Raw genomic sequence first — 112,223 nt, forward strand, 5'->3', positions numbered from 1 at the left:
ATATGAATAAGTCTTACACGTTGTCACGTACCAATACATTGATTAGCCAGGCCTCCCTCATTTCAACACTGACTGTAACTGCATTGAAATAATGGAAATATCACATACTTCCAAAATATGTCGATAATCCCCCCCCCCATCTCCACCCCAATCATCACCCTCCGTCTCTATTACCTTATCTCAACTCCTTAACATGTAAATATGGGACCATCTCGTTCGAAGCAAACACATGTCCATGGAAGAATAGTCTATATCAATCAGTTCCAACTAAAAAAAAACAAAACAATACTAATTCGAGTTCATTGTCCAGACCGAAGGTCATCCAATCGTTGTAGGGATAACCTTACTGCCAGTGCTGCCATATTTGATTACCTCAGATCCGGAGGTTTCGTTTTCGTTTTCCCGGATTTTGTTTCAGTCGACATAGCCTACGTAAACGTTTTCAGTTTTAGCCGTAACTGGCTCGTGTCATTTCATATGCACGTTAAAATTACCAGTGCCGTCTGTATACACGGCTCTGTTGCATACTTGGTGAAGACAGTTCTGTCATTGAGTTGTAGCCATAAGACAGCCCAGGTCGGATCTTGTTTTCCTCGCGTCCAATGATTTCCTGTTGTCTGATTGTACTCACAATTCCATGCGCTATTTGAGCAAAGAGGCAGTGGACTCCATTCCTCCCGATTTTTAAGCCGTGAATGTAAGTGCAGTTGTATAGTTACTTATCGGTGGTACTGTGAGTATTCCCTTATCAGGAATCACTAAGCCTCTTGCCTTCTTGGCTTTCCGTTTGTTTTCTTCTTCTTAGAGACTCTATTTTTTATTCCCTGCCAAAGGCAAAAACATCTACGCGATCATGCTTGCGTGTGTATGTGGGTGCGTGTGCGTGCCTGTGTATGTAACATCAACCTCCTAATGCTCCAAACTGAGAGGGGTGAAAACAGGGGTTGCTCATAATAAGTAGATGTGCTCCGTTGATGATGTCGTGGATAATAATAAGTAGACCGTTCTAAGAGTAATTTCCAAGTAATGTTAGTATCTCAGCAACGGTGGTATTAGAGTAAAGTCCTCTGTGCGGCTGTGATAAAAGTTTGTCCAATCTCATTATTATTCGATCATGAGGGGCGACGTAATGTAATGCCCAAACTGGGAAGTGCCGAAATGGGTTGATGCCATACTTGTCATAGTAAACCACCCTCCATGATGTCTTATCTAGAGGCAAGAATTTCAACGCATTTTATGGCTTTCTGGATCAGAATTCCACTCATAACAATCGCAGAAGTTTCGAATCCGACTCAACTTTTTTCTCTATAATTTCCTCCATGTTTTTCTATACATAGGAATCGAGTGGCTCATCACCCATATCCACATATTTGCTGACCAGCGACCTCGACAATGAAGACTGCCGCAATTCTCATCGCTTACCTATTAGCATTGCAGACCAGCCTCGGGAACGCCGTACTGACGCCCTGTGTAGTGCAGGCGTTCGGGAGCGGACTTGGAGGGAAGGGAATATACGTGACCGTCCGAGACAACGGTTTCGGTTGTACTGGGGTTTGGCCGTGGGAAGATGTCAGCGGCGAGAAGGATTTCGATGGGACGGGTGAGGCAGAAGTTCCTCTTCTACTGCACGTGAATGCATTTGGAGTGTGCATGACCGAAATGTCAGTTTGGGTGACTTTGCCGTACCAATGCAGCAGCTATGACCGTTTGGTGACCGACGCAGATTGGGATGGCCCTTTTGGCGGTCAGGGGTCGTGTCGTGCTTTGGAGCAAGATTGCGGCGGAACGGTGTCAACGGCCGCGTTGCCATATATCGATATGTGGTGCCTGACCCCCATCGGTATGATTTTCGAGGGGCAGGCACAGGAAATGCGAATGACATGGGCGTTCCCAAGTGCGAACGACAATTGTTAGATGGTTTGTCCTCCTTGCTGATTCTTTTGAAGTATTCGGGTGGTGATGGTGGCTCGCGCAGGTAGTGAGGGAAACTTGAGTTAAATGTTTTCGTGAATGAGGCTTTCCGCCGGACGCGGGAACGGCGGGGTTTCTTACCGCTCTGCTCATCTTTTTGTGTAAACACTTTTCTCCGATGCTGTTAAGACTTCAAAACCGTTTCTACATTATCGGTAGATATTTTTACATTATCGGACGTTTCCACATTATTGGTACTGTGTTTAAACTATCGGGCGTTTTCACATTATCAATTAATTTTCACATTAATAGTTATAACAGAGGCTGTGCATTTTTTGTTTACTGTATAATGATAATGTAGTGTTCATACATTTATATAGCGCCCTGTACAACTTCAGGGGAGCAACGACAAAAGGCGCTTTACATAATCACCCCTGCTCATAGTAACCATTATAACCATTGTCGGTTGTTGTGGACTCTTGCTTTCGGTGGTCACATCGTGATTATTTATGAATTGGCAGGGCTTAATGTCAAATTTGAGAAATTACTATAAATTATAACACGGATACAGTGCATTAAAATTGTTTCATATTTGGTATGAGGGTCTTACTAGGTCAATTGTGTAATTTATATGATACAATAAGTGGTTTCCATGTGTGCTGGGCGGAGGTCGATGCAATTTTGCCCGTAATAGTTCGTAAAACATGAAAACTGATTGAGCAATAAAATTCATAATTGTAGAATATTTTCCAACTTCACGGCATGTTGGGTTACCAAGCTATGACTGTTTTCATCACAGAAATCATATATCTAGATCTGGGTTCGCGTCAGCTGTTTGCAGCAAATTGGGCGCGCGTTGCATCATGGGAACTCTTCCCAAAAAAACTAGCCTACACAGCGTTTTCCGGTTGACACTGAAGGTTAGGGAACTCAGGGGTTATTTTCATCGCCATAATTCGCGAGCTTTTTAATTCCGAACGCTTTATTCATCCATAGAAAAATGTGTGATTATAACTAAAAATGAATTTGCGTATCACTTGGAGACAGATGACTCCGAAAACGTGAATTTGAGTAGAAAATATAAGACGGAGTGGAACGCCAAAAAGGACATCACGTAATGAGTACTAACGTGTGTGCAAAGGGAGAATGGATTGACACCAGGGATAGCCTAGATTCATGTGTGCGGCCAGCAGAGGGCACTCATTCAACTCTCGTGTAATAAATTAGCCCGCCAGTGAACTGGGATGTGCACTGATGGCCTGGGCTATAAGGGTTGTGTGAATGGAGTGTATCAGTAGAGAGTAGGCCCAGGCCTACACTGCATGTACACTGTGCATGGAATTCCTAATGAGATGAAAACATTACAAGTTTCCCCGCCTTAACGATGACTTGTACTGCGGACATAGTCGCAGTGAGATCACCCTTCGGCTGTGACGCATCAACCGGAGTTGTCGTCATAGTGTCCTTAATTCTCCACCACGCCGTTGGCTGCGGATCATGTTCTGGTTCAACGGTGCAGTATGCTTCAGTAATTTTCAACGCCAAAAATTGTTCATGACAGCTATCCGTTACGGGCACACAGTCTGCGGTCACGGTGGGTGACCGTATTGCATGAAGACGACACATGAGATATGTCGTTAAGTTATTGCCATGGTGCTGATTCCTCATGGTGACATAATCTGAGCAAGTATACGGTCTGCGGTTCAATACGGTGAGCGAGTTAGATGGTGTTCGCATGTATCGGCATGGATGAACCATTCCCTGATATCTGCAATGAATTAAGCCATTCTCGACTGAAACTAGCCTGTCGTGTATACGTATTTGAGCGGCCCAGCTTTGAGGCAGTCAACTGTGTGGACCACCAGTCAGTAGCCAGATATCCTCACTGTGCGCAGTCACCGAACTGAAGATAAACTTTGCAAACTACCTTCTCTTGCTAACTTGCTCCAATTCGAAACACATGCTATAGGCCTTGCCACACAGTATGCTATGCACAATGCATTTCGTGGAACCAGTTCATTCGAATCTAATTGAAATGTAGGTTCCTTATCAATTTTAGTTGCTCAACTTTATTGATTGTACTTTCGCACATATTTTTTTCTCTATCAAGTTCACTCCTATCAATGTACGAGTTTCTCGTAATTTGCTGTTGAAATTCACTATTAATCTCAGTGGCGAAAAGCAGTGTAGGCTTTTTTCTTGGGTAGAGTTCCCATGAGGCAACGCGCGCTCAAGTTGCTGCAAATCGTATCACGGGCGTGTATACGCGAACCCAATGCTAGGTATATGATTTCTGTGGTTTGCATGTTGCTATTTGATAAGAGTAGATCGGCCACACATAACTTTTCTTGTGTCAGTACCTAGCTGTAACTAAAAGTGTTAACTTTCCCTTTCAGTTTCAAATGTAGGCCATGCAAGTTTCAACACAGTCGTTGCATATAAGATAAATTGCTTGTATGCATCAACTGCGTCCCACTGACTGTGTTGTCCATGTAGAAATTGGTCACCAAAAACGATGTGAAACATAAAGATATATTATACAGAAGTAAGGATGTGACGTTATCAAATAAGACGTGTTGCCGTTCTACTCCTATTAAATTACGGTTCGAGTGATAATCTCCTTTAAGTTGTGAACTATCGTTTTAAAGGCCACACAAAGCATATTATTCTGAATTTAAATGTTTATGATGGGAGATGCACTTAATGTAATGGAATATGCTTCAAATAAACTGACAAACTATATGCGTGAAACTTCACATATGATTTATATTTTGCAGCTCTGTTTATAGAGGTGCTCCTCCAGCCCTTCACGCCAACAGCGGAAACTATGCTATTGACGTAATGTATGCGCCTCACGTCGCCCTCTTACGCTAACAGCGAAAACCACGCCAATGACGTAGCGTATGCGCCTCACGTACGTCGCCCCCTTACGCCAGCAGTGAAAACCACACTGTTGACGTACTGTGAACGCCTCACGTCGCTCCTGCAGCCCCTAACGTCAACGGTGGAAACCACACTACTCACGTAGTGTAAGCGTCTACTGTCATTCCTGCAGCCCTTAAAACGCCAACACCGGGGGAGCGGTTAGTGTGAACAAATTTCGAGAAAAAAAAATGCAGAATGAGCCTACTTAGTTTATATTTGAAAATTGCTGGGAAATAGATAAAATTGCCCCGAATCCTCAAAAATCAATTGGAGGCTCAAAAATATGGAAATGCGAACCCCTTTCCGCTTTTTTTACGATTGACATATGTACCAGGGGCGTATCCAGGATTTTCTAACCCGGGGCGCGAATTACTATCTAAGCGGAGCGCCACCATCGGTTGGCGCGCAGCGTACAAGAAATTTTCTGGTTTTGATACCACCCAGATCACCGGAAATGGCACTTCTCGGGCTTGAAAATGACCAACCAGATGTACCCTTTTTGCCTAAGAACCAAGTATTTCCCAATAGTTTTTTTTCCATCCATAACCTTTTTGAAGTTTGTCACCAGTCACACATCATGTTCAACCTCATCGCATGTCCTATGGATCATTGCTTTTGTAGGTGATTCTACGTCGCTGCCCACAATATCCGTCAGCCCCACTTTTCAAGGTTTAATTAAGCCCATTATTTGTTCAGAATTTGAAAATTTACGTTTCTCGTGATTAAACTCAATTCAAAATATACCCATAATGTTGCACAAAATTTCATCTATTGACAACCAATATAGAAAAACCCAAGGGCGGTGGAAGCACTTTTAATCTGGGGGGGGGGGGGCACCGACATCAAAGGGCACTTTGCAGATATTCGATTGGACTGATGCAGCCTAATACTTAGTACCCTTTATAAATCTTATTGTATTTATCTTATTTGCGTATACACATCATCCCATCAACGCCCCCTCCCCCCCCTTCCTGAAGGAAAATATGCATACTAGCACTGCAATATCCAATGTGCAAATTAGGAAACATGGAACAAGTTTTCTTTTGAGACAAAATGAGGTGAAATCATGCTAGTTGCTAATGTAGGAATCTTCCGAATTAGAATTTTTTTCTTGTTAATATCTTACGATTTTTTTTCCATTCGAAATAGCTTTGAGATTGACCCACAGAAATTCATTTGAAAGTCAGCGGCGTAGCCAGGATTTGCAAAGTTGTATGCACAACTATCTGAGCGGAGCTCTACCATCGGTTGGCGCGGAGCGTGCAAGAAATTTTTTGGTTTCACAAACCCCTCAGATGGCCGGAAACGGCCCTTCCCGAGTGTTCATTCTGGTTCCCTGGCCTCTTGCTAACTTGAGACACCTAAATTTTTATGTAGAGAAAGGGCACATTTTTAACCTGAGGAAAAGTGGGGGGGGGGCACGTGCCCCCTGTGCCCCCCGGTTCCGCCGCCCTTGGAAAAACCTCCTTGAACCCCTAACAGACCGGTCAATATTGCACGAGTAGAGGGACGTGTGATGAAGAATGTGGGTCAGAAATTTTCAAAAATTCAGACACAGTTAATTTCTTGGTGTACAAATATTAAAACCCTCTTATAACGGCTATTATAAAACTTGGTTGAAGGAAATGAAAATATAGCAGATATTTCCGAAACCGAACAATACACACATATGCGTAGGAGGGGGGAGGGGGTGGGGGCTGCATCCCCTAATTCGCCATTACTAATGTAAAAGAGAGTTTTAACATAATTGGACTTCCATGATTTTTCTCCATCTACATAAGACATTTCGTTGTTTACATTAGCATCCCGCGGTATACTGTGCCAGTTTCACGGACCGTATGGTACACGATGGCATCTGATGTAATAAACCGATGCTTGCTTATATGATATTGACATTAACGTGTTGGACGCGCGCTACGCGCGCGAAAATTGTTGGTTATTTTTTTCGGGCAAGTCGGACAATTTTGAGGCTGTTCATCCTGGAACGCCATTTTCATGCTCACTGATATGATGTGATATCTGCTGTTTGCTTTACAAATTCGAACAGGCGCGTAGTGAGGATCTTGCCAAGGAAAGGGCGAAGCCTGTAGGCAAATTATCTAAGCGTAGCGCCCACATTAGTTGGCGCGAAGCGTATAAGAAAATTTTGATCGAAATGCCTCCCAGATCGCTGGAAATGGCACTACCCAGGACCATTTGTTGGTGCGAAGCGTACAAGCAAATTTTGGCCGAAAATGCCTCCCAGATCGCTGGAAATGACACTTCCCAGGCCTTGTAAGTTGCATCTAAGCACTTTCTATTTTGAAATTACTAGCGATATCATTAAATAATATGCTGAAGGGGGGGGGGGGGCGGTCGCCCCCTTCCCGAAATTTGTCATGTTCCCCGACGACACGGTCGAGTTCGAGACCAGCCACAGTTGGTTTCATAGCACCGTTCTACAATTGATTAAGGCGTATATACACACACACGCGTTATGATATACCATATATAGTATATATATAGATCATGAGTAAGAGAAGAAAAATGGAAACGTCAAAAATTGAGTTGTCAGTGTAAGGGGTAGGGTGAGGCACACGCCTCTTCCGAAATCCTTGATCCGTCACTGGCTACCCTGTGTATATAATAGGGATCAGCGCTGTAATAATGCCACTGTTCCTTTTTCTCTTCCCGGTGTCTTGGCGTTTTTCTCCTTTGCTTCTTTTTCTCTCTTTATTCTTTTTCTTTTCCCTTCCTTCCTCTCCTCCTCCTCTTTCCCCGTCTTTTTTCCTTTTTTCTTCTCTTTTTTTCTTTCCTCTTTTTCTTACCCGGGGGGCGCGCGCCCCCAACGCCCCCCCCTGGATACGCACCTGTTCAGTACCAAACGAATTTTACCAAACGAATTTGAAAACAATACATACAGGTTAATGAAATGACCTTCGGAATATTTGGTGAGAACTTTCTCCTAAAAATCACGACATTTTTGCACGAAAACACGCACGTGAAAGCAATTCACAGCTCCAAAACGGAAGCACATACTTCCGTTTTTTAGATGCGAGTGAGCAGCTCAAGCAGTCACAATGTCGCTCCGTCCGTTCGTCAGTTCATCCGTTCGTCTGTTCGTCACGTTCACTCATAACTTCCAAACCGTACATGCTATCAAGTTGGAGCTTGGCGGGTGGGTGCGGCTTGCCGCTAGCCAGGGGGGTTGCATTTTCATGTGCGTGGTGTGATTATATTCCAATTAAATAAAATTTATTACCAAATTATTCTTTTCCACAGCAATCCCTATTGAGTCGGTATTAGGGAGATTGTTTACATTACTACCTATCTATTGCACAGCCCTGTGTGAGATGGCTGGGGAATGCTGTTTATACTATCTATCAACAGTTCAGAGGGCCATGATATGGAATATATATATATATTTATATATATATATATATATATATATATATATATATATATATATATATATAAATATATATATATATATATATATATATATATATATATATATATATATATATATATATATATATATATATATATATATATATATATGACACATATTCACAAATTGGAATTGGAATCATTAGCTGTGGGAGAGCAGCTCACGCAGTCAACATGTATCTCAGGTCGTTCGCCATTTGTCACGTTCACTCAAAACATCTAAACCGTAGATGCTATAAGGTTGAAACTCAGTAGGATACAGGTAGTGCGCAAGGCCTTCATTGAGTTATATTCTGAGCATGGTAGGCATATATGTCAATAAGATATGGCTAATTTGCCAAAATACGCTAAATTCACTACATTGATGGATTTACACGAAACTAGGTACATATAGTAAACGTTGGAAGGCAAAAATGTTGAAAGTCATTCCGAGGTCATCAGAGGTCAATGGCAGGCTAATTTGCATAAATCACGTTAAATTCTCAACATTGATGGATTGACATAAAAATTGGAATGTAGAGTGAACATACCGTTAAAAGCCACTCCTCTCAGTCTAGCTAGGGTTGTACTCCTATTGCACATTTGCTTAGTTTTTTTTGGGGGGGGGGGGGAATCACTCTTTAAACAGTTGGGGTTCACTAGTTAAAGTGACTGGACCTTTTAGTTTAGTACACAGCCCATCAGACTAGTTCCTCAGTTGCACTACAAAACTCAATGGGAAAAATTAAGACTATATGGTCTCAAATGACATGTTAATAATTTATTTGTGAAGGACAAATGGTGTTGAATTCCATCCAAGGGTGCTCTGATGCTTAAGCATCAGAAAATTCTTCCTTATTAATTATTTAATTATTTAAGTGAATTATCAAGTTACAGCAATATCTATCTGTAGATTATTCTCCCATGATTGGATACCGGGCATACTTTTTAAGAAAAGTCACCCAGGTAAGAACCTGGGCACGAAAATCAAACTACCGAACGTCTGATTCGCTCTCATCCCCAGTCCCCTTGCATCAGGACTGTGACTGTGTGATCATCGCCAGGTGTGTATAACCATTCCCGTCGAAAGGGAACAGATACTACACATGATCTTCGGGATATCTTCAACTCTTCGGTCGATCTGTTTGTTGTACACGTCTCCTATATGAGTCTATCAATCCGCCTGACCCTTACCGAAATCCCAGATCTGGCTTAATATCTGGTTTAATCTTGCCTTTTGATCAAGCCTTTATCTGGCCATATAAAGCCAGATATAAATGAATGAGTAAATTTAGATATGCAGATAAAGTTTAATCTGGCCATATAAAGCCAGATATATCTGGATAAAGAGTCAATCCAGATATACAGATAAAGTTTTAGCTGGCCATATAAAGCCAGATATAACTGGATATAGAGTCAATCCAGACATGCAGATAAAGTTCTATCTGGCTAAATAAAGCCAGATATAACTGGATATAGAGTCAATCCAGATATGCCGATACAGTTTTATCTGGCCATATAAAGCCATATATAACTGGATAGAGTCAATCCAGATATGCATATAGTTTTATCTGGCCGTATAACCCCAGATATAACTGGATAAAGAGTCAATCCAGATATGCAGATAAAGTTTTATCTGGCTATATAAAGCTAGATATAACTGGATATAGAGTCAATCCAGATATGCAGATAAAGTTTTATCTGGCCATATAAAGTCAGATATCACTGGATATAGAGTCAAGGATATTTCTCCTCCTTTTGAAACGCCTGCTAACCCCTTTTCTGTATTATTTGCTTTGCAGAAGTAAAAAAAGGAAGCAGCATCAGTACAAAAGGCACGGAAAGTATACTGCAAAATGATATCTCTTCCATGGAGACCCTGCCTGATGAGCATCTTGAAGAGTTAGACCAACTATACGGAGAAGGGTGAAGCAACTGGAGAGGGAAAACAGGAATCTGCAGGCACAAATTGGTGAGTTGCATTTCTTGTAGTCATGTACTTGCTATCTGAGCAATGGGTTTTAATGTAACGTCAGTGCTTTTCAACTTTTTGGAACCATTACCCATTATTCCCCAAAATTTGGTTTCATTATGTCCCAAGGGTAATTAATTCTCAGCTTGGGCACCTCTTACAGTTTGTAACAAATGCAAAGCCCACTAGTGGGATTGAATGATTTTTATTTATTCAGTTTTATACTCATCTCTGCATTCAGTTATAAATTTATAATCTTTATTGAGTATCACTCAAGAAAGAATCGGGCAGTTTCCACTTAACAGCAGCTTTCCGGTCTACAATAACCACAGAGGTGAATAAACTGGCATATTTAGAAATGTTTGTGTCAACATTTTTGTAATACCATGAAAATGAGTTTACAAAGTTTAAAATGAGTTTGACAGTGGTTAGGGCCGGAGCTAGATACATTTAAATTTGAATAGAACCGAAATAGGATACTTCCAGTCACATAATGTGCCAGAATTGTCAGTTTCATGTTTTTTTGGGTGAATTTTCAGGCGCCATTTTTTTGCAGAAACGAGCGATTTTGTTTGGGTGGAACTAAGTGGTCTCTGAACTGCAAGGGCATAGGCAACAATTTCCTTGGGTAATCATGGTGCAATGCAGCCGATAATTGAGATGGGACAATTTTACATTAACCAGTGTTTTCGAATTTCCAGGGGTCGTGAAAGAAAACGATAGAAGGCGCTATTTCTAACATGCAGCCCTTCTTTTCTTGAACAGGTTCCATTACTAGGGGTATTTAGATGCAATAGAAGTAAAAGAAATCCAAGTATGGTACTTTCAGTCACATAATGTATCAGAATTGTCAGTTTTATGCTGTTTTGAGTGATTTGGGGCGCCATTTTCTCGCAGAAGAGCAAATTTTGTTGGTGGAACAGAGTTGTTTCTGAACAACAACAGTATGGTCAACAACTTCATTGAGTAATCTTGTTGCCTTTAGGGGTGGACCAGCTCCCTCAAAAACTAGAGGGAATTTTGCCCTTTGGCCCACGGTCTAATACACTATCGTAGTTTTTCGTAGTTTTGTCGATTGGGGTATAGTGTGGATTAGTGATTTAATGAATGAAATGATTCCAAATCAGTTCCCAGCCAAGCTTTTTATCAATGTACGCTTCACCGGGCAGCCTAATTTTTATTCCCAGGATGGTAAAGGCCAAATCGGATTTTCAGGAATTTGCCAAATGTGTATGAAATCAAGTTAGGGTTCAGGGAAAGTTCGAGTCCCGCCGATTCCGTGGTGAAGAAAAAAAGGTTCAAAAAGGCGTTTTCCCGAAAAGGGGCGTCACCCCAAATGGAAGAATTTGATTGGTTCTTGGCATTTGCCACCTTAGGAATAAAATTACGCCACCGGGAAGCCGGGTGACTGGATCAGTGAAATCTACTCATCAGATAAAGTCGTATCTTCTCAGACAGATAATCACTTTTTAACCAAGCTCACCGTTGGGTTTGAAACTATTGATGTGGTCAACTTAACCTGTAAATGACCTCTCACTTATTCAGGCGACAATTATATTGCAGACCCAGAGAAGAAGATCGCTGAATGAATTGCCTTCCTGTTACTCACTTTTCGCAATAGGTGGACAAATATTCATTTACTGCCTAATAATTTTCATGATGCCGATTTAGACGTCAAGATCTGCCATAGTATGTTATTTTGTGTCAGAAGTGGGATAGGCAATACTATTTTCAAAATCTAAACGGCATAAAAGGGCGGTGGATATAAAATGTCTAAATCAGCGATGAGAGACCTGCAGCGCCAGCTGGATGCTCTTGCAGAAAGTCTTGAGCATGGGAAGGCCAAGAGGGAGGAAAAACTGGCGGAACGGGATGCTCCGAACACCGTCTATGTGCTAGAGAAGGAGAGGAAGATAAGAGCATTCTCCGGTACTGAGGGACCAGCAGTGAGCAGCTTCCAGGAAGACATCCAGGCCGCACTAAAGGTACGAAGGTTATCCGATACCGATGCTGCAGACTTTATATTGGCCCACCTGGAGGGAGCAGCCAGGCAGGAAATGCGGCATCAACCGTCAGAAGTGACCTTGGACCCAGACCTGATCCTTCAGAAGTTGTCGGACACATTTGGGACCGCCGTACCCTTGGCTCCCTAATGAGAGAAATGTGTAACAAAGTCCAACGAGAGGAGGAGACGATTGCAGAGTTCGCATTTAAACTCATGTCCCTAGCAGATCAGCTAAAGAAAGTACCTGGTGCCCCTGATGCAGAACAAGCCATCAAGGAGCAGTTTCGAGATGGGCTGCTTGACGAAGTATTGCGCCGTGAGATTAAGAAGGCCCTGATACAAGACCCTGATGTGTCTTTTATTAAGTTGAGAGACTGGGCCCTTGATATGGCAGAAGAGGATCTTGACCTCCCCAGAAGACGTGTACGAAAGCCTGTGAGTGCCGTCGAGGCAGAGACCACTCAAATCACGAAAGCCCTGGTCGATTTGACGACAGCTGTAAAAAGCCAGGCTGAGGTGATGGAAGCCCTGCAGATCCAACAGTCAGGCATATTATCACGACTTGACAAGCTGGAGGCACAGACCACCCGACCTGCTCGCATCCCGAAGAAAGACCTCAGGTGCCATCGATGCCAGAAGATAGGTCATTTGGCGAGGGAATGCCGCAGCCCAGCACCTCTGTCACCTGCCGTCACTCAACAACAGGAAAACTAGAAACATCCAGCACAGTGAGCCATGTTCTGGGTGAGATTGTAACAGAGACGCAAGGGGGCTCAACAGATTTCTATTCATCTATTGTCGGGGAGCGACCTACTACCACTGTGGTGATGAATGGCTCTCGGATTAAGGCAGTTATTGATACGGGTTCAGCTGTAACACTTCTATCCAAGGCTCATTTCTTGACGTTGTTCGCAGGGAAGTCACTGGTAGAATTAAGGTGGCTTGGGTTAAAGGCTATCAATCAAACAAGGATTCCCTTCTTGGGTTATTTTGAGATAGATGTAGAAGTTGGTGGCGAAGTGATACCCAACCGTGGTATTCTGGTGGTTGAAGACGATCAAGACCCTCCATTGTTACTGGGCATGAATATCATCCACCGAATGTCAGGAGAAGTTCTTGTTTACATGCTTGGGTACAAAATTGATGAGTCAAAGCTGTCGAAGCCAGTCTCTACTTTGGCACGGATACCTGGGAAGAACAAAGTTAAGTTACCAGCAAGAAAGTAAGAAAGTAAGGATTGGCCTGAGCCACAGAATGTGAAGGATCTACGATCGTTTCTGGGATTTTGCTCCTTTTACCGACGGTTTGTCGTAGATTTCGCCAAGACGGCAAAGCCACTCCATGCACTGGTGTCCACTAGCCTACAAAATCAACGTTCTAAGAAAGTAACACCGTTTCTCTGGACAAATGAGCATCAAATTGCCTTCCAGGAACTGAAGGATAAGATGTGTCGACAGGTTGTGTTAGCTTATGCTGACTACTCACAACCATTTGAAGTTGAAATTGATGCGTCACTCCAAGGTTTTGGTGCTGTCCTATTGCAACGCCAAGATGGACAACGAAAGGTCATAGCCTTTGCCAGCAGAACTCTTCGAGGTGCAGAGAGAAATATGCAGAAGTATTCCAGTTTCAAGTTAGAACTACTTGGTCTGAAATGGGCGGTAACCGAGAATTTTCGGGAATACTTGCTGGGCAACAAGTTCATCGTCTACACGGACAATAACCCCTTAGCTCACCTGGACAATGCTAAACTTGATGCAGCATCACAACGATGGGTAGGAGCTCTTGCTTCATTTGATTTCACTCCTAAGTACAAACCAGGACGGTTGAACACTGGAGCCGATGCCCTGTCCAGACGCCCACATGTGCCACAGCCTGAGGTAACCTCGAGTGAACTTGGTCAAGGAGTAGGACTTACAATTGTTCCTGCAGAATTGATTGAGGCAATTTCCAAGCCAAATGTGGAAGTGAGTGTCAATCAAGTGAATGCCGTGAAGACATCACCTTTGGTGTTCCCATCCTACACCAAGGACCAACTGAGAAATTTCCAACAGAACGATCCAGTGATTAGAAAGTTCTACACTTTCTGGTTGACCAAGGAGAAACCCTCAGTTGAAGAACGGGTAAAATATAGTGAAATGTCCCTACTTGTGAAGCAGTGGGACAAAATTCAAGAGTATGAAGGACTCTTGTATCGGTCTATAGAAGATGGGAAGAAACTACAATTAATTCTTCCAAAAGTTCTCCAAGAAGAAGTGCTATTTGCCTGTCACGACCAATGCGGACACCAAGGATACAAAAGAACATTGTCACTCATTCAAGATCGGTGCTACTGGCCAAAATTTTCTCAAGACGTAGCCTCATATTGTGAAAGGTGTAACGAGTGCACACGGTGCAAAAGGCCACCCAAGATCAGAGAACCACTGAAGAGCATGATGGCAACCAGGCCAAACGAAATCCTTGCTATAGATTTCACCACCATTGAGAAAGACACAAGAGGCAAGGAAAACATACTTGTGATGACCGATGTCTTCTCAAAGTTTACGCAGGCTATACCTACATCTAACCAGACTGCGGAGACAACTGCTAAGGTATTAGTTCGTAACTGGTTCCTTTTGTATGGACCACCAAAGAGACTCCACTCTGACCAGGGCCGAAATTTTGAATCGTCCCTTATACAATACCTATGTAAAGTGTATGGGGTCAACAAGAGCCGAACAACACCCTACCATCCTGAAGGCAACGGCCAAGCAGAGCGGTTCAACAGAACTCTGCATGATCTTCTGAAGACTCTGCCACCAAACAAGAAGCGTCGTTGGTCAGATCATCTCCCAGAAGTCCTGTATGCTTATAATTCCACACCACACACTTCCACGAGTCTGTCTCCTTTCTTCTTGATGTTTGGAAGGGACCCAATCCTTCCAGTGGATTACCTGCTGGGGCGTGTAGATTCTCCATCTGACTCAGACGACACGGATCCCATTGCTAACTGGGTGACGTCACATACCGAGAATTTACAGATGGCGTTCAAGAAAGCAGGGGAGCAGATGTCTTTGGAAGCAGAGGCTCGTAAAACCCAGTATGACAAGAAGGCCAAATCTCATCCAATAACTCTTGGGACCAGGGTATACCTGAAGAACCATCTCCGTGGAATGCACAAGATAGCAGATGAATGGGGTTCCACAGTCTTTAAAGTGGTCTCTCGCCCCAATGAAGGTTCTGTGTACGTCATCGAACCGGCCGATGGTAGTGGTGGACAACGAACGGTACACCGGCGGGAAATACGGACATGTCCACAGCTGATAGACGTACCTGTTGCTGTCTTCAAACCCGTTGCCCCAGCTCAGTGTGATCGGGAAAGGAAGTCGTCCAGTGACTCCAGTAGTGAAGAGGATTACGGTTTCCGCCGACATTTTGAAGGTGCCCTAACGAGACGTAAGCAATCAACCAGTGATGACTCTGATTCATGGTCTAATGACAGCGAGGTCATCCAACCACTACGTCGCAGTGCTCGAGTCACCAGAGGGTTTCACTCTAATATCAGCCACCTGCCGAGAAGTATTAGCAGTGTGACAAATAGTACCTTGTATGATATTAAGTTATCAGATTTGTGTCGGCAAACCCAAAATTTGCTTGAGCGTGTCAAACGTTGTTAGACAACCTTGATTGTAGATAAACAGTTTTTTGCTAGCAATAGTTTGCCCGAGTACTTTTAGTTGGTAGTGCGGATACGCATGTATATTTTTTTTGTAAAAGTTTTCTTTCATATTAATCCATTTTATCGTATTTCAGATATCTCATATACATTGGTCGTTTGAGGACAAACTTCCTTTAGCAGGGGAGAGTGTGAGGTAGTGCCCATTAGGCTACCGATTATTTACGTAATGTGCATGTTCTCTCTAGTATACTTTTGTTCTACTTGGCGTTTCTTGTTCAGCGCTTGCGGTTTCGCTAAGTAAGCCCTGTTCGTTCTCTCTTTATTCTATTCATTACGAAATCACCTTGCTTTACGTTCAACGGCAGCCATATTGTATATTACTATTTTGTTCTCATTACCGTCATTTATTGAGAGATGTAGTTCTTCAGTCGCCATGTTAGAGGTAAATACTATCTTAACTGTATTTGATACTTTTCGTCTCTAATTAAGTAGTTTTGAAAGCGAGATTAGGCAAACTTTTCGTAGACCCACAGTCGGGCCTCGTAAACACTCGCTGTTCAAAGTGTGCATACACTGTGCAACTTGTATTGTTCACCATATAGCATCATTGTGTAAGTTACTGCGTGGTATTTCGTATAAACCCCGCAGATAGGCTGGTCGTTTTCAACTTAAATACATTTATCATCGGGCTTGTATCATGTAGATTTTATGTCCATTTTGTGGAGCAGATCCTTAAGATCATTATTGGATAACGTTGTATGAGCATTATTGTTTTATTAACGGCAAAGGATAAGTTAAGTAAAAGTATTTAGGACTGGGCCCTCTGTTTCGTTACTGGCCCAATATTATGTAAACATTGTATATATCGCTGACACGATTTCAGGTTAGCGCCCTCTTTTAGTAATTAAGATGGCGGCGTCCATGTGCGTTACACCAATGTACCGTATGGAGTTGTTTAGGCCTGAAATTGTTAACTGGTCTAGTTGTGCTAGAAGTTTTACTTGTATTTAGCTTGGATTGAGATTACTCTCATGTTTATTTTATATTCTTTTCTCTTATTATATTGTTTTCTATTTTATATTCATATATCTTATTTTATTGTTTTCTTAACCTATTTGCCTGGTCTATATGCCAATAGCCTAGGGCTTAATTACTTACCTCTATGGGTTATATTATTATCTATTAAGGAAATGTGCTGGTTTCATTGTATGTTGGTTAAAGCCACCTGTTTTCTATAATTATCAAAGACTGTTTCACGCTTACGATGAAGGTTATACTTGCTGTGGTATAGAGATTGTCGGGCAGACGTGTCCTTGGATTTAAATATCCCTCTCTCATTGGTTGGTTGAGTGAAGCTATGTTAACCTGACCTTAAATGGTGGCAGTTTAATGTATTGGTACTAGGTATAACATAGGGTGTAGGCTTAAATGTCAGCCCTATTCAGTATAATTTTCTGCTATTTTTAGAGTTGCCTAATGGATATGTAAGAGTTCAGGTCATACAGTTACCAGTTATTTTCATAAGATGTCTTGCCCATATATATTTTCTTATTTTATACTTATTAGTTTTGTTCTTCCTTTTATTTTGCAGTAGTTTACTCTTCTCCGAGAGTAGATATTATCCACCGCCCTCTTACCATGCTTAAACATAACCCCCAATAAAGTTGCCACCACGTACGGAGAAGTACGGAATCTATTTGATTTGTTTTGTTTGTTCTTCTTTACTCTCAGTAATTACAATTCGAATGGTAACCTGGCCTCTGTTCGTTATTCTATAAAGAAATTGAAACAATCGATCATCTTTTCCTTGAGTGCAGTGTCGTTAAAGCCTTTGAGATATTTGCAACAAGAGCCAAAAGGCTCAGTGATTCCTTGCCATGAGATTCAAAATTTGATTTTATTGTTAGGGTGTTTACAATACTTTTCAATGAGTGAACTTCAAACTGTTTGACACTCAATGTTCACTGTATGTACTGAGTCCCATTTTAATACCACAATGTTCACTCATTGACCTTCAATGACCCCTGATTGACTTTGTGTTATCAAATGTGACCCCCAGTTTCATGTAGATACAACGATGTTTAGTAATTTGACCTCTGATGACTTTGAAATGACCATCAACATATTCGCCACCTCATCTTCACTACATGTACCAAGTGTTTTTCAGATACAACAATGTTCAGTAATTTGGCCTTCAATGACCTCTGATGACCTTAAAATGACCTTCAATATTTTCGCCACTTCATGTTTATTACATGTACTAAGTTCCGTTTTGATACAACGATGTTTCGTGACTTGACCGTTTATGACCTCTGATGACCTTGGGATGATCTTCAACATTTTCGCCACCTCATGTGGGTCCTAATCGATTTCGCTATGAATGCATATAAATGTGTAATATATGGACTACCGGTGTGGCTAATATAGATCAGCAATCTAAAATACCCATTAAAAAGTGTTTTTTTCTTCCACTACACACGACAATCGAAATGGGATTTGATGTATCATAGCTTATCTACCGAAACCATTATAATTCATCCAAGTCCTTTGAATTATGCGGAAAGGGAGATGTTTTACTACGAAAGAATATGAATAAGTCTTACACGTTGTCACGTACCAATACATTGATTAGCCAGACCTCCCTCATTTCAACACTGACTGTAACTGCTTTGAAATAATGGAAGAATCACATACTTCCAAAATAGTTCGATAACCCCCCCCCCCCCCCCATCTCCTCCCCAATCATCACCCTCCGTCTCTATTACCGTATCACAACAATACTAATTCGAGTTGATTGCCCAGACCGATGGTGAATCAATCGTTGTAGGGATAACATTAATACCGGTGCTGCTATGTTTTATTACCTCAGATCCGGAGGTTTCGTTTCCGTTTACCCGGATTTTGTTTCAGTCGACATAGCCTACATAAACGTTTTCAGTTTTAACCGTTACTGGATCGTGTCATTTCATATGCACGTTAAAATTACCAGTGCCGTCTGTATACACGGCTCTGTTGCATACTTGGTGAAGGCAGTTCTGTCATTGAGTTGTAGCCATAAGACAGCCCAGGTCGGATCTTGTGTTCCTCGCGTGTAATGGTTGCCTATTGTCTGATTGTACTCACAATTCCATGCGCTATTTGAGCAAAGAGGCAGTGGACTCCATTACTCCCGATTTTTACGCGGTGAAAGTAAGCGCAGTTGTATAGTTACTTATCGGCGGTGAGTATTCCCTTATCAGGAATCATTAAGCCTCTTGCCATATTGGCTTTCTGTTTGTTTTCTTCTTCTTAGAGACTCTATTTTTTATTCCCTGCCAAAGGCAAAAACATCTACGCGATCCTGCTTGCGTGTGGGTGTGGGTGCGTGTGTGTGCCTGTGTATGTAACATGAACCTCCTAATGCTCCAAACTGAAGGGGGGGGGGGGGGGTGAAAACGGGTAGTTGTCATACTGTACTTGTCACAGGGGTTACTCATAGTGAGTAGATGTGCTCCATTCATGATGTCGTGGATAATAATAAGTAGATTGTTCTTAGAGTAGTTTCCAAGTAATGTTAGTATCTCAGCAACGGTGGTATTAGAGTAAAGTCCTCTGTGCGGCTGTGGTGAAAGTTTGTCCAATCTCATTATTATTCATGAGGGGCGACGTAATGTAATGCCCAAACTGGGAAGTGCCGAAATGGGTTGATGCCATACTTGGCATAGTAAATCACCTTCCATGATGTCTTATCTAGAGGCAAGAATTTCAACGCTTTTTATGGCTTTGTGGATCAGAATTCCACTCATAACAATCACAGAAGTTTCGAATCCGACCCAACTTCTTTCTCTATAATTTCCTCCATGTTTTTCTATAAATAGGAGTCGAGTGGCTCATCACCCATCTCCACATATTTGCTGACCAGCGACCTCGACAATGAAGACTGCCGCAATTCTCATCGCTTGCCTTTTAGCATTGCAGACCAGCCTCGGGAACGCCGCACTGACGGACTGTGTAGTGCAGGCTTTCGGGAGCGAACTTGGAGGGAAGGGAATATACGTGACCGTCCAAAAAAACGGTTTCGGTTGTTCTGATGGGAATTGGCCGTGGGAAGATGTCAGCGGCGAGAAGGATTTCGATGGGACGGGTGAGGCAGAAGTTCCTCTTCGACTGCACGTGGATGTATTTGGAGTGTGCATGAACCAGATGTCAATTTGGGTGACGTTGCCGTACCAATGCACCAGCTATGACCGTATGGTAACCGACGCAGTTTGGAATAGTCCTTTTGGCGGTCAGGGGTCGTGTCGTGCTTTGAAGCAAGATTGCGGCGGAACGGTGTCAACGGCCGCGGTGCCATATATCGATATGTGGTGCAGGACCCCCAGCGGTATGGTTTTCGAGGGGCAGGCACAGGAAATGCGAATGGGATGGGGGTCCCCAAGTGCGAACGACCATTGTTAGATGGTTTGTCCTCCTTGCTCCTTGCTGATTCTTTTGAAGTATTCGGGTGGTGAGGGTGGCTCGCGCAGGTAGTGAGGGAAACTTGAGTTAAATTTTCTCGTGAATGAGGCTTTCCGCCGGACGCGGAAACGGCGGGTTTCTTACCACTCTGCTCATCTTTTTGTGTAAACAATTTTCACCGATGATGTTAAGACTTCAAAACCGTTTCTACATTATCGGTAGATATTTTTACACTATCGGACGTTTCCACATTATTGGTACTGTGTTTAAACTATCGGGCGTTTTCACATTATGAATTAATTTTCACATTAGTAGTTATAACAGAGGTTGTGCATTTGTTTTGTTTACTGTATAATGATAATGTAGTGTTCATACATTTATATAGCGCCCTGTACAATTTCAGGGGAGCAACGACCAAAGGCGCTTTACATAATCACCCTTGCTCATAGTAACCATTATAACCATTGTCGGTTGTTGTGGACTCTTGCTTTCGGTGGTCACATCGTGATTATTAATGAGTGTGCAGGGCTTAATGTCAAATTCGAGAAATTACTATAAATTATAACACGGATACAGTGCATTGAAATTGTTTCATATTTGGTATGAGGGTCTTACTAGGTCAATTGTCTATATTATATGATACAATAAGTGGTTTCCATGTGTGCTGGACGGAGGTCGATGCAATTTCGCCCGTCATAGTTCGTAAACATGAAAACTGATTGAGCAATAAAAATCATAATTGTAGCATCACTAGCATATTTTCCAACTTCACGGCATTTTGGGTTACCAAGCTATGACTGTTTGCATCACAGAAATCATATACCTAGAATTGGGTTCGAGTCAGCTGTTTGCAGCAAATTGGGCGCGCGTTGCATCATGGGAACTCTTCCCCCAAAAAACTAGCCTACATAGCGTTTTCCGGTTGACACTGAACGTTAGGGAACTCAGGGGTTATTTCCATCGCCATAATTCACGAGATTTGTAATTCCGAACGCTTTATTCATCCACAAAAAATGTGTGGTTAGAACTAAAGAATGAATTTGCGTATCATTTGGAGACAGATGACTCCGAAAACGTGAATTTGAGTAGAAAATATCGGACGGGGTGGAACGCCCAAAAGGACATCACGTAATGAGTACGAACGTGTGTGCAAAGGGAGAATGGATTGATACCAGGGATAGCCTAGATTCATGTGTGCGGCCAACAGAGGGCACCCATTCAACTCTCGTGTAATACATTAGCCTGTCAGTGAACTGGGATATGTATTGATGGCCTAGGCTTAAAGGGTTGTATGAATGGAGTGGATCAGTAGAGAGTAGGCACAGGCCTACACTGCATGTGGACTGTGCATGGAATTCCTAATAAGATGAAAACATTACAAGTTTCCCCGCCTTAACGATGACTTGTACTGCGGACATAGTCGCAGTGAGATCACCCTTCGGCTGTGACGCATCAACCGGAGTTGTCGTCATAGTGTCCTTAATTCTCCACCACGCCGTTGATGCGCATGGACATGGTCCGCACTCAGACTGCGGATCATGTTCTGGTTCAACGGTGCAGTATGCTTCAGTAACTTTCAACGCCAAAAATTGTTCATGACAGTTACTCGTTACGGGCACACAGTCTGCGGTCACGGTGGGTGACCGTATTGCATGAAGACGACACATGAGATATGTCGTTAAGTCATTGCCATGGTTCTGATTCCTCATGGTGACATAATCTGAGCAAGGATATGGTCTGCGGTTCAATACGGTGAGCGAGTTAGATGGTGTTTATATATCGGCATGGATGAACCATTCCCTGATACCTACAATGAATTAAGCCATTCTCCGGCGACTGAAACTAGCCTGTCGTGTATACGTATTTGAGCGGCCCAGCTTTGAGGCAGTCAACTGTGTGGACCACCCAGTCAGTAGCCAGATATCCTCACTGTGCGCAGTCACCGAACTGAAGCTAAACTTTGCATACTACCTTCTCTTGCTAACTTGCTCCAATTCGTAACACATGCTATAGGCCTAGCCACACAGTATGCTATGCACAATGCATTTCGTGGAACCAGTTCATTCGAATTTTATTGAAATGTAGGTTTTTTATCAATTTTAGTTGATCAACTTTATTGATTGTACTTTCGTACATATTTTTCTCTATCAAGTTCACTCCTATCAATGTACGAGTTTCTCGTAATTTGCTGTTGAAGTTCACTCTTCGTAACCTAACATTCAATCTCAGTGGAGAAAAGCAGTGTAGGCTTTGTTCTTGGGTAGAGTTTCCATGAGGCAACGCGCGCTCAAGTTGCTGCAAATCGTATCACGGGCGTGTATACGCGAACCCAATTCTAGGTATATGATTTCTGTGGTTCATGTTGTTATTTGATAGGAGTAGATCGGCCACACATAACTTTTCTTGTGTCAGTACCTGGCTGTAACTAAAAGTGTTAACTTTCCCTTTCAGCTTCAAATGTAGGCCATGCAAGTTTCAACACAGTCGTTGCATATAAGATAAATAATTGCTTGTATACATGCATCAACTGCGTCCCACTGACTGTGTTGTCCATGTACAAATTGGTCACCAAAAACGATGTGAAACATAAAGATATATTATACAGAAGTAAGGATGTGACGTTATCAAATAAGACGTGTTGCCGTTCTACTCCTATTAAATTACGGTTCGAGTGATAATCTCCTTAAGTTGTGAACTATCGTTTTGAAGGCCACACAAAGCATATTATTATTCTGAATTTAAATGTTTATGATGGGTTATGCACTTAATGAAATATGCTTCAAATAAACTGACAAACTATATGCGTGAAACTTCACATATGATTTATATTTTGCAGCTATGTTTATAGAGGTGCTCCTCCAGCCCTTCACGCCAACAGCGGAAACTATGCTATTGACGTAATGTATGCGCCTCACGTCGCCCTCTTACACTAACAGCGGAAACCACGCTACTGGCGTAGTGTATGCGCCTCACGTACGTCGCCCCCTTACGCCAGCAGTGAAAACCACACTGTTGACGTACTGTGAACGCCTCACGTCGCTCCTGCAGCCCCTCACGTCGACGGTGGAAACCACACTACTCACGTAGTGTAAGCGTCTTACGTCATTCCTGCAGCCCTTAAAACGCCAACACCGGAGGAGCGGTTAGTGTGTACAAATTTCGAGAAAAAAAATGCAGAATGAGCCTACTTAGTTTACATTTGAAAAATGCTGGAAAATAGATAAAATGGCCCCGAATCCTCAAAAATCAATTGGAGGCTCAAAAATAAGGAAATGCGAACCCCTTTCCGTTTTTTATTACGATTGACATATTTTCCAAACGAATTTTACCAAACGAATTTGAAAAAAATACATACCGGTTAATGATATGACCTTCGGAATATTTGGTGAGAACTTTTTCCTAAAATCACGACATTGTTGCACGAAAACACGCACGTGAAAACAATTCACAGCTCCAAAACGGAAGCACATACTTCCATTTTTTAGCTGCGAGTGAGCAGCTCATGCAGTCACAATGTCGCTCCGTCCGTTCGTCAGTTCATCCGTTCGTCCGTTCGTCGCGTTCACCTATAACTTCCAAACCGTACATGCTATCAGGTTGGAGCTTGGCGGGTGGGTGCGGCTTGCCGCTAGCCAGGGGGTTGCATTTTCATTCGCGTGGTGTGATTAGATTCCAATTAAATAAAATTAATTACCAAATTATTCTTTTCCACAGCAATCCCTTATGAGTCGAAGTTAGGGAGATTGTTTACATTACTACCTATCTATTGCACAAACCCTGTGTGAGATGGCTGGGGAATGTTGTTTATACTATCTATCAACAGTTCAGAGGGCCATGATATGGTATATATATATATATGACACATATTCACAAATTTGAATTGGAATCATTAGCTGTGGGTGAGCAGCTCACACAGTCAACATGTATCTCAGGTCGTTCGCCATTTGTCACGTTCACTCAAAACATCTAAACCGTACATGCTATAAGGTTGAAACTCAGTAGGATACAGTTAGTGCGCAAGGCCTTCATTGAGATATATTCTGAGCATGGTATAATTGTTAATAAGATATGGCTAATTTGCCAAAAATCCGCTAAATTCACTACATTGATGTATTTACACGAAACTAGGTACATATAGTAAACGTTGGAAGGCAAAAATGTTGAAAGTCATTCCGAGGTCATCAGAGGTCAATGGCAGGCTAATTTGCATAAATTACGTTAAATTCTCAACATTGATGGATTGACATGAAAATTGGAACGTAGAGTAAACATAAGGTGGCGAAAATGCTAAAAGTCATTCGAAGGTCATTAGAGGTCATTACAGGTTAAATAACTCAACATTGAAACTTGGTACATGTAGTAAACATGAGGTGGCGAAAATGTTGGAGTTCATCCCAAGGACCTCAGAGGTCATTAGAGGGCAAATTATGGAACAGTGTTGTATCCAAATGAATCTCGGTACATATCGTAATTGTTAAGTGACGAAAATGAAAGAGGTCATTCCAAGCCCACCAGGGGATATTTAAGTCAAATCACTGAATCTGCCCGCAGCTACCGAGATGTTTCTGATCAGGCTTGTTTTCACTGGGGCGTTTCCTCGTAGAAATTCCCACGACGGAATAGACTAAACCTATGCAAAGCGTCCTCATACCTCCTCAAATGTTCGACGAAATGTCTTACCAGTATATTATGTAACTCTATTAACTTTTAGTAGACAGCCTATGAAATGGTCACTTTGGTGGACACCTATTGCTTAAATTCGTGTATCACGTCGATATATAGGACCTACGGTGTTAATATCAGATATAGTGTAGGCCTACATACCAGAGAAGTGGCGATATTCATCATTTTCCGAATCGGCCTTTCAAAAGCACAGTTTCCCACCAAATTCTTTCGGAATTTCCTCTGGCCGCTCCGAAATGTCTGCTGATATCTCAGTTTCATGAATATTATCGTCATATCATGTTTTGCTACTCCACGTGTCGTGTACTAAATCTGGTTCCTCGGTTCATCGCCTATGTTCATATACATCAGAGCTAGGTTTTGCGCGCTCCGGGCGCATTCGTAACCCCTGCTGACCTCTCATATGTATCACTGCATCCCTATCTGGAAGAGTAGATAGTTTTGGGTGGATGAAAACGTGAGGAACATGATTGAAATGTCGACGCGAAAATTGTACGCAGAGGAATGGAGGGTGGAGTCGGGGCGAGCACTTTAAAAACGGATTTGCCCCCAACAATGGACAAAATGCCCCTTCGAGAGTGCCCTTTGATTGTTGGGCCCCTACCCCACTTTTTGGTAGCCTCAACCCACCCCCCCTCCGATTGAACGATTTCAAATTTGAATAACTTGCGAAGACTTTTTCCGAGGAGCATTTTCTGGAAGCATCTCCTCAGTCAACCAATAGTGGTGGTGATTGCATCCAATTGTTTATAAAGACCTCTCAGTATTGAACTTTTCCCAGGGGAAGGACCCTCTCCGGGCCAATTGTTTTGGCACTTACAAAACGCCGGCCTCGCATCCTAGCTCCTACCGAGAGTTCCTTGCAGTGAGGTGAGAACAGTGAGGGGGAAGTGGAAAGATTCCTATAAACTCGAGGCTTGGCGGAGTTTGAGATCCTGTTTTCGGCGCCTCTTTTCAAGTTAATAAATTGGCAGATGAAATGTCTACATGTAGAGGTCGATGGGTACGTCAGCTCATCACCAGCTGCTTGGACCGGTGTATCAAGCAGTAGCGAGCTCAGTTGATTTTGGAATGCCGGTCCTATCAGATTGATCACCGCAGAAATTCTCTACAATGCTGAATATGTTCAGGTTATATGTGGTAACAACTTTTTGATTCCTTGACGAAGTCAATAGGAATCTATGTAATCGTGCGTTTGTGACGCCCAACTTGTAAACACGATATCTCAAGAAGGGAATGTCAGACCAATTTCATATTTGGTTCGTAGAAGTAACACATTAAGTACAATAAGCCTATTCTCTTTATTGGAGGTCAAAGGTCATTTAGGGTCATCAGACGTCAAATCGTAAAACCTTTGTAAACATGTACACCATCACTATACATTACGTCAGATTCATGGAGAAAACTGCTCATTTTACATCATCGAAACCACAATGTATTTTTGCACTCTGTTTCTATATGTATTGTCTCACAGTGGGATCACTGTTGAGGGGTTGGCAGGTCTGTCAGCAATCGATGATGGTGTGCTCTAAATCACAACATATATGTCCATCCCTTCCTAAGTAGAGGATCAGGAATAATTTATCCAGTATCGTATCATAAAATGCTACACAAAATGATGGTCCAATTGCTACACAAGTCCAAGGATGTAATGCAGGTTTTGTTTACACAGAAACACATAGTATAATATTAGAGATAACATTTGGAGCCTAAAACACTGCTTCATAAAATATGAAAGCTAAAATGATTCCCTGTAGGATTGGGTCTTCTTGAGAAAATATGGATTCTCATCTCAACTGTATGATCATTTTGCAGGGTGGTGGCGTCCGGCGAGGCACGGTTTCACACCTTCAACCCGTTACGGGTTCTCCAAGCTTGGACTTTCTGCATTGACTAGGATTCAAAACAGTGAGGTACAGAAGGACCCAAGCAGACCAGGAATTAATGTTAATTCAGTAAGTGAAGATGATTGATCATGAATATTCATATACTGCAGGACTTCCTTTGGTTGCTACCAGTTGCCTTCTGCAAAAAAAACCCCTCATGGTTGACATGTTGTCAACTTGTCAGTAATGTACCCGATATTTGCTTTCCTATCGTCTTCAATTTGTGCACAGACAAATTGTCATTGTGGACTATCTTTCAACCATTCAGATCTTACAAAGTATATTTTGTTTCTACCTTCAAATCTGGTGTCAGTAGCTTGTAGGTACCCTTCAAAATAATTCTTCCCGCAAAGAGGAGAGTGAAATTCCTAACTAATACCCCTGGACAGCTGGTCCTCCTATGTTCAGATATTATGGGTAACTCATCACGTGCTAGAAGCGCATATTGAAATATTGGAGATAAACATTGCCATACACTACATGAACATGACAGTGTTGTAAATGATTTTGACCCAATGAATAGAATAGCCCCCCCCCCCCTCGCTCTCTCTCTTCTGCCAACAAATCAGTTTTTATTCTTTTCTGGTATTTTGCTTCACAGTTTGTCCGGGGTATGTAGCTACTGATATCGAGCTTCAAGGGTCACAAGACACCATACGAGGGCGCTGTTACACTTGTCTGGTTAGCTTTACGACCACAGGGAGACATAACAGGAGCTGGAGAATTCTACTCAGATGGGAAAGTTTCGAAAATATTCAAGTGACTTGCACTAACACTGACTGAAATATGTTCCATTTTATTCTTTATTGTAGCTTACTGTTCTGGTGTCTCTCAATATGCAGAGTTGTCGTATTCAGTCTTTAAACATAACTCTGTTCTAACAATCCCTTGGTATTAGATGGAAGTAAAATGGTTTGTCTTAAAAAAGTAGACAGTTTTGCAAAAATTGTTAGGAAGATTATGCAAGAAAATGGTGTCCTGAAGGGGAATGAATAGTGAAGAGAGGGAACATACCAAATGATGACATGCAGATACAATATTTTAATATGTTCATATCTTTTACACAATTTCGATAAAGAAACTCAAGCTTGAATGGCTCCTTTTGACGATGTAAAACTTGGCACAAAAAAGGAAAAATAACTGAAGCCCGTGGTCAAAGAGACCGCGAAAAATTTTGCAACGAAGAAATCACTGTGCTATTGAATGCACATGTTATTTGGCAACTCTCAATGCAGAGAGAAACCTACTGTGAGATTAAAAATCCTTTTCAGTGTCAGCTTTCCACAAAATTCACAATTTTTTTCAACTCACTTAGCTTTGTTTTCAAACAATAATTCAAATCATTCGTGATATTCTTAGAAAACTTGAACTTCGGTTGCCGCATTGGTTCTGGATCCGTGGTATGTGTACTTGTCTAATGTGCACGTGTATGGTATGTTCGGAGGATCGGAAACAGCGACAACAAATCGTGTTCCTAACATGACGTCACACGACGTCATGAGAATCGGAAAATGTTCGCGCAAACAAAGTTTCAAACGCCGAAGAGGGTAAATTCATTCTCAATTTTCGACTTGAAAAACCAAGTTTTTAACTGGCAGAATGGTTGATACATGTTCTAGAGAACATTCTATGATGGATCCCAAAAATATGGCGGCCACTTTAACATTGTCGTCCCTAATCCCGGTGGTAGGAAAAATGATACAAGTCAATATACTCCATACACAGAAGTAGGCTGCCGTTGTAATCCTCTACGGTGGCCTTTGTGCCTAAAGGACAATTCACAAATTCGAACACATTACTCCTGTACTCCGTGACCTGCATTGGTTACCAATTCATCGCCGGATAAACTACAAACTCATTCTGCACGTTTTTCGTATTCTTTTTGATCAATCTCCGAGTTATATGTCTGATTTAGTTAAACGCTACACGCCAGCTAGGGCATTACGGTCCCAAAATCATCTTTCTCTAATCATTCCTCATACTACCAAAGTCACATATGGAGATTGTTCTTTTAGTACTGCAGGTCCTAAACTCTGGAATTCTCTTCCCCATCACTTAAGAAATATCACACATATTGACACTTTTAAGAAGCACTTGAAAACTTATCTTTTTAGGCTCGAGTATGGGCATTAATCTTATTCACATTTCTTTGTTTTATTCACTTTACTTTGCCCATATTTATGTATATTTATATTTTATATTTTCTTTATTGTGGTTTATTATACCCTGTCTTATATCAGGTTTTACTTTTACTGCTGTTGTTATTACTTTTAGGTTTTCTTAAGTTTGGTATTTTTATATTCCTGGTTTTGGTTCTTTTGTGCAGTGCTCTTGAGCATGTTTTACTTCTACTTTTACTACTGTTGTTATTACTTTTAGGTTTTCTCAGTGGCGTAGGAAGGAACTTTTGAGCGGGGGGGCGGAATGATACTTCCGCCCCTCCACATTTTTCACTGGGGGGGGGGGCTGGCGCCCCCCAGCCCCCCGGTTCCTACGCCCTTGGGTTTTCTTATGTTTGGTAATTTTATATTCCAGGATTTGGTTCTTTTGTACAGTGCTCTTGAGCATGTTTTTTTTTCATGATAACAGCACTTTAATATATGGTATTTATATTTATATACTTTTTAAGAAAAAGTCACCCAGGAAAGAACCTGGGCACGAAAACCAAACTACCAAACGACTGATCCGCTCTCAGCCCCAGTCCCCTTGCATCGGGACTGTGACTGTGTGATCATCGTCAGGTGTGTATCACCATTCCCTAAAAGAACAGATACTACACATGATCTTAGCCAAAAGGCCGAGAAGCACTTTAATATATGGTATTTATATTTATATATATTTATCACGTAGAATATAGGCATCTTATTTTTTGAAGATGATGAACCCTTTTCTCGCAACGGATATTTATACCCTCCGTGGCTGTTTGGGGTCGTTGTGGAGAAGAAAATAGAACATAAAACTGCCTGTAACAGTTTCATGTCAATATTCCAACTGAAAATTTGGTAGCTTGTTACAAACGGCAAGATTAAATTAAAAGTGCCCAACATTTTTGGAGAAATTCTGATGAATCTGCGAAGGATTCAAGAATTTTGGAAAGCAGCGTCCTATTCCATTGGGATAACGTTACGATTGGTCAATGATTAAGGTGTGTCTTGGGCCGTGTGTCGTGGGCACAAGTTCGTTTACTCTCATGCTCAATTAAACAAGACGACAGTTTACCCCAAAACTTCATATAGTACTTATATCATCTTACATGGGCGGCGATCATTGGGGGGGGGGGTGACGGGGGGGACATGTCTCCCAATATTTAAGGTGTGGGATGTAGTATCTAATATCCCCCCGATATTTTGTGGCATAGTTTTTTGTGTTGCTATAAATAGAAAATAATGCGAAAGATTATTTATCCAAATCATATTTGGCGGTGGCTAAAACTTCATCCAACACATGCTGCATGAGTCAAATGACTCTTCGTGGTCGTTTCTGTGACCTGTGACCGTATAGCATGTTGTCACTCATGATTGTTATCATAATGTCTGTACATCTCTTGTGTATGAGTGTAAGTACGTACAATCATATATATGATCCACATCGATATGGGTTCACTGGGTTTCCATTTGGCCTGTTTCTAGCTACAAGATTTCTAACCGCAGGCGCGTAGCCAAGGGGGGAGGGGGGTTATAGTAGCCGTTATAGAGGTTTTAATATTTGTAAACCAAGAAATTAACTGTGTCTGAATTTTCGAAAATTCCTTGACCAACATTCTTCATCATACTTCCCTCTACTCGTTCAAGCTTGACCGGTCTGTTAGGTGACATAGATGATATTTTGTGCAACATTATGGGTATGTTTTGAAGTGTATTTTTTATTTAAATTCTGAACAAATATTGGGCTTAAAACCTTGAAAAGTGGGGCTGACGGGTATTGTGGGGGCGTTACGTAGAATTACCCACAATAGCAATGATCCACAGGAGATGCGATGAGGTCGAACATGATGTGTGACTGCTGACTCTTGAAAAAGGTTATGAATGAAAAAAAAAAACTATTGGGAAAAACTTGGTTCTCAGGCAAAAGTGTACATCTGGTTGGTCATTTTCAAGCCCGAGAAGTGCCATTTCCGGTGATCTGGGGGGGGGGGGATATCAAAACCAGACATTTTCTTGTACGTTGCGCGCCAACAAATGGTGGCGCTCCGCTTTCATAGTAATTCGCCTGCACCCAAGCAAATGTCCCCCTAATATATGAAAAAAATCGTCGCCCCTGGCTTTGACTTAAGTTGAAAGGGATGCCATTGCATCATATAACTTATGCTTTACAGAGATTTTAGCTGCTGATAGAGTCGACCAGGTCAGAGTGTTGACTTGTATTGCACATTTTAAAGCTATAAAAACATCCAAATCCCGTCCTCGTCACTGTCCCTTCCTCATTACCATTCAGTCTTCAAAATGCAGCAATTGTAAACAGCGTGATCAAGTTGGCTGATAATAGATCAAAATTTGATATTCATAAAGATGATTCTAATGTTTTGTATTAAACTAAATACACACTCCTGTAAGTCATTGGGGGGGGGGGGGGGATGGCTGTACACCCAAAATGCCGCAATTTCAGAGGATCAATAAACACATCAAGTCACTTGTGGACTAAGAAAAACAAAGTCTTGTAGTTGACGGATTCCCGACCTCGTGTTTCCCAAATCTACTTGCATAAACTCTAAACCCTATGAATCCTGTTTCGGGTTTCGAAGTTACTGTGCTATTTCCAGCCATTCAGATCCCTATATAAGATTAGTCATGTAGTTAACGTGTTTGACTTAATAAGTATTGTCTATTCCTCATTCAAAAGGAAGGTCTTGAAATGTGAATAGGTATTGTTTGTTGAAATTTCAGGCTTAATCCAGTTCATGATCGTCCGCATAGAATATAGTTGTAAAGGGAGACAATTTACAGCAGGAACTCTCTTGCGAGCATAATCTTATGCAATCTTTTCTGAATAAGGAGATTTCACGGAATCCTTTTTTTTTACTGTCTGCTTCGAAGTCATCGATAGTATCGGGGCATAAGCCTATTGTATATTTACGTCTTGAAAGGAAACGACATTCTTGCTGCTTGATGCAATGTAAACAAAGACATTGAAGCGTAAGCTTCTCATTAATAATGATATTCAGATCCGTTGTTCTAATGAGAGTGAAACAGGATGAATAGAGATTTCGTTGAAGGCAGTGTCATTCACAGTTACCAATAGATTGTATCCAACCAACAATACCAATTTAAGCTCGTTAAAAGTTAACTTGTCAAATGGCTCAAAGGATATAGACCGGCAGCCCAGTGCACTTTGATCAAACGAACGAGGTACCAATATCTGAGTATTGGAACGTTTGTGGAAAAACCCAGTATATCCAAAAGTGGATGTCTGCCGTGGTCGCTCTGCTGCATGTGGCCCCTGGGGCCGGTTAAAGGGGGCCCAAAAATGCATCTGATCAAACGAACGAGGTACCACTTGAAACCAATGTCAACTTAATGCATGAATGCCACATAGTACTGAATGGCCCATGCCAGACAAATTTTCTGCTGCAAAGGGCCCGCCAGACGCCCAAGAAGGGCCCCTAAAAAAATGCATCTGATCAAACGAACGAGGTACCACTTGAAACCAATGTCAACTTAATGCATGAATGCCACAAAGTACTGAATGGCCTATGCCAGACAAATTTTCTGCTGCTAAGGGCCCGCCAGACGCCCCCAAATATGGCCCAAATGCCCATTAGCGTAGCATTGACCCAGATTAAATATGCAAGGTACCACTCAAAACCGGTTTGGAATGCTCGGGTTGATCTTACAGACTATGGAAATCATCATGCCAGACAAATTTTCTGCTACAAAGGGCCCGCCAGACGCCCCAAAAGGGCCCATAAAAATGCATTTGATCAAACGAACGAGGTACCACTTGAAACCAATGTCAACTTAATGCATGAATGCCACAAAGTACTGAATGGCCCATGTCAGACAAATTTTCTACTGCTAAGGGCCCGCCAGACGCCCCCAAATATGGCCCAAAATGCCCATTATCGTAGCATTGACCCAGATTAAATATGCAAGGTACCACTCAAAACCGGTTTGGAACCACACAAAAACAATATTAAATGCAAAGGTACTTTCCACAGAGTAAAGAACTGCCAATGCAAGACAAATTTTCTTCTGCATAGGTCCCACCAGATAGAAAGAATAGGTGGCCCAACGTGGCCCTATATATGGGTCTAAAGAATTGGATATATGTGCCTTGTAACATGACATTTCAAGCTCATGATTGTATTGTTTCCAGCATAAATTGGAGTTACTGTACACAAGACCAGTGTTTTATCTTATTTAGCTATTCGCTGCTCTAAGCAAAATAAAGATAACACTTTCACCTAAGCCTCTAAATATTTTGGGATTTGCTGGCCTGGGCAAAAATTACAGTTCCCCACATTATAATTCTAACACTCTGAGGAAGAGTCTTGCCTGGCTTGGATCCACATAACTACGGTTGGAAGAGCAAGAATGGGTGCTACAGCCCTGACTGGTTTGAGGGTCCGGCTCTCCCAGATCATCTATTCCAAGAGGGGGAACTGAGCAAAGAGTTTCAAAGTAGCCGACCAGACGTGGCTTCCGAGTTTGATGCCGATGATTCAAGTACTGAACCATCTTGGAGTGATGACTCCGACAATGAAACATAGATTTGAGCTTCCATTGTCTTTTTAGAATCAAGTTCATGGGAATACTTAATTTTCATAAACTTACTAATGATGCTTTTGAGATCTGTCTGAATGGCATATGCAGTGTCTTTTTACAATGCACACACTCCAGTGTTTAATCTCTGTCAAGAGACATGAATTCTGAGTTCTTATACTTCGAACCTAACATGTGTCATGTTCAGAGTAATCACATAGTGATCTTTTGTTACTATCTTTGCCAATTGTGATTTTAGTACATTTTAAACTAGCAAGATGACTTTCTTGAAAGGTAAAAGATTCCTTCATAGATGAAAACAAAAACCCTCATCTAGCATTCATATTTCTGAAAAATGGATGCCACATCTATTTGTTGGACTTGTTACAAGCTATTCGAATTGAATTAGTGTAATGATGGAAGTTCTAAAAGACCAAGATGGAGTAATATAGGCCAATTACTCATTTTATATTTTGTATCAAAGAATGGAGTCACACGTGGTGATATCAGTATTTGTTTGTTCAATCTTAGCATTTTAAGTCCTTTAAAGAGTGTACCTAGCATAAAGGTACATATACATTTCTATGCTTCAATTATGTATCTTTTAAAAACCATATTGGACAGTTTCAACTCAAACCTTTATCGTTAAGTACACGTTATAAAGCATTTTCACCATTGTTTGATAATTGTTTCTTTGTCTGAGCTTAAGAAACAAAACAATCTCTTTTGTTCGACTACATGTATGTCTTAAGATGACACTTAAGCGTTCTTTCTCAAGAGTTTAAACTTTGTAGATTTACAATGCTAACGTAAACACAGTGTTTTAAGATACAAAATGATTTTGGGTTTCTTATTTACAATACATAAACTGATTTTAATCTGCTCCAGTGTTTCCAGCGAAACAAAGTAACTGCCAAGTTAAACACTGCTCACGATACAAAGTACTGACTGGATAAAAGGAAAAAGAATGGATAAAAGGAAAAAGAATGGATTTGAGAATGCATTATAACTGTCAGGATCTCCCTTAAAGACTGAGTTCGCGTCATTTTTGTTTTGCTCAATGAAATGTTCAGTAATTGATACACCTACTAGTATACTAATCTCATTATTCCATTGGCCTATGTAGCGGGAAGGAATTTGAATAATTCAGGATGTTCTTGATTGTTATAGATTGGTTTCTTGTGGTATCTTAACTATTTAAACTGCATAATTTTTTTTACATGTGGTGGGCACTTTGCAGAAGAAAATTTGTATTGTATTGGCATTTCTTTACTCTGTGGAATGCTACAAATGTCATGTCACAAGGCACATATAGTCTGCATCGATATACAATTCATTAGGCCCATATAGGGCCGCATTGGGCCACCTATACTTTCTATCTGGTGGGACCTATGCAGAAGAAAATTTGTCTTGCATTGGCAGTTCTTTACTCTGTGGAAAGTACCTTTGCATTTAATATTGGTTTTGTGTGGTACCAACTATGATTGATCATGGCCCATTTGGGGGCCCTTTTTTAGTGTGTCTGTTAGCCCGTTTGTAGCAGAAAATTTGTCTGGCATGATGATTTCCATAGTCTGTAAGATTAACCCGAACATTCCAAACCGACTTTGAGTGGTACCTTGCATATTTAATCTGGGTCAATGCTACGCTAACGGGCATTTGGGCCATATTTGGGGGCGTCTGGCGGGCCCTTAGCAGCAGAAAATTTGTCTGACATGGGCCATTCAGTACTTTGTGGCATTCATACATTAAGTTGACATTGGTTTCAAGTGGTACCTCGTTCGTTTGATCAAATGCATTTTTATGGGCCCTTTTAGGGCGTCTGGCGGGCCCTTTGCAGCAGAAATTTTGTCTGGCATGATGATTTCCATAGTCTGTAAGATCAACCCGAGCATTCCAAACCGGTTTTGAGTGGTACCTTGCATATTTAATCTGGGTCAATGCTACGCTAATGGGCATTTGGGCCATATTTGGGGGCGTCTGGCGGGCCCTTAGCAGCAGAAAATTTGTCTGGCATAGGCCATTCAGTACTTTGTGGCATTCATGCATTAAGTTGACATTGGTTTCAAGTGGTACCTCGTTCGTTTGATCAGATGCATTTTTTTAGGGGCCCTTCTTGGGCGTCTGGCGGGCCCTTTGCAGCAGAAAATTTGTCTGGCATGGGCCATTCAGTACTATGTGGCATTCATGCATTAAGTTGACATTGGTTTCAAGTGGTACCTCGTTCGTTTGATCAGATGCATTTTTGGGCCCCCTTTAACCGGCCCAGGGGCCACATGCAGCAGAGCGACCACGGCAGACATCCACTTTTGGATATACTGGGTTTTTCCACAAATGTTCCAATACTCAGATATTGGTACCTCGTTCGTTTGATCAAAGTGCACTGGGCTGCCGGTCTAATAGAGCAGTGGACTGGTAACCTGATGAATTGAGTTCGACTCCATCAACGGTTGGTTATACACGTTTAAATTTCTTTTTCTCTTTCAGTAGTCGACGCTGAAGTCTAGATATATTAATTCAACCATATAATTTACTAGCTGATGTGATGGCCGATGCTGTTAAGAGGGTGACGAAAGACTCATTCCTCGTCGGTCGTGTAAATCGTGGCTAGGGTTCAAGACAGGCTTCTGGCAATAATACCTCTAGCTGTGGCATGGTGCTTTTTTGTGGCCTAGGATCCCGTACCATGTCTCCCTTGTTGTCGCAAAAGAACCCGGGAGGATGCGCAGAGGGTCGGTCAAATCGACCAGAAGCGTACTAGGTGGCGTGCGTGAATCCTTGCCTTTGGCCAGAGGTGGGGACACTCTCTGCGACCGGCATGCTTGCAGCCACCGTCCACTGAATACGTGGCCTGATGAGGCGCTATTCTCCTTAAAGTAAATCTACGGATGCCTTAAAGAGCCATACATATTTTTTTAAATTAAAAACACCCTGTTTCAAACTAGCGCCATGAAATTCCTTAAAAGCCGTTTTCTTTTCATGTCACTCTGTAGGTGGAATGGATTTTATTGTAATGGTTTTTTGTGGTAAGCCAAGCAACACATTCAAACAGTCATGCGGTTCACAGAAGTTTGCATTGTTTGACATAAATGTGTTTTTACAAGATTTACACAACCTACAACAAAACAAGCATTATATTCGTTGCAATGCCAGAGACATATAAGCCAGCAAGAACATGAGATAACAACTTAATACACATAGAATTCAATCTAAATCACTTTTGTTAGAAAACCAAAGTATACCAGTTTTCAATATGGTCACATTCTAAGCCACAGTGTCATAGGCGTACGGGACCATTTCAGTTTGGGGGGCCAGAAACTTTTGTGCCCGAAAGTTCCCTTGACACTATCTAAGCGGAGCGCCACCATCGGATGGCGCGTAGCGTACAAGAATTTTTTTGGCAAAAAATGCCTCTCAGATTGCCGGAAATGGCACTTCTGAGGCCTTGCAAGTTGCAAAAAGTTGAAAAAGATTCGGGCAAACTACTGCATATATATATATATATATATATATATATATATATATATATATATATATATATATATATATATATATATATATATATATATTATTTCCTCTTAGGCTGCCCGAATTTTTCAGGACTTTTGCCCGAATTTCATGTCCTCTGGAAATTTTGGGGGGCAGTCTGCCCCCTGCCCCCCCCCCCCCGCCTCGTACTCCTATGCACAGTGTTGTAGCAAATTCTCATACCGGACAGTAGGTAGTTTCGGAAACTGAGTGGTTCTTAAGAAAGCTTTGTTTGAGATTCACAAAAAATACCCCGTATTGTGTTTTGATAACTTCAGGAACAAAATAAAGTTTGATATGCCATGGACCGTGATAAGCCACTGCTCTCAGTCTAGCTCTGGTCGTATTCCTATGGCACGTTTACTTATTTTTTGTTTTTGGAATGACCCTTTATACAGTTGGGGTTCACTAGTTAAATTGACTGGACCTTTTAGTTTAGTACACAGCCCATCAGACTAGTTCCTCGGTTGCAATACAAAACTCAATGGGAAAAAATAAGATTATATGGTTTCAAATAACATGTTTATAATTTATTACAAATTTGTTAAGGACAAATGGTGTTTAATACCATCCAATGGTGCTCTGTTGCTTATATGAAGTTTAACGAACTTATTCTGGTTGACCTCAAAAACAACGGGACAATGGTTAACATTAACTTTAAGAACTGCAGTGAAGAGCCGACGTCACCATCAAGTTAGCCTAAACGAATACTCCAGAAATTAAGTATATTTAACGATACATATCTTGAAAAATACTGCAATAGCTACAAAAACATTATTAGACCCAAAGTTGTCTGTTTTATTTGTATTAACATATCAAGACGAAAATTCTTCCTTATTAATTATTTAGGTGAATTATCAAGTTACAGCAAAATCTATCTGTAGATCATTCTCCCATGATTGAATACCTGGGATAATTTTTAAGAAAAGCCACCCAGGAAAGAACCTGGGCACGAAACACCAAACACCCGAAAGACTGATCCGCTCTCAATCCCAGTCCCCTTGCATCGAGACTGTGACTGTGATCATCGTCGGGTGTGTTCTACCATTCCCCTCGAAAGGGAACATATACTACACATGATCTCCGGGGATGTCTTCAACTCTTCGGTCGATCTGTTGTACACGTCTCAGAATAAAACTAGTTTGATCTCGGAAGAAGCTTATCCGATTCCTTGTTCTTTATTTTATTTGCTTTACAAGTCAATGGACTATATTCGGATGATCAATGAGCAGATGAAGAAAACTGCCATTAGTTGAATACCAAGTAGTCCCCGTTATGTCCAACATGTAACACACAAATGTACTTTATCGATACTCATTGACGAACCACATCTTCCTTATTTGAAACAAGTTTATAACAATAGAGAGAGATTAATGCCATTCAAGTGGTGTATTTGCTTTCATATTACTGAATCCTGTACGACAAGATGTCTACTCTATGCGAGCAGTCCACAATTCACAGTGAACGTTTAGCGTTAACACGTATCAAGCATTCAATCGATGACTATATAACGACGAAAAGACATTAAGCACATGGACAGTAATATCCTCTTTCTTGAGGTACGTATGTGAGGCTCATTTGCACCCATTGTTATCATTGGCTGAAAAATTAACTTTGCTAGCATTTTGTTTTCGCAATCTGGAAAATCAAACCCGACCTCTTAGAGGATTCTTAAGGTCCCAGAAAAAAATTCACAGCGTAATGGTATTCTCTCGGTAGGACCACGGATGATTATATAAGAAAACCCCTTTCATGGGTTCCACATGAGAAAAATAGAAGACTATAAATTTAATACGTTGACAATTCGTTCCTTGTTAGCAAGGGCGGCGGAAGCACTTTTAATCTGGGGGGGGGGGGGGGCACAGACATCAAAGGGCACTTTGCAGAAATTCGATTGGACTGATGCAGCCTTATATTAAGTACCCTTTATAAATCTTATTTTATTATCTTATTTGCGTATACACATCACTCCATCTACGCCCCCCCCAAGGAAAAATGCATATACTAGCACTGTAATGTCCAATGTGCAAATTGGGAAACAAGGAACAAGTTTTCTGTTGAGACAAAATGAGGTGAAATCATGCTAGTTGCTAATATAGGAATCTTACGAATTAGAGTTTATTTCTTGTTAATATCTTAACCATTTTTTTTCCATTCGATATAGCTTTGAGTTTGACCCACATGCGTAGCCAGAATTTGCAAAGTTGTATGCACGACTATCTAAGCGGAGCGCCACCATCGGTTGACGCGGAGCGTACAAGAAAATTTTTGGTTTTGCAAACCCATCAGATGGCCGGAAACGGCCCTTCCCGATCATTCTGCTTCCCTGGCCTCTTGCTAACTTGAGACACCTTAATTTTTATGTAGAAAAAGGGCACATTTTTAACCTGAGGAAAAGTGGGGGGGGGGGCACGTGCCACCTGTGCCCCCCGGTTCCGCCGCCCTTGCTTGTTAGTGGATAGATCCAGCTATGTTTTTGTATTAAGTTTGTTTGGTAATAGTAACGCAAACCCGGTCACGATGTGGTTCTAAGCGGTACCATTATCTGGCAACAGCACTAAAAGCCAATGGCGTGCGCAAGGAGGGAGGGCAGGAATACCCCTCCTTCACAAGATCCTTCCCATCTGGCTGTTTCCATAAACTTTCAGCCTCCTTTACCTAATTCGCCACTGCTATAGGTATCTGTTAATGCTTGTATACAATATAATTCTCTAATAATATCTTTACATGCCCTTCTTAGGGGAGTCTTAGTTAAGGTAGCAGATCGAGATGAACGACAGTTCTTTTACAGACAAAGGTGATAGCTTGACTTGAACAAATAGAATAGAACAAATAGAATTATTATTTATTTGCAGTACCTATTTTCCATTATAAAGTTGGTCTTCCCAAAGTTATGTGGATCGAAAATGTTGAATTTCTGAGCATGTACCTAATAAGTGATGTTTTCAATGTTTTCAGTGTCAAGTATGTAAATTCAGCTTGAAAATGGAAAAAAAAGGAAAAATAAAAAGAGAAAAAAATGAAGAATAGCCATGTTTGCACCTCCTGGCAACACTTTGTCATTCATGACCTGACAAATGACACTAATGACACTAATTCCAATCCTGATATCTCCCAAATATTTCGATTTATTTCTTGAATTTGTTACGTTTCAACAGACTATTTTAATCTCAAAATATCAACTTTCTTAAAAAAAACTCGGGATAATGATATAATAAGTTGGTACTCAATAAACTAGGAGAGTGTATACCAGGGTAACGAAAGGTCCAAATAAACTGTTAAATGATTTCGACCTTATATAGAAAGTTTTAAGGAAAAAGCCAAAACTTCCACGGACTTTGGTATTCCTACTCCTATATGAGTCTTTATCAATCCGCCTGACCCTTACCGAAATCCCAGATCTGGCTTAATATCTGGTTTCATCTGGCCTTTTGATCAAGCCTTTATCTGCCCATATAAAGCCAGATATAACTGGATAAGTCAATCCAGATATGCAGATGAAGTTTTATCTGGTCATATAAAGCCAGATAAACCTGGATATGAAGTCAAGGATATTTCACCTCCTTTTGAAATGCCTGCTAACCTCTTTTCTGTATTATTTGCTTAAGAAGTCAAAATCGATCCTGTCTGATGAGGATCTTGAAGAGTTAGACCAACTATACGGAGAAGGGTAAAGCAACTGGAGAGGGAAAACATGAATCTGCAGGCACAAATTGGTGAGTGGCATTTCTTGTAGTCATGTACTTGCTATCTGAGCCATGGGTTTTACTGTAACGTTAGTGTTTTCCAACGTTTTGGAACCATTAGCCATTATTCCCCAAAATTTGGTTTCATTATGTCCCAAGGGTAATTAATTCTCAGCTTGGGCACCACTTACATTTTGTAACAAATCCAACTTCCACTAGTGGGATTAAATGATTTTTATTTGTTCAGTTTTATACTCATCTCTGCACTCAGTTATAAATTTATAATCTTTGTTGAGTATCACTCAAGAAAGAATTGTGCAGTTTCCACTTAACAGCAGCTTTCCAGTGAGAGCAGTCTATTCTCTTTTCAGCTGCACCGGCCTACAATAACCACAGCGGTGAATGAACTGACATATTTAGAAATGTTTGTGTCAGCATTTTTGCAATACAATAAAAAGTTTCGTACTACAATGAGTTTACATACAGTTTTCTTCAAATAGACATCTAGGAAACGCTGAAACAATTAAAAAAAGTTGTCCGTATAGATGACAAATGTTGAGGCTTCCCAACACCACAATTCATCAGATGAAATGCCACGGGAAGTTCAGGAAATGGAGTCAACTTAGTCGTTTGACCACCTTCAGTAGAAACCCTCGGATGTTGGTGTAAGTTTTGTTGTGAACCTCTCTGTTTTTATGCTTAGATGATACCACAAAAAAACTCGATTCCCTCTCTTGTCAAATGAATTGAGATAATATTAATTTTTCTTATTTAAACCAAGGTAGATAAAAGGTGGAACAAATCAAACCAACATGGAAGTTTGGATTTCTTGTAGAAGAAATCTGTCCAATGATGATTTTGTTTTGGTCATTTTGTGCAGGTATGTGTAAGATGCTTTGTCTTGTCATCGCAAGTCAAATTGAAATGTTATCTGAATATCCTTGTTGTTTTATAGGTTTCCATGCAGTCACTGCACCTGTTTCTGTAGTTTTCATATGTCTGAACTGGTCTTTTACCTTCACCCTTTTCCTAGGTTGTTGAGTTTAAAGAAAGGATATGGGGGTTACCTGTCAAGGACAGAAAAACTGGGAGCCAGTACGGCAAAATCCGATACAACAATGGTCCGTAATATGATGTGTAGGCGGGTTTTTACACGAGAAGCGCTTATACAATGCAGCGTCAAGGGAAACGTTGCCAGGGGTAAAGGTGCCAGTAGTTAAGGAGGAGATGAGAGAAAACCACCCTTACACCCCAGAGGAGTGAATGCCATCATTGGTAAGTTTTGAATTCATTTCCATATTCCGTCTACTTAGAATTGTAGGGATATGACTGACGAAGCAAAACGCAAAGTCCACCAGTGGTTTCTTATGAAGTGATGATCACAAACTGATTATGTATGTATGTATGTATGTATGTATGTATGTATGTATGTATGTATGTATGTATGTATGTATGTATGTATGTATGTATGTATGTATGTATGTATGTATGTATGTATGTATGTATGTATGTATGTATGTATGTGTGTATGTATGTATGTATGTATGTATGTATGTATGTATGTATGTATGTATGTATGTATGTATGTATGTATGTATGTATGTATGTATGTATGTATGTATGTATGTATGTATGTATGTATGTATGTATGTATGTATGTATGTGCGTGCGTGCGTGCGTGCGTGCGTGCGTGCGTGCGTGCGTGCGTGCGTGCGTGCGTGCGTGTGTGTGTGTGTATGTATGTATGTATGTATGTATGTATGTATGTATGTATGTATGTATGTATGTATGTATGTATGTATGTATGTATGTATGTATGTATGTATGTATGTATGTATGTATGTATGTATGTATGTATGTATGTATGTATGTATGTATGTATGTATGTATGTATGTATGTATGTATGTATGTATGTATGTATGTATGTATGTATGTATGTATGTATGTGTGTATGTATGTATGTATGTATGCGTGCGTGTGTGTGTGTGTGTATGAGACACTTTCTTGTAAACACGATATCTCAACAATTGAAGCTTGTATGTAACTCATACTCTTCATATGGGTAACCCATATTAGGAAAAAGACTACTTTTGTTTTTGGTGGAGGTCAAAGGTCATTTGAGGTCACCAGAGGTCAAACTAAAAAACCTCTTAAACTGCTTGTAAACACAATATCTTGTAGGAAGGGGTAACTTGGAAGGATTTCATACTTAGTATGTAGATGGCCCATATTGTGTAGGAGATCCCTATTATATTGGACGCGGGTCAACAGTCATGTGAGGTCAGCAGATCTGAGGTGAAAGTCTGAAAATCTTGTGAGAAATTACTCTAAAAGTGAAATTGCGTTAATGTACAAACAAAGCACGTAGATTGCCTTTGGTGAGAACAAAATCGCTGTGGAATTTCATGCGTGTCAAATTTCCTTTGAGGTCAAGAGAAGTAGTTTTCAGAAAACCCAATCTACGGTACCCAACATCGACCATACTGTCATCACATACATGTTTCTGCATTACGATCATGATGCACAAGCCTATATCATTTCGTCGTCCGGATCAGGCATCCGTACAAAACTGTCGCAACGAAACCGGTGTACGAGCTGCATTTCGCGTAAGTTGCTGAGTTCCTGTAGGTTCTCTCTGGCCAGTAACTTTGTAGTAAGCAATAAGATTTTGATATGTACTTGGTATGTCGATGATCCATATCAATTAAATAACCCTATTGTTTTGGTGAAGGTCAATACAGCCCAAACTGTGAATAACTTACAAACATGGTATATCCAAATCTCTAGTTGAAATCAAAGCCCTAACAAAATTTCTCCTATGTGCAAGGAATCACTAAATCTTTGACTTTCTGGTTTCTTATTTGTTCATTACTAGGCTGCTCATTGCCCTTTTGTAAATGATGTTCTTATCCTTTAAGAAAAGTGAATAATAAAGAAAAATACCACAGCAGCACGGCTAATAAATGAGCAGTGATGTAAGATGTTTGAATAGCTAACCACCGGACCAAAGTTCAGCAGGCTGATTCGAAATATACCAATAACAGATGAGAACAATTTGCGGAAGGAAGGAGTGCTTCTAAATAAACCTTCACATGATCAGCTATACACAATAATGCACATGTTTTGTAGCATATATAGTCCAATACACCTGTTTTCTCAAAGGTATTCCGTAAGAGTGGGGGGGGGGTCTTTAAAGGGGGTGGGGGTCCGATCTTCTAATTGTATGGCTTAGTGGGTCACTAGTTCCCAAACATATTCGAGACGGATGCTCATACCATTTCTGGTTTAGAAGGTTAAAGGTTAAAGTGCTAAACTGGCCATATTTTCAAACTGAGGCTAAAAATCGAAAGAAACTTGCAGAACTAATAGTTTCTATGGAAAACTTCCCCACCTTCCAAACGAGTGTGATAACGTCACAGAATCACAGGAGAATGACATGTCCAAAATATTAAAGTCTTAAGAAAGTCAAAATCTTGGTTGGAACTAAAATTTATATGTGCGGCATTCAGTGGAAAGGATTTCGACTTCGAAAAGAATTTTCGAAACAATTATGGCGTTAACCCACACCCTATAGGTTTACCATTAGGATTAGCCTGATTAATTATGGTGTCTAAATGAAGAGGTCTATAGGAAGCTGAACCTCCGAATGCATATTATGGCAGACCGATGCTTTCACGTGATATCCATGTATAAGCTCATTGGAAGTTGCTCTCCATGTGAGGGCGCTTCATAAGAATACTTTCTAAGGCAAACCCCACAGCACTGGAAAGATCTGTGAACTTGAAACTTATAATTACCTTGAAAGCTAATTGGAAAGGTACGTTTTGTAAATTAAATCCCGATTTTCCCGTCTTTTAACTCCAAGGGGATGTGACGTATTCGTGTACGTCGATAAGTCGGAAATGCAACATGCAATGGCATAATAATTTGTGGCGTATATACAGCATGACATTTTCTCTTACTTCTTAAGTTTCACATCTTTTCTTATACTTGAATAAAAGGCGGCATGTTAAAAAGACATACAAAAATTTAAAAAATATCATAAAAAAATTACCAGAGGTCGGAGGCAATCGATATGACATTGCAAAACTGAGCTTTGTCTTTATTATTTAAATATAGAATTTCAAGCCAGTCGGGCAAAGTTTACATTGGCGCAAAATACCGCTCCACAATATAACGTCATAAAAATCGATAAAAATACTGTTTGTGATAGAATTGGACTCGCTGGGTCCATTGATGCAATGATCAGGACGATCAAATGCATTATTGTAGGGATTGAGAGGAGAATGAAAGGGTAGATAATTATGATATCACTCCGAGTCTATACAGCTAGGGGAGGCCAGTGGCGTATCCAGAGGGAGCCAGGTTTTTTTTCTTCTTCAAATTTGCTTTGTGCTACAGTCTTGCCCCCCCCCCAAATGAGATCCAGTGATGTATTCAAAATTATACTTTTTTTTAACATTTCTTCGAGTTCTGATCACAAGTATACCTCAGGGCTCATGTTCATACTTCATGTAAGGTCAGAACTTGGTAATCAGACCGAAATATTATACATTTTGGGCCTTCATCATACCCACATACGGAGACCGTTGATCAATATCGTCCTACAGAATAAGCGCCAATAATTTGGCCAGTTGTATAACCGTTACAAACTAACGCTAGCAACCCATGTTTATTTTCAGCGACCAATGATGCCACTTGTGGAGAATATTCACTGCAGGTATAGGTCCTATAGGCCTAGTGAAACTTGTTTCTGTGGGAATCTGGGCATGTTGTAAATTAGAGTAGCAAATTTATTCACTGTATCCTTTTCATATTGTGCGGAATTATGCAGAAACCACGACGACTGTCTCCGCAATAGAGGTAAATTAAGTGAAAGTGTGTCATGTTCCACTGTACCATTAGATGTGTATTTGTGCAGACGAGGTGCCCGTTAATACATATATTTCTTGGTAATTCCTACCATCAACCCCTCTTAAGAAAAATCTTGCCCCCTAACAATTGAATGTTGGCTACGCCACAGTGGGAGGCCACGTTGACTTAGAACTTATGTTGTTGGTACAAGACCACAGATGGGACTCACTATTGTTTATAGTCTTGCCCGATTTAAAATGTCCCGTGATTAAAATGGCATGCAAATGTGGCCAAGGAACAAATAAATATTAGTAGAGGGCGCTCTTGTTAGCTTACATTTAGAGCTAATTTATATGTTCTACTTACATTCAGAGCCATGTATACCTTTTTGTTTACATTAATGTAAGATACATAACCTGTCATATTTCAAAGCTATAAGCCTTAAAGTGTTGAGATTCTTCATCCTGGGGGGGGGGGTTATTGATCCCCCACCCCCCCTTGGCAGTAGTATACTGCATGATGTTGGTGCGAAGAAGAGTTTTGCCTGACCATTGCCTTTTCCAAACTTAAATGATCGGGCTGTTGTTAGCATTATTGGAGTGCTGTTGTAGGTGCAACTTTCCGAGTTTTCCCTACGAAAACACTTGGGTATGGGGGAGGGGGCAAAGTGGAAATGTTATAAATAAATCAGCCTCCCTAGAGAGTCATGTTTTTTGTGGTAACATTAAACATGGACCCTCACACTTGCAAAGTCATTCACATCCAGTGTGAGGGTATGACAGATAGGTGGGGGGGGGGGGCAGGGGAGACACACCCAAAATGTTCTGCTCAGTATCCCTAGCGGAGACACACCCAAAATGTTCTGCTCAGTATGTGCTGTAGACATGCTGACGGAGTTAGTGTGAAGGCTGGTTGCATGTGAGATAGTTGTCACAACATCAAATGATGTAGCATCACAGGCAATTGGGTTCATCTAATAATTTTAAATTATTTTATGCTAGAGAGCACCTTGACAAGATTTCAGTCCCTTCCGTAATAATAAAAATGTCAAGAATGTGGATTTTTATCCATCTGTCAATAATAGTTAATGAAATAAACAACCAAATACCATTATCAATTGAGACTTGAGTTTATTGAAATCACCAAGTAATCATAAAGTATTGCCTTTATTCACCACAAATATGCTTTGATATCACTTGAATAACAAAACAAATCACTGCTTTTTTCCAGCAACTAGATCGTAAGTAGAAATAAGCAAGCACAAAGCACACATACTAATTTACATATGAAACACAACCAGCTATGGTATTTCCAAGATACATTTGGCATAGCAAGGTACTGTCAACCAGAATGAAAACATTTCATGGTTCCTGCTGCTGCTCATTGATTAACAGGGAACACTCCAAGTATGTAATGATGAAGCAAGATCAATAATTGCCTTACAAAGCCACACCTCCTCATAAATACACACGTTATCAATTGTAACACACATCACCATGTGTAAGCTACCTATCAATAACACACTCACTTTTGATGGGACTGTGACTTATGGTTGTCTACTGTAGGTTTAACCCTGTGACCTCATTAATATTCATGATATGAGCACCAAAATCAATATTTTTATCAACAAATTATGGACCACCCACCCACCCACCAAATATAGCATTGATCAATCATAGCCCTTGTTGAGTTATCGTGCATAAAAACTTAAGTGTCACACACATACACATATACACACACCCACACCGACCTGATTACAAAGGTTCCTTTGCTTTCAGCAAGGAACCAAAACTACAAAATGCCGTACACAAAATGCACATAAATTTAAGTTAACTGTTGTTTTTGATCCAGGCACAATGCAACATGATATTTCTTGTTAATTAAACAAAGAGGTAATTGCATACTACCTTGACAGCAAGGAAATGTTAATTGACTGAAAAGACTGACTGAAACCACAGAATGCTTAACATACAATGGGTGGGTTCATTTACTGCAATGTTCAGAAAATAACATAATATGAACCCTGCTGAAGGATAACTATTTCATGCCACAAAAAAATACCTTTTCACAGTGAAAAGAACCTTTTTAGACTAAATAGATCTGTCAATAAAGGAACAGAACATATATCACCTGTGATTTGCAAAGGGCATATTTCTATAGCATTTTAATGTTGAGAATTGTTATTTATTTTAACATCGCTTACTAATTATTAGTCACTAGTATAAAATTCTTCTTGATTAACTGTATGATTTGGTGGCAGAAATATGATAATTATGATAGTAACTTGAGCAAATATACCTACAAATCTTTTCTGCCACACCCCCTTTTTTTATCATCACTGAACAACCATTCTAATTGTTATTCTGCTTGCATACAGTGCTTTCTCAATTCACTTGAATTGTGATCAATCATAGTTATTTGGATCATTTGCTTGATCTTATGAAGTTTTACAGTACCTAAATGAGTAAACATCTAAGAATGTCTGCAAAGGTAAAATACTAACTGTATCCAGGGACAGTATTTAACTTATCACAATATGAGGTTCAACTGCATTATACCATACTGCAGCTTTAAACAACTATATACATACACATAAACCTGCAAAACCAAGAAATATGCCTCCTCCCAACCCATTGCCTTTTCAGGTATGCACAGTATGCCTTCATTATTAGCAATCATGGCTGGTGAAAGACATAAAAATTGATAAAACTAGTAGAACATATAATTTTCAGTTATGTCCAGCCAAATCAGTCTCTATGTGATTACTGTCATGTCTTTCTGCTACTACTGCACTCATGAACCTTTCTCTATGAGGCTTCTTATGCCCTTCAGCATGTCTCTTGACATAAATAGAATAAAAAGATAAAAAGTTTCAACACAATATGCATGAAAATATGAGTGTGATGTCTGGTATTTTGTGTAGAGTATTTGCCAGTTTTGCCCACTTTTGGCAAAAGTTTTGCAAACTGCCATAGGTGAAATTATTGAATTCCTTCTCATTCAATGTCTGAAAATTTTGCCAACAGATGATTGAACGAACACCGGCTCAGTGACTAAACTGAGAGGATGAACATTTCTAGTTGCCAGAGGAATGCTTTTGGTTGCAATTGTGACATTGCAGAGGAAAATTGTATCCAACTTTCACAAAAATCCACCACAAAAATCCACCACAAAAAGAGTTTCCAAAGCACTTAAACAACCATAGATAAATGTAATACAACACTCAAGTTGTGAAATTTTAACCCTAAATTTATATAGCTTTTTTAATACTACTGATAAGTTACCAAGTGCTGTAAACTGGTCATATATACCAAAAGATTGAGTGATTTGCAAACCCTGAAACTGGCATGTTGTATGATATGCTGCAGATTTCCTGTAAACAAGGCTCTACTTGATTCATAAATAAGTACTCGGCCACATCGTGTGTCAACCTGAAAGAAATAGACATAATTTTTATAGAATTCCTAAATACAAACTGTAAATGATGACATCCTAGGCTGCTAGCACAGATACATGTATGGTGAACAAAATTACCACCTTGATGGTTATCTATTACATGTTAATACAACTAGGAAGCTAATTGTATTTTGCCAATTTTGAGCTGTCTACATAAACTTAATAGTTCAATCTTTTGTCAAGCAATCCCACTTGCCTCAAACACAAGACTGCACGGTTTAAAGTTGGTAAAGGATGGCTAAGCCAAAGGCTGTCATACAGTCCCAGTGCTATGAGGGGCTTTCACACCACCCATTCAGTAGTTACTTCAAAAAGGTACTGTAGAAAGATGAATAACAGATGGATAACAGCTAGATAGATTGACAGAGTGAAGATTCTGAGTCACAATAGTTCAAGTGGCATAGCTTGTTCGAGCTAAAAGTAACATTCCAATATGGGGGAGTCTTTCGCATATCCAGTTGCTCAGACTTACACCAGTATTTTACATACACTGTGCTTGATCTCCATTAACCAGGTGCCACTCCATTAAATATGGAATAACAACATTTTGCTCCAGAGTCTCCGTTCATACAATACCATGATGGCAACTTCCATAGACCAGTCATGGAACCATGCAAAATATTTTGTGTGTCTTTGAGTGCAGCTTAACTTTCCTTTCCAATGTTTTTTGGTTGTGCTTCTATACTGCTAGTACTATCTTTTTTATCAGCATGTTAATGATCATTGACATCTTCTGCCAGGGTGTGTTGTCAGGAAACCATCTTTGGAAAGATTAAGGCCAGACTGTATAGTCATGCTTTTGAATGACATATCAAGTTCTCTTGGATCTCATGCTGATCACCTGTCACAATTTTATTAAAATAGCTCAACACCTTGTCCAAACAAGGATCTCAATCACTGCAGTTTACAAAGTCATTACAAACTGAGGGCTTCCAATTCCATCCACAAAAGTCCACGAAATACGTACAGTATAGCCTAATGCTGAAGAACATGTGGAGTGAGTACTTGGTAATAATATTATATTTTTCAAAATTGCAGACAATACGCTGCACATTGACAAACAATGGGGCATTAGACATATTGTGAATCGCCTTTGGGAAAGCACGACACCCCTCCCCTTGGGTCCACCAGTACAAAGCTAAGTATTGATCCTAGGCCCTAGGGTACTAATAATTATTAAAATACCAGAGTGAATTGCCGTGCATGACACTGGCAGTACAGTTTGCAGGCCTAAGTTAGGCTAACACAGTTACATTCCTAAAATACAGTTACGTCTAGTAGTAGTAGTAGCATGGTGGGCTCATAATTGACGCACTTAAGGATTTGATCAACGATGTCTATCAAGGAAAAATCCAAATCACTTAACTGTGTGTGTTTTTCATATGTGTAGTTCCTCCCCAATGTTATGATCTCAAAATATTTAAGGTTCTGTGCATATGCACCGTACAATTGAGCAGAATTTGACCACAAAATGTCTGCCGTGTCAAGTTCTTTCATACCCCTAAATTGACACATTCGATTATAAGCTAACTGTAGTGTAGGTCTAAGTGTATGCTTTGGATGCTGTTTGCTATGCTCTGAACCTCTAAGCTCAGACAGGTCAGGTCCGAGAGAGTAGTGGTATAATACTGAGGTAATTTTGGTTATTTTTACGGAGCAAGATTTCCAAATGTCCAAAAATGTGCAAAACTGAGGGGGAGGGTGCTAAAAGCTTAAAAAATACCACAATTTGGTCAGCAAATAGCTGAAATGGATTCAAACTAATGAAATATGTAATTTTGCTTGACTGCAAAAAGTTTAGGTGGCCTGCTGTATCGTTGCTACAGTAGTAATTATTGAAGGTGCGTCAATTACGGGGGTGCGTCAATTATGAAGCCTTTACTATACTAGTAGTAGGCCTAACTACAGTAGTTAATACTATGCCTACTACTAGTTATAGGTAGGCTATATCGAAATTCGGACTTCTCCATCACTTCCAAAGCGCCCGAATCGACCGCTCGCCATTTCTCTATTTCTATGCTCCTTCACCTTGACTATACACGCTTGAAGTCGGGCTGGAAGTCGCCATTCTTCTCGTATACGCTTTGCACTTTGTTTACATCTATGGGCGCAGACATCTTGATTTGGGGTGCTTGGCAGCGATTGGCTGAAACCCCAAACCTTCTTTAAGATCTATTTTGATTGGTGCTAACATACTGTGACGCCGTCACCCTCTATAGAGGAAAATCAACTTGAAGTTAGCGGTAGTTGTTCACTTCAGAAGTCGGTGTAAGGTAAGGTATCGTTTGCAAACAATTTATCTGCATATTAAGCAACTTCATTTATTGGATAAATAATATACGTCTTCATTGCCGGCATATAAAATCTTGCACAAACACAACTCGAAAGCGGAAAGCCATTTCTATATTCATGTTATTTCCAACGAAGGTGTAGTGGTTGTCATTTTGTCAGGTTGTAATAGGAGAACACTAGGTCTGTGTTCAATTCATATGTTTACAGCAATGCAGAAATGTCTTTTAAGTTGTAACAAAGCTGGAAATCGTTGCTTCAAGGGAAAGGTATTCTCACTCGTTACCAGTAGCGTCGAGAGCCAATTTGGACCTCGGGGACACTGGTGTCTCTTGGACGTACTGTAACCCCCCCCCCCATTCCCTCTCGTCAGGCCTTTACTTTACTTTGTGTTGTTTTAACTTCGTATCTTGTGTATTAAGTATTATTGCAAAATGTCTACTTCGGATATTGGTCGCATAGATAATGAGTGACAGACTAAGTTAATCTATGAGGGTCACGGGTGCGGGATTCGTCAATATGTTCTATTGACAGACTGAGTTAATCTATGAGGGTCACGGGTGCGGGATTCGGCAAGATGTTCTATTCGACATAATGACACATTTTTGAACATTTGTACCATAACATGTAAGCATTTACCGTCAATGACGTTTTGTCTTGATCTACCAGGTTTTGGTAACATTCTCGTGAAAGTTCGTCTCGATTATTGTTTTTATTCTTAATTTAAAACCGTTTTCACATGTTTACACTACCTGGCTGTCTGAATACTGCCTGTTTTATTTTGTGCTTTAAGATACCGACCTTTGTTCTATTTACATTCTTATAGATTTATGGATGTTCTCTTTGTTTAATCATTGTTCTAATTATTCACAGGACATCATTTAATAATTACGAAAGCTGATTTTGCTTCAATTAATTATTATTTATTATTTTCTTTTGATGAAGTTAATCGTTAATACACGGAGTAATGTTTGGGGTTATTCGATCAGTGACCAGAAGCCTAGGTTTGAAAAGGAAAAAATCATTAAGTGTTCCAATTTTTTGATCAATCAAAGGCTTAAAAACTTCCAGTCTTCTGATTGTAAATTTCACAAGATTAACTTTGCTATATATGTGCAACATTGATGTAATCATGGCCGTGCAATTTATTATCAGTCTTTCTGAAATTGTATTTTCCTAATTTAAAGGAATATCATGAACAGGTTCTGTATATATTCTTTTCACAGTATCGGTGGCTCCATGACGGAGCCCATACTTTAATATCATAAGTTTAACCATGGATGGTAAATGCTATAATCCTAAGGACATAAGGGCATATTCGGTCTGCACGGCGAGGGCGGAAGGGGGGTTCTGGCTTTGGGCTTCTTTGGTATACTGTTCATCACATCAAGCTGTAATTTTCTACTACCAATTTGACATGTTTATTGTTCTTGTATGTTATGTGTTACTCATTCTTTCTATTAAGCTCCTTTGTCACATATCTTATTTCTCTTCATCTGTACAGATTTCATGAGGTCATCCTGAGTTTCAAAGATGATGGGTTTACCTGCAAGCAGAGGACTGTAGTGAAACATGCTGGATCTGTATCCGCGAGATTACAAATGTACGATATAAATACAACTTGATTGGATAAATTCTAGGTTAAAATAATACTACAAAACTGGATGTCAGTACCGCACTATATAAACCTACGTAAACGCGTATTACAATAACAAGGCTATACTGCTGAAGTTCTATTAAAGTCTACACAGTGATGGTCAGGTGTTGTGAGTAATCTCAGTGGAAGAGCTCAAGAAGATGGACACCATTGGTCAGATGTTGATAACCGCAACAAATATATGAATTCAGAGTTTATATCGTAATAAACAGGATAAACGTAAACGTGATTAACTTCCTGCAGACGATGTATAGATGTAGGCTATGGAATACTTTGTGGAGTACTGTACTGTTGTGAGAGCAAGATAGCGATCTTAAGTTAAGAATCTAAGGCATCATAACCACGAATTTAAAAAGACTATTCTTCGCTCTCGAAATTTAATATAGCCCCAGGTGTTTTTTATTAAAATATTTAAAATGAAAATATGAAAAGAAACTCTGAGAATGTTTTACAAGAACGATATAAGCAAAAGGAAAGAATTCATGTTATTTTTCAGAAATTACTTTATTTAAATGTAAAGTGATACTCTAACATGATGTGAACTGGTAATGAACGGCGTTTAAAGGTTGGACGAGTAGGGCGGGGTTAGTGGTACCATTATTTATTCTCATCCACAAGACACGTTGTAGCCGCATCCTCTTGGTAACATCAAACTCAACACAACAATTGAAACTACGATACAACCACATCGGATAATACTATACAGACTGTTTGTATCATTGTATATGTAAATCTATGCAATAACATGTGAGTATTGTAAGTGCCCACTCTCTGTGGATTAGTGTGGTGCTTGAGCATACATAACGAAACTCTAGACAAACTATAATAGACAAAAAGAGTATTCTTTCACTTTTACTTTTGTATGTGACTGTTTAAGGTATGTCAATGCTACAGATCGATTGCATGGACATACTATATACTTCCTCGTACGTAGTTAGAATTGTACAAACTGTGACATTTAGGCCTCGTTGTAGTATACCTACGTTGTTAATGCTGAAATGCAGTGTTACGAATTACAATGATCATTAAAGCTTCCTGTATTACTTAGTGTACAACATAAAACACCAGACATCTCAATCGACTAACCTCGAGCAATCACGTGACATATATTGGCCAATAGCGTCAGCTGTGACACATTCATTAGGCTCTGAAGTTTGGCGGTAACCTTAAACATTGAAATAACATGTTGTAATAGATTGTTTCATATCAAATATATACTTATTACATTTATGCTCCCTACGATAGTTTGATTGGAAACGTAGTTAAATTGATTGAATTCAAATAAAACATTTCTTAACACATCATTTATTGTCTGTCATATTAAGCCGGGTTTGAGGTAATTGTATGTTCAGTTCAACTTAACGTACCGATGAAATGAAGTCTTAGCTATAAACATGCACAGTTCTATATATCGCTTAAATAGGTTATAAATGATGGTACGTTCATATTGTAAGGAGATCATTTCGTTATTGTTCTTCGACGCAACTTGAAACCATTGGTGTATATAAAGTCGCCATTGGGATCTCGTAGAAGCTGTGGTCAATCAATTTCTCGAAAATCTGTTAAAAAATCAAATAATCAAAAATCAAATATTATCAATAATCAACGTCGAATATATATGTTAAAAAGTAATAACAGAATGATTCAAAAGTACTTTACTGTTTGAAATTTTGATATCCTTTTATTTTTTGTCTTTGTATATTTTATACATATATATATATATATATATATATATATTTTATAAAGTGTTTGTAGCACTGTTACAGGCCTGGCGATTATAAACGCCTTCCAGTTGTATTCATGGTTATAAAAAAATTAAAAAAATTGAATTTCGTGCATTACTTAAATTGGAAATAACAATATGTTTTTAACAAATGTCTTTGTTTTTGTAGTTTTTAATTGAACCACAGTTCGTCTGACGTAAGGAGGCTAAAATTCCTATAAAGTCATTTATAATTATTAAACAAAACTTAAATAATAAAAGTTACTTCAATTATTGAAATATAAACTAAATAACCAAAACTAAAATGATATAATATTGTATGTCCAAATAAATGAAGTTTATTCCTTCTGAAACTGTCATGTAGTGATGCGTCTGGTGCGTTTAGTCATATGATAACTCAGTCGTCTAGTTATACATGGTTTTAACTGTTGTAGATCTTTTATTATACGAACCGTTTTAAATGAAGCTCTCAGCTGATGGATAGATGGCCTTAGAGAACAATTTTCACTCCAGCAATCAAACAGAAGAAAGTTTCTAAGAAAAACATGGAGAAGCATTAACATATAGTACATTGACAAGTATTATCATAACCCATATATGTGTGCGAAACTGAAATATTTTCACTTTAAACTGTCAAATCTAACATACCTCTCTTGACTAAAACAATTTAGTATGAATGAATTAGTTATTATGATATGTTTTAATCTAATGTAACTCGATAAACAAGACCCAATTAGCGAGCTGACCCCATGGATTCTCAAGTTTATGAACAAGACATCGTTTATGTTATGACAATATACCAACCTTAACTGTAGAAACCTTTCTGGCCATAGTAAATTAGGGGCGATGATAGTATCACCAGGCTTGATCTCTTTATCGACGGCGAATGGCGGCTTTCCTATTAGAATCAGCACAATGAATATTCATATATTATGTATTGCTTTATTGTTTTAGATTGTAGATGACATGACAAAAACCTTTATGTCTTGAATCATTTAAAAATAGTATATCATAGCACAATCCGATACAAAACTCAAAGTTTGTGCGTATAACATTTCCATTGGGCTGCTGGTTTAACATATTGTGTCCGAGTCAGTCAACTAAATTTGCAAAGTTTCCAATAAACTCTTGCAATCAAATCAAAAGAATATATAGCACTGCAAGGTTCAAGCAGTTTTATATAGGAATGATTTACCATCTGCTATGACCTCCCATATAACAATAGCTGTAGCCCATACATCACTCTCGGCTGTATATTCACTCCGAAACAAAGCTTCAGGAGGGAAGAGATTTAAGGATTTTGAAACTTCATCCTGTAAATGAAAGGATATTTGGTGTAAAGATACGTTACCAAAATTGTGTAAAACAACATTTCCAGGATAGTATTACGACCCACCCCTTCCGCCTTCCCCCACCCATTCATTAAAAGCTGTGTTCAGTCTCCGATAATGTATACCTGTAAGATATTTGTGGACATATCAAATTGTTGTAGTGTATTGTCGACAAATATAACACTCATCACATATATTAGAAATTCATCTTTACCTTATAAGAGGGAAAGGGAAAGGCAAAGTATGCTACTCCTGTTCGATCACTACAGGAAACATTATAATTATGAAAGACTGAGTCAGGTATGGCATGTTTATTAAGAGAAAGAAACAATTAGTTTACCACTCATTAAATGTGCTACCCTATTTACAGATTTTGCAAGTGTAACTAACAGAACAGAAAGCACTTCGTTTTTCATTTCAGATACCTAGGTCTACCTTGCAGGGTTCTCAATTAGCTTTATATGTGAGGAACAGAGAAAGGAAATCCTCCCGTAATGTTGATCTAAAGAGTTGTTTTAGACACTCATTTCAACGTTTTCCTATTAGTTCCTTTAATATCATGCAGACAATTATCAATAAGACAATAAGGTGGAAGTCTCGCTGACAGTGAAGAGCTCAGCGCGTGACGAGAATCACTCATTAATTGGTTTATATTTTACCTGTGTTTTCTTGAATGCTATTATCTTTGGTGCATCTTCGGCGAGACAGAAATCATATAATTTACATTGTCCTTGTTTGGTATACAAAATCTTCTTTGTTGATAAACCAGGATGGAGAAACTAGAAGAAAAAAATTGTCCCAAATATAGGTCGGTAGAAATATATACATTATTTTGCTTTCGTAATGAATGTCTCAGTTAGGTTATGTACATAATATAACATAGAATATCATATCACATCATATTGCAACACGTTACAACACATCATATCACACTACATGACAACACAACATATCACGACATAGTATACGGTACGTTACATTCAAGATTAAGCTTACTCCATAAGACTGTAAGAATAAATGTCTCAGTTAGGTTATTTACATCATAACACAATATAACATAGATTATCATATCACATCATATAACAACACGTTACAACACATCATATCACACTACATGACAACACGACATGTCACGTCATAGTATACGGTACGTTACATTTAAAAATAAACTTACTCCATAAGACTGTAAGAATAAATGTCTCAGTTAGGTTATGTACATCATAACACAATATAACATAGATTATCATATCACATCATATAACAACACGTTACAACACACCATATCACACTACATGACAACACGACATGTCACGTCATAGTATACGGTACGTTACATTCAAGATTAAGCTTACTCCATAAGACTGTAAGAATAAATGTCTCAGTTAGGTTATGTACATCATAACACAATATAACATAGATTATCATATCACATCATATAACAACACGTTACAACACATCATATCACACTACATGACAACACGACATGTCACGTCATAGTATACGGTACGTTACATTCAAGATTAAGCTTACTCCATAAGACTGTAAGAATAAATGTCTCAGTTAGGTTATGTACATCATAACACAATATAACATAGATTATCATATCACATCATATAACAACACGTTACAACACATCATATCACACTACATGACAACACGACATATCACGACATAGTATACGGTACGTTACATTCAAGATTAAGCTTACTCCATAAGACTGTAAGAATAAATGTCTCAGTTAGGTTATTTACATCATAACACAATATAACATAGATTATCATATCACATCATATAACAACACGTTACAACACATCATATCACACTACATGACAACACGACATGTCACGTCACAGTATACGGTACGTTACATTCAAGAATAAACTTACTCCATAAGACTTTAAGACTTCCATTCCTTCCAGTATACCCGCTAACATTTTCATAACCTCTGTCACTGACATGGTACTACTTAACTCTCCCTGCGCACTGGAGTCACTCGTTATAAGGCTATCCAATGGATCACATACAAGATGTTCGGTGATAAGATAAAGAAAACCTAATAGTATACAAGAAATACAAAAGAAAATAAGTATGAACAATTTAGTAATTTCTAATTAATTATTGGATCTTTATGACACTTTCTACTACTACATCATATTTACATTCGATACGTTACATACTGTAAGCTTACAATGTTATTATCCATTATGTTCAGCTGGTCAACAAACACTGTGATTCTGAAGTGATTAAAAGCTATAGTCCATGTAGAACTTTACTTTTGTGGCGGATGAAAGAGGAACATATATGCTAAGATTTCTGTTGAAATTTCCACATAGCTAGTTTAAGACGTTGATAACCGAAACTGTAACAGTTTGTACATGCATACGTGAACTTTCAACAAACAGCTATGACAGACGTGCTTTGATATATATAGTTCCACGCTGACAGTTTAATATTTGGTTTTGCTTTTACTTGTCATTTCATTATCTTAACAATGGATTGGATTGGGTTTCAGCTTTACTTAACCAACGTGATGTGAAATTAATAGTCAGGTGGCTTAGCAACAATTTTTAGGCTTAACGTTACAGGCTGGACAAAAGTACCAAATTTGGCATGGAGTTTCTTTTCGACCTATCTATCACTTTTATCCGTGGAACCCACTTGATCGGCTCCGATTTTCCAAGATGGCGGCCAAAATCCAAGATGGCCGCCAGAAAAAAAGGAAATGTCATATATCTGGCTGTAAAAATCGGAGACGAACAAATGAGGGGTCAATTAAGGTGTTTCCGTGGTTACTGAAACAGATGATGGTCACGGCATGTTGCTCGAGTAAGCCACTTCCAAGATGGCGGCCAAAATCCAAGATGGCCGCCAGAAAAAAAGGAAATGTCATATATCTGGCTGTAAATATCGGAGATGAACAAATGAGGGGTCATTCAGATGTTTCCGGGGTCACTGAAACAGATGATGGCCATGGCATGCTGCTCGAGTAATCCACTTCCAAGATGGCGGCCAAAATCCAAGATGGCCGCCAGAAAAAGGAAATGTCATATATCTGGCTGTAAAAATCGGAGATGAACAAATGAGTGGTCAATAAAGGTGTTTCCGGGGTCACTGAAACAGATGATGGCCATGGCATGTTGCTTGGGTAACCCACTTCCAAGATGGCGGCCAGAATCCAAGATGGCCACCTGGAAAAAAAGGAAATTTCATATATATTCATTCCTCAGACCCATGTGCCCTTCCTTTACTGATTGGGACCATCAAACCTTCCGTCCTCAAACGTGTAAATGAAACCAGGCTAGCACCCTGACTATATGTTTTGGCTGGTAGTCTTATTGTGTCACTTTGGCTCAGGAAGCCACTTAGGACTTATTGGGGAACTTTGAGGTGTGATCGACCGTGGATAGACACTGTCGCAAAGCCCGTTATTATATGGGACTAACGAGTGTCATGTAAGACTGATTACATTGAGTCAACTATATAATAGGGTAACTTCGGGGAAAACCGACCAAATGTGAATACCGACTCATTGGAAGATTTTGTACGATTGTGCACACTTCATAAACACAACGTCAATTCTGCTAACTTGACTTGATCAAGTTTGTTAAAGTTCGTGATTTGCCATGTGCCATGGTCTCCTTGGACCAGGAGAAGACCTTTGACATGGTAGAACACGACTTTCTGTTCAGAACCTTAGAGTCCTTTGGATTGAACTCAGTGTTTATTCGTTGGGTCATGTTACTAAATAAGGACGTCACGAACATGGTCACTGTTAACGGATTAACTTCTGGTCCCTTCCCGGTTCGAAGGTTCGAGTCCATCGGTGTTGTCCCCTCTCCCCGTTGTTGTATGTTCTCTTCAGCAAAACGCTTAGTACCTCGCTGGACAGATGCTTAGGTTATCGACCCTTCAATGTACGGGGTGGGGCTAGAGTTACAAGCGTGCAATATGCCGATGACGTCACTTGTATTTTGTCAGACCTCGCCTCCTTCAAGCCTTTATTGAAGGTTTTGGCCACCTTCCAAGAGGCTACTGGTGCCAGACTTAGCAAGTCCAAGACCAAAGGGCTGCGTTTAGGAGGTTGGCGCGGCCAATCCCTCTTGTTCGATGCTACTTGGTCAGATGTCATGATCAGGGTAAATGGCATCTGGCTAGGTTATGGTGCCCCCGAGGCCACCACTTGGGCCGAGAAGGCTGATCAGGTGGAGGCAAGGCTCGACACATTCAGTCGGAGGTGGCTCTCCCTCCCTGGAAAGGTTACAGTTGTTAATCGTTTTATTGTTCCTCTTCTTTGGTATCCTGGTACGGTGATCGCTGCACCGGATCATGCTTTAGTGAGATTGGAGAGGATCATTTTTGATTTCATTTGGGGAAAGCGCAAACCAAACCTTGTCAAAAGGATCGTTCTGTAAAAGACCCCCTTGACCGGTTGGCTCCGGTCCACATACCATCTAAACTGCGCCTTTTCCTTTGAAAGGTGTGTTCGTTGCGTTTGAGAATCCTTCGTTTCCCTTTGCCTTTCTTGTTAGGTTCTGGTGTGGGTTTCTTTTTGGCCACCACTGGCCTGGATCCTTTTCCAATAACCGGCCAAATGCGACACGCCCCTCGGGGGATGTATACTCAGATTGGTGACTCACTTCATAGAATCAAAGAGGAGGGCGGGCCAGATGTTCTGCTGAAGGTGGCCCCCTTTGTGTTATGTTCAATGCCCGCGCCTGTGTGCCCGTCGGGTTGCCAAATCGCCATCACTCCAGATGTGTGCCGGTCTGTGTGTTGTAAGTCACTAGATAGCTGTCTCCAGGACTTGGCATGGAGGATTGCACATGGAGTCCTCATCACTAACCATTTTCGCCTAGTCAGGTGGCGATTAGGTGATGGGATTTGTCAACATGTGGGCTGTGAGGCCATCGAGACTATGCAACACCTTTTGCTGGAGTGTCCCTTTGTCCGGTTGGTATTGGAATGATGGTTTCACGCCTTTGTTATTGGTGTTATTGGTTGCACACTGTGGGCCATTAGTAGTGATTTTGTATTGTATGGTTTGTTGTCCTCTGTGTGCCCAAGATAGGTTAGGGATTTGCTGTTGTTGTTTGCCGCTATCATCAGGAGACACATCTGGAACAGCAGTTGCCGCCTAGTTTTGATGGGGACGTCTGGAGGGCCGAGGCTGTCGTCTCCCTCATGCAAAGTGACATAGGTTGCGCATGGAGGCCGACCACGCACGGCTTCCCGACACTGAATTTCGTAGACGCTGGCGCAAGCCTGTCGTCTACTATCGGGACGGCGTTCCCCGGATGAAATTTGGAGTGAGTTAGTTGTTAGGTGTGGGGGTTTGTGTAGTCGTTACATAATATATGGGTTGGTGGGGGGTTTCACTCATTGTGGTTTGCAGTTTGCTTTTTGGGGCTGGTTTGTAGTGATTTATTGTTTTGGTTCTGTTGGCCTTTGGGTCCGTGTCCTTTTCACGTCACGTTAAACGCTACGTTATATACATGTGTGGGTTAGTGAGAGATTTCTGTTTTGGGGTTTCAGTTGGGTTTTTGGTGGTTGTTATACAGACTGGGATTGTTTTTGGTTCTGTTGACCTTTGGTCTGTGTCCGTTTTCTTTGCACGTAAAAAGCACACATGCAAATGCAGCAAGGCAAATCTGCCTTGCACATCTCTTTGTCGATGCAATGTTCATCCAAATAGTGTACATCGACTGTGAACTGTCTGGTAAAGAAACATCGTATTGAAACATTGTACACAGAATTCTCGAATACTTTCAGTATGTACTTAAAGGTCAGTGGAAGTGTTAACTTACATTTTTGAAGGTCACTTTAAGTGCAGCGGATTGATTTGAAACTTACATAGATGAAAAGAGTGTATTTCATAACCCCAAATATCAAAGTTTGAGTTTCAAACTCATTTCGTTTTTGTGTTACCTAAATATCCGGGTCCGTTGACGTCAAGAGGGAAACGAAATGTATGTCGCTATTGAGTTTACACAGTACTTGCTGATTTTTCGTTCTTCCATAGATGAAAAGTTCAAGTTAATGTTTACTTCAAATTCAATGAATGCCTGCATCTACATATTGTTTAAAATTCTGTAACGTTTCATTCAAATCAGATTCGCCATTCTTAAGTGGCAGAGTTTTGAAATTGTAAATTATGCATTATCTAATTGCTTCCCCCGTTGACGTCACAAAAATATTACGTAATAGTAAATTTGTCTAATTTTCAAACTGCATCGACTAAAAGTCTGTCTGGTGGTTGGATTTTCAATACTAATCAGAAGGAATCAGAATCTTCAAAGTCAAGTCTACACTTCCACTGACATTTAACAGTGACAACAAGTGTATTTTCTGTTATATTGGCCGCTATCTTGGTAATAGGTGACCCAAGCAACATGTCATGACCATCATATGTTTCAGTGACCCCGGAAACACCTGAATTGACCCCTCATTTGTTCATTTCTGATTTCAACAGCCAGATATATGACATTTCCTTTTTTTCTGGCGGCCATCTTGGATTTTGGCCGCCATCTTGAAAATGGGTGGCCCAAGCAACATGCCATGACCATCATCTGTTTCAGCGACCCCGGAAACACCTGAATTGACCCCTCATTTGTTCATTTCTGATTTTTGCAGCCAGATATATGACATTTTCTGTTTTCTGGCGGCCATCTTGGATTTTGGCCGCCATCTTGAAAAATCGGAACCGATTAAGTGGGTTCCACGGATAAAAGTGATAGATAGGTCGAAAAGAAACTCCATGCAAAATTTGGTGCTTTTGTCCGGCCGGTAACGTTAAAGTTGCTAAGCCACCTGACTATAACAATATAACAATGAGTGTATAGTGTATTCGCATGTTAATGCATCCACCCAAAATCAGAAGTTGAAATTTGGATTTGAAGTTTGAACTAAACTAAACTTTATTTTCAGAGTAAAAGCAAAAGAAAATTGAAACGAAGATCTTGATGCAAATATATTCAAGCTACAAGGTCAAAGCAAGGTCAAGCTATAAGGTCAAAGTATTAGGTATTTTAGGAGAGAAATGAACACAAGAGTAAACTATCGCGAAGCTGTCTCATATCCTATCACATATCGATGAAATCATTTTAAGAATGAATAATATCTCACTTTTTTCGATGCCTATTCCCTCAATTTTCACAAGATGATCTGTTTGAGGAAGATCCAACGTTCTCTTAACAAAATCATCCCAATGAACATCTTTGTTTTTCACAACACTATCTGAAAAATGAACAAAATATAAATAATTGATTTGATGGTAACTGAAATAATGTAAATAATACATATAAACCTTTAGGATGCAAACGTTGTTACATTAACGAAAGCAACCAATGAGCATCTTAGGTCGCGGGCAGGTGACAATGACGTCACTGTGTTCCCTTTTAGAAGTCTTCATTTCTTAATGTATATTATGGACATGATAATTAAACTATTATATATTCTGTATTCATCGGATACCCCAGTTGACCATTGAGCCCCCCCCCCCTTGTCCTTCCTCAGGCCTACATAAAAGCAGGAATGTATGTGAAGGGGGATTCCCTCCAGATGTTCTGTGACATCATAGACTGTGACATCATTCTGTGACATCATAGAAGCGAATCCTATCCTACCTCCCAATGCAGTTAAGACTCCACATTTACTGACGTCACGAGAGACAGTTATTGTTCCCATCCATCTATCATAGATCCTCCCTTTCTTCATTTTTAATACGAGACAAATGTCTTTTTCATTAAACATTCTTTCTCGACCAGGACTGTCCTTAGTTGCTGAATAATAATCTGAAAGGAGACACGAAAGAAAAACAAAACATTCTTGATATAATAATGTTTGACTGAATTGATGAAAGTCGCAAACCATGTGATCCCTTAAAATTAGGAAGGTTTGTTTTGACAATGCTATATTCTTCTAGCGATGATCAGTAACTACATTTACTTAATATCCTCACAGACTATGAGATATGTTACTTAGTTTATCTGAGATTGAGGACTCACTGCTCTCGCTGCTTCCAGAATGTTGAGAGATTTGTTCTCCAGTTGGTATGTCAGGTAACTCTGATCTTCAATGAAACAATAAAACAGAAAAGGAAATCAAACAGTATAGTTATTCCTCTTTCTTTGTAGGCTCACTAAGTGGTGGTGTGTGTGGGGGGGGGGGGGGGGGTGTAGGGGGGGGGTGGGAGTAGCACAGTAAACGCAACGTTCAACATTCCGCAGTTAATTGAGCATGACTGTACACCAGCTGGCTAAATCAGTTATATATAAAAAACAATTACCATCATGCCCTTAAAACCATTCTTAAAAGGTTATCCGTATTGCCCCAAAATATGCTAGAAGTCAAATAGTGGTCAGCCATGTTCATTGAATTGCCACCTTCAAAACATTCTTCCTCACTGAAGCATTGAATTGACACCTTCGAAACATTCTTCCTCACTGAAGCATTGAATGGTCTACTTGGCCACTCCTCAATGTCTGAGAGTTATTTGGATAGTCACCCTTAGTTCAACACAGGAACATGTCGGATCGTTTCAGACAATAACTAAATGCTAGTTTTATTATTTTAATCAGCAAATGTTATTAAGAAGAACTTACTTTGGTTTCTTCTCATGTAATTTTTTCTCCAGACCTGTGAAAGCAGAAACTTGTTTGATATTTAGTATGAAAGAGTAAGAGAGAGAGAACAGAGCAATGAGACCTGATCAGCATTTTAGTGAGTTCAAGTAACACTGTTTGGCTGCAGGGCAGGTATCAACAAACGACCATTGTTACTAAATAGAAAAATGTCGGATCATTAATACAGTGAAGGATCATGTAAAATCGTTTAAATTAGAGAGGAGACTTTTGACAGACCATTTCTACCCTGCTACTGATATAGCAGATTACTATGAGTGTCATGTAAAACTATATACAAAGATTTATACCGTATACTGATATAGCAGATTGATATTATGAGTGTTATGTAAAACTATACAAACATTTCTACGGTATACTGATATAGCTGATTACTATGAGTGTCATGTAAAACTATATACAAAGATTTATACCGTATACTGATATAGCAGATTGATATTATGAGCGTTATGTAAAACTATACAAACATTTACCGTATACTGATGTAGCAGATTATTATGAGTGTCATGTAAAACTATATAAACATTTATACCGTATACTGATATAGCAGGTTGATTATTATGAGTGTCATGTAAAACTATACAAACATTTACCGTATACTGATATAGCAGATTATTATGAGTGTCATGTAAAACTATATAAACAGTTATACCGTATACTGATATAGCAGGTTGGTTATTGTGAGTGTCATGTAAAACTATACAAAATGAGGTTAGTTACTTGATTGGTCGCCTGGTTGATCTAAGTCTGTCATCTCAACGTTTGCTTGTCCATCCGAGGCAGCACCGACATTTCTGGAAAAAATGACATAAATAAATATATAAATGTGTGTTTTTATTTTGCACAAAATGATAGTGAACAATACAAGCTAGACTTTATTTACGCAAGCTCATTTCTCGAAGCTGTTTACACAAAGCTATAACAGTGGACATATTTGACATTTCTTTATAGTAGGGGTAGAATTCTTTTTCAAAAGAAATATCAGTTACTATTCGTAGACATATACTATTTGGAACAATTATGCTTAACTTACGTCGATAGCCTAGCTCCCCTGGAGACTGCAAGGGAGAGAGAGAGAGAGTCATAAAACGAATTTTGAGAGATTCTTTTAAAACCAAAGTTATTGATTATTACCCCCTTACCCTCTACATTCCACCCTCCCTGTAGCAGCTAGACCCTCCTTTCATCCCCACACTTATCTGTGAAGCCAGTGCTATTCTGTATATCATAAACGTATAATCGATTTGATGAATGATGGAAGAATATTGTCACTTTTTTTAAATTAACCTCCATTTCTATAACGAGTGTGTTTGCGAGGGGGGGGGGGCGTAGGGCGGGGAGTGAAGGGAGGGGAGGGAATGAGGGGAGGGAGGGAATGAGGAAGTGTTTGCGGGGAGTGGGTGTTTCTGGTTACCATCATGTGGGCAAGGTGATAACATAAACTCAGGGGGTATTCTACTTGTTGAGTCCTCAAGACTTGTAATATTTCTATTTGCTTCATAATGACGTATAATACTTTTCTTTGTACTTTACGGATGGATGGATGGATGAAAGCGGTATAGGCTACTCACATTTAAATTTCTTGATTATCATGGAACAGCTTAAGAAGATGAGGCTCATGAGGAGAGCCGCTGTCCCAATAATTACCCACTGAATAGAGCCAACTAATGATGTCCCAGTAGTGATGCCCGGTAATTCAGATACAAAACGTTGTTCAGAAACTTGTAAAATAATAAAATGAAATAACGTTATATGTATGCTTATTTGAAAATAAATAACGTTATGTTTATGCTTATGTGAAAATGATACCAAAGGTAACACCGATACAGAGGTACACAAGGACATATGTAGGTAAAAAATAAGGGCTTATGAGAACACATAGGTAAAAGTTAGAGTCATGAGGCTAAGGGAGGGGGGGGGGGCTTGCTCCTGAAACCACCCGGTATATTTTTTACTTACCAGGTAGTGTGACTTTCCTTGATATATTAGTTTCCATATCAACTTCTTGTAATTTACTAAGACAGAAGATCTTAGTTTCTTGGGTCCGAAGCAAAAACTGAAACGACAGAGACAGGTTGAATATGTTTCCATGTCTGGTATAATCCTGTATTCCTGATATATTCATGTCGGTCATGCTGGAGTTAGGGTCACTCAGTTTACAGGATAATGATGAGTTTGGTCTTCCTCCAAAAGAACGGAACGTAACTTTCACAAGATTGTCATCTCCCGTAAGATGAACCGTGTCAATAGAATCTTGGCCATTAATTATAATTGACAAATCCGTCGGTACAACTGAAATCAAAATCACGTAAAATCTCTTAAAATAATCTAACAATTCTTTTGAAACTGATTTCCTAGAATAGAAATAATTAATTCATCTTCAAGTATTTTGGTATAAATACGTTATATAAATATGAAAAACAAGTCCGTGCTGGTGAAATATTGATGGAGCCCTCTAATTAAATTAAATTTGTGATTACATCTATAGAAACAGCACAGTAAATACTGAAATGTTTACTTATAAACAGAAGGATAATATTTCTAATAAAAATAAAGCATTTGACATCATTTTATATGTAGAAAACATTGACAGCTAAGCAGGCATTCCAATACTTGTTAAGGGTAAATCAACAAGAAAATTATAATTGGAAAGTTAAATTTTGTTGTGAAGAATGTCTGCAATGATGACGTCACACCTATAATGTGATCCACTTACTGAAGCGATGGAAGGTATACCCAGTCACACCGTGTTCCGTGCAATCAACCATATTTCGAGTTATTGGGGAACGACATTGAGATGGGATTTTCCTCACCATTAAGGAATATTTTCCTCTCTTAAGATTAGTGTTAGGCTACGTTTTCTGCCACCGGACTATACCTTTCAGGACCCTCGAAACATATACCGCGTTCTAAAAGGAACTTACGTTATATGTTTACATTTAAAGATGAGATTTCTAGGGGGGGGGGGGAGCCAGCTTGTTCATCTCAATACCTTTTTTTGTATGTTTGAGAGAGTGTCTTTCTTGTTTTCATTTTCTTCAAAATGTACTGTAACCCGTTTTCTTCTTACCATAAGTGTTCAGCATTACTGTCTTATTATAGCCTGTACCCGACGTGTGTCCATCAAAATTAGCAGTACACGAGATATATTCTTGTTCGTTTGTCGGTACGTGATGCAGAATAGATGTTGTATTAAACAAGGTGGTATCATTTGTGACACTGGATGAGGAAGCATTTTTCCTCTCGTTCCCAATTGTCCAGGATAAACTCATCCGTGGTTTTGCTGCCACAGCATTACATATAACAGTAATACTATGTTGTTGTTCTACCCATTGTACTATCGCAACATTCTTACTGTCTATTACCTGGAGAAACATAGTTGGCGGAACTGCATGAAAACGAGAGAAATTAAAGAAAAAACGTGTAATGTAATTTGACTGTTCCGCCGATGTATAGAGACAGGGGTTAGGAAGCTTCCTAACAGTTGGGGGGGGGGGGCACAGCATCAGAGGGGCACTTTCTCATTCCACAATCACCACTCGTTATGCTATTAACCGATATATACCGGTCATATCACTTAAATATATATATAAATATATAACACATATATATACCGATATATACCGGTCATATCACTTAAATATATATAAATATATAACACATATATATAAATATATATGTGTTAGTTTGCTATCAATACTATTATGGTGCGCTGCAACATTGATTTTTTATTTATTGAGATTGTTTATTAACCGTGCTACAGAAAGATATGAGATATAATTTTAAAAATAGCATTTACAGACTAAAAATAAATAATTAAAATAAAATATCAGAATTAAAAAAGGCTTAAGATATCCAAAAAACAGTTCTTTATCAAAAGGGGCACAGTGAATTTGCCAGTAGGGCACACTTGCTATTTTGGAAAAGGTGTGGGGGCACGTGCTCCAACCCCCCCCCCGGCTCCTACCCACCTGTATAGAGAGAACTATAAAAATTATTCAACTGAGATTCAACTGCGATACGTATTATTTTCCTGCAGTAGGCCTACTGCTAGTCTATTGAAGCTGTAAGTCAAAATCAGTCGTTTTTGTTGTACACGTATGACATCATAGATTGTTGCGCAATGCACAAATAAATTGAATAAATTTCGATATTTAACACTATAGCATAACGGATCTAGCTATGTGACTGGGCGTAATACCAATGTGCGACGTTTTACAAGATCCGTGTTATATACATACTTTTCCATGCGATGTTACCATAACATAAACAGTCCCTCGGGTTTTTCCGTCAAGTGAAACGTAAAACCATCACGTGACCAGCAAAAATTAACATTGTTTTTTATTCCAATGCTGACATTAGGAAGAGTATCATTACACCTTAATAATAGAATAACTTATACCTTCCAAAAATTGACGAAATATTACAACAAACGAGAAAAAAATGGAAGACAAAGGAACAAACATAACTATATCACGTCCGTCGAATTTCAAATTAAGTTGGTCGAATTCTGTCTCGACTGGTCGGAATTCGCATTCGACCGGTCGATATGACCAACTCTGTACCCTAGCAGAACCATATCTCTTACCTTGAGCGAGTTGAGTGCACCCCATGCGACCTCAGTTTTCTACAAACGTTAATCATTCCATTAATTATGTTAAAAGAATTCCTAAACTGATACTCTGACCTCCAAAAATTGTTGCATTTTGACATGTCGAATTCACCATTAACATGCCAAACTTTTATATAATTAATATGTCGAAAATTGCTTATCAGTTAGCAAATATGTCGAATTATGGAAGTAATGGTGGTCGAACCCATCGTAATATGGCGATTAGCGCCCCGCGACAAATATAGTTTGTGACTCTTACCAGAAGAATGCAAATGGTGGCTAAAACTTGTAAATATTATATTGTCAAAGAGAACATATTTTCCATCGCAAAGAAATACTTTTGGAAATAACAGTTCTTCAGGCATTAATACACACAAGGAAACGCCTAAGTGATCGAAAACCACCCAGGTGACCCTCGTATTAACTTGGAATTTATCCGATCACCTCCTCGAATTCATTTGGAAGTTCAAGTCGTCTTTAACTTTCACTTACTGTTCCAAATGGCGGAGTGATTATTGTCTTGTCACTCCCAGAACAATGGAACGATTGTCCTTATATAAAAAAAAACAACTGTTAGTTTTAAAATAAAACCGAAATAAAAGAACGAGTTCAAAAAGAAATGCATTTAACAAGAGAGTAAAAGCGTGACTTTATTTGTTTATTGCATATTATAAACAAGATTTGTAATGAGCAACGTTTAAGGGAGTTGTTATATGGAAGAGAATTCTCAATTAGTCTGTGTAATCATGCATATAGGCTAAGGAGAAGTTATTGGCAAAATAGAAAGACATTCAAAGTAAATAGTTGAAGGGATTAAAATCTGGGCAAATAAAGAACATATTATTATCCATATTACTGCATAGTAGTAAAAATGTCACAACTTAAAGGTCTGCTGTATAGACCCACTGGCGGATCCAAGGGGGGCCATGACCCCCCCCCCCCCAAAGGTGAGCCAAAAAGTGTTTCCGAACATCCGCTAAATCATATGATTGGAAATTAATAAAATCGAGAGGAATAGCAGTGGTAGACTAGTCTAAACCTTTTCGTTTTCTGGTTTAAAATTAAATGCAGAGCTCCCAACTGACCCGCAATTCGCGGGAATTAGACCCGCAGTCTAACACCCAAACCCGCTGACCCGCACAAGCGTCCGAAAAAACCGCATTGTAATTGTCAAGTAAACATAAAAAAATTTGCATCAAATTTTGACTTAGCAACCATCATTTCTTTAGCATTTAGCATAATAGTGTATAAAACCTCCTTTACAGCATAATTTGAACCTTTGAATTGGGGCGAGCAGCGAACATTTTCATGCCACGGGAAAGAATGAATTATCACCTACTATTCAATTTATTGATGTTACACACAAAAAAATGCATATTTCTCTGAAAATTTTGGGTGACAAAAGCCTTTCTAAGTGCCACCATTTTACATGTAGGCATCACCAGGATTCCAAAAAAATTCAATAGGGGGAGGGGGACACCCCCTCCCCTTATACCCCTCCCCCAGGACGGCGATTCGTGGCATGGACCAGTATTTGCCTTCTCAAGAGTTGGGAGCTATGTAAATGTATGAGCATGAGGATTTACAGTTCAACACCATTTTGCAGTTACAGGCTGGTTGTAAGAAATTTATAACCTATGAGAAATAAAATTTCTTGAGAAAGATGATCCCAACTTTGTTTTATAAATATTTTAGAAAATTACACCTGGGAAACATTTGTTTTAGAAGTAAATTAACATCACCATTGTACACTTTTGTCGCACCAAATTGCATCTGAGGGCATTCAGCAATAGAAAATTTTCCAAAGGGGAGGGGGGCACCCCCTCCCCTTAGACCCCTCCCCCATATCACTCTAATGCCACTTTGGCCCCTCCCAAACAAGGGCCCTGGATCCGCCAGTGTATAGACCCCAACTATAACTATCACGGAAAAAACGCTTCTTGGGAATCGACCTGCCTTGTTCGTAAAATTACTTCTTTTTACCAATTAGTCTGCAACTCCTGCCACAAACTTTTCCTGTATGAGGGTCTTTGTGTGGCCGCTGTATGATTAACTACACTGTAGACATGAACATATTTCCACACAGTGTTTAGAGCCTAATGGTGTTAAGAAGCTATGCAGGCTAATTGTACAGCCTGAGGTGGATTTACGACCGTGGTAGGTCGATTACATAATCACAAAATTCCTATTATAAAGCGTGCTATAATTGGAGCCAAAAATGCAGTTCTATAAGGAAGTACAAAAGATATCAATTTACAAATTAAAAAAATAGTTAATATGTTTGACCATTATCGTTCTCTTTTAGTTGTATAAAGTTAAATAAAATGTTTTGATTGAGTTATAAAAATTCATAAAACTATTGATTAAACATTAAACATTAGCTGTAGTGACAACATCATCAATTTAACTTTAACATTAAAGAAGCCTTCCAGATATTAATATATTTAAAAAGTAAATAGCTATAGAAACTTGACTACAGCTCAATATTTTCTTTTTCCTTGTACTTAGAAAAGCAAAACTAAAATTCTGTTTAAATTCAACCTTTAAAATATGATTCTGTAAAAAGTATACGCTGAAGATATATCTACTCTATAAAACAGTAAACTAATATTACAGTAAACCTTTATTTCGTTTATTGGTTTCATATGTATGGTTTCATATATTAGTTTCATATATTCGTTTCATGTATATATATATATGGTTTTACTAATTTGTAGCCTACATGGAACACAGCAGAAAAATGAAAGAAGCAATGTATTTGAGAGTTTCAGGGGGATGAAGTAGATTCCATCTGAATTTTCTCAGTGGTGTTTTCGTCACTGTTAACATTTTGATTTCCTTTGGGGTTTTTGGAACTCGATGAACCTGTGGATCTAGTATTGGAACTTTCGTTAACTTTGTTTCCTCCAGTCTGCCCAAAAATTAACCTCCATTCCATTTGGACCTCCTGGTTTCTCACACAGAAGATGAGAAAGATGAATAATCCTTGCAGGGAGTTGCAGATGAGGAAGAGGAGATTAAATATAAACTGGGCACCACCTATCGCGAAGAATCCAAACAGCCAGGCGAGACCCAGCAGCATCAAGAGGGAGATGGCATTTTGGATGCGTTTAATGTTTTCTTTCCTGGGATCATCCTTCTTCAACTGTGGGCGACATGTGATTTGTTTGATTATTAAGACAAACATGACCAGATTGAACACCAGCATGACAGCGATGAACTGAACAACACCAATGTAAAATGTCATGGTACCTGTTTGCGGAAAACAGCTGCAGGAGAGAGAGGATCAGATGATGTAAAAAAAATCACTGACCTTATAAATAGATAAAATATATTTAAGAGCACCGTTTTCCTAAGTAATGGTTTGTGTGAGGATAAACAGGGCCAGCTCTTTCTTTGTTGTAACAGATAAAGAACCTACCCTCTGCCTTTAATCCTCTCTTTGTCCCTCCACAGTTTATCTCCTTCCTCTCCTCTTCCCCTGTTGCTTTCTTTTCACCATCCATTGTCTACTTTTAATCCCATTTCATCCATCTCATTGTGTTCACCATGCTCATTAACCTGTCTGTATTCTGTGCGTGTTTTTGTCCCCTCTGTTACTGTAACTTGTCATTTAGCCTCTGAAGAAGATCCTGCTAGGATCGAAACGTCAGGCCAACTTACTTTTACACAGATAAAGAACCTGCCTGAACTTAGTAATCCACTGATGGCCATAAATAGAAGACCTTCCCCAGTGTGTGTGATCCCTAGATGTTAGTTAACAGCCGAATGTCCCAACTGTTTGTGGTCAATACATCTTCATCAATCGCAGATTTCACCTATTGTTTGAGGTCCATGCATGTTTATGATCAGCAGATTTAACCTATTGTTTGAGGTCCATGCATGTTTATGATCAGCAGATTTAACCTATTGTTTGAGGCCCATGCATGATGATGATCAGCAGATTTAACCTATTGTTTGAGGTCTATGCATGTTTACGATCAGCAGATTTAACCTATTGTTTGAGGTCCATGCATGATTATGATCAGCAGATTTAACCTATTGTTTGAGGTCCATGCATGTTTTTGATTAGCAGATTTAACCTATTGTTTGAGGTCCATGCATGATTATGATCAGCAGATTAAACCTATTGTTTGAGGTCTATGCATGTTTATGATCAGCAGATTTAACCTATTGTTTGAGGTCCACGCGTGTTTATGATCAGCAGATTTAACCTATTGCTTGAGGTCTATGCATGTTTATGATCAGCAGATTTAACCTATTGTTTGAGGTCCATGCGTGTTTATGATCAGCAGATGTAACCTATTGTTTGAGGTCCATGCATGTTTATGATCAGCAGATGTAACCTATTGTTTGAGGTCCATGCATGTTTATGATCAGCAGATGTAACCTATTGTTTGAGGTCCATGCATGATTATGATCAGCAGATTTAACCTATTGTTTGAGGTCCATGCATGTTTTTGATTAGCAGATTTAACCTATTGTTTGAGGTCCATGCATGATTATGATCAGCAGATTTAACCTATTGTTTGAGGTCCATGCATGTTTATGATCAGCAGCATTAACCTATTGTTTGAGGTCCATGCATGATTATGATCAGCAGATTTAACCTATTGTTTGAGGTCTATGCATGTTTACGATCAGCAGATTTAACCTATTGTTTGAGGTCCATGCATGATTATGATCAGCAGATTTAACCTATTGTTTGAGGTCCATGCATGTTTTTGATTAGCAGATTTAACCTATTGTTTGAGGTCCATGCATGATTATGATCAGCAGATTTAACCTATTGTTTGAGGTCCATGCATGTTTATGATCAGCAGCATTAACCTATTGTTTGAGGTCCATGCATGTTTATGATCAGCAGATTAAACCTATTGTTTGAGGTCCATGCATGTTTATGATCAGCAGATTTAACCTATTGTTTGAGGTCCATGCGTGTTTATGATCAGCAGATTTAACCTATTGTTTGAGGTCCATGCATGTTTATGATCAGCAGATTTAACCTATTGCTTGAGGTCTATGCATGTTTATGATCAGCAGATTTAACCTATTGTTTGAGGTCCATGCATGATTATGATCAGCAGATGTAACCTATTGTTTGAGGTCCATGCGTGTTTATGATCAGCAGATATAACCTATTGCTTGAGGTCCATGCATGTTTATGATCAGCAGATTTAACCTATTGTTTGAGGTCCATGCATGTTTATGATCAGCAGATTTAACCTATTGTTTGAGGCCCATGCATGATTATGATCAGCAGATTTAACCTATTGTTTGAGGTCCATGCATGATTATGATCAGCAGATTTAACCTATTGTTTGAGGCCCATGCATGTTTATGATCAGCAGATTTAACCTATTGTTTGAGGTCCATGCATGATTATGATCAGCAGATTTAACCTATTGTTTGAGGCCCATGCATGATTATGATCAGCAGATTTAACCTATTGTTTGAGGTCCATGCATGTTCAAAAACAGCAGAATTAACTTAACATTACATTAGCACTCTTGAAATATATTCCCTCTCACTAAAGCATTAAATGTGTAATTAAATACTCCTTGAAATATATGCCAAATTATTTGGAAGGTTGATCAAAACAACAACTCTCACAAGCTAAAATTTGGGAGCAAGACTGAAGGTCATTAACAGAGGAACTGTAACCCATCAGGATGTTACTTACTAATCTCCTCTGTAATTTACTGACTTCACAGCGACCGATACTACCACAACCACAAGAGGAAGACCTGTCAAAAATGAATGTAACAGTTTATTAAGTTTAGATTTCATTAATTGATCTTGCATAGGGTGCATCATACTTCCAAACTGTCCATTACTTTGTAAATTACAGATTGCAAAGAGGATCCAGTTTGTCACTCTGGATATTTTGGAGGTAATTTTGTGGTTTAACCCTTTGAATCAATATCACATGAACCACTGGCCCTCAAACATTGCCTGTTCCCTCCCCCTCCCCCCCCCCCCCATCACCATAGATATGAACCCTATTGCACCTCCTCTGAATATATGGAACTTAAATACTTATACAAATAATGATTACCCCATGCAACCAAAGCTGCCTTCTTCATAAAATGTTGGACACCTGAGTTAAAGACTTTAACGAACAAGAAATACATGTTAATCGCCTCTACACACATCCATGCAACAGTGGCGAGACAGAAGTAGTGAATGAGGGCACCAAACATGATGCAAACAGCTCCCAAATTTGCACGGTCAATCCCGATCAAGAATGAAAGGTAGAGACCAAGGAGAGCAAAGCAGAGATTAATTATAATCTGCTGAGGTTGCTTGGACCGGAGTTTCCTGAAAGAGAAAGAAACATATTGTTGTATTAATCCGGCATGAGTTAAAGTGCAACATTAATCTTGATATGTTGAATACAGTTCAAACTACACTGCTACCAGTTCAGGTTCTATTTCCATAATATTAGCATAGTATTAGCATAAAGCTCTATACGTATATATAAGATATTTATTGCCTCAACAAATTCATTATAAGGACAACATTAATGGTACTGATTGTTACCGAGGATGAAATTGAAAGAAAGTACTTTGGTTGAGTTATTAAATTTGTTAAGACAAATGGATTAATATTTAGGCCTGCATTACAGAACCAATCACAATCATCATCAACTTAGCCCTAAAGGAGCATGTCAGAGATTTATTATCAAGCTGATATCAATCTTGGAAACCAGAATAGCTATAGGCCTAAAGAAACACTATTAGCACTCCCATCACACCCTCCTCCTACTTTTTCCTTTATTATAATGACAAACCAAGATCAAAAGTCTGCCTAAATTAAGTCATCCATCAAAAGATTATTTAACCTCTTTTGCTCCAAATAGGCTAGACAGACAAAGCTTGGTCAGTTATGGCCAATTTTTATCTTCATTTTGGTTACAGACTTTTGCAGCAAATTGAATTTTTTACCCATTGAAAGATATTTTCAATACACTGAAATCATGCAAACCTTCAGCATTAATGAAGACAGGGAGTACATGTATGAACATACACCCTGTATGTACATATATGTACATACAGGGTGTATGTACATATATGTACATACAGGGAGTATGTTCATATATATATGTAGGCCTACATACAGGGAGTATGTACATATATGAGCATACTCCCTGAATGTACATATATGAACATACACCCTGTATGTACATATATGTACATACAGGGTGTATGTACATATATATATGCAGGCCTACATACAGGGAGTATGTACATATATGAGCATACTCCCTGTATGTACATATATGAACATACACCCTCTATGTACATATATGTACATACAGGGTGTATGTACATGTATGAACATACACCCTGTATGTACATATATGTAGGCCTACATACAGGGAGTATGTACATATATGTACATACAGGGAGTATGTTCATTATATATGTAGGCCTACATACAGGGAGTATGTACATATATGTAGCCAGTTATGTGCTGATGGTTATGACACTTTAAACATATTAAAGACTTACTTGATGGCACAGAATGATACTATGGTGATGACAAGGGCAACAACTGACACCACACATCCAATGATACTCAGAACATCAAGAACAACATTATCGATATCTCCCTGTATGTCCTGTCATCAATTAAAAACAAAGAAAAACTAAATGAAATGACTATAGTCACATGCAGCAGTGAACAAACATGTGAACTAAAATCGTGATCAATTTGAACTATTGAAATAAAACGTATATGAATCATATTGGAGACAAATAAAAGCAATAGAAAGTTAAATTCTAAAGTATCAGTTTTGATCCTATGCTTAACTGGTGTTTGATGCTATGCTTAACTGGTGTTTGATGCTATGCCTAACTGGTGTTTGATGCTATGCTTAACTGATGTTTGATGCTATGCTTAACTGGTGTTGATGATATGCTTAACTGGTGTTTGATGCTATGCATGGTGTTTGATGCTATGCCTAACTGGTGTTTGATGGTATGCCTAACTGGTGTTTGATGCTATGCTTAACTGATGCTTGATGCTATGCTTAAGTGGTGTTTGATGCTATGCTTAAGGAGTGTTTTATGCTATGCTTAACTGGTGTTTGATGCTATCCTTAAAGTGGTGTTTGATGCTATCCTTAACTGGTGTTTGATGCTATGCTTAACTGATGCTTGATGCTATGCTTAACTGATGCTTGATGCTATGCTTAAGTGGTGTTTGATGCTATGCTTAAGTGGTGTTTTATGCTATGCTTAACTGGTGTTTGATGCTATCCTTAAACTGGTGTTTGATGCTATCCTTAACTGGTGTTTGATGTTATGCTTAACTGGTGTTTGATGCTATGCTCAGCTGGTGTTTGATGCTATCCTTAACTGAAGCTGAAGGAGTGGGTGTGGCCGTAGAGCCGTAAAAAGTTCAAACCACTCAAAAATGATGCCAGATAACATGAATGTTTACCAATTGTAAGTAATAAGTAACTTACAGTAAGTTTCAACTTTATACTGTTTCATTTTTAAAAGCTTTAATTAACCATGTAACACACAGACCCTCATGAAGAATTGATTGTCTCAATTTGGTTGAACGTGCATACTTTTAGTAATGGAATGGCTCTCTACTTATATGTATATATCGTTCCTTTATCTGACTGCCGAGATGCATTGCAATTTGTCTACTAGTAGTTAGGATCTGCAACACTATCATGAGTGAGTTAAGCAAAGATAGAAACTACTACTACTAGAACTAGAAAAATTAAGCTCTCAGAGACACAGAAGCTTTCCCTGCATAAATTCCGATCACTTACCACAAGTATGGCGAAGTTTGTGAGATGATTACATCTACACTCTACAATAGGATCATCCGACTCATTATCTGGACCAGACGCCAACTCACACCCCTCTGAGGACCAACCCCCATACCCACCTGCCAACTGAAAATCCCAGAAAACACATTGCCTTTCATCACCAACAACCTTCAACTGAGAATGTCAAAGAAAAGGAAAACATTTCATCAATTTCATAATACCACAAATATTAAATTCTCATTACAATAAACTTCATAATACCACAACAGCTTGTATCAATTGCTAGTTATATTAAACTTTATAATACTACAACAGTTTATATAAATTGCTCGTTATAATAAACTTCACATGTTAAAAGACGTTCCTTGTCTTTATTCCAAACAAGAATCTAACATAAACTGCAATTTGTTTTTCACCTAACCTTTACTCGTATTTGGCTCAGACTCAAAGAGTAAATCTAGATCATAAACTATTTAGAGTGACAAACTTGCCACCAGTTTATGATACAGCTGCTTACCGGCTTGGCAGGCAAAGAATCGACTCCATGCATGTAAAGGACTCCTCAATGTCAAGAGCCCTCACAGCATTCTGTTCATAGTTACAGTTTGCATGATACATCATTACACTTAGTCTTTTGACCACAGTTGAAAACCAAAACAACAATTTTCATGATTTAATGTCAGAGTGACTTTCATGGGACCTGAGATTAAAGCATGAATGTCAATATTTATCTCAAGGCCTTCAGAGAGTTGGGGACTTGAAAAAGCTCTTGCTTCTTGGAAACATCCACAAATTACTGATAAAACTGTTTCTTATTCACTCACAGGCAATAAATGAAATCTTGTAACTACTGGACTGCTCAGGTTATCGATGTTCTTTCCTTCAATGGTTGCCCCGACGATGAGACTTTCAACCACTTCTGTCTGGTTATCTCTGCTGGTAAAGAGATTACTTGTACGATGAATGACGAAGGTCACAGGAACTGAATCTGATGCATCTGCAGTGTGTTGAAGGAAAAATAAACTTATAGTTATAAATAGGTGTAGGCCTACTTATATATAACTATAAGATATGAACAAGCCTCAGCTCAATATACTTATAGTATGAGGTTATATACTTATAGTATATAGCCTCAGCATAAAGGATAAACAGCATGTTATGTGGAAGCCCTCCCCCTCGAAAGCACATGACATCATCTCAAACACAGCCTATATTAAACAAAAACAGGCTGGATGTTTCTAAGATATTTGAAAGAATATCATTTCATGAGTTAATTTCTTAGATACACAAAGAGCACTCCATAGAGGCCTTGCGGTTAATACACATAGCACTGATCACCATATATGTGATCTGATATTTCTTTACCATACTGGATGTCATCTAGCAGAAATATTGGGAGTGTTATAGAGGCCTTGCGGTTATTACACATAGCACTGATCACCATATATGTGATCTGATCATTTCTTTACCATACTGGATGTCATCTAGCAGAAATATTGGGAGTGTTATAAAGGCCTTGCGGTTATTACACATAGCACTGATCAGCATATATGTGATCTGATAATTTCTTTACCATACTAGATGTCATCTAGCAGAAATATTGGGATTGTTATAGAGGCCTTGCAGTTATTACACATAGCACTGATCAGCATATATGTGATCTGATAATATCTTTACCAAACTGGATGTCATCTAGCAGAGTTATTGGGAGCGTTATAGAGGCCTTGACGTCATCAAGCAGAGATGGATCAATGCCTCTGTAGGTATCTGTTAGACTTTCATTCAAGTTGCCTCTGATGGTTTGCTTATCAGAGTTGAAAAAATTCCCAAATGTTATCTCAGATGAAAAATATTCTTTGTCAGCTGTAAACGCCACGGCACCAACAAATCCTCGCACATCTGTAAAGTTCACATCATCCCCTCCTTGATGTAAATTTGTCAGCTGGTTTTCCAAGGCTTGCAGAATTCGTGAGGGTGCTTCCACTGAAACATTCTCCTCATACGCATTCTCCTTGAAATCTAGAACATTATCAACAATCTCGACAGTGTTACTGGTTACCTGTAAACATGAAATGTAATCATTATTGTTACATTAACTGATTTATAAACACGCTAAGAATTGACAACTAATCAAATTAAGAACGGGTTGGTCTTTAAGTTGCCATAACGATGACATTTACAATTGTTGCTTAATTAATGGCAAGTTATTACCAATGTTGTGACAATGTTTGTGTTCAAACTAATGAAGAGAGCTTATATATATTATTGGTGACCTAGGCTGTGACCTAGGCTGTTATAGGTGGTTTACTCACTGAATCATCATTTGATGCTTCTTTACACACCTTAGTGTGACCATTTGTGTTTCTTTCAAGAATTTCTTAGTTTAACTTAAAAACCTTCAAGGTAATAAATTTCATTTCAAATTACCTCTGGCGATGAGCTGTTCACATTAGTTATTATCTTGAGGAGTTCTGCAACATGATCCAGATCTCCACCATCAAGATCAACAGTTCGAGTGACATCAGCCACGTCACGAGACACCTGTGTCACATTATCCGCTGTGACTGAATTGTTTTCCAAAGTCTATAAATGGAATCATAATGTAAGAGACACAGACACAGCCTGCTAGGAAGCAACTGATAATAAAGTTGAAGCTCAAAAGAAATTTCTGTTTTGATAGAATAAAATTGAGCCATGATAAGCTATAAAGGCATTGACCTCTCAGGCTGTTCTGAGCTGTAATTAGCTCTATTAATTAGTGATTTAGTCATGCAGTGATTTAGCCTTGCATACTCAGATACAGTCAAATAAACACATACATTTGTCAAGCTGTCAATGTTTACTTCCACTGACAATTAGGAACAAGCAGATGTTAATTCTTTTAAGTCTCAATACGTGTTTGCTGATGAATTTTCGAAATAAAACTTCCAAAGCAGATTCAATGTTTCTTATTCTAAATGCACTCTGAACAGGTGGGTTTCATAGAGAAAGCTGTCACAATCAAAAGAAAGAAATTAATTTTTTGTTGCCCTGATTGGCGTATGATCTGTTGGACGGGGCTTGCAAATTTTGATTGAAGTTTGTAGAATCTACAGACTCTTAAGACAGTTAATAAATCTGGTGAATTTTAGTTAGCTCAAAATGTTTAACGACAGATAACTCAATACAAATAATGAACATTGATATGTAAGTTGCATAGAACAGTGTCATTTTCACTAAGCTTTTAGTGCAGTAAGCTGGAAAGGTTGAAGTTTAAATTTGACTTTAATTTCTACATCCTGAATTTCATGTTACATATGGCTCCTTATAACACAACTGTTGGTAACCACATACCCTTTGTTCAATAGATGACAAGAGACACATTTCATGGAGGTTGAAGTTAAACACCATCTCCAAGTTAATTTAACTCATCATAATTACCCAACAATCTATAGGTAACACAATATGATTGCACACTGATGAAGTAAGATATTCTTGTTATTATCAAGAAATCGTTGGAAGAGTAAACATATGTTGCCATCATGAGAACTCATTCAGTGCTGTAATCATGCAGGAATTTAGGTCCAAAGCTTGTAGCAACTGAACTATCAAGCCCTTAGTTGTTGGGCAATCCTAACTTATCTTATCTTATCTATGATAGAGTTATGTGTAAGCAGATACAGGGAACTTTAATCTGCTAGTTTTAAATGCTAGCAATTGATAGTCAGTTACCTCTACAAGAGTCTCAAGAATATCTGTGTCTTCTTCACTCTCCTCTCCATCGAAGCAGTTGTTCAAGACAGGATCCTTCCAGACACTAGGAGACACAAAATTACCTGTGCACATCCTTGTAGCCCTCGGAGATCCCCCTTAAGAAAACAAATGGTCACATAACTCATGGTCACATGGTTCACATGAGTCACAGTAAATGGTCACATAACTCATGGTCACATGAGTCACAGTAAATGGTCACGTAACTCATGGTCACATGGTTCACAGTAATTGGTCACATAACTCATGGTCACATGTTTCACATGAGTCACAGTAAATAGTCGAATAACTCATGGTCACATTAGTCACAGTAAATAGTCACATAACTCATGGGCAAATAGTTTATAGTCACATGATTCACAGTAAATGGTCACATAACTCATGGGCACATGGTTCACATGGTTCATGGTCACATCCATGGGCACATAGTTCATGGTTCGCAGTTTGTTCTATTGATTAGCAATGATACAGCTCAGTCTAAAATTACTGTTTCTGATAGATATACAATGAACACATACAATGTAATGGTCTAAAGTTATATGGCAAAGGGTTTGTGAAACCACAAACAAGTCATTCTTAGCACAGTTACAGCATCTAGATTAATATGTTTCCTGTTATAAAGAGGGATGGCCAAAAGTATTGCAACAAAAGTTTGTTTTGGCAGTCGGTCAATTCAACCTTGACTGGTTACAGCACCTACATTTAGCTGCATATCCATATTCTAGCTATTAACGAAAAGGGATATTATGCAACACTTTCATGCAGATTATCTTTGTGACCTTAATTTGCACATAATTCTGATTGAGCCTAATCAAGTCACATATGAGAGCTGCTTATTAGTTGGTCATCTTGTGTTTAGAAAGCTACAAACACACATTTAAAAACACCCAAACCCAACAAGACAAGTTGATAGCATATATAGTTTACTTAATTGCCTAGCTAACTATGATTAAAGAACTTAAGTTACCTCAATATGATTGATGGACCGTGGTCATCATTTAAAAGTGGACTCACATTTTATAAAATGAGTATTTTCAAGGAAAGCTCAACTAGATTCCAGATTTAATGAAAGGATACAAGTGTTACCTGTGGTAGTATATCCCGGGCACAGCTCCACTGACTGGGCAGTCTGGGATATCTCAGATTTTAGGAATGTTAATTGACCAGCCAAAGTGTTATTAAGACCCTGTGCCGCACAAAATGCTAAAGGAAAAAATAAAGAAATATTTATAGTCTTTATAGTATTAATTGGCACCTGGACTGAGGGCTGGATAAAATATTTTGCTGTAGTCATTCCGATACATATGATTGAGTGTGTGCATCTTTGAGCTTTAAAGCCTAGCTGGTTTATATATAGCCTTGTGAACAGATACTAGATGTACCAACACATAAGTCTATGGTGCTAGCTAGTGAAGGTCAGTACTAATTAACTGCAGATACCACTTGTCATAAAGTTGCACCCTTCGGGAAATGAAATATTACTTGTTTTGTTTTAACACAATTTAACATAATATTAATAGAGAGAGTTGATTGCACAATATATTGGTATTTAGTGTTTCAGTGTTTAAAATTGCACATGTGTGACTTTGGAGATCAAAGAGGATATCAAGGTCAAATTAAATCCCATTTCTTGAGAACTGATTGATGTCAACACTTACAAGTACTTTGGAAGGAAACAGACTGGTTATCAATAGTTATATTGTTCCCAATAGATCCGAGGGGATATTCAACCAAAGTATTCTTTGCCTCCTCCACTGTTGCAGCCATCGCCAGGGTTACTAGTGCTTCAACTACAACACTGCCAGACCTTAACCTTTGAACTGTGACATCAGTAATATCTTCAATATCTGCAGACTCCAAGAGGGATGATGCAATCTAATGGCAAACATAAGAAAGCAAAAAAAATGTAATATTAAGGATATTTAATGGAAGTTGTGATCATTTTCTGTAAACCTGCAGCATAAACAATTCAAGTTCTTGGCTTGCTTGAAAAATCAGTTTGATTAGAAATGACAGAGCAGTAATCAATTATAAAGCAAATGAATTGTTTCAAAATTAATAAAATTGACTAGAGACAAATGATCCCTCACTTGGGGACAATAAAATATTCCATGCTGATTACAGCAGCTAGTCTATCTAAATTATGTTGCCCCTGTTTTCAAGTGTTGTTTACTTGAAATTGCCAAATTGAACGTATATTGATGAAAACTTGTAACCAGTACGGAGAGCCAAACGTTCCATAAATGTCGAAAAAGAAAGTGAAGTGTCCAAGTTTATATATATATGTCCAATTCAATATCAACATGTTACAATTCGATATCAACAAGTTACAATTCCATATGAACATGTCGAAACAAAATACAATATGCCATTGCGTCTATCAACATGTCAAATTCAACATCAGCATGTCGACAACTTGTAACAGCATGACACGTACTACACTGGTCATGTCAACATTGCTTGCTAGATACAATATTGATGTCGTGCTATAATTTTGGAACATCGGCGCGCCAACGTTTTGTTAATGCCCAAAACTGTACGTCAAGATTTATATGAGAATGCCCAAAACTTGTGTCAGCATGTTGAGAGAAGGAAATAAAATATTCAAGCCAAAGGGATCACGTTGATGCCTAATTAGTGCAATTTTTGAGCCCTTTTTTTGATTTACTGCAAATTTATCCTCTACCATGGCCCAGACAACCTCAAGGGTCCATGGCCCACCCATGATTTAATCATGTGCAAAGACACAAGGATAATTCCTGTAGTTGCATTGGACCCTTTATACATTGGAGAAACCAAAAAATACCATCTACGACTTTTATCTGTACCGGGCCCCAGACAACAGCCATAAAGGGCCTATGGCCCACACATGATTTGATTATGTTAACATAAAGCAGGATAACTCTTTTAGAGGTGTTGGCTCTATTGAACATTGCGGTATTCAAAAATACCAACGAATTCATTTTTTAACTGTAACAGGGCCCATGCAGCAACCTCAAAGGCCCAATTGCCCACACAGGAATTAATCATGTGAAAATAGACAAAGGTATTTTGTTTCGACATGTTCATATGGAATTGTAACATATATTGTATTGGACATATATATATATTAACTTAGACACTTCACTTTCTTTTTCGACATTTATGGAACGTTTGGCTCTCCGTAAACTGGGCCAGAAATAACTTGACTGCCATCATTAAGGCATGATGTCACAAGGGCAAATGTTTTGAATATGTCATTTTAATAATATTGGATGAATTTTACATTACAATCTTCCCTGCCTATAGCTAATACTACCAGAATCCCTGAGAGATTGAATATCTTACTAAGTTGGTAATGCTAGCCATACTGAATGCTCCTCTGCACAACTTCATGATTAAACATAGGCTATTGTGTTATATTTCAGTGGTCAAGCCAACTTCACACACAGGAGTGCTGGCAATTAGAGCACTTGTGTCTACAATCATAGGGTGACTGGTCAATTTAATTAGGTGTGCTCAAGGATGAATCCTCATGGCAGTATTTGGGGTAGTTTATGCTATCAAGTAACAATTAGTGATGCTCAAGTGAAGTTGAGGACTGTTTTTCTTCTAGGCAGGCTTGACTGTCAGGGACAATTATGCAGGTAGGGCTTTACATATTATGCAATATTTTAGATGGGAGTATCCTCTTAATAGAAAAACAACTTTTAGATATACTATTTCACTGTAATGAAGAAACATTATTTTTCCAAATGATTCACTCACTCTGTGGTTGCTATAAAGATAAAATCATAGACACTATGAAGTAAAAAGATTCAAAAACTGACCAGATACAAAAAGAAATTTTCAGCAAAGTTTTCAAAATAATAATTAGTTTTCTCACCAGTTGTCAACTCCTTTATTTCTTGATAATATTATCTTCATATAGTCTAATGGAGTTATTAATATCCTTCATAGTTATTTATCTGTTGCCATGCCTTGTAATTGATACACCCTTCTGCTCTACAGATACATATATAAAACCATCTGACTGAATTCAACTATGCATTTATTGTCTGCAGGATCATCTGGGGGAGTGAATAAAGATGATTGGCTAGCACATTCTTAATTGACAACATTTTGTATCAAGTAGATATGAATTCTTTTAAATGACAAATATTTGATGTACATTAAAACGTACCCCTTCTTGAACAACACTAATATTGGCACTGAAGAAAGGGCTGGTTGGGTCAGCTATCTCATCAGAATAAACCAGATTGTCAAACCTCATCTCCAGTAGATATGTGTCTCTGTCTTCAGGAGTAACCAAATAAGAGAATGAATTATAACATACAAGACATGATACAACTCAAGTTGTTAGCATAAAGAAGGTATCAAATTAACTAAACTAAAACCTCATTAACATACAGAGCTGTGTAGAGATTTGAATCTTGAACTATGACCCTTTAACATTAAAATCTATTTTTAAATTACTGCATCAAAACAACGGTACTGCTTCACCAGCAATTTTAAACATCTCGTCATGCTTGCTATCCTCATTTTTGATCTTATCAACTTATTAAAGTAACATTTCTATATGATTCCTCTAATGAACAGTGAGTACATCACACCTCAGTACCACTCCCTGCTCCACTGAAGCCTAAACCTAGATCTGGAAACTGGTACAGAGTTACAGAGTTAAAGGGTGTGAAGACTCGCGCAAAAAGAAACGTCTAATGCCGGTAATCTGGCCTAGTTTCAAATGAGGTGTAACAGAAGTGTTAGACACCACCATCGATCCCAGAAATTACAAACACAGATTGCTACCATCGGTAATAAGACACTAGTGTACATGCAGTCAGTACATACAGCTGCGGTCAATACCCACAGTACTGTGTACATAGCAGCGTGGACATCTCAGGTCTAGATAAGAGATAACAAGGTATCACGTTTTATTACTGTAATGTCTGCATTTTGTAGCGACACAAACAAAACGTCACTTGCAAGCAACGGAAAGTTAACTTTTTCAGATGGCCGCACGTGGTTTGGGCAGAGACTTCAATGCCTTTAAAGTACATGTACTCTAGATATATATGTTGGATAATTTGTTTTATATTATTCAATTTCACTTTGGCTTTTGATTAAATATATATTACCTAACAACAAAACTAGTACTGAGTCACTGTCTGCAAAAGAATCTCCATAAGCTCCACCTCCCTGAGCTCTGCAGAAATAAAATCCCTGATCTCTTGCATCAAGGTCAGAGAAGCTTAAGACATTGCCTGTGATGGATGTAGGATTATCTCCATTTAATCCCTTCTTGTACCATATCATACTAGCTGTATAGTCTCCCTCACAGCTAGTGTGCAAGGAACCACCAGCTGGAGATGCTAACATCTGGTCAGGGTGCACTGTGATGGCAGGCTCTGTAGAATAAACCAGGAGAAAATACTCTACGATAATGTCATTACATTAGTGAAGGTCATCGTTTTACATCTCGACAGGATTAATGCGGAGTGAGAAACAATTGAACTACACTGGCTACTGTATTAAGCAGGCTGTGAATTAAGCTTCCAATAAACTACCATAGATGTACTATGTGATTAAACCAAACATTCAAACAAACTGACCTGGAAATTACTAAACAAGTTTCAAAAGAGCAAGTATAATTAAAAGAATATTGAACAACATTGAGATTCCAACCAATAACGGAATAAAGTTGCAATCCCATTTCGCAATGCTAACAATGGAATCCATGCAATAACTTTCATACTGTGTGGAAAACAAATTAGTTTCATGATATGTGATTGTTTGCCAATGCATGCACCCCTCCCCCTACTATCATTACTACACTAGCTTCTGATTGTTTGCCTATGCATACACCCCTCCCCCTACTATCATTACTACTCTAGCTTCTGATTGTTTGCCCATGCGTACACCCCTCCCCCTACTATCAATACTACTCTAGCTTCTGATTGTTTGCCCATGCATACACCGCTCCCCCTACTATCATTACTACTATACCTTCTGATTGTTTGCCCATGCATACACCCCTCCCAGGCGCGGCGGAACGGAAAAATTATTGGGGGGGCTAATGTGTGGAGATTATCTAAGCGGAGCGCCACCATCGGTTGGCGCGGAGCGTACAAGAAAATTTTGGGTTTTTTGAAACCCCCAGATGTCCGGAAACGGCACTTCCCGAGTGATTTATGCTGCGAATACCTAGCCCTAAAATATGGGTCTCAAGCCTGAAATTTCTCTGATTGCAGGTAAAAGTCTGTAAAAACATTGTATTTTGTATATTCGATGGTGTTTTAAGAGAGTAGCTATTACTTGTAGTGTACTCGCAAAGACGTTTTTGAGTGTATAGTAAGGGCAGTGGCGGAGCTAGGGGTATTGGTCGGGGGGGGGCAAGAATGATCTGTAGAGGCGCTTTCGACACTATCTAAGCGGAGCGCCACCACAGGTTGGCGCGAAGCGTACAGAAAACTTTTGAGTTAAGATACTCCCTAGATTGCAGGAAATGACCCTTTCCGGGCCTTGCTAATTTGCAGATAAACGGAGAATAAATAGGTGTCGTCGCCATTTTGTCGGAAAATTACACCAACAGAATATGACAAATGTCAATAGGTAGATGAGAGCGCAATAAAATAGTCAATAATCGCGAATAAGTAAAAAGTAGTGAAAAGCTGAAAAGGGCGCCAGCAGTCCATTTGAGTCCGTCAGCGGGGGGGGGGGGGGGGGCATCCTCCCACTGACTGTATGGACGCTCCGCCACTGAGTAAGGGGATGTTGGAAAACTGGCTGAAATGAGGCAAGTCATTGGCCTAAGACTAAGTTGTGTTGCGCTTACCGGTACTCACACTCACTGCTTCCACTTTTCACGGGGCGTGAAGACGCGGTTGGGGGGACAATGTGGTCTATATAGCCAGGGGACGGCCGAGAGTACTATACCTTCTGATTGTTTGCCTATGCATACACCCCTCCCCCTACTATCAATACTACTCTACCTTCTGATTGTTTGCCCATGCATACACCCCTCCCCTACTATCATTACTACTATACCTTCTGATTGTTTGCCCATGCATACACCCCTCCCCCTACTATCATTACTGCTCTAGCTTCTGATTGTTTGCCGATGCATACACCGCTCCCCCTACTATCAAAGCTACTATACCTTCTGATTGTTTGCCCATGCATACACCCCTCCCCCTACTATCATTACTACTCTACCTTCTGATTGTTTGCCCATGCATACACCCCTCCCCTACTATCATTACTACTATACCTTCTGATTGTTTGCCCATGCATACACCCCTCCCCCTACTATCATTACTACTATACCTTCTGATTGTTTGCCCATGCATACACCGCTCCCCCTACTATCATTACTACTATACCTTCTGATTGTTTGCCCATGCATACACCGCTCCCCCTACTATCAATGCTACTATACCTTCTGATTGTTTGCCCATGCATACACCCCTCCCCCTACTATCATTACTACTATTACTACTACTGCCACAATGTTGGTTCTTTCCATCAGGGATCAGACTACACATAGAAATGATATTTGAGTCCAAGGAAATGATAGGTTATCAGTATTTGCCATAGGTTACCAATAATTGTTTTTGTTCTACAAATACAAATCATTCAAGAGAAAGGGTTAACTTTAATGTGATTAATTTTCTTCTTGTTGTTGTAGGATTTGCTGTGATTGGGTTCAGTAATACAAAAGTGAAAGCATGACCACAGCTGACCATTTTTGGACAATCTATCATATTTTAGGGCTACACAGATGACCTTTAAATTGCATTCTTCAAGGTCACTGTTAATAAAACTTTAGTCTGCCATTTCTTTGAGACTTCAAATCTTGTTTTGAACTTGAAATGAATATTTGATTTGGATTTTATGGGGTTACCTCCTAATGCATTGACATGGCATTTGCTGATAGCTTCAAGGAGAACCCAAGGCCTGTTTTCTTCAAGCTCTGGAATAAAAAGTTGATTTGGACAGCTGTCTATAACTTTCCTGAATTCATCCAAACTGCAAGATACATTACACTCGAGGAATCCCACCTCCATAAGAAGGTCTGGTTGGTTATTTCCACCATTTCCATCATAACTATAGTCTGCAAAACCCAGATATTGGCTCAGTATATTCACAGCTCTTACATCAACAGTCAGTTCAGTTCTGCCCAATATCAATAGAGGGGGTAGTACAGTAACTCTAGCATACCCCTCCGGCTGATTACAGGTAATTCTCTCATACACATTTGTGTGCAACAGGTTTCCAAATCCTCGTTTGAATCTTTCCATCCGGTCTCGGTTAATGGATCTGATTTCAATCTCTAAATCCAAGACTGTAGACCTATTCTGGTCTATTTCTAGTGATGCACAAGGTATTGTAATGCTGTATAGTACTGTCCCATCAGCAGGTGAGAAAGTGTCACCAATGTAGAAAACTTCATTTATAACTGACATACAAGCTTCTACAGATGCAGTATCTGTCAAAGCTGTTTGACACTGAGGAGAATCTGAAATTAAAAACACAGAGGATACAATCATTTAGAATTATTGAAATGGCATTGCATAAATTGGTATGGTTAAAGCAATATTTTGTGTTGCAGTTATACAAAATATATACCATATTATATATCTATATACCAAGATACATATTAGAAAGTTAACCTAAAAACCTACAAACTGACAAGATGAAATTATATATCAACTTGGATTAAGCAGAAACAATAAATTCATTTCAAGTTGTCGTAAACTTTCTCTCTATCATAGCTAGTGAAAAGCTTGTAACTTCAAAGAGGGATCATAATATTTTTAACAAACATATTCAGAGACAGACTGCAAAGAGAGAAAGATGGGGGGGGGGGGATAAATAAATTTTCAAAAACATCTTTAGACAATTCAATAAGTAATACGTTATAGTTATAATTTGGAGTATCAAAATGTTTGTGTAACCATATACATCTCTTATTTACATTGAAGGGTGTGGAAATATGAGATTAATATCATATCTTAGTAAAACATTTGAAGGTTATTGAATATTTGAGTAATATATGACTGACTGCAATGTTGCAGGTTGACACAAAATCACAACCTAATAAATACAGAAAGAAAAGACAACCAGCTCTTAATAATGGCATATATTTATCTGGCCATCTCCATTATTTCTCTTTTTTAAATTGAAATTGTTTTGGCTACATGTTTGCATAAACATGAAAGTAATTTTTTGTTCGCTTTCAGATATTATAAATTAAAGAGGTGAATTTTCTCTTTTTGCTTTTGTGTTGTTACATGGTATATGAAGGTATGTGGCAAGTATATAATAGATTTGTAGAAAAGACATGTGATCCAGTTTGTATAACCTTTGACCTTTCTCCATCTGACTGGAATCCTGAAACAGTTCATTGATACTAACCTATGAGGCTCACTTGTACTGTTTTCTCTTGAAATAAACTTCCTTGGGATGCCCTGCATGTAACCCTTCAGAAAGATGAGAATTTAAAAAAAGAGAAGGTGTTAACTGACATAGACACTGTATTCATGGTACTGTATACAGGTATGTAAAAACCTAAAATAAAATATGACAGCAGTTATTGTTCAGAAAATCCTTATAAAAGAGTATCTGTACAATATGCAATTGATGTAGGAAGGAGGATGAGAAGATGCAGAATGGCAGTGTGAAGGAATCTGTAATGCTGAGGTTTCAAATATTTACACATTTACTTGAATTCAATTACAAAATATTTCATCAATATCACATATATGAGAACTATAGATCAAAGGTCATGAATATGCAATGTTTTGTAATTTAGATATTTTCCTTCCTTTTTTTTTCCGAAACCGACTTTGTATTAATATCTGCTGATGAACAAACTGACTCATTCTTCGCTTGCATTTTACTCCCCATACACAAATCCAATCCTATCAAAACTTGTAATAAACAAGAAACATATCTTTGCATTTCAGGAATCTGGACTATTTTCTAACAAAATGACACAGTTTGTTGGTAAACAGACCATTTGTCATAGCTACATCCTAATATTTTTAATTTGAGATTTTGAGGGATAAGATCACACTAAATATGGTATATACTCACATGTTACCTTCAGCAACATTAAACATATGTTTGCCCAATTCAAGCAAAAACATGGATCGGGATCCCAGTATGTTCAACGTGCATGCCTGCCTTTTAGCATATCAACCAAATCTAGACCGGTCTGAAGTTAGATACTTATTCCCCGTTCCTCGTTCGATATTCGCGAATGAGTAACTGCTACCTATTCAGTTACGTATTCGACAATGGTATAGACGTAACACCTCTGGCATGACGAAAGCTTTCTTACAAGATGTTCAACATTTGGTCGTGGTAAGAGGTTTATCTATGGGTCATATACTCTAATGAATATTTAGAAGGATACCATAATGCATCTTTCCGGTCCGAATAGTTCTTGACCAACTAAAGTGACCAGTACTTCATCAGTTTCTAAATTAATGTAACGGGACCTGAAAAAAATCACTCTAGGCCCTAATCAAGTCTAGCACGCCTTGGACCACCTAACCAATGGGTCATAGGAATTCTTAACACATTGTAGAAGGATAACATAATGCGTCTTGACCGGTCCAAAGCGTGCTTGACCAATTAAAATGACCACTAAATCAACAATTTTTAAAATAAATGTTACAGGAACTGAAATAAAAAAACATTTGGGCCCTAATCAAAACCAGCACGCCTTGGACCACCCAACCAATGGATCATATGAATTCTATAGACATTGTAGATGTGTACCATAATGCGTCTTGCCCGGTCCAAAGATTGCTTGACCAATTAAAATGACCACTAATAATTATTTTTTCTATGACTGAAACGGGACCACGAAAAAGCTTTGGGCCCTAATCCATGCAGCACGCCTTGGACCACCCAACCAATGGTTAACATGAACTCTAGGGACATTGTAGAAGGGTACCATAATGCGTCTTGCCCGGTCCAAAGCGTGCTTGACCAATTTAAATGACCATTAAATAATTACTTATTCAATGAGTGAAAAGGGACCACGAAAAAGCTTTGGGCCCTAATCCATGCCGCACGCCTTGGATCACCCAACCGATGGTTAACATGAACTCTAAGGACATTGTAGAAGGGTACCATAATGCTTCTTGCCCGGTCCAAAGCGTGCTTGACCAATTCAAATGACCACTAGATAATTACTTCTTTAATGAGTGTAACGGGACCACAAAAAAGCTTTGGGCCCTAATCCATGCAGCACGCCTTGGACCACCCAACCAATGGATCATATGAATTCTATAGACATTGTAGATGTGTACCATAATGCGTCTTGCCCGGTCCAAAGATTGCTTGACCAATTCAAATGACCACTAATAATTATTTTTTCTATGACTGAAACGGGACCACGAAAAAGCTTTGGGCCCTAATCCATGCAGCACGCCTTGGACCACCCAACCAATGGTTAACATGAACTCTAGGGACATTGTAGAAGGGTACCATAATGCGTCTTGCCCGGTCCAAAGCGTGCTTGACCAATTTAAATGACCATTAAATCATTACTTTTTTAATGAGTGAAAAGGGACCACGAAAAAGCTTTGGGCCCTAATCCATGCAGCACGCCTTGGATCACCAAACCGATGGTTAACATGAACTCTAAGGACATTGTAGTAGGGTACCATAATGCGTCTTGCCCGGTCCAAAGCGTGCTTGACCAATTAAAATGACCACTAAATAATTACTTCTTTATTGAGTGTAACGGGACCACAAAAAAGCTTTGGGCCCTAATCCATGCAGCACGCCTTGGACCACCAAACCGATGGTTAACATGAACTCTAGGGACATTGTAGAAGGGCATCATAATGCGTCTTGCCCGGTCCAAAGCGTGCTTGACCAATTTAAATGACCATTAAGTCATTACATTTTTAATGAGTGAAAAGGGACCACGAAAAAGCTTTGGGCCCTAATCCATGCAGCACGCCTTGGACCACCCAACCAATGGATCATATGAATTCTATGGATATTGTTGAGGGGTACCATTATGCGTCTAACCCGGTCCAAAGAGTGCTTGACTAATACAAATGACTAATGCACAATCATTATCCAGTAGATTCATCAATATTTTCTTTTTTGAAGTTTTACTCTATTTGTGTACCAGGGTGGTGATACAAAACAATAGCAAGATTAATGCTAATTGGTGCTTTACGATCATCAGCATACAAAGTTTCCTTCCCGCCCAGGAGAAACACACGCGCACTCTTTTTTTTTGGGGGGGGGGGCGCACCTTAGCGCAACTCCATTTCTCAGAATGAAGTGATTAATGAAGACTGGCAACGCAATGAAAACGGTTTTTTATTATTCGTTCATAGAACTTAATTTCATTTCTTTTATTCGTTTCACACGTCACAGATTTACAGATTGAAAGAATAGAGAAGTTTTCTTGCCTCTCTCCATGAAAGTGTTTGTGAACGCTGTTACCCCCTTCGTAGGTTCTGAAAGATTCCACTGCTACATTCTATATAGAGCTGACTAAGGCAATCAGTCATCTCGGGTCAAGCGGAGATAAACTTACTTTAATAGTTTATTTAGCAAAATAGTCTTCAAGTGACTTATTTCTACCCAGACATATGTTTTATGCCGAAATCCCTTTCTGATTTATTGATGATCTCCATTAGTCATAGTTGGTAATGAACCAATCCAAGTTACCCTATGTACTGCCATTCTATGCATTTTTCATTTTATCGTGTTCCCATGTGCTTGTCCTTCTCTTAGCGATTTTTCAATAGAAAGTTTCTGTTGGAGTGTATAGAGGGCAGATCCACCATAAGAAGTTTCACTGGGTTTATTCCAACTAAACATAGACCAGAGTTAGTGTGAGTTTTTAGCAAATTTTCTTTTATTCAGTTTTACCTAAATATTAATTATAACTTCCATAATCTAGCTATATAAATTTTACTAAATACACAAGATATATTCAATCCATTAACAAAAGTGCAAGATTTTAGGCCAATTTCGCGTTTAGTCAATATATACATTTTACCAATCTATGTGCAAAGATGTTCCATATCACTATTACTCAATACTTCATAAGATAAATGTGAAGGAGCGGAACAAAGGATCATGCGTTCTGATTGTAATTGAATGATTCATTCAGGATGTTTCATAGAAGTTTTCTCTCGTTAAAGAGCGCTTGACCATTAGGCTCGAACTAAGTGATACCGATTTACGAACTGACTGCCTACCTTGTCCATGGAATTACCTTGTCCATGGAAAGACTGAGAGTTCATATTTATCATAGCGTGATTGCTCCCTTGTGTCAAACCATTAACATAATTAAGTGATAGATTAATGAAAGAATCTGCAGCATGTTGAAAGTTTAACTGCATTTTCGCATTTGTATTCCCAAATTAATTAAATATCGGAAATAGTCACAATTTTCTTCGTTCCTTGTTTGAACGTTACTGCATGTGCCATTAATGCATGGTAGGCCTAGGGGATTGTTCATTACTTTGATTGTTTGTCCGGCTGTAAGCTTCAGTTGAGCTTTTATGAAAGTGCATGCCTGCTACAAGCCTGCCACAAGCCTGCCACAAGTCTGCCACAAGGCTGCCACAAGCCTGCCACAAGCCTGCCACAAGCCTGCCACAAGCCTGCTACAAGCCTGTTACAGCCTTGCTTTAGCCCTGGAAAGATGCTGTCGCTTTATGCCACTGTGTTCAAATAACTCCCACATTGCAATTTCCCTCTTTGAGTAGGCCTGAAATTTCGTAAGTGATTTGCGCAAGTTAAAGTGTTATATATGCTGACATATCAATGAATTCGGAAGACACTTAGAGGTAACGTTCTAAAATTGTAAAAGCTTTCCTACAGAATTTGGCCATATATAGACATGCGGCCAGGGACGTCGCTAGAGGGGTGGGGGTAGGGGGTGTCTCACCCCCCCCCAATCGTGGTAAAACTGACGATAGTTGGAAAATTTGAGTGCGACAGTCGGAATTTCCTACTGTCGCACTCTAATTTTCATATATTCTTGTAATTTGTGAGTGACCTAAAACTTTCGGTCAAAATTGACCTTTAATTAGTCATATTTACCACGTTTTCCTTGTCAAATTGAGAAATTGTATCTCGTGATCCTTATACTCCACCATACAAAACTTCGTATGATTTTGAATACTGTAAAAAAAAATGCCTAATGGAAATACTGTACATCGTATACAATTAATACGCTCAATGCTAATCTACGGAAGCTTAAATGTGCTATCAACATAAGGAACACTTTGCCCTGTTAGGTGAAATTTTTCAGTAAATTGTTTAGAGTACAAGATAAAATCTTATCCAAAAACAGAAAAATGTTGGATTGCTCAGTTGCTTTAACTGAGCAATTGAACAACCTTTCTGAAAATATTTAATTGACAACTTATCATATCTATAGTGTATTGGACGTTTTGCTGCAAAATGTTCAATTGTTCACTTCATTCCATCTGAGCAACTGAAAAATTTTCTGCAAAATGTTTAATTGACAACTTACCTTATCTCGTCAAATGGACATTTTTTGGCAAAATGTTCAATTGTTCACTTCATTCCAACTGAGCAATTGAAATATTTTTTGGGCAAAATGTATAATTGACAACTTATCGTATCTCGTCAACTCAACATTTTTCTGCAAAATTTGTTAATTGTTCATTTCATTCCAAATGCTCCAAATTCCAAATCCTTTTTTTCATGTGAGTGATAAATAGTCTCACCCCCTCCCCCACCCCACCCCAAGAAAATATTAAGCGCTAGGAAAAAGCACTGTATTTTGGGGTAATTTCACTATGTCGTCGAATATAATTTGTTGAAAATTTGTTGTTTTCCTCTTTGTTAGCTTTTGTAGTTACTAGTCTATGTAGCCTATCAAGCAGAAAACTTATACTCAGTTGCTTACTCCATTAACCAGAGTCATTAATAAGTTTGTGAAGTGAGGGCAAAGGGTGCACCAGTACCGAAAAAAAAGCTCGGAACAAAAGTGCAAACGCGAAAGATAGGGTGTCTGACTGACACTGACCGTATCGTTGACAAGTAGTGCTGGGGGAGGGGGGGGGGGGGGAGTTACAAGACAGCAGTCGTAATTTTCCGGCTCCAAAACCCATCCAGTTGGAATTTCAGCCACTACACCCCCCCCCCCAATCATCAGGCCTTAGCTACGTCCCTGCATGCGGCCATGAATAAGAATTCATATGACCCAATGGTTGGGTGGTCCAAGGCGTGTTAGCCTTGATAAGTGCCTAAAGTGATTATTTTCGTGGTCCCTTTACACTCATTAAAGAAGTAATGATTTAGTGGTCATTTTAACTGGTCAAGCACGCTTTGGACCGGGCAAGACGCATTATGGTACCCTTCTACAATGTCCTTAGAGTTCATGTTAACCATCGGTTTGGTGGTCCAAGGCGTGCTGTATGGATTAGGGCCCAAGGCTTTTTTTGTGGTCCCGTTACACTCATTGAATAAGTAATTATTTAGTGGTCATTTGAATTGGTCAAGCACGCTTTGGACCGGGCAAGATGCATAATGGTACCCTTCTACAATGTCCCTAGAGTTCATGTTAACCATCGGTTTGGTGGTCCAAGGCGTGCTGCATGGATTAGGGCCCAAAGCTTTTTTGTGGTCCCGTTACACTCAATAAAGAAGTAATTATTTAGTGGTCATTTGAATTGGTCAAGCACGCTTTGGACCGGGCAAGACGCATTATGGTACCCTTCTACAATGTCCTTAGAGTTCATATTAACCATCGGTTTGGTGGTTCAAGGCGTGCTGCATGGATTAGGGCCCAAGGCTTTTTTGTGGTCCCGTTACACTCATTGAATAAGTAATTATTTAGTGGTCATTTGAATTGGTCAAGCACGCTTTGGACCGGGCAAGATGCATAATGTTACCCTTCTACAATGTCCCTAGAGTTCATGTTAACCATCGGTTTGGTGGTCCAAGGCGTGCTGCATGGATTAGGGCCCAAAGCTTTTTTGTGGTCCCGTTACACTCAATAAAGAAGTAATTATTTAGTGGTCATTTGAATTGGTCAAGCACGCTTTGGACCGGGCAAGACGCATTATGGTACCCTTCTACAATGTCCTTAGAGTTCATGTTAACCATCGGTTTGGTGGTCCAAGGCGTGCTGCATGGATTAGGGCCCAAAGCTTTTTCGTGGTCCCTTTTCACTCATTAAAAAAGTAATGACTTAATGGTCATTTAAATTGGTCAAGCACGCTTTGGACCGGGCAAGACGCATTATGGTACCCTTCTACAATGACTTAAGAGTTCATACGACCCATTGGTTGGGTGGTCCAAGGCGTGGTGGTTTTGATCAGGGCCCAAATGTTTTTATTTCAGTTCCTGTTACATTTATTTAAAAAATTGTTGATTTAGTGGTCATTTTAATTGGTCAAGCACGCTTTGGACCGGTCAAGACGCATTATGGTATCCTTCTACAATGTGTTAAGAATTCCTATGACCCATTGGTTAGGTGGTCCAAGGCGTGCTAGTTTTGATTAGGGCCTAGAGTGATCTTTTTTCAGGTCCCGTTACATTAATTTAGAAACTGATGAAGTACTGGTCATTTTAGTTGGTCAAGAACTATTCGGACCGGAAAAGATGCATTATGGTATCCTTCTAAATATTCATTAGAGTATATGACCCATAGATGAACCTCTTACCACGACCAAATGTTGATCATCTTGTAAGAAAGCTTTTGCCTTGCCAGAGGTGTTACGTCGATACCATTGTCGAATACGTAACTGAATAGGTAGCAGTTACTCATTCGCGAATATCGAACGAGGAACGGGGAATAAGTATCTAACTTCACACCGGTCAAATCTAGACCCATAGGTGAATTATGTAACCAGAAAGACACTCATTTGCCTAGCTAAGCTGTTAGCATATCAAACTCATGAGAAACAACTGCTCCAGTATCAGATGTACGTGACACATCACAGCTTTTATCTTTCTCAAAAACTCACCGTGTAAATGTTTCTGAACTTGAAAGTTGTATCTCTATGAACGATGCTCCGGCAGCGAGAAATTGCTGGGGAATTGATTCCAAGCTGCTGTCCAGCCAGGTGATATTCGGTGTGGGATACCCTTCAGCCACACAAATGACTACATAAGGAAATCCAGGGCTCACTGATGCATTCTGGGACAGGAAGGTAATCCTAGGTGCTTCTGTATATAGTGAAAAACACCATGATAGATATGAAGGATGGATACAGTCAATAAATAAAACTTATATAGTTCTCTTAAAGTATGCTGCTATAATTCTACACAATCACTGATGCATTCTGGGACAGGAAGGTAATCCTAGGTGCTTCTGTATAGTGAAAAACACCATGACAGATATGAAGGATGGATACAGTCAATAAATAAAACTTATATAACTATTGAAGTATGCTGCTATAATTCTACACAATGCATATTAGTTCCTTTTAAAGTGTTTATTTATTTTATTTTATTAATGATTTTATTTCTCATTTCGGTCTTCTTTCAACTGCATGTTAATGAATTGTAGATGATTATTTGGATGATGAATAGGCAATGGATGGTCAATAATTCTCTAAGATCAGTGGCGGAGCGTCCATACAGTCAGGGGGGCGGATGCCCCCTCCCCTTGACGGACTCAAATGGACTGCTGGCGCCCCTTTCAGCTCTTTACCACTTCTTACTTATTTGCGGTTATTGACTTTTTTATTGCACTCTCATCTTCCTATTGACATTTGTTACATTTTGTTGGTGTAATTTGGCGATGACACCTATTTATTCTTCGTTTATCTGCAAATTAGCCAGGCCCGGAAAGGGTCATTTCCGGCGATCAAGGGAGTATCTTTACTCAAAAAATTTCTGTACCCTACGCCCCAACCTGTGGTGGCGCTCTGCTTAGATAGTGTCGGAAGCGCCCCTGCAGACCATTCTCGTCCCCCTGACCAATACCCCTAGCTCTCCCACTGTCTAAGATCACTGACGCAAAATATCTCTACAAAGTTTTGTCCTGACAATTAACTTTCAAGGCTGATTATAAACTGCAGTATTAAGAGATACATAATTTTTAAAGCTTAGCTCGTCATTATTAAGGTTTGCAATGAAGGAAGTAACATCTATGACAATGAAAAGATGATATCACTACGACAAAGTTGCCTTTCTCATCATTCCGGGCTATACTAGAGAGTTGTTCTGCACTTTTTCTGTGAAGGAAGTTTCCGGTTACTGTCAGAAGTGCACACAGGATTTCCTGATCTGCAAAGATGTGCATGATCTATAACCCAGACCTTTTGATAATAAATGTATGTTTTGTTTACAATACAACTTTCTTCTAAGCATGGAGGAAATACTATATAAATTGCAGATTATTTCAGGCCTGTATGTTTGAGTTCCAAACTTTGAGTCATCCGCACTTTACCATATTGTACATATTGCCAACAATTTGAGTCAAACTAGTTATGGGTTCATATGATCAGCAATCAAGTAAGGTATTGCATGAGTATAGATTCTTCAGTAGCCCATACATACATATAGCTATACCCTTTGGCCACTTTTGTGGGCAACTCATAAATGTTGAATGTTAAATGTTGAATGTAAATTTTTTCAATAAATACAAAATGGTGAGCAGTGTTATCATAGGCATGTCAAGTACGTTTTTTCACTCTATATATTTATCGTTCCTCATAAACCTTAATACAAATATATATAAACTGATGAACCAGCTGAGAAAAATTATACATTATACATTTATTTATTTTTTATTCATATTCCTGCTTGCAGGAGGAAATACATACATACATACTTACATACATATGTACCACAAAGTTTTGTCTGTAACCTAGCTATCTTAAAGATTTTTTATTTCATGGCTGCATTATTGAACTTTGCACTTGTCATGATCAATTTTGAGTGGAATTTCTTCAAGGAATGCCTTTGTGCCTAAATTTCAAATAAAAGTAGCCTATATAGTATTTTTATGGGATTGTGTTTGATGGCAAACACTTGCAAGGTCTCCACAAGAACATACAACAAACTTTAATAGTTGACCTTCGTGAATCCAAAGTAGTAGGAAGCCAACAAAAGCTCTTTTGAAACCACTTCCATGTGTTCGACGATCAAAAATGAACACTAGATTTTATATTGAGCCTATTCTTTTGGATATTAATATGACCAGAGAATTATAAGGCAGGCATGTCATTGTCAATTGCACCCATTTCTGCTCCTATAGGACTGCCATTTAACATCCTATTTTAGTTGTAATATGGGAAAAAGAGGGCAAAGAATGTGAATGATCTAAAGCTGATGGGAATTAAGAGGTGAACTCCCCTAAAACCTTGCAGGTTTGATCATTACCAGAACATATCAGTTTTAAGTTAGTGGAATTTTTGGCAGTTTAATGTATTTACTGTAATGTTTTGATTAGTATACTAAAAGTAAATACTGCCCTCTGATATATATATAAAATAATGTTCATGCATCACGTATAAAAGACACAGATAGGTTGTCAACAAAGAAGACAGAATAAAATCCATCGTAATCATAAACATCGTTTGTCTATCTACTATCTTGAAACCAATTCCATTTTAAAAATTGAGCCACTTCGTGGACTTTTCGTGTCCACGTATTGTTTGAGCAATATTTGCGACCACTCATAGGTACTGATCACACATTGGAAATACTTTTCCTTGTTCCGGAGTGCACTATCAACTTTGCGTCTAACTCCCGCCTGTTAAGCATGTGGTCTTCAACCATTAACCACATGTTGAAGTTCAATGACGTATAAGATAGTGATTTCAAATTGGGTCATTAAGAAGACTTCGTGTTTTTTGTGTTTCACAGAAAAGTTTGATAGGTATATTTTCATTGCAAAGCTTTTAATAGCAATTGTATTTTAGAGTAGTTGTATCATACACTAGTGAAGCAGTTGACACAAACATTAATCAAACTTAATGCAACACAGATATGTAGTCCATACTCTTGACATGAAATTAGCATAATTTCTACAGGGGGTTATGTCCACAACCATATAAAAGACAGGCTGTAATATATAACTTACAATGCACATTTTAATGCAAAGTGGTCATAAACATCCCCAATTTGTGTTGTCAAGTTTCTAACTCACTTTCAAGAAGGTTAAGTTTGTTTCTCTATCATTGTATTTCACACCGCCAAGATGTTAAACCAAACTGCTGATGGTACTTCCAGAAGTTATGTTGTAGAAAAAACAATTTTTTTTTAAACTTATATCTGGAGCTGCATATTTTAAGCATTTTCATTCCTGGTCTTGCACAAGAGGCAATATTAATTCTCTGTTATCAATTGGGATTATATAAATTAATTTGGTAGGTTTCAGTATGGTTATTTAAAAATTAACTTTCACTGCCTTGTAATTGTTTTAATATTGAACAAGCCAACTTAAAAGAAAAGTTATGTTTTGAGTTTCATAATATAAATATTTTCATTTCTGGTCTCTGGAAAGTGACAGTTCATGTTGGGTCTTAATGTCAGCTACTCTAGGCAACAAGTCATGAGTGCAAAGTTACTTGGCACTAAGGGATATATAAGGGATATATTTCCATTTTATCAGTGTTGTCTTAGACTCTGACATCACAGGGGTGAGCCAAAACAGCACTCTAGAAGGAACTCCAGCCAGAATAAGTAGACTGCTTCAAAACCTTGTATTGCATCCAATATATTCTGCATTGCCCCCAATATGATCGACTGCCAATTTTCTTGGATTTCTTGTACTGATATCCTGATGGCATAGTTCCTCAAAGAGACTTTTAATCTTCCTTATCAAGATTGAATACATACTATAATGAGATTGGAACAATCTTCTCTATGGGCATACGCATGATTTCCTTTGGGAATGTTTGAATGTGTACCTCCGCGTGTTAACGCATGTCTCGTGTACGTAGTGTAAAGGGGTTCTGAGGATGGTACATTTCCCCTCAGAGCCTGGAGATTTTTCAAACATGAAAACCCCCATGGAGCCACTTGGTGCACAATTTTTACACTTTTGTGAAAAGAAAAACATGTAAAAACTTGGATACATTGCAATTTACTTGTCGGGGGGGGGGGGGGGGAGGCTGTGTGTATGTCATAAGTCAAAAACTGGAAACAGTAGAAATGATAACAGCTACTTGTTGCCATTCCTCACCATCAGAAAGCTCTTAATTAGGCTAGTCAACTTAACTAAAAAATATATTTCTCCCTCGATTCAAGCTCACTGAGATCAAGATGTAATTCACACTCATGTTTTTGACTTAAGAAAAAGTGGAGGTATTCTGTAGGTATTTCAAACTTCAACTGCCTTGAATTTCTTATTATGACTGTTGTTTTGTTGTTTCAACAAAATAAGAAAGGTTGTTTGCATGGTCTGTCTGCCTTCCTTGTTTTACTTTTGCATGGTATGCTTGCTTTTTTCTTAGAGGAAGCAATAAAATTTTGTTTGCAATTTAGACAGGACCTACTTTAATGTTTGTTTTCTCGTGTTTTGTGTGTGTATGGTATTTATAACATAGTATCGTTTCATGAGCCCAATATTGTGCATAGCAATCCTCGGAAAAAATTTCAATGAGTCAACCTGCCACTTTGGGAAATTCTTGCCACATCGAAAAATCCACTCTCCATTTACGACTTAGGAGAAAATTGACATGCGGAATATTGCTCAATATTTCTGCAATCGATACCATCAACCAAGCTCATTGCATTCAAAGCCTATCCTTCGTCTAGATGGTCTTAGAATGATGACAGTGAAGTTCTGTTTATGTTGAATAAAGTGTGGAATCCATTATCAACAATATGTGCAATTTCCCTGTTATCTCAGTTAGGACCAAACCATCACCATCGCAGTTACGACTGGTCACTATTCACAGACTGAAGTTTGAAACTTTAGGAATATATAAAAAGAAAATACCAAAACACATTTCCTTCCCTAAAATTAATCAAACATCATGTTATTGTGGTTGTCATTTTGATAACAAGCAACGTATGAAGACTATTTTTCACTAATTATAAACCACTTACTAGTGAAAGAACTTTTTTGCGGAACTGAGTGCACAGGAGACACTACAAGTTTATTTTGGAAAATTTCTGCCTTAGCAGGCTAAGATGTAATTTCAGATGATTTTATTGGCTAACAGTCTGCTTAAAACCATTTTATACATTATTCACAGAGGGATCAGGAGGATTTACAAAGGTCGCTGCTCCAGACCTCACGAGTGACATTATTTCCCCTAACATCTTACGTCTCAGACATTCTACTATCCTTTTAAAAAAATGGGTCCAACATATAGTGGCCTCGTCCCTTGAAATTCGAGGAAGGACCAAGTTCACCACACCTTCCTCCAACACGATCCTGGACAAGTGTGAATTAAGTCCTTTAAAAATACAGCATAAATTTATATTAGTTACTAATTGCTATATTTATTTTCAGCTATGTCCATTTATAAATTTGCAACATTTCTGTCATTCTAACAAATTCATGTTAGATATATAAACTATTAAATGCACTTTCAGCACATCATTTGCACATCATTTGTGGTGAGGTGATTTAATTTCGGTTGGTAGTAGTCTAACAGAAGGTATTCAATCAAAGGGTCAATGATTAACCCTTAATGTCCAGATCTTGGTTAGAATTAGTCAAATCTCTACAATAATAGCTTTTCCATTAGTTTTATGAAGATATAACTTTGTCCACTCAAAATGAGGGTTTTAAGTAGACATATACCGTCCCTTAGAAATGACTTAATATACAAAGACCCCCTATCATACACAATTTATATAAAATAAGCTAAGGGGACACCAATCAAGGCCCAAAAAGTGTAATTCTCTAACGGACTATGTAGTAAAAAAGACAGATGAAGGAATGGCAAAGGGGTTCCGTAGAAGTGTGCCTTGGCATTCATTTACTCAATTACACGTGTTTTTACAGATATATATACAACTTTTGTCCACCAAATGTTAACTTTTAACAGATGTCGACCAAAGGCAGGATTTAATGGTATATATAGAAATATAAAGATATATATATATATCTATATCTATATACATGTGTATCAATATATATACGTATAGATATATTTATCTATCTTTATATTTGTATATAAACATTTATATAGAATACATGTTCTGCTCATATTACTATCATACATATTTAGTTTCCCTCACTGTCTGGTTGTACTGGAATATGACTCTATCTTCAAGCATGTTCACAAGTAGAGCTCGAAATCGCAGTTTTATGGGTATTGACTTTCCAGCAGTAAGCATTATTTATTTGTCCTCATCAAGTACCATGGGAGTACTAATTAACTTTTGGACTGTGTACAAGCTCAAAACTGAATACTAATGTACTTTTCTAAAGTATATCCCTTTGAATTCAACATATTACACACTATAATATTACACAATAGAACTCCGTGTATAGTGTCAGGTAGAGGGAATTGTTAAATATGGATCTCGCCCAACTTGGGGTTGTTGTCTAAGTTGGCTTTGTGATTCATTTTCAATTTTTCAGACTTTGATCGAATTGAACTTCACAGAAAAGCATAGGGTTCTTGTACTCACTAAGACAGAGACCAAAAATCCATAGTAGCTAAGGAACTTCAAGGAACGTTATAGCATCAATTAAATATAATCCATAATATTACACTACAACAGCCTACATGAACAGTATTGAACATACAATAATAATAGCAACCACTGCATACATATTTTTCAATAGGAAATTATAGCAATTAGTAATAGTATACAAGCATTTGTTCTGAAAAAAAAAATCAGCTAAAAATGACCTCCTTAATAGACCATGCAAGATAAATGCAGTCATGTACAGAAACAATAAAGCATACATTGCTTTGAGTTATTTGCATATATACCATACAAAATGTAAAGTGGTCAACAATAATTTTGTACTTATTTTATCAATATTTAATAATATTTCTGTCACTATAAAGAACCTTCACTGAAATCAATGTAAACTGAATATGTCTGTACTTACCGGGACACTGCAATTCATCCTCCCCATCACCGCAGTTGTCATGGTAATCACATATAGCTGCCAATGGGATGCACAGACCTGTTGTGTTACATCTGACTCCTGGACCAGATAGGCCGGCTGGCTCACAGACTAACATTAAATGAAACATAAATAAAATTGTAAATTTGACATAAATGTACGGGATTATGCCTTACAGTATATTTCTTACAGCAAAACTTTTGTACTTTTATAACTACAAAAGGGAAAAAATGGACAAATGTAACAAATGAAAAAGTAGAAAAGGGAGATCAAAAGTGGGAGAAATGAAGGAAAGGAAGGACAAAAGCAGGCACATGTTATTCATGTTCATTCTGGACTTGAAACAGATCCATTAAATGAAGAAAAATGAATATAATAATAAATTGGGTGCAAATTTCCCAAATTTGTTGGCATTGATAATCAAGATAGGATATATATGCACACTTTCACTGCAGCTTTCACTGTGAGAACCAGCCTTTACAAAGCAAACAAACACAGTTAGGAATAAACAGTTTAACAAACTGGACTAGAAAGTAAGAGTAGTAGGATGACTGGACAATTGCTAGACAAGTAATGACCATGTAATTGCAAATAAAGTTCCTCATTTTTTAATGCCCTACAGAATAACAAGATTCATTAGCCACCGTGTTTTTATGCGTAAACATCATAAATTTGTAAGCACACTTTACTCTGGGCCATTGCTCTGTAGTTAATGTGTTTGGAAATGAAATGGAAAAAATACAAAGTTTGATCAGATTCTGTTTTTAATAATTGCAATGCAATCTCTCATGAGGGAGCCAACATTTTACGCAAACAATTAACTACTTTCCAGCAAAAGTTATAAATGGATCCTCTGTGCATTTCTCATTACCAAATTCCAGTATTGGAATGGTTCTCAACAAATTGAATAAATTTTTAACTACAGTTTTAACAATTTATCAAGAACATGCATGGCACATTATTGTTTGTATTTTCAACAAATGCTTCTGCTAAAATGAAAAATATTGGCACTGCTTACTTACAAAAACAAAAAGAATATTTTGGTACATTTTCATTACCAAAAGGCTCTTCTAGATCAACAAAATTCTTCACGCCTTCAGGGCTTTTTCAGCAATGGGTTAATTTAGCCTAAGGGAGGCTAATTTGAATGACTCAAGGTCAAAATTAGTGTGAAATTTTATCTCTTATCTTTTTCTTCATTTAATTGTGACTTACAAATAATTTTAATAAACATCATGACAATATGAATAAAGAGGTCCACTTACATGCATTGACTACTGTTGGTGTCGGAGTGATACTAGTCGTTACTGTTCTCTGAGAGATCTGAGTCACTGAAGTATGGACCAGTACAGCAATCAATGTGAAGAACCGCAGTGGAAAATCCATACCGACACTTAGGACTGAATGAACCTGAGATGATGTCTACTATACCATATATGTTAAATTACCTTGTAATCACTCTCTGTAATATAGAAGAAGGTTTCCACAAATAACACTGAATTGTAAATCAGCTATCCTGAATTGAAACAAACAATCTAGTCCCTACATGGTTTAGGAATCTATAATATAGTAAAACCAAACAAGATATTTGCCAGTGCATAATGATTATACATGGCAATTTTCTTTTAATAATTCTTGGTGCAATTAAGGGAAGCCTCACATTAGGGAAACAGTCCCCTTACACCGAAGGTGCAAAATTTCCACTTGAATTGTTGCATAGTGGCTGCTTATCTGGCTATACCACACATGGTTGAGCAGGTTTTGCAAGATCAGAATGACCACAAGATCGCTTATGCGAACTAATTTAATTAAACCAAAGTTTCACAGGACATAAGGATTATATGCACTTCAATGAGCAATCAAGACAGTATAGAGTGTATAGCTGAACTATGTTTCTATAACACAGATTTAGGATGAGAGAAAAGTTGCTACATTGCTTATATAAAGGCAGTTAAACACAAGGTTGATGTGTCAGCTTTATGCCTGGAAAATACATAGCTGAAGGGCAAAATTATATTCTCTATGTTATTGCGAGTCCATGATGCATGTGAACTGGATGGAAAACTATTTGAGATTAACTGAAAGTCTTCTACTGTGTTTCAATTTCATGTCGTAGGCACACCAATCCTTTCACCAAAGAGTGATTACAATGATAACTTTTGCATTATGAATCTTATTTGCTGTTTTTACAATATATATTTTTTTATATTGCTTCCTGACTTTGTTCAGCTATTACATTATATCAGCTCTTGGGTATTGAAAGTTTCAACGCGCATGTTGAAATAACTAGCATAGTGTTGGTTTCCAAAACTTTCCAGTTATTATTTGCAAGCCCAATTTTTGATAATTCTTTTATTTCCATTTTTTTGTAGTTGTCTCCACTTTACAGCTTTAATTGTTTTGTATCTGTACATTTAATTGTTTTTGTATTGCTATGTTTTACTTTTTATGTATAACGTTGAATGTAAAAAGCAGGGCCTTATTGGAAACCAGCTTTTGCTGAATAAGCAACCCTGGATAAAAATGCGAATAATTAAAAAATAAAAAATGTCGGGCATTCGGGCCCTCCATACACTCGCTCAGCGCCCGCAACACAATTTCATAATCTAAGGTACCTCCCACCGACCATCCTATTGATATTATGTGCTATTCGCCTCATAAGAATAGGAGGATGCTGTTAGCATTGAATGTTATTTTAAGGGCATCCGTAGATACAAATTGGCACCCGTGATCAAATCTCCGTATATTTATTTAACTCGGTTAGCGTAAAGCTAACTTCTCCCGAGGACCTGAAGTATCATAACCAATAGTGAAATGAAAAATATAATAATATACAATAATAATAAGAACATTAATATAAGAAATGAATAATGACTGGGAGTCATTTTTCCAAGAACAGGAGCCATTTCTGAAATCACGTAAAGGTTGCCACATATTCCAAACTATACTATAGTATAAGCGCATGAAAAGAAGAACGATAGCCGCCCGTTTTTTCCCTTCAGATCTCAGTACGAGAAACATGTATTTTATTTGTATAATAGAACAACTTTCGTTAATATTTTCCTACCCTAGCTATATGTCGATTTTATAAAACCTTCATGAAAACAGACTTTTTGAAAATGGATTTTGAAGCTCAGTCAACAATTTAAGAAATGCTTAGGCCTACCGTTAAATACTGGCGTCAAAAAATCCACAACGGATCCACAACGGATAACAATGCTAAGTAGAGCTTACTTAAAGAGAAATAGAAACTGCATGTACATCATGGTCATTTTAAGTATCCAGGTACTATACAAAGAGATCGAGTTCACCGAAACATCCCTTTTCCTTATCACCTGAGGAAAACCGTCTTTTGTAAATTATAGTAGGCCTACCATACAGTACTTTACATTTGATACAATAGTTTCTTCTATACAACAGTTTCCCAAAATTTGTATGTGTAGCAATAGTTTAAGTTTTAACCAAGGGCAGTACCATTCATAATTTGCATATTACACCAAAATTTACAATCGGCGTCCAGATGGCGGGAAAATGTAACATAATGTTCAATCTGTTGGGTCGTTCCCATGGTGCGATGAACTTGGGCAAGTTGCCAAGTTCGAATGTCGATGACCTACTTATGTTCCGTGACCAATGTCAATGGGAATTATGTGTGTAAAAACTCGTGTTTTTCCACGTGTAATATATATAGAAGTTTTACGTAAGGGGAGCGAATTTCGGGGCGGCTCGTTGATTGTGAGGAAGCACTTATCTAATCATCAATTTTTGTGAAAAATATCGTACGTTTTTTTTTCCAGAAAATGTTTTTGACTAGTAATTGGAAACTCAATGTATCAAGAAGTACTGGGTCTAGACCTTATCATTGCATTTTGGGGGAAGACAGATCTTCAAGTGCAAAATATTGTTTTTTCATTCAAGGTTATCGTGGTTTTCTTGCGAGGTGTATACGGCGTAACTTTCGATGTATAGGCTTAGAATTAGGATCGGCCGATGGTTTAGTTTGCATGAATTTTTACCTAAATTCAATTTAATTTAACGGGAATCACTAAGCATGTCGGAAAGACAGGACATGACTTACTACTAATACTTTAAGTTTAAAAGTTCACAATGAAAAGTTTTTAACTATCAACAAGTCCCCACCTGTTTGGAACTTCAGACAATAATAATGTAAGATAGGGGCTACATAAATACGGGATTATAAACTACATATATAATAAGAATAGTACAGATTTATTTATATCATTAATCGGCTGTTGTTTACTCCAGAAAATAAAAAAGTAGCGAAAGATAACTAGAAATGACATCGTGGAACCCCCCCCCCCCCGCATTAATAAACGAATCCATTTCATTACAGCATCAACTCTCAAGTGCCGCACAGCAGTGTGTAACAGTACCGTACCCTAGGCTATGATAATATACAGTCCCTTGCGAAGATGGATTTAATTTGATATGCTCCCTTCGGTTTTGGATCAAAAATGATTAAATCGTTATAATTATTAAAACAAAATGTGGTGAAATGCATAATGGTGAGCTTTTGTACATGGGAACCTTCACAATCATCATTTGCAGGAAGAATAAATAACGAAAATTTCTGAATAACTTTGAGGTCTCGTAACATGCTGAGCATAACTAACGTTCGATATTTGGTGTAGCCTAGGTCCAAATTACTACGTGAAAAGTTGATTCGTTAATATGTCTATAGGCCAGTGCGTAAATTGATAAGATATTATTCAAACTAAGAACACAGAAACCAGAAATAAACGTGTTTTCTTTTCTCTAATTCAAATAGTAACACGTAGATATTTTTTATTATGTCCGGGGACAGTCCGGGATTCCCGGGAATGATACCAAAACGAATGAAATAACCGGTTGTTTTCCCAATACCGGTAGTAGTTACACATTGCACTGTGATCGGGATTAGTCAAAGCCGGGATCGGGATACCGGTATTCACTTGACTACCGGGATCCCGCACAACCCTAGTAATGAAATAGCCTATCTTCCTCCAAAATTGGTACATTGTACTTAATGCAACTCTTCTCATGCATGTAACAAAGGCTTGTATGTATCCTATGTATGTTAATGGCCCGAAAAGCGCCAAGAATAGTTACCCAAACTTTTCCATCTCAAAAAGTATCTCAAACAAATCATCCATCTTCAATCTTTACCAAAATGTTAATTTTAATACCTAATTCTTACACTCCGACGTTATTTTGAGCTTATGTTCAATATAATTCCGTTTATGAACAAATAAAAAATATGCCGAACTTAGTGTTTAACTTCCTTGTTCGTTACTATTATTAACTCCCTTCAAGCTCAATTAGAAAATTTAAGCTTAGGCCAATCAAACTAAGTAAATGGTGACAACGTAACTAGTGTAGGATTACTGTTTAACGTTTCCAGATTGATGTAAAGGAATAATAAGAACTAAAAACAACTCCAATGACGTTTCTAATAATAACAAATTGCATTTACTTGTGCAGCATAAATTTGAACAAAAATATAGAAAACCGTATTCATAGGCCTGTTCTCAATGTTGGATTCGAGGCACATGAAAATCTCAGGTTTGGATGTAGTAACGTTTGGGAAATTTCCAAGCGTCGTTTATGAAAATTAGCGGTCGTCTGGTGTTATGTATTAAAGGCAAGCCAGGCGCGGAAAAATCAGGAACCAGTGAATAAAAATCACGAAAATCCGAACCGGCAGCTAAAGGGAACTAAGACAAGGAATACACACATATGTCGCGAGTACTGTATGTACGCCTGTAGCTATAGCTTTGCATGCCTGTGAACAACGTTTATTTGTTGATCATTTGCATATAGTTGACACAATAGCTAATGTCGCGAGCAAACCGCATGTTCGTTGGTCCGTGTGATAGGGTTAAGATAGGTGTAAGCAGAGCTGAACACCCCGAAATTCGCTCCCCTTACGTAAAACTTCTATATATATTACACGTGGAAAAACACGAGTTTTTACACACATAATTCCCATTGACATTGGTCACGGAACATAAGTAGGTCATCGACATTCGAACTTGGCAACTTGCCCAAGTTCATCGCACCATGGGAACGACCCAACAGATTGAACATTATGTTACATTTTCCCGCCATCTGGACGCCGATTGTAAATTTTGGTGTAATATGCAAATTATGAATGGTACTGCCCTTGGTTAAAACTTAAACTATTGCGACACATACAAATTTTGGGAAACTGTTGTATAGAAGAAACTTTTGTATCAAATGTAAAGTACTGTATGGTAGGCCTACTATAATTTATAAAAGACGGTTTTCCTCAGGTGATAAGGAAAAGGGATGTTTCGGTGAA

At 38.7% G+C, this 112,223-nt stretch overlaps 2 protein-coding genes, 3 long non-coding RNA genes and 1 pseudogene across 9 annotated transcripts; 3 read left to right on the forward strand and 3 right to left on the reverse strand.

The window, feature by feature from the left end:
- The first annotated feature begins 258 nt into the window (after positions 1-258).
- LOC139958761 (uncharacterized) lies at positions 259-4,653 on the forward strand. The gene is made up of 2 exons (XR_011789859.1): positions 259-697; positions 1,338-4,653. It is a non-coding gene; the product is annotated as an uncharacterized lncRNA (long non-coding RNA).
- A 14,030-nt stretch (positions 4,654-18,683) lies between these two features.
- LOC139958760 (uncharacterized) lies at positions 18,684-23,117 on the forward strand. Its single transcript, XR_011789858.1, has 2 exons — positions 18,684-19,099; positions 19,737-23,117. It is a non-coding gene; the product is annotated as an uncharacterized lncRNA (long non-coding RNA).
- Positions 23,118-29,599: 6,482 nt separating this feature from the next.
- Positions 29,600-29,694, reverse strand: LOC139959213 (U2 spliceosomal RNA; annotated as a pseudogene).
- An 11,694-nt stretch (positions 29,695-41,388) lies between these two features.
- Positions 41,389-53,041, forward strand: LOC139958785 (uncharacterized). The gene is made up of 3 exons (XR_011789874.1): positions 41,389-41,462; positions 41,831-42,072; positions 52,902-53,041. It is a non-coding gene; the product is annotated as an uncharacterized lncRNA (long non-coding RNA).
- Positions 47,046-68,229, reverse strand: LOC139958775 (uncharacterized). Of its 3 annotated transcripts, none has more exons than XR_011789869.1 (16): positions 67,818-68,229; positions 66,707-67,039; positions 66,319-66,468; positions 65,781-65,805; positions 65,468-65,541; positions 64,709-64,742; positions 64,112-64,176; positions 63,731-63,898; positions 63,231-63,341; positions 57,995-58,161; positions 56,768-56,887; positions 55,973-56,090; positions 55,582-55,675; positions 55,230-55,311; positions 51,137-54,613; positions 47,046-49,083 (listed from the first exon to the last, which is right to left on the reverse strand). XR_011789869.1 is itself a non-coding variant. In XM_071956107.1 (15 exons), the coding sequence occupies exons 1-15, from the start codon at positions 68,122-68,124 to the stop codon at positions 54,521-54,523; spliced, it is 1,941 nt and encodes a 646-aa protein (XP_071812208.1). In that variant the 5' UTR covers positions 68,125-68,135; the 3' UTR covers positions 50,148-54,520. The 3 variants fall into 3 exon arrangements, 1 of the variants encoding a protein (XP_071812208.1); XR_011789868.1 differs by having other exon boundaries at positions 47,046-49,426; XM_071956107.1 differs by lacking the exon at positions 47,046-49,083 and having other exon boundaries at positions 50,148-54,613; positions 67,818-68,135.
- A 2,816-nt stretch (positions 68,230-71,045) lies between these two features.
- On the reverse strand, positions 71,046-111,711 carry LOC139958773 (uncharacterized). 3 transcript variants are annotated; one of them, XM_071956106.1, is made up of 19 exons: positions 111,375-111,711; positions 107,167-107,363; positions 105,884-106,012; positions 98,874-99,072; positions 91,297-91,361; positions 89,783-90,397; positions 87,018-87,287; positions 86,063-86,175; positions 83,559-83,775; positions 82,987-83,103; positions 81,862-81,998; positions 80,578-80,733; positions 79,828-80,209; positions 78,975-79,147; positions 78,151-78,324; positions 76,874-76,983; positions 75,418-75,680; positions 75,043-75,106; positions 71,046-72,628 (listed from the first exon to the last, which is right to left on the reverse strand). In XM_071956106.1, the coding sequence occupies exons 2-19, from the start codon at positions 107,285-107,287 to the stop codon at positions 72,127-72,129; spliced, it is 3,807 nt and encodes a 1,268-aa protein (XP_071812207.1). In that variant the 5' UTR covers positions 107,288-107,363; positions 111,375-111,711; the 3' UTR covers positions 71,046-72,126. The 3 variants fall into 3 exon arrangements, with proteins under 3 accessions (XP_071812207.1, XP_071812206.1, XP_071812205.1); XM_071956105.1 differs by having other exon boundaries at positions 98,874-99,075; positions 111,411-111,710; XM_071956104.1 differs by having other exon boundaries at positions 98,874-99,075; positions 111,375-111,710.
- Between the last annotated feature and the right edge of the window lie 512 nt (positions 111,712-112,223).

The sequence above is a fragment of the Apostichopus japonicus genome, chromosome 18 (genome assembly GCF_037975245.1).
Source record: "Apostichopus japonicus isolate 1M-3 chromosome 18, ASM3797524v1, whole genome shotgun sequence".
Classification (NCBI taxonomy): Eukaryota; Metazoa; Echinodermata; class Holothuroidea; order Aspidochirotida; family Stichopodidae; genus Apostichopus; species Apostichopus japonicus.

Bases quoted from the DNA above. Each gene is read 5' to 3' on its own strand.
- LOC139958775 (XM_071956107.1), bottom strand. From the start codon at position 68,124: ATGTTTCTCCAGGTAATAGACAGTAAGAATGTTGCGATAGTACAATGG. The intron at 66,469-66,706 runs GTAAGTAAAAAA...TTATTTTACAAG, and splicing joins AAGGAAAGTCACACTACCTG to TTTCTGAACAACGTTTTGTA. The intron at 65,806-66,318 runs GTGAGTAGCCTA...TCTCCCTTGCAG, and splicing joins GATAATCAAGAAATTTAAAT to TCTCCAGGGGAGCTAGGCTA.
- LOC139958773 (XM_071956105.1), bottom strand. From the start codon at position 107,287: ATGGATTTTCCACTGCGGTTCTTCACATTGATTGCTGTACTGGTCCAT. The intron at 83,104-83,558 runs GTAAGTGTTGAC...TTTTTCCTTTAG, and splicing joins TGTTTCCTTCCAAAGTACTT to CATTTTGTGCGGCACAGGGT. The intron at 72,629-75,042 runs GTAAGTAACATC...TCTCTCCTGCAG, and splicing joins GTAAATTACAGAGGAGATTA to CTGTTTTCCGCAAACAGGTA.